At 45.8% G+C, this 144179-nt stretch overlaps 1 protein-coding gene across 1 annotated transcript; it reads right to left on the bottom strand.

Moving 5' to 3' along the window:
* Positions 1-22930: 22930 nt before the first annotated feature.
* Positions 22931-123083, bottom strand: LOC121271134 (cyclin-dependent kinase-like 4). Its single transcript, XM_041176898.1, has 12 exons — positions 123073-123083; positions 121574-121694; positions 118537-118679; positions 112045-112391; positions 55968-56089; positions 39143-39215; positions 38678-38772; positions 37269-37465; positions 37082-37170; positions 33812-33868; positions 33545-33679; positions 22931-23034 (listed from the first exon to the last, which is right to left on the bottom strand). The coding sequence occupies exons 4-12, from the start codon at positions 112210-112212 to the stop codon at positions 22939-22941; spliced, it is 1032 nt and encodes a 343-aa protein (XP_041032832.1). The 5' UTR covers positions 112213-112391; positions 118537-118679; positions 121574-121694; positions 123073-123083; the 3' UTR covers positions 22931-22938.
* Between the last annotated feature and the right edge of the window lie 21096 nt (positions 123084-144179).

Here is a 144179-nt window from a genome sequence, read left to right as displayed (position 1 = left end):
GAGCACCTCCTTCTCCAACTCCTCGACCCTGGATTTGCGTCTCTTTGTCGACCCCTTCGCGTACTCTTGACAGAAAACTCGGACGTGAGTCTTGCCCACGTCCCACCATAGCCTCAAGGAGGGGAAGCCTCCCCGCTTCCTTCTCCAGCCGGCCCAGAAGTGACGGAACGAGTCCAGGAACCGCTGGTCTTCCAACAACAGGTTATTAAAATGCCAGTACGCGGACCCCGTCCGAGCGCAGAACGAAGTGAGCTCCGCCCACACCAGACGGTGGTCCGTGCACGGAACCTGCTGTATAGAAGCAGCCGGAACGCAGGACACGTACGCCTTTGAAACGTAAGGGCGGTCGAGTCTGGACGCTCCGATTCCAGGTGACACAAAGGTGAACACGCTGGAGTCAGGATGGAGATTTCGCCAGACGTCCACTAAGTCGAAGGACCTGACCAGGTCCCGCAACTTACTCACACCTCGCGTGCAGTGCGGGGTACCGTGATGGTCCCGGACCCCGAGGGTGCAATTGAAATCCCCCCCCCCGAGGACGATGCACTCGCCAGCATCGATGGAGCCGAGATGAGTGGACACTTCTTCAAAGAAGCTCGCTTGCTGCTGCGTGCCCAGGGGAGCGTACACATTCACAAAGTGAAGCACCGCCCCCCCCAGACGCACAGTCAGGTGCAGCAACCGGCCTGGCACCGGCTCCTTGACCCCCAAGATCTCTGGCTGAAAATGCGGGGTCAACAAGATAGCCACCCCGCCAGAATTGGAGGCTAGGTGACTCACGTAGACCCCCCCTCGCCACTCCAGGAGCCACGTGGCTTCGTCTCCCGGAACGGTATGGGTTTCTTGCAGGAAGCACAACGCATACTTCCCGTCCCTGAGGACCGAGAAGTTCTGGAACCTGCGCTGTGCGCCCCTGCTGCCGCGGATGTTGAGGCTGGCTATAGTGGTCTTCATTGTCAAAGGTACATCAAACCTTCACCTTAAGTCATTAAAAAGAAGAGGACTTTTTAGTCCTTCCTCTCCTTCAGGAGCCCAGCGAGAAACGTTTGGACCCTCCGCCGCGCGTTCCTATCCAACTCAGGAGACTTGAGAGCCTCGAGAGTGGACCAGAACACAAGCGGAAAAGAATGCCACCGGTCCAAGGCCAACTGAACCCTGTCTCGGCGACCGCGATGACTCGCCAAAAAGTCCCGGAGTTCCCTTGGGGGGATGAGGGGGGAGTCAGTGGCGGGCACCAGGGGATCCACCGCCTCGCTTGAGAGCGACTCAGCGTAATCTCCAGCGCTCACCACGGACACCCCGTCCTCCTCCAGGTCGTCGCCTCCAGCTTCCGACCCCTCCCCCGCATTGAGTACGGGGGCTGATTCGGAGCTGCCAGCTGGCCCCACCTGTACCTCGATCCCACCCCCAGGATCAAGGCCAGAGGGGTCCTCTCTGGTCTCCTCTAAACGTTTTGGGTCAGAGGGCAGCGGCAGTTCTGATGCCCGCTCTCCTCCCGGTACCGGGTCGTCCGGGGAGCTCAGGACAAGCTCCTGACCCAAAACTAGGACGCCCGGTGCTAAGGTTTGGGAGGGAGCGGGAAGGCCTTCCTTTTCGCCGCCACCCAATGACCCGTTAACATTTTTTAAATTTTGAAAGCTACAGTCCCCCGACAAGCCAGAAGGTACCTCGGGGCTATCGAGGGTTCCTGAGTCGGGCACCGCCTCAAGGGAGGTGCCTTCAGTGACCCCCGAGGGGCCCTGTTCAGGGGACTGCAGCAGGTTGACAGGGGTAACAGTGGTGGGAGTCGGTGCAGGGGTTTTGAGCTCCCCCAGAGGACAGGGTGAGATTTTACTTGGTGGAAACGCCACCACCTCTTCATCGGGGGAAGGGACACACCCAACTTCTTCAGTTTGGGCATCACCCACCTCCTCCTCCGAAGCGTGACGTCTCTTCTGGGTCAGGCTAGGGGCTAGGGAGACCTCCATTTCCGAGGCCCCCTCCTCCTTGTCCAGCCCTCCCGGACACTCCACCCTCTGGGTTTTGGGTGTTAGATTCCCCGGCTCAGGGTCCCGCGTCTTTTCCCCGCCGGCCCCAGGACCACGCGCAGGGACGACGCCGGGCCCAGCACTCGGCGCCTTAGCACCCACGGGCCCGGGAGCACACGCGGACACGACGCCGGGGCCGGATGATGTCTTTTCCCCCGAGCCGGTGCTTGCAGGTGTTTGGGGGTTTTGGGGCGTTTCAGGGGCCGCCTCCAGGTTGCGGGTCTTCCTCCGCGCCTTCTTACGGCGCGGGGGCTCTCCCCCCGCCTCACCGGCAGCCAAGATGGCAGTGGCCGCCGGCGTCGCTTCCCCTTGCGGGGAGGGAGATGGAGTGGTGACGGGGGGGAGGAGGGGCGGTGCCAGCCGTGGCTGCTTGGGTGGGGCTCGTGGCCTTGGAGGCGGGGCAGTTCTTCCTCACATGCCCCGCCTCCTTACAAGCATGGCACCGCACGCCCTCCACAGTCCAGAAGACCCGATTGGCGGTCCCCTCAAAATTGATAATGAAGTCCCCTCCAGGCACTCCTCCCGGGCCAAGCGGACAAATACCTGGCGCCGGAAGGAGTACACATGGCGGAGGGCCGAGTCTTTGAGGCCGAGCGGGATTGGTGCAACCCCTGACCTGACCTCCCCCAATTTATTAAGGTGGGGGAGGAGGAGCTCACTGGATAGAATAGGCGGGACGTTCGAAATAATAATTCTCTGGGCGGTGGCCTCAAGGGGGTCCACCGCCAGAAAAGTCCCGCCCACAGTGAGTCCTTTTTGCAGGGCGAGGTGCACCGCCCGCTCGGACCTCAAGAAGAATATGGCCTTCCCATACATTTTAGAGGCCGCGACAATGGCTGAGGGGCCGACGACCCCAGCCATAGCCTTTACGCAGGCCTCTATTGTCATTTCAGGGTGAGCATAGCTCTTTACCCCAAGGGCCCTGGTGAGGAGGCGGAATGGTGACAGGGCAGCGGGAGCAGCTGGAGCCGCAGAAGCAACCACCCCCGCATAGGTTTTCTTTTTTTGAGGCCCTGCCACCGGTGACAAAACCGCCTCCACATCAGCCCTCGAGGGCCCGGCCGCAGGCGATGGTGAACTGGCTTTAAGGCCAGAGCCACGCCCACCCTGGGAAGGATTGGCCATTTTTTTTTTATAAATTATATATATTTTTTAATATATATATTTATTTATTTATTTATTTTTAAATATACAATGTTCCTCCCTAGGGAGGGAGGTAGTAATAACCTCCCCCTTTTGTACAGGAGAGGAGAGGAGGGAGAGGAGTGAAGGACAGGGAGGCACAGGAGGGAAAAGGGAAGAGTCCAGGTGGGTGTCTCCAGTGAAAGGTGGATGTTGGGTGGGGTGTGATGATCTTCCTGCAGGGGGAGGCGATGTCTTCACCAGCCACCGCTGGCCTTACTGGGAAAGGGCTGGGTGGGGCGGGGGGGGTAGCAGAATGGTGGTTTTAACCACACACCCCCCTCTCTTCCTTCCCCAAACCTTCCTGCAGTCTTCTTTCCTCCCCCTACAAAACACAGTCCTTTATTGCCCCCACCTTACACAAACAATAATGTTGGACACCCACCTAGGATGTTGTTTTCAGACACAGTCCTGGCCTCCTGGCCTCCCTCTCTCTCCTTTTGCTCCACACGGGCAGGTCCAGCAGCAGCAGCAAACACCCTCAAGTGCAGGTCCAGCAGCAGCAGCAAACACCCTCAAGTGCAGGGGCAGCAGCAGCAGCAAACACCCTCAAGTGCAGGAGCAGCAGCAGCACACAGCAGAAGCAACAACCCCAAAGGCAGCAGCAGAAACAGTTGAAACACTGAGGAGCAGCAACACCAACAACACACACCTTCTCTCCTCAGTATCAGGGAACAAACTGAATCCACAATTGCCTCCACGAGATCGTTAAGAAAATGAACTCTTGATCTTGGGGTTACAAGCCAATGCCATAACCACTTGGCTATTGGGCACAGGTGTTAATCACTCATGCACATGTTTCCCTGCCTGTGGCTCCTTGTTCTGATGAGCAGTGTTTGTGTCACTCAGATGTGCAACCTTTCTGCACAAGATAAAGGCAGGTGTCTCAGTCCAGGGCCTCTTCCTTCTCCTTTGTGCAGCCTTTAGACCAAAGTAATAGTCCAGCCTCACACTGCCTGAACACATTACTGATGCCTGCACCTCGATGGTGCTTGTCATTTTTGCCAGAATGTTGTGGGCAGGAGTCACAAAATTACGTCACTCTCTCTGTGTGCTCTCAGCACCTTTAAGGTGGGGCTGGTCTCTATCTCTTCAGCATCTGTGACCGATGATGCTGTGCTCTTGAAGGGCCCAGGTGCTGAAGGTGGACAAAGCATCAGATGCCTTTAAAGTTTCATGTCTGCATCTCTATGATATGACCCTGATCACAGAGCACAAATAAGCTGCCTTCGGACAAACAGGAGTCAGACATTCTCAGAGACTACGTGAAGATCTATGGAGAGTCCTCACTGCATGTTGTCATCATCCTCCTGCAATCGAGTGACTATTAGGGCCTCCATTGCATCTCCATGACAGAAGCATTCTCACAGAGGGTATGTGTACTACAATAAGGCTGACTGGAGTCAAACATTTGTAGATAGTGTGAGGATCTTATGGTGTCTCTTTATCCCATGTTGTCATCATCCTCCACAAATCTAGCAGCTGTGAGGGTCTCCCGAGCGCTCCTGCCTCATTTGGCCAGTGCGAGGACCTCATCACTGTCATCGTCGCCTTTGAGGACTTCCTCGCCCTCATCCCTATCGATGTTCTCCTCATCAGAGGAGACCTCCAGCTCCTGCATCTCCTCCTCAGTCAGCTCCTCTCCCCATTGCAGCATCAGGTTGTAAAGGGAGCAGCAGGTGACAAGAATCTTGACACCCTCTGTGGACTACGTTGCAGGGTTCCACCACACCGGTCCAGGCACCAGAACCTCATCTTCAGCATCTCAATAGTTTTCTCCACCAAGTTGCGAGTTGCGGCATGAGCCTCGTTATACCTTCACTCTGCTGCAGTCTGAGGCCGCCGCAGAGGTGTCATCAGCCACGTCCTCTGCAGGTGGCCCCTGTCCCTGAGGATCCATCCTTGTAGCCTCTGTAGGACCCTGGAAGACATCAGGGATTTGTGACTGACTGAGAATATAAGAGGCCTGCACACTCCATGTAAGCCATGTGCAGACCTGCAGGATGCATTTGTGGTGGTCGCTGCACATTCAGCATATGGAATCCCTTGAGGTTGACATAGTTGACCGCTTGTTGTGACAATTATTGAGTGCCACATGAGTGCAGTCGATGGCACCCTGCTCCTGTGGGAAAACTGAGATCTGGACAAATCCAATCGCTCTTGCACCCTGGCTCTCTGGGTCCCGGGCGAAATGCATAAAGTTGTATGCCCTTGCGACGGTGGCATCCATGACTTCATGGATGCATTTGTGGGTGGAGGCTTGTGATATCCCACAGAGATCACCTTTGGACCCCAAAAGGGGTCACTTGCGTAGAAATTGAGCGCCACGGTCACTTCATTGTTTCACCAATCCTTGTGTATCATTGGTACATTTACATCAAAGAGAAGAAGAGCATAACAATGACAGTGCACAGGAGAGTCTGGACAAACAGCAAACTCTGGATGAGCTGACTAAGATCATCATGTCCTTGGAGATCAGTAAAACACCTGGAAGCAACGGTTTCCCAGTTGAGATGATTCAAGTCTGTCATACTGGGATGGTGCAGACCAGTTTGAAGTTTATGAGAGTATGCTTCTGGCTGGCAACATGTCAGAATCTATGAGGAAAGACATCATCACCCTCATCTACAAGTGGAAGGGGGAGATGGAGGAAATAAGAAATTGGCAACCCATTTCACTGTTTAACGTGAACTACAAAATTCTGTCCAAACTCATTGTCAATTGGTCAAGTCTGCGCTGGAGTTGGTGATCCACCCTGACCAGACCTGTGCTGTACCCAACAGGAAGATCTCGGAGAGCATTGTGCTACTCAGGGATATGATCGCCTATGTGCAGTACAGGGGATTGGATACCTGCCTCATTTTCTTGAACCAAGGAGAAGGTCTTTGACAGAATATTGCACACCTACATGATGGATATATTCTCCAAAATGGAGTTTCGAGAGGAAATCCACTGTTGGATCTAACTGCTTTACACAAACATCAGTAGCGCAATTTCAATCAATGGATTGGACTCAGAAAGATTTCCAATCAAATCTGGAGTCAGGCAGGGCTGCCCTCTCTACCCTGTCTTCTACGTGTGTTGCATGGAATGTCTTGTTGATCCATCAGGAAGAACGTGGGCATAAGAGGGGTGACAATCTCAAACAATGGAGCTACATACATTAAAGCCTTTGTGTACATGGACAATGTTGCCATCTTCTGCTCAGATCTGCTATTGGTACACAGATTTGGTGCTGTTGTACATGGCACTGGTCTGGCCCATAAACCACTCCTGCACCATGGTGCTCACCTGCTTTATCTGGAGATTGAAAATGGACTGTGTTCACAGGCACATGATGTACAAATCTCTAGGTAGAGGGGGAAAATCTCTACCCAACATCACTTTATCCCATCTTCCCACTGCAGCTACCTTGAGGGCAACAGGTGGAGGTGGTGAGAATCTGGGTGTGCAGAAAGGATCTGGCAGGAAGGGCCCTTCTCACCACCAGCCAAGCTACATTTTGATGTTTGTTTGAACGTTCTGGCAATCATGCATTCTGCCACATGACTGACAGTCTGCTCAGGGAACCATCAGAGAGAATCCACCATGGACGGAGAAAACCTCAGTATGTAGTGACACTTTGGTCGGGATTTTGTCAAAAGCATGTTGGAATTGTGCACCACTTAAACTCTCTTGCTTGTTCCCGTTTCCCATGCTATTACAATTAAAATTTGAAGTGTCAGGGGTGTGCATGACATAGGAAACACATGCAATTCTGCAGCTTGGTGCTTTTCATTGGTGAAACCCACCATCAGCTGACAATTCAGCAGGTATGGGTGGGCTATAAAAGAGCCTCCTGGTCAAACAGGGAGCTCTGCATCATGGTTCCTGCACAATGTTCCTGCCCAACAAAATTGCCATTAACATAAGACTTGAGAGCACAAAGATGGCAGGGATGTTTTTCAAAATTAAATTTCACTTGTAAATATTTCACATTCCATTACTTTCACTTCATTCATGTGTGCATCATCATCATTTGTTGAGGTTAGCTTAGTCAGAGAGCTAAATGTACTGGCACACCTCATGGTTGGCACGCATTGATGGCTACAGGGGAGTTAGGGCCATTTCCTTTATTGTGGAAGGGACAATGGTGTGTTTTTTGTTCATTCTTTATTGAATATTCGTGTCCAGTGTTGCGCTTGCCACTCTGTGGGACATGGCTGAACTTGCAGGCTTAGCTGACCCTCCCCTCTATGAATTGTAAAGGAAATTGTCCAAGATTACTCAGTGGAGATGATTTAAATTTTGTCTTTATTTTTTCATGGGCATCACTGTCAAGGCCAGCATTTGTTGTGAATCTGTTACATCTGCTGCTGTAAAGAACTTACCTGGCAGGGGAGAGACAATAATCATGGTTGCTTCTGCATGTGTGTAAGTGCTGCTTTTGTGGGTATCATATCTTTTACTGGGGGCTTTCAGCAAAGGCTTTGGCCTTTTTGCCCTTTAGTAATGGAAGCTCTTCTGTGGTTGTTTGTTCGCCTTTGAAAGGGCTTCAGTGCCTAACATTGGGAACTTAAAGAGGTGATGGCTGCAACCGGTCAAGACCCAAACATAAGAACATAAGAACCAGGAGCAGGAGTAGGCAATTCAGCCCCCCAAGCCTGCCCCGCCATTCATTACAATCATGGCTGATCTCATTTCAGCCTCAACTCCAATTTCCTGCCCTCTCCCCATAACCTTTCAACCCGTTACTAATTAAAAACCTGTCTATCTCCTCCTTAAATTTATTCAGTGTCCCGGCATCCACTGCACTCTGAGGTAGTGAATTCCACAGATTCACGACCCTTTGAGAAAAGTAATTCCTCCTCATCTCTGATTTAAATCTATCACCCCTTAGCCTAAAACTATGGCCTCTCGTTCTAGAATGCCCCAGAAGGGGAAACATCCACTCCACGTCTATTTTGTCTATCCCCTTTAGCATCTTATATACCTCAATTAGATCTCCTCTCATCCTTCTAAACTCTAGTGAGCATAGGCCTAAACTGCTCAATCTCTCCTCATAAGACAAGGCCCGCATCTCTGGAGTCAATCTAGTGAACCTCCTCTGAACCGCCTCCAGTGCAACTATATCCTTCCTCAAGTAAGGGGACCAAAACTGTGCAGAGTACTCCAGGTGCGGTCTCACCAATGCCTTGTACAGTTGCAACATCACTTCCCTATTTTTATACTCTATTCCTTTAGCAATAAATGCCAAAATTCCATTTGCCTTCCTCACTACCTGCATACCAGCTTTCAGCGATTCATGCATGAGGACACCCAGATCCCTCTGCACTGAAGCATTCTGAAATTTCTCTCCATTTAAATAAAGAGTCACCTTTTTATTCTTCTGACCAAAATGGATAACCTCACACTTATCCACGTTAAACTCTATCTGCCAAATTTTGGCCCATTCACCGAACTTGTCCATATCCATTTGTAAATTTCTTATTTCGTCATTGCAACTTACTTTCCCACCTACTTTGGTGTCATCTGCAAATTTAGCTATAGTATCTTCTATCCTTGAATCCAAGTCATTAATATAGATTGTAAATAGTTGGGGCCCAAGGACCGAACCCTGTGGCACCCCAGGGGGTACATAACACCTTTAGGGTGGCGGTGAAAGACAGCGAAGAAGGTACACCCATTGACTGTGCCTTCTTCATTAAGAGAATCCTTTTGGAGTCATGTAGATTTGAAGCTGTCTGCAAGACTTCCCCAGTGCTGGCTACTTCAATGTGACCTTCAAGAATGTTACTGCCTACATCAAGTTCCTGAAGGTGTTCAAGGAGAACCCTCATAGCAGAGCCACTCTTTGCTCTGCCGTCGCAACGGGACCGTGTGGTGACTGTGCACCTCTACAACCCCCATGTGCCTGTCGCCGATGTGCTCACCTCCCTCGCCTGGCATGTCGACAAAGTTGGGAACTGCACTGAGGTCAAAGACACCTTCAGGATTTGGACCAGCAAACACCAGATCAAGGTCACACTCAAGATGGATCGTAAGGGGGCAATCCTCCACCCTCCTTCCAACTTTGCTATTGGTGGAAGCCGTGGCTACCTTGTCTACGCTGGGCAGCCCAAACTGTGTCGCTCATGCAGCAAATCTGGTCATGTGGCAGCCAACTGCAGCACCGTCCTCTGCAAGAATTGCAAACAGGAAGGGCACCAGACAAAGGACTACAAACAGACAAAGTGCCGCAACCTGTGTGGCGAAGCAGGCCACCTCTACGAGACCTGTCCCAAATGCTACCTCACTTATGTACAGGCGGCCAAATGAGGAGCAAGCAGAGGAAATGGTCAGTGTCTCTACCACCAAGGACACATGCAAACCTCCACCCACCAAGGCCTCCAGTGAGCACAATGGGACAAAGGAGGATACAGAAAGAGACAAGACATAGGGAAACATTGAGGCAGCACAGGGCCAAACAACTGCACTGCCCCCTGAACCTCGGACTCCTCAGCAGAGCAAATCAATGGAAGAGGAACCAGCAGAAAATCATCCGGGGAAGTGGCAGCTGGTGAAAAAGACCAAAAAGAAGGGACCAAGACACCTCCTAGACGAGTGACAAGAGGCGAATCCCATGCGACAAGGATGACAAGGGCAGCTGCTCTTCGGACAAAAAAGGACAGGGGTGGCACAAACAGAAGAAGCAACAAAGCCCAAGGGAGCTGGAGGAGGAGACACCCGAACATCAGAACATTGGAGACAATGAAGAGACCAGCGCACCCCAAATTTGCCCTCAACTTGAAGAGGCCAGCTCCGGGAAGTCGGGAGAAGCAACACCCCAGAGGGGGAATGGGTCGGAGAGACTTCACCAACAGAGAACAATTCAAGCCTTGCTCCTTGCGCGAACCCCCTGATGTCACATGTGCGGAACATCTCCAACAAGGCGGTTCAGGATGATTTCCTCAACTCATCCAAAGTGAGAGAATTTGCAAACACTATGGACATGAAGTAGCAGACCAAAGGACTGGAACTGTCAAAGATAACAGGTCTGGTAAGTGATAAAATATGCAGGTAGACTGGGAAAATCAGGTTGGTAGTGGATCCCACAAAAGGAATTTGTGGAATGACTACGAGATGGCTTTTTGGAGCAGCTTGTGGTGGAGCCCACTAGGGAACAGGCAATTCTAGATTTAGTGATGTGTAATGAGGCAGATTTGATAAGGGAGCTTCAGGTGAAGGAGGCCTTAGGAGGAAGTGACCATAATATGATGGAATTTACCCTGCAATTTGAGAGGATAAAGCTGGAATCAGATGTAATGGTATTACAGTTGAATAAAAGCAACTACAGAGGCATGAGGGAGGAGCTGACAAGAATTGACTGGGAGATGAGCCTAGCAGGAAAGACAGTGGAACAGCAATGGCAGGAGTTTCTGGGAGTAATTTGGGAGACACAGCAAAAATTCATCCCTAGGAAGAAGAAGCATACTAAAGGGAGGACGAGGCAATCATGGCTGACAAAGGAAGTCAGGGACAGTATAAAAGCTAAAGAGAAAGCATACAATGCGGTGAAGAGCAGTGGGAAACCAGGGGATGGGGAAGACTACAAAGACCAGAAGAGGACAACTAAAAAAAAAATAAGGAGGGAGAAGATTAAATATGAGGGTAAACTAGCCAGTAATATAAAAGAAGATTGCAAGAGCTTTTTTAGATATATAAAGGGTAAGAGAGAGGCAAAAGTGGACATTGGGCCGCTGGAAAATGATGCTGGAAAAGTAGTAGTGGGGAACAAAGAAATGGCGGAGGAACTGAATAGGTACTTTGCATCAGTCTTCACGGTGGAAGACACGAGTGACATCCCCAAAGTTCAAGAGAGTCGGGGGGCAGAGGTAAGTATAATGGCCATTACCAAGGAGAAGGTGCTAAGAAAACTAAAAGGTCTGAAGGTAGATAAATCAACTGGACCAGATGGAATACACCCCAGAGTTCTGAAAGAGATAGGAGGCATTAGTGGTGATCTTTCAGGAATCACTGGAGTCAGGGAGGGTCCCAGAGGACTGGAAAATCACTAATGTAACCCCCCTGTTTAAGAAGGGAGTGAGGCAAAAGACGGGAAATTACAGGCCGATTAGCCTGACCTCGGTCGTTGATAAGATTTTAGAATCCATTATTAAGGATGAGATTTCAGAATACTTGGAAGTGCATGGTAAAATCGGGCAAAGTCAGCACAGTTTCATCAAGGGGAGGTCATGCCTGACAAATCTGTTAGAATTCTTTGAGGAGGTAACGAGTAGGTTAGACAAAGGAGAGCCAATGGATGTTATCTACTTGGACTTACAGAAGGCCTTTGACAAGGTGCCGCACAGGAGGGAGCTCAGTAAGATAAGAGCCCATGGTGTTAGAGGCAAAGTACTAGCATGGATAGAAGATTGGCTGTCTGACAGGAGGCAGAGAGTAGGGATAAGGGGGTCCTTCTCAGGATGGCGGCCGGTGACAAGTGGAGTTCAGCAGGGGTCAGTGTTGGGACCACAACTTTTCACTTTATACATTAATGATCTAGATGAGGTCATCCTGGCTAAGTTTGCAGATGATACAAAGATAGGTGGAGGGACAAGTAGTATTGAGGAGGCAGGGAGGCTGCAGAAGGATTTGGACAGGTTAGGAGAATGGGCAAAGAAGTGGCAGATGGAATACAACGTGGGCAAATGTGAGGTCATGCACTTTGGTAGGAAGAATAGAGGCATAGACTATTTTCTAAATGGGGAGAGAATTCAGAAATCTGGAGTGCAAAGGGACTTGGGAGTCCTAGTCCAGGCTTCTCTTAAGGTTAGCTTGCAGGTTGAGTCGGTAGTTAAGAAAGCAAATGCAATGTTGGCATTTATTTCCGAAGGACTAGAATATAAAAGCAGGGATGCGCGGCTGAGGCTTTATAAGGCTCTGGTCAGACCACATTAGAATATTGTGAGCAATTTTGGGCCTCGTATCTCAGAAACGATGTGCTGGCCCTGGAGAGGGTCCAGAGGAGGTTCACGAGAATGATCCCAGGAATGAAAGGCTTAACACATGAGGAACGTTTGAGGGCCCTGGGTCTATACTCGATGGAGTTTAGAAGGATGAGGGGGGATCTGAATGAAACTTACAGAATACTGAAAGGCCTGGATAGAGTAGACGTGGGGAAGATGTTTCCATTAGTAGGAGAGACTAGGACCCGAGGGCAAAACCTCAGAGTAAAGGGAAGACCTTTTAGAACAGAGATGAGGAGAACTTCTTTAGCCAGAAAGTGATGAATCTATGGAATTCATTGCCACAGAAGGCAGTGGAGGCCAGGTCATTCAGTGTATTTAAGCCAGAGATAGGTTCTTGATTGGTAAGGGGATCAAAGGTTACAGGGAGAAGGTGGGACAATAGGGTCGAGAAACTTATCAGCCATGATTGAATGGCGGAGCAGACTTGATGGGCCGTATGGCCTAATTTCTGTCCTATGCCTTATGTCTTATGTCTACTACACGATGTGTTGCAACGTTGGATTACATTGCCAAGGTCAAAGCTGACCTGCTGTTTCTGCAGGCGTGTGCAGTACCGCAACTCAGCTCCTACAGGCATTGGGCACAATGGTGGTCCCATAGGCCATCATTGTGGTCGGAAGGAAATGACTTATGTTCTTCTGGCCTGGGTATTCTGCTGTGGGGAGGAAACTTCACCATCTCTGAGGTTAAGGAGTCAGTGGGCGGGCGCCTCCTCATGCCAGACTTATTGTACAGAATGCTCTGCTCCGGTTAATTAACGTGTACTCCGCGGCTCAAAACAGCAAACGGCTGGTGGTCCTTCAGCAGCTCCCACTATTGCTGGCAACCTCCAGGCCGGTCAGTCTGGGCAGTGACTTCAACTGCATCATCGATGCAGCTGGACAATCCAGCAGGGCCGACAGCAGATTGGACGCTACGTCCAGATCCCTGATGGAAACAGTAAAGGATGCCAAGCTGCATGACGTCTTCAGCAACCCTGCAGACGGAGCGCAGCGTAGATACACCTGGTCGCGGCCTGACGGGTCCGTCTGTTCCAGGATAGATTTCCTGTTTGTGTCCCGTGCATTCACAGTCAGATCCACCAACGTCAAGCCAGTGTTCTTCTCTGACCACTGCCTCCTACTGGCTGACTGTCACTTAGAGAAGGACCAGCGGGTTGGCAGGGGGGCATGGAAGCTAAACGTGAAACTGCTGACCCCAGAGAACATTGAGGAGCTCAAGTGGGATTACAAAGGTTGGAGAACCATGAAACCCCACTTTGAGTCACTGACACACTGGTGGGAAGCGATCAAGGGAAACATCAAGAGGTTTTTCATCCTTAAAGGCACCCAGAAAGCTAGAAAGGAACAGAGGGAAATGTCCCGACTCCAGAAAAACATGCAGAATCTGCTCCGGCTGCAGTCGATGGGGGTCGATGTCAAGGAGGAACTCCAAGAGGTGAAGAGCCAGTAAGCCTCGCTCTTTGCCTCGGAGGCCTCCAAGATCATCTTCCGTTCCAGAGTCCGCTCCGTGGAGCAGGATGAGACGTGCTCATGTTTCTTCTTCCAAAAGGTACACAGAGAGAGCTCTGTGATCAGCAGCCTGAAGGAAGAAGATGGCTCAATAAAGTCATCACAGTCCGACATTTTGAGGATCAGCAAATCCTTTTATGCCGGATTGTATGACGTGAAGCCCACAGACAGCACAGCCTCCCAGTCCTTCCTGTCCTCTATCACGGAGGTCTTAGACGACAGTACACGGGAGAGTCTGGACAAACCGCTAACTCCTGACGAACTGACTGAGGCTCTTGAGTCCTTCGAAAAAAGCAAAACTCCCGGAAGCGACGGCTTGCCGGCGGAGTTGTATTCGGCTCTGTGGGACTGGATCGGCCCGGACCTGCTAGAAGTGTACGAGAGTATGCTCCTGGCCGGCAGTGTGTCAGAATCCATGAGGAAAGGCATTATTACCCTCATCTACAAGCACAAGGGGGAAAGGGAGGAAATTAGAAATTGGCGACCCATTTCACTGTTGAATGTGGACTATAAGATTCTGTCCAAGGTCATCGCCAATCGGGTCAAATCCGCTCTGGAATTGATGATTCACCCTAACCAGACCTGCACTGTGCCGGGCAGGAAGATCTCTGACAGCCTCGTGCTGCTCAGGGATACGATTGCCTATGTGCAGGACAGGGGTGTGGACACCTGCCTCATCAGCCTGGATCAGGAGAAGGCCTTTGACAGAATATCGCACACCTACATGGTGGATGTGCTCTCCAAAATGGGGTTTGGGGAGGGAATTCGCAATTGGATCCAACTGCTCGACACAAACATCAGTAGTGCAGTCTCGATCAATGGGTGGGAATCAGAAAGCTTTCCTATTAAATCTGCAGTCAGGCAGGGTTGCCATCTCTCGCCTGTTCTTTTCGTGTGTTGCATAGAACCCTTTGCTGAGTCCATCAGGAAGGATCCGGGCATAGGAGGAGTGACGATCCCAGGCAGTGGAGGCACTCAGGTCAAAGTCTCCCTGTACATGGACGATGTCGCCGTTTTCTGCTCGGATCCGCTGTCGGTGCACAGACTTATCCACATCTGCGACCAGTTCGAACTGGCCTCGGGAGCCAAGGTAAGTCGTGGGAAGAGCTAGGCCATGTTCTTTGGGAACTGGGCTGACCGATCCTTTGTCCCCTTCACTGTCAGGGCTGATGGCCTGAAGGTGCTGGGGATATGGTTCGGAGGAACAAGGGCATGCATTAGAAACTGGAAGGAGCGAGTGTCTATGGTGAAAAGGAAACTCGGCATGTGGGAGCGACGCTCCCTCTCCATTGTGGGTAAGAACCTGGTCATCAAGTGTGAGGCACTCTCGCTGTTGCTGTACGTGGCGCAGGTCTGGCCCATTCCACACTCCTGTGCGATGGCGATCACCCGAGCCATCTTCCGCTTTGTCTGGAGGTCGAAAATGGATCGTGTCCGCAGGGACACAATGTACAAGCCTCTAGATAAAGTGGGAAAAAACGTGCCCAACATCGCCCTCATACTGATAGCCACCTTTGTGTGCGGCTGCATCAAGCAGTGCGTAGACCCTCAGTATGCAAACACCAAATGTCACTACATGCTGAGGTTCTACCTGTCCCCAGTGTTACGAAGGATGGGTCTGGCAACGCTGCCGCGGAACGCTCCAAGTAGTTGGTCCATGCCGTACCACCTGTCCCTCGTGGGAAAATTTATGCAGAGGAACACTTTTGACCACAAGTCCATCAGGCAGTGGTCGGCACGTAACGTCTTAAAGGCCCTGAGGGAAAAGGAGAGGGTGGATCCTGTGGGATGGTTCCTTGAGCAGACTGACAAAGTCATTTGGCAGAATGCCTCATCGCCAGAACTTTCCAACAAGCACCAAGATGTAGCTTGGCTGGTGGTGAGAAAGGCCCTCCCTGTAAGATCCTTCCTACATGCTAGGAGTCTCAGCCCCTCTGCACGTTGCCCTCGAGGTGGCTGTGGTGGGGAAGAGACCATTGTTCACCTCCTTCTAGATTGTGTCTTTGCGAAGAAGGTCTGGAGAGAGATGCAGTGGTTTCTGTCGAGGTTCATCCCGAGCAGTTCTGTGACAGAGGACTCTGTGCTCTACGGGCTGTTCCCAGGGACACACACCGAGACAAACATCAACTGCAGCTGGAGGATCATCAACTTGGACCAAAGACACTCTTTGGTCTGCCCGAAACTTGTTGGTTTTCCAGCGCAAAGAGTTGTCCCCGACCGTGTGTTGCAGACTGGCACATTCCAAGGTCCAGGACTACGTGCTGAGGGACACAGTTAAGCTTGGGGCAGCCGCCACAAAGGCGCAATGGGGAAGGGTCGCTGCCTAAGACCTTTCTGCCACAGTGCACTGAGGGACTGGGAACTGTTAGAGCTCCTCAGGCTATAGAGCTTAAAATGAATGTCTGCCAATGATTGTAATATTCATTGTTTGTACTGATACACCTTGTGATTCATGTTGTAAAAGTTGAACCTGATTGTATTTTTGTAATGGTGATTTTGAAATGGTTCGAAATGTTTTTGAAGATTTATGAATAAAGTATATTTTTGCAAAAAAAAAAATTTTATGAATAAAGTACATTTTTGCAAAAACTTGTCCTCTATCAAGTGTGCCACCAAACTTCTCGAAGTTTCCAAGAAAACACTAGTTCCTTATAACAGCCCTTTAAGTTTGGGAAACAGCCTTATAGTACTTACAGATCTCTCTGGACTCGGAATGACAATTCTGCATTTTTCTCATAACATAAGAGACCAGAAGTGAACGCGATATGCGTTGCTGGAAGTCAGTAAATATGTGTACTGCCATCTGTAGGATACCTTTGTAATTACAGATTTTCTACACAGCTGCAGTTCTTCATTTCCCAACAGATGGTGCCCTCAGCAAAATTGCATGTTGCTCCAGTATTCAAAGCTCTTGTTCATTACTTGTAGATTATATTTTGGCATTTACATGAGTTTTTGGAAGGGAATGCTCGCCTTGGACATTAACTACCTGATACTTCATTGCCTTCTTCTTCGCCTCCTTGGGCTGTCGCTCGGGATCAGGGATGACTTGCTTCCACCCCGATTTGATGGGTTCTGAGACAGCTGCTAAGTTCACTGAGCGATTTGCAGACTGCACCACATGTGGGGCGGCTGGTGCTAGAAAGATGAGTTGTTTGGGGATTTGAGCGCTCTCTCTGATGCCATGACGTTGCCTCTGTGTGTTCCCAATGAAGTTTCTCGATGCATTTGGTATCTTCCTGACTGAACCTTTTCTATTTTGGTCAGTCAGAAACCAGGGACTCCCATAAGTTGAAAAGGATGTTTGACCTCTTCAGTGATGCTTTAACGACGTTCCTAAAGCATTTCTGCTGTCCTGTGCTGTCATACTCAGAGTCTCTTACAGCAACCGAGTTCATGGTAGAGCAGTTGCTTTGGGAGTCTCGTGTCAGGCAAATGACATGCCCTGCCCACCAGAGCTGGTTTTGAGTAATTAGAGCCTCATGCTAAGTATGTTGGCTTGCTAGAGGACACTGCTGTTGAACCGCCGTTCTTCTCGCCAGACTTGGAAGATCTTGCAAGGACACCTCTGATGGTACTTCTCCAGTGATTTGAGGTGCTCGCCACAGGCTGTCCAAGCCTCTGGAGCATATGGAAGTGTGGTGATCACTGTGATCCTGGTCCTCAAATACTCTTTTCATTAGTCAGCTGAAAACTGAGCTGGCACGTTGGAAGCAATGATCAATTTCGTCATCCATGTCTGCCTTGAGAGCAGCCTCCCAAAATATGATAAATGATCCACGTTTTCCAGAATCTCACCACTAGTCTTAATCAATGGGGGGAGGTGTTGTGCTGTGGGGGCTGGTTGGTAGAGGATCTTAGTTTACCCCAGGTGTTTTGTGAAAGGTCCATTTTATAGACCATAAGACATAGGAGCAGAAATTAGGCCATTCGGCCCATTGAGTCTGCTCTGCCATTCAATCATGGCTGATAAGTTTCTCAACCCCATTCTCCCGCCTTCTCCCCGTAACCTTTGATCCCCTTACCAAACAAGAACCGATCTATCTCGGTCTTAAATACACTCAATGACCTGGCCTCCACTGCCTTCTGTGGCAATGAATTCCATAGATTCACCACTCTCTGGCTAAAGAAGTTTCTCCTCATCTCTGTTCTAAAAGGTCTTCCCTTTACTCTGAGGCTGTGCCCTCGGGTCCTAGTCTCTCCTACTAATGGAAACATCTTCCCCACGTCTACTCTATCCAGGCCTTTCAGTATTCTGTAAGTTTCAATCAGATCCCCCCTCATCCTTCTAAACTCCATCGAGCGTAGACCCAGGGTCCTCAAACGTTCCTCATGTGTTAAGCCTTTCATTCCTGGGATCATTCTCGTGAACCTCCTCTGGACCCTCTCCAGGGCCAGCACATCGTTTCTGAGATACGGGGCCCAAGATTGCTCATAATATTCTAAATGTGGTCTGAACAGAGTCTTATAAAGACTCAGCAGCACATCCCTGCTTTTATATTCTAGTTCTCTCGAAATAAATGCCAACATTGCATTTGCCTTCTTAACTACCGACTCAACCTGCAAGTTAACTTTAAGAGAATCCTGGACAAGGATTCCCAAGTCCCTTTGCACTCCAGATTTCTGAATTCTCTCCCCATTTAGAAAATAGACTGTGCCTCTATTCTTCCTACGAAAGTGCATGACCTCACACTTCCCCACGGTGTATTCCATCTGCCACTTCTTTGCCCATTCTCCTAACCTGTCCAAATCCTTCTGCAGCCTCCTCGCCTCCTCAATATTACCTGTCCCTCCACCTATTTTTGTATCATCTGCAAACTTAGCCAGGATGCCCTCAGTTCCTTTATCTAGATCATTAATGTATAAAGTGAAAAGTTGTGGTCCCAACACTGACCCCTGCAGAACTCCACTAGTCACCGGCTGCCATCCTGAGAAGGACCCCCTCATCCCAACTCTCTGCCTCCTGCCAGACAGCCAATCTTCTATCCATGCTAGTACCTTGCCTCTAACACCATGGGCTCTTATCTTACTGAGCAGCCTCCTGTACAGCACCTTGTCAAACGCCTTCTGTAAGTCCAAGTAGATAACATCCATTGGCTCTCCTTTGTCTAACTTACTCGTTACCTCCTCAAAGAATTCTAATAGATTTGTCAGGCATGACCTCCCATTGTGGATGAAACCATGCTGATTTTGCCCGATTTTACCATGCACTTCCAAATATTCTGAAATCTCATCCTTAATAATGGACTCTAAAATCTTACCAACGACTGAGGTCAGGCTAATCGGCCTGTAATTTCCCGTCTTTTGCCTCACTCCCTTCTTAAACCGGGGGGTTACATTAATGATTTTCCAGTCCTCTGGGACCCTCCCTGACTCCAGTGATTCCTGAAATATCACCACTAATGCCTCCACTATCTCTTCAGCTATCTCCTTCAGAACTCTGGGGTGTAATCCATCTGGTCCAGATGATTTATCCACCTTCAGATCTTTCAGTTTTCCTGGCACCTTCTCCTTGGTAGTGGCCACTATACTCACCTCTGCCCCCCGACTCTCTTGAACTTTGGGGATGTCACTTGTGTCTTTCACTGTGAAGACTGACACAAAGTACCTATTCAGTTCCTCCGCCATTTCTTTGTTCCCCACTATTACTTCTCCAGCGTCATTTTCCAGCGGCCCAATGTCCACTTTTGCCTCTCTCTTACCCTTTATATATCTAAAAAAACTCTTGCAATCTTCTTTTATATTACTGGCTAGTTTACCCTCATATTTAATCTTCTCCCTCCTTATTTCTTTTTTAGTTGTCCTCCGTTTGTCTTTGTAGTCTTCCCAATCCCTTGGTTTCCCACTGCTGCTCACCATATTGTATGCTTTCTCTTTAGCTTTTATGCTGTCCCTGTCTTCCTTTGTCAGCCCGGTTGCCTCATCTTCCCTTCCTAGGGATGAATTTTTGCTGTGTCTCCCAAATTACTCCCAGAAACTCGTGCCATTGCTGTTCCACTGTCTTTCCTGCTAGGCTCATCTCCCAGTCAATTCTGGCCAGCTCCTCTCTTGTGCCTCTGTAGTTGCCTTTATTCAACTGTAATACCGTTACATCTGATTTCAGCTTTTTCCTCTCAAATTGCAGGGTAAATTCTATCATATTGTTGTCACATCTTTTCATATGCTTCAGATAAGGAGTCAAGAATGGCCTGGAGTGCGAAGCTGGAATACTCTTGCAGAGAACCAGCATGGACTCAATGACCTGAATAGTCTCTTTCTCTGCTGCAAACATTCTATCATTCTGTAAGATGGCACATAATGCAGGCAGCAGGGCCCAGCCAGTGGGGAGCATGCATGGATGCATGTACTCATCCAATGATGGAGCAGGCTGTGAATTGCAGGGTCTCACAGCAGCCTAGCAATTAACAGATTATGAGGGTTACTGACGCACTGCCCCAGGGAAGTTGCAGCGACTGCATTGTGTACAAACCTGCTGTCCACCCTCATGCTGAGAGCATTCATCCTCCCATCACTGCCATTCCACTAATGCCTTTGATGTTGCCTGTCAGTCTGCCAACACAGGCTGCTGTTGCCCATGCCAAGCTGATGCCGGATCTTCTTAGTCTAGAGCTGCTCAAAGGCATCTTAACACTATCCTGTAATCTCCACAACATGCCACTGCAGTATTACTGCATAGGAACACCAAGCCAGGCAAGGCATGCTGTAGAGAGGCACTAAGGCAGACTACACAAGGTGATTAGCTGATGAGTATGGAATATTTAATGGTTTGATAAAGTTGTTTTGGAATGTTTGTTCTTTGGTGGTTCTGAATTCAGCATTGTGGCTAAAAGGACACTGTGATATGTCATTGTAGAGGGCAGTTAAGAGACAACCACATTGTTGCACATGTAGGCCAGGACGGCAGATTTCCTTTCCTAAAGGCATTAGTGAACCAGATGGGTTTTACAACAATCAATGATAGATTGATGGTGATCAAAATTAGCTTTATATTTCAGATTTAATAACTGAATTCAAATTCCACCAGCTGCCATGGTGGGATTTGAACCCATGTCCCCAGAGCATTAGCCTGGGTCTCTGGATTACTAGTCCAGTCATATTATCACTATGCCACCATCTCCCCCTGTTCACCAGTACTGCAGTCAGATGAGCCAGTCAGACAGGCAGGCTGGAAAGAAGACATGTTGGTTGGCTCCTTCCTTTCTCCTGTTCCTCCTTTTCTTCTTCTTCCTCTTCAGCTTTTTGCCATGTAAGTAGTAGCAAGGCCTGTGCCCTTATGAATTCAAAGTTGTGCAGACCATGAACACTGCAGGGCTCCTCCAGAGCGGTCAGGCAGCAGAAGTGTTGCCTGAGCATCCCAATGGTCTGCTCTATGATATTTCTTGTGTCAGCTTTTAACATCATTTTTCTTTTCCTTTTCTCCTTTCCTTCTGAAGTGTCAAATACCCTTGAATATTCAGGTCCCAGCCTTGGTTGCCATCTCTGTAATGGCTATCATAGCATACTCATTCATTTATATTTCTGTTATCAATTCACCTATGTTGTTATGAATTCTGAGAGCATTCAGATAAAGAACCGCTTCATAAATGTAACCCTTCATAGAGTCATATACAGCTCAGAAGGAGGCCACTCAGCCCATTGAGTCCATGCTCCCCTCTAATCAAACAATATAACCCTAATGTCAGAAGGACAAATCAAGTGTCCAACTATGACATTTATCTCATTTCCCACAAAAGCAATTTTTATGCTTCTCCAAGCAAGGTTCCCATTTGTAGTAGTTTTAAGCTGCTGATTCATGGCAACTAGCTGATTTGAGAATTAACCTGAGTCCAATTCCAGAGTTGAAAGGACCGTGTACTACTAAATCATTGCATCACTTAGATTCTTTGCCTTTAAATTAATAGTTTCAAATACAACCCATCTGTGTTACACTATCAGCTCGCAAAGAATGAGCATTAAGACACAAGGTCAAATGTAAAAAAAGAGGAACAATCTTTATTACTTTTGGCCTATAATTCAGCATAATTCAACAACAGTGCATTTCTCATCACTTCCTTTACTCTGACTAGCTTGAAACAGTACAGGCCAACTAAAGCCATTGATAATGGGAAGTTGCACAGAATTACCAATACATTTCCCTTAAATTCAACAGCATTCCCAGGCAACATTTGGTCAATCTTTGCTGCAGCTTTTTCTATTGCTTTTTTGGTCTTCCTATAATATATGTCCCAAACTATTCGCAACCAGTGTTATTGTGGCAATTTTAAAAAGCAAATAAGTAAATGAGAAATCATTTCTACGGGTGTCTGGGGTTTGTCACTCAAGACAATTTTTGCTTTTTGATATGTTATTTGGTATAGTTACATCAACGCTTTGTTCCATATCATAAAGTAGCATATGTAGGATTAATCAATCAAAACACATAAAACATGATGATTCAGTGAGCAAATCAGAAAGCCTGTAGCAAGCTGCATGTTAGCAAGCTATAAACAGCAGTCAGCTTTTGCAAGCGACTGTCCTATCCACCACCACCAGTCAACAACCAGCAATTTTTAGCAAGACCCCATCTTCCAGTCCTGTGTAACATCCAGTCCATGAAATAAAAGGCGAAAGTTCTGAAAATGAAGTTGGTAGGTTGGAATTTAGAATTCTCTCAAAAACTAAAATTATTAGTCTATGGTTCAGGTGGTCAAACACATTCTCTGTAAATGGTTTAAGCCATTGTACGAAACTCTTTGCACATGAGACTTCAAAGACTTTTTCAAACAGTGAGGTGAAACACCTATTCCAAACCTTACCACAAAAAGCCTTCAGATGAAAAGCTGATTTCTATGCTATTTGAAAAATTAGCTTATGGTATTAAGGAAAAGACCACTGGAAGATATCTCTCTGGGACTGAGTTAGGCTCCACAGTTGAAAAACCTGACAACACTTACTTGTATGTAGACAATCATAGACATTAATCGATGTCTATGGTGGACCTCTGTCATGGAATTTAACCTGTAATCCTAATGTCCCATTTAACTTGGAGTCTAAGAAGAGCAAACAAAAAATTCATAATATAAAACAATGTTTGTTGTTTTTAATCAATGTATACATGAATCATATTTACAGAAAGTAAAACAAAGCAAAATAATATCTATGACACTACTTCAATCATATACAGAACCTTTCTTGAATACGTTGGGTCTAGATGTCTGTTTCATTTTGGAACCATATCATAGGGATTTGTCAGATGGTAGGAAGGTGATCAAACCGCTGCTGATGAACCTGCTTTCTGGAATCTGGTGCAGGTGACCCATTATTACCAGGGAGCTGAGGCAAAAGCTGATTTTAAAAATGACAAAACAAACTAATAAATATGCTACAAAACATTTTGATGTGAGCCACAGACCTTCTTTCTAAACCACTCCCTCATCCCTCAGCAAATCTTGAAAATGGAAATCTCTCCACACTCCAATCTGGCACAATATTAACAGTAGCAATTCAGTCCGTCAGCAAGTCTCCACTGAAAGTAGGCAGGGACATACTTAACATACAATAGTCACAGCCTGATGACATAATTGGCACCATAACATAATATAAATATCAAACCGGCGGAGTTTCACACCACCACAGGAGGAGCCAAATGGCCAGAAAATCCTTAGAAATTTCCTTCAGTTTGAAGGGCCAGGAGGAAAAAGAGTGCACCTATCAGGCCCTGCAAGGAATCCTTAGGTAACCCCAGCCCTGGCCTTTCCACAACACCAACTGAAAGGTAATCCTCAAATCCAGCATGCCCCAATCACAATGGAAATCCCTCATCCCACTGACTGCCTTGCAATGGGTCTACAGTGAAGTTTCCTGCAACCAAATGCCGCATTGCCCACTTGGTGGCAAGAGGATTCCAGAAAGTTTAATTTATATGGGCCTTACTGTTAGGATCAACCAGAATCCCCATCCCTGGCCTGTCTGGGTGTGCAACCCATTTGGGGGCTCCCCACACCCTTCCCAACACCGCTCCCCACCCCCCCATAACAGCAATGCCATAGAGTATGGACTCCTCACCATTGGGTCAGAATTTACTGCAACTTAAGTAGAATGTGCATTTTACTCTTTATAGTTACAATAATAATAGTAGAGTGTCATTAAAGATTTGTTTCCCATTTTTTAGCTGATCAAAAGGATTATAGTTAAATATTCTTAAGGTTTATATTTAATCAGATTAATTGCTTATTTCCATGAGCCTAATTTGCTGAGACATCAATGTGAGGCAAAAAGTCCCATTCCTAAATTGGCCATTATTTACAAATGATTACGTTACTGCTGTGTTAGATTGGAAAGCAGAACTTGTTTAAAGGATTTGGTTGCACTTTGGCCTCATCTCTTCAACGTTGTTTATTATTATCATGCTGAAATTAGCTTACAAATCCTCCAACTAAAAGAAAGCTTTACGACAATGGCAATTGGGATCATTTTTTTAAAAATCTGATTTTTAAGTAGCCCAGGATTTGGATCTAGTGCTTCTATAAAGATTTCCTAACTGTTGAAATAAACAATTTTTAAAAAATAAGGCTGTAATGCACAGTTTATGAGCACACACTTACACTTGGTTTTGCATACAAGTGAAGAGTTGTAAAGCATACTAGGGAATAGGCTTTCTATTCTTCAATTAGACCATCTTTGGTTGGCTTCATATATTCTCCAATTTTACCACCTTCTCTTTAGATGAAGATTCCTGTTCAGGACTTTCTGGGCTCAGGAAAGTAGTTAATTATATTAGAACTTAACAATGGGCAGGTGGAGGTTATCTGAATTGGGAAGATACCTAGACAAAAAGAGAAAAGGCCTCAAGAAGATGGTGAGTCAACTATTTGCTTTGTTATTTCCATCAAATCTTGTTCAAAACAATTTTCTAAATGCTTTTCAAAAACAATGACCATTCACTATTGAACTTTTTGAACAAACTATATTTATTTGGTTTTGCTGTCTGTTCCTGCCCCTGCGACCTTTGGAGCCCCCAAGGACCTATCCTTCATCTCCTCCTTTTCTTCGTCTACATGTTGGCCCATGGCACGTCAACAACAACAACTTGCATTTATGAAGCACCTTTAATATAGCAAAATGTTCCTAGGCCCTTAACAGGAGTATATCAATAAATACTTTTGAAAATGAATCACAGGAGACAAAAGGTCAGGTGGCTAAAAGCTCGGTCAAAGAGGCAGGTTTTAAAGAGCATCTTAAATGTCAGAGAGGTGGTGTGGTTTAGAGAGTGAATGCCAGAGCTTAGGGTCAAGGCAGCTGTAAACTCTAGGCCAAAGGTGGAGTGATCAAAATCAGAATGCATATGATGGCAGAATCGGAAGTGTACACAGATCTCAAAGGCTTATAGGGGTTGAGAGTGTTACACTGATAGGGAGGGGGAAGGACGTGGAGTGATTTGAAGAGTGAAATGTTAAAATTGAGGCATTGCTGGATCAAGAGCCAGTGTAGTTCAGTGAACACAGGGTTACGGGTGAATAGGACTTAATGCAAAATAAGGTAAGGGTAGCAGAGATTTGGATCAGCACAAATTTATCTAGGGTGGGGGATGGTGAGCTGACCAGGAGAGCATTTAAATAGTCTAGAGGTAACAAAGGAATCAATAAGGGTTTCAGCATCAGATGAGCTGAGATAGGATCGGAGTCAGCAAGCAACATGGACAAAGGGGAGCCTGTGGATGTTATGTACTTAGATTTCCAGAAGGCATTTGACAAGGCGCTACATCAAAGGTAACTACAAAAAATAAGAGCTCATGGTTTAGGGGGTAACATATTAACATGGATAGAGGATTGGTTAGCTTACCAAAAGGCCTCCTTCTGTGATGTAACCATTCTTCTCTGATCCATGGCCACACACCACCCTATCTCTGAACTTTCTCCAAGTCTACAATCCTTCGAGAGCTCTGTATTCTTCTGACACTGGTCTCTTGCACAGCTTCTACTCCCTTCACCCCACCATTGGCTGCCATGCTTTCAGTCAGGTAGATCCTACTGTCCGGCATTCCAACAAATATAACAACTTACATTTACACTGCATCTTTAACATAGTAAAACATACCAAGGAGCTTAGAAAGAGCATATTTTTGACACCAGACCACAGAAACAGTTATTAGGGCAGATGACCAAAAGCTTGGTCAAAGAGGTAGGTTTTCAGGAATATCTCAACAGAGGAGAGAGAGAGAGGCAGAGAAGTTTAATGAGGGATTTCTAGAGTTTAGGACCCAGGTAGTTGAAAATACAGTTACCAATGGTAGAGCAATTAAATTCAGGTATGTGCAAGGGGCCAGAATTGAAGTGATTGAAGTGCAGAGATCTCAAGGAGATTACAGAGATAGGGAGGGGTGGGGCCATAGAAGGATTTGAAAATAAGAATGAGGATTTTAAAACTGAGGTGTTGTCAGACCGAGAAGCCAGTGTAGGTCAGGAAGTACTGAAGCTTCTCCTCCTCCCTCACCCCCACCTTACTCCCCCCTCCCCCAATAAAACTCTCCTTAAAACACAACTCTGACTAAGTTTTTGGTCACCTCTCCTTTGGCTCAGTGTCCATTTTTGACTGATTATGCTTCAATGAAGTGAGTGGGATGATCTTCTATATTAAAAATGCTAAATAAATGCATTTGTTACTGTTATAGAGGAATAAATAAGACAACCACAAAATTGTGTAAATGTATATTAAAAATGCACCTTCACTAAATGTAATTTTTAGTGCTAAGATTGGTGTTAAATGACAATGTGTGACTATTAAGCTATATAAAGACCGGATCAAAGTAAACACTCATCTGTACTGAGTCAACTAACCTCAGCAAGGGTGGCAGTTAGGATGTTACAGTTTACCTCAGCAATCCTGGGTGAAGGAATGGTAAATATTGGCCAGAGGTATTGCTTCTGATTACCATTCAGTGACCTTAGGATGGAACTTAAAGGACTTCACTTGCTTATAATGCCCCATCTGGTAGAATAATCTGATAGGTCTCACTGACTAGGCTCCTACATTTATAATAGCTACTTGGGTGAAGGGATGGAGGGCTGCTGGCATCTGTAGAATCGTGTGCAGCATTAGTCAGTGCATTCAGAACGGAGAAGAGAAAATTGAAAATAATATTACAGAGGTATAGAGAATTTCATTGTACTGGTATAAGGTTCCCATGTGTTTGTGGAAGTAAAGTAGCTGAGTGGGGATAGGGGGGAGCAGTGGCTGAAGAGGGAGGGTTAAATCTCCGAATAGTCCATTGATGATCTGGCCAACTACATTAGAAGACAATGAAATAATTCTCGCAAACATGCAAGTTACAAAAGACAATCATCCCAGATTTGCATTAAGTGCTGTAGCAGGTGGGAAAAAGGATGTTTTACCCACAACGGCGGCTTGCGGCTTTTTGTGCCGTATCACCCAATTCCCAGCGTGCCTCGCCTCATCAATAATGCATTCACAGGGAAACATGCCATCTCGCTGGCGGGCAAGCTTGGATTTGCCCACCATGCCATGACCTCAGCACTTCCTCACTCTAGGCGCCATGTTGAAAGCGCACCAGACCACATGCCAACTTCACGTCTTCAGACCAGGGCTACTCCAGGTGACAGACGGCCCTGAAAGCAAATAAGACATCAGCCCCCAAATTTAGTGATGCCTCTTTGGGGCGCCTGCTGGATGCAGTGAAAGGCTGTCGAGATGTCCTCTACCCGTCTCTGGTCGCAGGACGTCCACCAGAGTCACCAACCTGCCTGGGAAGTGGCGGCAGCGGCGGTCAGCGCCACCTGAGCACTGAAAAGGTCAGCCATCCAATGCAGGAAGAGGATGAAAGCTCCCATCCATTCCGGCAGGCTCATCACCCTCAACTCAAACCCATCGCACATCCACAGGGATCTCATGCATCAAGGGGCAATACCAATAACTCTCTCACAAAAACACTCACACCTTCATCAGACTCATATCCTCGGGAACTCACGTCCTCATCTGTCTATGGCTCCGCTCGCCACACAAACATTCCATGCAGTGCCATGCATCCTGCTCACAAGCTTTCCATTTGTTTTCATTCAGGACAAGCTGCCTCACAACAGCAGGAAGAGGTCCCAGGCCACAGGTGGAGTGGCCCACATTAGACCCCTCACTCACTTTGAGGAGTGTGCCATCGCACTGAATGGTGAGGACATGGACGTGACGATGAGGTCAGAGGTGAACACCCACATGGGGATCCTACACCACACCATCCCTCTCTCAACGCAACTGTGAGTGCTCTCTCTCCTGCTTTTGACTCTGCTGCCATGCACTAATTATCTCTATTTTGGCTCACAGGGAGCTCTGCCAAGTGACCGACACCCTCAGCTCCATCCAGGTCCTCACCTCCTGTCAAGAAGACACCTCCTCCATTGAAGGGCTGGAAATAAGCAGCTTGGAAGACCGTCACAGCGCTTACCCACACTCTCCACCAACACAGAGGCACACACCTCAGTGGGACCTAGATCTAGAGCAGGTTTGGGTTTGCAATCAGTTGGTCATTGCAAGGACACCTGTCTGCAGCAGGAGGAGGCAGGTTCAGCCGAGCTCACCAGCAATCGGAGGGCTGCTGGGGAAGAGGCATCTGTGAGGTCCAAACCAGATGACAAGCCTCTGGATTCGGTCTTCCAACTCATCTTGGAGAGTCAGCAGAAAGCAGGGGAACATCATGCAGAGCTGTTGCAAACCTTCAACAGAGTGGCATGTGAGTCAGAGGAGTGTGTCCGCCTGCTCTCTGATGAAGTGGTGCACACATATGCGCGCATGGAGGTCTCCATGAGAAGGATGGCGGACTCCATGGAGACCCTGGTCGAGAAAAACGTGGAGAAGTGCGCTGACCTGCACTCCATCACAGTAGCCATGGGTGAGTTCCTCCGTGGCAATACGAAAAGGAAACGAGGCACATTGATGTCCCTTTAGGTGCCTCCTCCCCTCAAGGAGCCAGGCCGAGGCCCTCGGGTACCCGAAGGGAAGAGGAGTGACAGCTGGACATCACTGAGTCTTCCACTCAGGAATCTCAGAGGCTGTCCTCTCCCTCCGAGTCCCATTTGCCTGTGAACCCCCTCAGCCTCGTCCTCTATCACCGCAATGGGAGTAGTGGCCCACAAGAGGGCAGCCAAATCAAGCTGGGGCCCTCAAGGTCTCGGCTCTCCAGAGGACATGCACCAAAGAAATCAGATGCAACAGAGCCACCCATTGCACAGGCTGTCTCCACCCATCCTGCGTATGTCGGGGCAGCACCTAGAAGTGGTAGGTCTAGAAAAGTTAAGAACGTCTGATCACAAACGGTGAAAACAATTTGTCACTTTATAATCTGAAAACCATAAGACCATAAAACATATGAGCAGAACTTAGGCCTTTCGGCCCATCGAGTCTGCTCCGCCATTCAATCATGGCTGATAAGTTTCTCAACCCCATTCTCCCGCCTTCTCCCCGTAACCTTTGATCCCCTTCCCAATCAAGAACCTATCTATCTCGGTCTTAAATACACTCAATGACCTGGCCTCCACTGCCTTCTGTGGCAATGAATTCCATAGATTCACCACTCTCTGGCTAAAGAAGTTTCTCCTCATCTCTGTTCTAAAAGGTCTTCCCTTTACTCTGAGGCTGTGCCCTCGGGTCCTAGTCTCTCCTACTAATGGAAACATCTTCCCCACGTCCACTCTATCCAGGCCTTTCAGTATTCTGTACGTTTCAATCAGATCCCCTCATCCTTCTAAACTCCATCAAGTATAGACCCAGAGTCCTCAAACGTTCCTTATATGTTAAGCCTTTCATTCTCGTGAACCTCCTCTGGACCCTCTCCAGGGCCAGCACATCCTTCCTGAGATACAGGACCCAAAATTGCTCACAATATTCTAAATGTGGTCTGACCAGAGTCTTATAAAGCCTCAGCAGCACATCCCTGCTTTTATATTCTAGTCCTCTCGAAATAAATGCCAACATTGCATTTGCCTTCTTAACTACCGACTCAACCTGCAAGTTAACCTTAAGAGAAGCCTGGAATAGGACTCCCAAGTCCCTTTGCACTCCAGATTTCTGAATTCTCTCTCCATTTAGAAAATAGTCTATGCCTCTATTCTTCCTACCAAATTGCATGACCTTACATTTGCCCACATTATATTCCATCTGCCACTTCTTTGCCCATTCTCCTAACCTGTCCAAATTCTTCTGCAGCCTCCCTGCCTTCTCAATATTACCTGTCCCTCCACCTATTTTTGTATCATCTGCAAACTTAGCCAGGATGCCCTCATCTAGATCATTAATGTATAAAGTGAAAAGTTGTGGTCCCAACACTGACCCCTGCTGAACTCCACTTGTCACCGGCTGCCATCCTGAGAAGGACCCCCTTAGCCCCATTCTCTGCCTCCTGCCAGACAGCCAATCTTCTATCCATGCTAGTACCTTGCCTCTAACACCATGGGCTCTTATCTTACTGAGCTCCCTCCTGTGCGGCACCTTGTCAAAGGCCTTCTGGAAGTCCAAGTAGATAACATCCATTGGCTCTCCTTTGTCTAACTTACTCGTTACCTCCTCAAAGAATTCTAACAGATTTGTCAGGCATGACTTCCCCTTGATGAAACCATGCTGACTTTGCCCGATTTTACCACGCATTCCAAGTATTCTGAAATCTCATCCTTAATAATGGACTCTAAAATCTTACCAACGACCGAGGTCAGGCTAATCGGCCTGTAATTTCCCGTCTTTTGCCTCACTCCCTTCTTAAACAGGGGGGTTACCTTAGTGATTTTCCAGTCCTCTGGGACCCTCCCTGACTCCGGTGATTCCTGAAAGATCACCACTAACGCCTCCACTATCTCTTCAGCTATCTCCTTCAGAACTCTGGGGTATAATCCGTCTGTTCCAGGTGATTTATCCATCTTCAGACCTTTTAGTTTTCCTAGCACCATCTCCTTGGTAATGGCCACCATACTCACCTCTGCCCCCCGACTCTCTTGAACTTTGGGGATGTCACTCATGTCTTCCACTGTGAAATCTGACGCAAAGTACCTATTCAGTTCCTCCGTCATTTCTTTGTTCCCCACTATTACTTCTCCAGCGTCATTTTCCAGCGGCTCAATGTCCACTTTTGCCTCTCTCTTACCCTTTATATATCTTAAAAAACTCTTGCAATCTTCTTTTATATTACTGTTTAGTTTACCCTCATATTTAATGTTCTCCCTCCACTTTCACTGAATAATGTGTAATGTTGTCTTTCAGCTTCATTTACAGGCTTCGCAAGTCCCCCCCTGCATCCCCTGCCCCCAACATCCCCCCCCCCCCCCCCCCCACCCCCCCCTACCCCCCCAATCCCCATCCCCCCGACCGTTAGCAGTTCAGCTGCATGCAGCCAGACCACAAATAATTCTGGAGGGAGAAGTTTGAAGTTTGTCTGTGGCAGGGCCTTTCAGAGTCTTTTGCAATCATTCTCCCACGCATGCGGAGCCTTCCTCCATCACACTCATCTCAATGTCCTGAGCATTTTCAATGCTGCCTGCTAAGTTTCTCTTTCAGTTGTCCATCTGAGCTGACCTGCATCTCTGCCCACCCACTGATTGCGTTGCCAAGCAGCACCTATGCTTGTCCAACAAAAAGCTCTGCTCTCTTTCGATTTTGACAGCCATGGTAGTCATTAAGTTTCTTCTCAGCTCCCTCATCCTTTCCCTTCCCTCAGTCACCCGTGTCCTTTCTCCCATCATTGTTGACCCCCTGGCATCATCTTCCGCCTCCCCAATGTCATCTACCAACAAGAACCTTTTTCTTTCCAGGATGTCTAGGTGAACATGCACATTCCCTACCTTCCTTAGGATCCCACCCCCATCCATATTGACCTCCCCAACCTCCTCCTTCCCACCCCCAGGGTCCATGTCTGCCTCTAAGTCCCCACCAACAACTCTCACCATCCTTCTACCGCTACCGTTGCACCCTCAGCCTTCCACCTTCTGGCTTACTCTGCTCCTCTCATACTCACCACTCCCTCCTACCATGCCCACCCTCCTTTGCTCCCCAGGAGGCAGTGATTGACTCCACAGACCCCTTCCCTGTACATTCATCTGGACATTCCCCCTCTTAATCCCTCCTCCCCCGGACTCCTTCCTCCCCCGGTCCTTTCCTCCTCTGAATTCATTCCCCCCCTACACCTACCTCCCCAGTTGCCTTTTTCTCCCCCGTTACACCATTCTCCCCCGCACTCCCTCCCCACCTAACACCTTTGATCCCCCCTCCCAACATCACCCCCCCCTCCCGGTACACCTTCCTCTCCCAGTCAAACCTAGACTTTCCTCTCCCAACCCCTCCTGGTACACCTTCCTCTCCCACTGACAGCTGGACATTCTTCTCCCCACACTGCCCCCCACCATTACCGATCAACCACAGCAGCCCATGGCCAAGGCCGTGATGTCCTGAAGCAGACCTCAGACATGAACAGACACCTCCCGCCTTCCATGAGCTGCTTTGTGGCAGAGCCATGTCCATGAAAATCCACCCAGCATGCGATGCACAAGTTCTTCCAGGTTCCGGTAGCTGTAGGGCTCCAGCATCTTCTGCTCCTCCGATGTCCGCAATGCGAACAAGGACTTAACTGTAAGTCCTGACTTATGCACATCACACTTGTCCAGACATGTTCTGAGCTGGCGTGTTTACCCCCCAACATGGGCGGCTAGTTTAACGTGGGGGAATGATTCCGGCGAGCAGGCAAGATGATGAGATGCAAATACATTGAAATTAGGTTCTCGATATTGCTTGGTGGGAAAGGTCATCGACAGGTAGAGCGGACGATTGCAGAATGGTTTCACAAAGGCATAAAGCCAATTGTGGCCTTCTTGCCATATTGTCCGCTCATGCCTGCCATGACACCCGTCGGCAACAAGGCAGGAAAATTCCAGCCAATGAATACTTAAAAGGGTTGATCTGTACTGTGTGTTAACTGCATTGATATGTTATAGTTGTCTTGAGTGTTCTTTTTTCACTTTAACTCCTGACGTCTACCAACCAGCCTTTATAGGAACAGCTACACACGTGCATTCGGACCTGCTTTGCAACTGTTGGCACGTGCATAGTTTATTCAATCAAGATGATGGCTGCAAGCCACTTTGGTCCCAGGCCAGTTTAACACTGCAACTTTATCCACAGAAATGGAATGTCAACTGTCAGTGTTAAATAATTTATTTCTTCGGATTTGTTAGGTATTCAGGTTGAAAATCGGGTCTCCCCACCTTAACAACTACACAACCACGTAATTTTTGAAATTCTGGATTTTATAATGTGAGTGGAAGAACACCAACTCATTAAAAGATTAAAAATTGAAAGTCTGAGGCAGAGTTGAGACCCCTCTTTGCTCCGCGATGGATTTAGACTTATTCCAAGACATGTTTGTTATCGATTTTTAAATAGCTTTCTTACTTCATTATTTACTTTTAAATGTAATTCCACTGTGCTCTTACTTCTCTCACTGGTGCCACATTTACTTTTTATTTTATCTTTAAAGAATTAGAAAGCCAATTCCCTAATCCAGCCAGGCAGGATGTTGCTGGCCATGCTTCACTGACTGCACCTGCACGTGTAGTGGATGTGCTCCCGTTGTGTTGTGTCATCAACAAATGCAACCTTCTTTTTCATTGCAGTTCACCACTGTTGCAACTAATTTATCTTGAACATTCTTTTTTATGAATCTGATTCCAAGTTAGCAAATCAAGAAGACAAGTTTACATGACCTTCCCCTTTTCATTGTTATGTAAATTTAACTCAATTTCTCTCCTTTCCATTTATTTCATTCTATACCTGGTTCATATATTAAACTGAGCCAAAGCAGTTCAATCTGTACCTGTCGTCTTTTTTGATTCTGGCCATCAAGCCACTTCCTAGATTTTTCATTTTCATCTCGATATAAATCAAAGAATGGGTTTTCGAACAAGTCTTCACAGCTGCATCTGTCCTCTGGATCCATTTTCAAACAACTCTGAATTAAAATGGACTCAAAGAGTCATCTGATGCCAGAATAAACAGCTTTGAAAAAAGACGAATGCCTTTAAAAGAAGCAAAATATAGACAAGTACTGCACAATCTACTGAAGGTAGCAGATATTTCTCACCTTCATGAAAGCCAGAGCATGAGGGTTTATGTTTGGAAACTTATCTTCTAGGGGTTCCTAAAAAACAGAAAACTTTTATAATATGTAAGAGTTACTGAATAGTAAGAAAAACAGTATTCTCTTAATATTTATATAAATAGTACTATGAAAAATATCTATTAGTTACAGAAAAAAATAGTTGTCAAAAGCCTGTTGCAATTTCCATAAACTCAGTGTCAAATTCTGGATTAAAGCACTTAGGTATGATACCTCAAAGAAAAATTACAATTTTCTTCCCTTTCTTTCTTGAGAGTGCTGACTCAGGCTACAATGTTGTTCCACATTTAAAGCCAATTGTAACAGCTTAGTGATGCCAGCTTCCCAGGTCTATTCAGCTCACTCCTAATAAAGACAGTGCAATTAACAAATAAGCCATCAGGCTGCCCAAAACCAATTTTTAAATGTATTTTAAAAACTCAGATGGATGTAACTCTTTCAAGTAGAAACACGTTTCCATCTGTTCCTATTCAGATGAAGTTACATTGTGTCATAGTCTGCCACTGTGAGATTTGAACTCTTGATCTTGGGGTTAACAAACCCAGTACCATAACCACTTGGCTATTTAGGCCAAGCCTCAGATGGATGTAGCTCGCTCTCTGATGACCTATGGGTAATTGATTACACATCAGCAAATCAAGAAGATGAAATTGCATGCCCTTCTCCTTTTCATTACATTATTTAAGTTTGATTATATTTCTCCACTTTCCACTTCTTTTTGTAACCACATAGGGGTAAAGTATCAGCTGGTTTAGGTATATGGTCTAGAAGGCCCCATGTTTAATTATCTGTCAGTTTTGAGTTGAATGATTGCAGCTGGAGCTCTACAAATGGCTTCACCAGACCTGGGCTACCATGGGGAAAATTAATTCCTTTTGTTGACCACAATCTGACACACTCCAATGGAAAATGGGAACTGGGGTAGTTTTCAGATTTGGCTTTGTTCTTAAGTCCCCATGATCAAACAGCATGCCGACACTCATGTTTAGACTTACAGATAGGCGTCAGCATGGAAAGATACGTGCAAAGTACCAGAGGGCTGGCTTCCGTGTGCCCATTAAACTGTATCACACCAAGCAATATTAGTGTCTTCAGGACAAAAAGGGAGAAAGAAATGAAAGAAAAGAAGTCACTGGATAATTTCAAAAATTATTAATCTTTTACCAAGTAATTGGCCAATGTACTGCATGTGCAGTATTAAACCACACTGAACAGGAGGGTCCCAGGCTTACTCCCATATCTGTGCTGAGTTAGCTAATCTCAGCCTAGATTGTGATGGCAAGGCTCAAGGTTTGAAGCTGCTCAGGATCAAGTTAGCTGCTTACATTGAAGACCAGATTTTCATGGAAGAGGTGGGAAGGTCAAGTTGGGCAACTAATTAGACTGCTATCTGAAAAGGAAGAATGCTCACAGTTACAGGGAGAAGGCATGAGAATGACACTCAGTGAATTGCTCATTCAAGAGCCAGTGCAAACACGATGGGCTGAAGGGCTTTATTCTGCACTGTAACAATTTTGTGATTCTGTAAAGCTGTCTATCAAACTGGGAACACAGCCACCTACTGTGATAGGTAGTTCTGGACCAGCCAAGCATTCATAATAGCCTCATCTATCAAAATAAAATTTGGAAAATTACAGAATCACACAGTACAGAAGAAGCCCTTCAGCCCATCGAGTCTGCACCGACACATGAGAAACACCTGCCCTACCTACCTAATCCCATTTACCAGCACTTGGCCCATAGCCTTGAATGTTATGACATGCCAAGTGCTCATCCAGGTACTTTTTAAAGGATGTGAGGCAACCCGCCTCTGCCACCCTCCCTGGCAGCGCATTCCAGACCATCACCACCCTCTGGGTAAAAGAATTTTTCCTCACATCCCCCCTAAATGTCAACAATGGAGTCCATTGAAACTGAAATACCTAAAGGCCTTTTTTTAAAGCTGTAGTCACTATTTCATTTCCATTTCAAAGCTAACTGCCTTTCAATCAATGGAGTGCAGCAGGTGCTTAGTTTTTTCAGCGTTCAACAGCAGGGCCATTTTTTTCAAAGCTAAAGATCAATTGACATTTAAATCTCAGTACAAAATATGACAGGAGGCTTTTGTGGCATATTACAGTTTTGAATGCATAATGGCACTTTTCTCCATTGGGAAGAGTACTCTAATGTATGTCAACAATAGTGGTCAATGCAATGGCCAACTTACCTTTGCAGAACAGAACCGTATAATTACTTACTGCAGGAAAACAGATCTAACATACAGTACAGCATCCAGCTATTGAAACTGAAAGAACATTTTTTTTTTGTATTTCAAAGCCTGTCAATGAAAAAATTCCAGGAATAGGTGACTGTTTTCTTTTTTGGTTCCCCACTTGCAACTTTCCCTGTGGTTCACAACTCCTCTGAGGTACCATGAACCACATCTCCTCCCAGGCTGGGCCTGGCTCCATGAAAGTAACATAGGGCTCTGAAATTTCCACCCGCAGTGAAGGGGGCAAATGCAGGATTGCTAAATGCGGGCTCACTACGCACAGCCTTATCCCAGGACCACAATAATCCAACACGATGGGAATGTGGGTGGGAATCCCAGAATTCGGGTCCCATCCTCCATTTTTAAATCTGCATGCCTCCATTCTGACACAGATTGAAGCATGAAAATCCGGGCCTGTCTGTCCAAGCTCAAATGGGAAGGATAGTCACTTGAATCTAAGGACGCCGTGCCCATAGAACTTAATCTCTTGAATGAATTATTACCATCTGGATAGGAGAATAAAACTGAGAGCATTAAAGTAACTGCAGGAGATATTCCTATCTTAACTGACTTTTCCAACTCCTGCCTCTCCCTTCCACTCAAATTCTCCCCCTCCTGGAGATATCATTCAACATTGAGGCATTCCATTTTAGTGAGAGGCAAGACTCAGAGAGAAAGAGAGATGCTGCCTGATCTGTTGAGTGTTTCCTACATTTCCTGTATTTGTTTTAGAGAGAGAAAAACAGATCTCATGGTGGAGGGAAAACTAGGGAGAGAGGCTAGTACCATGCCAGTCCTTTACTAGGTAGTTGCAACATTTTCATCTCACCGAGGTGAGAAATGCTTTATAGTTAAAAAAATATTTCCTTTTCCTTTAAAGTGATAATATTTGTATTGGTATACTGTGATTCACAAACAAGTTCATGTGTATTGTTAAAAAAATGTAATAGTTGTTACGTTATCTTCTGTACTGCACAATTTACCATGTCCTCAGGGTCTGGCTCAGGTATACTAACATCCAGAAAAGATTGGTTATTCCTGAATACATGCTCATGTCTTGGGATAAGTTTACCTAAAAGAAAAAAGTCAAAATTATGCAATAAATATTGTATGTGCATCACAGTCATGTTAAAGAAACTGGATAGTATACAAGATGATAAACTAGTTTACCCAAAGTCCTTATTATCAAGTAGATTTGGTCCACATCTGATTTCCCAGGCCCTAAGGCCTGTCCAGACACCAGCTCTGCAAAGACAGTACCTACAGCCCAGATATCTACTGCAGCCCCGTACTGTTTATCTCCCACAAGCAGCTCAGGTGCTCGGTACCACCGAGTTGCTACGTAGTCTGTGTAATCGTCTCCTGGACTTGCTGTTGGGGGAAAATAAAATTGATATACTTTCACACTATATAAAGTTTCTTCAGGTCATATATGACTCTGTGTGTGATTTGAAAATTCACTTTCTACAGCTGATATGTTCAATAAGGCTAGGAGTTAACATATTTTTCCAAAAATCACAAACCAAAAATGAAATAATTTATATATGAACATATTTTAAATCATTTGACTACAAGGTGATAACATTACAATTCAAATGCTATTCCTATGCAAGTAAATAGTTTATAAGCTCACAAAAATAACAGTAGGTTACTGTAGGTATCTTGCCATTACATTTTTGCTTTAGGATCAAATGCTTACGGAGGTTTTTAAAGGTTATGTTTGCTCCAGTTTTCCCTGCTTCTCATTTTCCCTCTTCAGTTTTCTGGGTAATTGAAAATGCACATAAATAACCTGGATCTGAGACCAGTGATTTCAAAAGCTGGATGCTAGGAGTCTCCAACAGTGAGCTAGATTTTATTTGATTGCTTTCTTTTCCAAAAATATACTTTATTCATAAAAATTGTAAAAGTACATGATAAAACATTTTGACTTGAAAATTACAGAAAGTGCAATAAAATTCAACTTGTCTCCATATAGCATGTTATACTCTGAGGTCTCTCAATACAATTTTAATACACTTAATATTTATAATATACATTCCATGTCAGACATAAAGCCTGAGGTATTTTACAATGATTCTAGACCCTCGGGGTACCATGACTGAAAAGCTTTAGACAACAACTTTTCCCCATTGCACTTTGGTGGCGGCTGGCTCGAGTTTTAGTGCATTCCTCAGCACTAAGTCCTAGACCTTGGAATTTGCCAGTCTGCAACATTCAGCCAAGGAAGACCAGCAAGTTTTGGAAAGACCAAAGAGTGTCTTTCACCAAGTTAATAGCCCTCCAACCGCAGATGATGTGCATCCCTGGGAACAGCCAGTAGAGCAGAGTCCTGCATCATGAAACTGCTCAGGGTGAGCCTTGACGGAAACCATTGCATCTCTTTCCAGGCCTTCTTTGGAAATTTGCTTTCCAAGGGCATTTGCTAGAGTGTGTATGTGTAGATGTTGAGGGAGGACATGATTGAGCTGGGCTGCAATGCTGACACTCAGCTTTCAATCTCACATGAAAATGGACACACAATACTTTGTCAATGTAAAATGTCCTATTAATCTATGGCATTCAAAGTAAGAAATGGCATAATTAGTATCCTAGCAAATCCAAAGTCACAAAGCTTGATGACTCCTTGTTTAGTAATTAGAATGTTTTCTGGCTTGACATCTCTGTGAATACACTGGAAGAGGAGTATCAAATTAAAAAGTAAAATCTGCTTAGTTTGTCCACATGAAACTTTAATTCAAGGGTGTAAATACATAGTTTATCACATTTATTGCCTTGAATAAATCCTTCTTGAATATTAATGTTATTTAAAAACTAGGCACAAGTACAATATATAAAACAAGTTGATTATTATGCCACACACAGGTTTTGTTGTGGTAAGCTTACACAGTTCTCTCAGTTCTCAGGAGATAAAACTAGTAAGTTGAATAGTTTAACATTTTTGATATTTCCTTCCTAAAATTACACTGTCAAATCCAGCCTACTACAGAAATCCAACAATTTGATTATGTCAGAATGATGGAATCAGTATAACAATGACTTACGTTATGTTTGTGACAAAAATTAATAGCTTGAAGCATCTGCCACATGATGTTTTTAACCATTGCTTCTGGTAACCTAAATCAGAGACATGCAGCCATCATCAATGGAACTAGTGAATATTTTCAAAATTTAAAAAAAAACTATATAAAATACAAGATATTTGAATTTTTGGATTTTATTCTTTGCTTTGTTAGAAACTCAATTCATAAAAAACAGTCCTCACAGGAGAACTATAAAGCAAAATTTGACACCGAGCCATATAAGGCGATATTAGGTCAGATGACCAAAAGCTTGTTCGGAGGAGGTTGGTTCTAAGGGGCATGTTAAAAGAGGAAAGAGAAGTGGAGGGGCAGAGAGGTTTATGGAGGCAATTCCAGAAATAGAGGCAAGCAGCTGAAGGTGCGGCCACCAATAATGAAGCAAAAAGGGATGCACAAGAGGCCAGGCAAGGAGAAGTCCAGATATCTTGGAAGGTTATGGGGACAGAGGAGGTTAAAGATCAGGGGAGGCAAGGACATGAAAGGATTTGAAAGCAAGGATGTGAATTTTAAAATAAAGACATTGCTTCCTGGAAGCCAATGTAGGTCAGCGAGCACAGGGATGATGAATGAATGGAATTGGTGTAAATAATGACATGGGCAGCAGAGTTTTAGATGACCACAAGTTTACAGAAGGAAGAACGTGGGACACCAACCAGGAGTGTGTTAGAATATGTCAAGTCTAGAGATAATAAAGGTATGGATGAGGGTAACAGCAGCAGATGAGATAAGGCAGGGGTGAAGTCAGACAATGTTACTGAGATGGAAATTAGCAGTCTTAGTGATAGTACAGACATGAGGTCAGAAGGGGTCAATTAGGACACCAAGGTTGTGGATAATTTGAGTCAGCGTCAGGCAGTTGCCAGGAGAAAGCTGGAGTCAATGGCTAGCATACAACGTTTGTGGGCAGGACCAAGCACAATAATTTTGGTCTTCCCAATATTTAATTGGAGGAAATTTCTGCTCACCTAATACGACATGTTGGACAAACAGTCTGACAGTTTAGAGGCAGTGGAGGAATTGAGAGGTGGTGGTGAGGTAGAGCTGGGTGTCATCAGCACTCATGTGAAAACTGATGCTATGTTTTAAGATGATGTCACTAAGGGGCAGCATGTAGATAAGAATCGGGAGGGAGACAAGGATAGGTCTTTTGGGGATGCCAGAGGTAATGCAGAGAGAAGCCATTGCAGGTAATTCTCTGGCTATTATTAGGAACAATATTCAGTGCACAATCATTGCGAATGTAGGTCAATAAGGCTAATGAGAAGGGGATTACACTTTTAAAATGTGGCTCTGGTGAAGGGTCCTTAGAATCAGCTGGATAGATTTTCCGTGCCCACCAGCGTTGGGCATGTTCACGCACTCAGCGGACGATATGGTGTGATTAGTTTCATGACAGCATGAAACCAGTTCACAATCATCCACTCAGCCCGCCAACTGTGGGCTGTGTTTCCCACCAACGGGTGTCAAAAACCTCGTTGTAATCATTATTGCATATTATTATTAGGTCAGCCTGTTTCACAACAGCATATAAAAGGCGTGCACTTGGCAGGCTGCACTTTGAGGGGAACTCGGAGGTGAGTACACAGCAACAATGTGCAGCGTTCGCCAGGGTCACCTGTTGGACTTCAAGCTTGAGAAGCGTTGGTGGGGGGGGAGGTGGAGTTGGCAAGGGCAGCCCTGCTGTTAAGGCGACTTGTTGGGGGCTAGGGCAAAGGTAGCCCTGCCATTGAGGCGACTTGTGGGGGGAGGGCAGGGGCAGCCATGCCATTGAATATAGTGCACAAGCATTCGGGATGGCGGATAGGGTGGGCGAGGGAAGCCGCCATGCATTAGGGAAACCTGTATAAAGTGACCATTCCTCTGCAACTGAGACAGTTCAGGTGCAGCCACATTGACATGGCTGGAGTCAGGTTTCTAGCCTTTCTGCCCACTCAAGCAATGCAGAGGCATCAAAGTGCCACCAAGTGTTCCAGAGCTTTTCACCCCCCAACACAAACTGCCAAGTCATAAGCATTTTAGTGGACTGCAGAACAGTTGGATGACTGCACACATTGTATAATCTCTTTGCTAAAGCTGGCCATAGAGCAATCACTGCTGGAGGCGTTCATAGCCACTTGCAATGTCAGCATCCCAGTTTGGACCAGTCTCCCCCATGGTCCAAGCTAACAGCGCAAGTTAGGAGAATACCTGCACCTGAGCCGAGAGCACAGCATGCAGTCCAATAGGTAAAGCTGCCGCCAATCGGTTGGGTGGAGGGGGACGGAGGTGGGTGTGGTTTCAGGCAGTCATGCAGCACACTAAACTCTGGCCATCCAAGTGGTGGCCAGCACTCTCCAGGAAGCTTCAAGGAGCCTTCACACTTAACCAGCACAGGTTCTTAGTACACCCATGCTAACGACTTGTCTCTCTCTTTCATCCTGAAGGAAGAGGACATCAGGATGAAGGAGCCTGGTGAACTAGCTGTATGCCTGATGGCCTACAGAGCACATGCCGCCCAGGAGCCACAGCGAGCCATCGCTGGTAGGGGCCTAGCGACATCCAAGGTCTATAGACCCCACCTTTCATTCCTGCAGATGACCAAAAACCAGTATCGCTGAAAACTGCACATGTCTAGGGAACTGGTCAGTCACATCTGGCAGCCACTGCAGGATTTGACACCACGGGGACATAAATGGATGTGCCAGTGGCTGTGATAGTGACTGCAGCAGTCAATTTCTACGGTAGTGGCTCCTTTCGGGCTCCACAGGTGACCGTTGTGGGATCTCACAAACATCCACTCACAAATGCATCCATGAGGCCAGAGATGCCACCTTTGCGAGGGCACATAGCTTTGTTTTGCCTGGGACCAGGACAGCCAGGATGCAAGAGCAATTGGATTTGCCCAGATCTCGGGTGTCCCAATGACGCAGTGTGCGATCGACTGTACCCATGCGACACTCAGATCTCCATGAACTACATCTGTTCACTATTGTCAATAAACTTTCAAGAATGTCTCCCTGCCTATGGCTTCTTGTTCTGATGAACAGTATTCTTGTCACCCAGATGTGAAACCCCCATTACTCCTGTTCCCTCGCTGCGGTCTCCTGAGCAGGGCCCCTCGGGGGTCAGTGAGAGTGCCGCCCAAGCAGCGGTGCCCCACCCCGACCCAACCTATACCCCTGAGATGTCATCTGGCCCGCCAGGGGACTGCAGCAGACCCTTCATGATCCCAATAACTGGGTCATTGGGTGGCGGTGATGAGGAAGGTCACCCTGCTCCAACCCAACATTTAGCGGCGGGTGCCACCATCTTAGGTCCAGAGCTTTGTCCGGACTTGCTGGATGACCCGGTGCCTGGGGGGGTGAGTGGAGCTCCGAGCCGCCTTCGCCTTCTGACCCCAATCCCCAAGAGGAGACCAGAGAGGACCCCTCTGCCCTTGATCCTGGGGATGGGATCGAGGTGGAGGTGGAGCCAACTGGCAGCTCCGAACCAGCCCCCGTACTCAAAATGGGGGAGGGGTTGGAAGCTGGAGGCGACGACCTGGAGGAGGACAGAGTTTCGGGGGTGAGCACTGGGGACAACCTAGAGTCATTATTGGGTGAGGTGGTGGATTCCCTGATGCCCCCCACCGACTCTCCCCTCATCCCCATTATGGATCTCCAGGATTTTTTAGCGAGTAATCGCGGTCACCGAGACAGGGTCCAGTCAGCCCTGGACCCCTGGCTTTCTTTTCTCTTGTGTTCTGGTACGCCCGAGAGGCCCTCAAGGCTAAGAAGAGGGTCCACACATTTCTCGCTAGTCTCCTGAAGAAGAGGAAGGCTTAAAAACAAAGTCCTCTCCTTCTTTTATTTCAGGTGATGGTAGCACATAACTTCTGACAATGAAGACTACCATAGCCAGCCTCAACATCCACGGCAGCATGGATGCACAGCGCAGATTCCATAACATCTCAGTCCTCCGGGATGGGAAGTATGTGGCGGAGGAGTGGGCTTCTGCAGGTGTTGGCAGGTCGTGCATCCATGGATGTCTGGCTCGCGGCCAATGCTGTTCAAGACCTCAGGACGGTCGTGCTCGGCCCCGAGGTCATACTGGGCCTCAAGGTGGTGCAGGTGTGCGGTGGTCTTCCATCTGAGCGTACCCCTGTTCGAATGGAATTCCACATTGGCCCCAAGCCCCGAACCCTCCCTTGGGTGCCAGTGCCCCACAACCTGAGTCTCCTCGCAGAAATGCCCTCCAAGTCCTTTAGCACAGCGCGGAGGGGTTTTCAGTAAGGGCTGCTGCTGCACACCCTTCACCTCCTTGCTCTCGCCCGCCGCCCAGACACGCCTTGGTATGCCTTGTTGCCGTTCGGTGGCGGAGGTCCCCGTTGGCAGGCCCTCTACGGTGGTGTCCTCCCGCTTTCCATCGGGGACTTGGGGCGGAGGGTGTTGCACACAGCAGTCCCGTACAACCACAGGATGTGTCGGTTGACAGACTCCCAATATATCTGCGCTTTTTGGGGTCTTGTGGAGTCCGTGGGTCACATTTATATAGGGTGCTCTAGTCTAGTCTAACTCCCTTTTCAATTATTTAATAAACCTTTTATTACTGTTTTGTTTGCACTTCAGCCCCACACTCCTCATGTACAGGCACCCGGTGCAGAGAGGGCCGGGAGGGAGGAGGACCTCCTCGTGAACCTGCTCCTGGGTCTGGCCAAGTTAGTCATTAATAGGTCCAGGCAGCGGGCAATCGAGGGGGCCGTCCGCCCAACGGTCTGCCCCTCTTCCGCGGCTACGTCTACAGCCGGGTATCCCTGAAGAGGGAGCACGCGGTGTCTGTCGGCACCATTGAGGCCTCCCGTGGTCAGTGGGCACCACGGGGACTGGGGTGCTTTATCCCGTTAATCACATTTTGATTTGATGTTTGCAAGTTTCCTTTAAAATTTGTCTTTGGTTTTGCAGTTCCCTAATTTAGGGGTTGTGTTTATTTTGTCCCTCATTTTTGTTTTTTGATTTAATTGGTTGACTCTGAAAGAGTTAATTCTTCTTAACTTTCCTAACCCTGCCACTACACCTTGGTGCTCCCCAGACACCTACAACAGAGGTGGAGGCAACCTGTTGAATGCTACACGCTGTCTGTGATGATCTTGGCAGGTGTCCTCTGGAGGGCCGAGACTTGGAGGACCCCGGCCTGCTTTCGGGGTCCTGCTGTGTGACAGTGGCACCTTCCTCGGTCTGTGGAGCTGGAGCTGCTGAGGTCACAGGTAGAGGGGATTCGGATAGGCAGGACACTCCCAGAATCACCTAGATGGATGACCCTGGGATATGCACCTGCTGATCCTCCAGCCTATGGGTGCTTGAGGGCCCCTGGCTGACTCCTTGAGGAGAAGGTGCAGCTGGAGTGAGATCGAGCTGCCCGGCACCTCTCTCGCATTCACATTGTTGGAGGCCAACTATGCTTCAGCGATGGAGTTCTTTTTTTTTGAAAAATATACTTTATTCATAAAATATCTGCGATTCCAAACCATTTCAAAATCACAGTCACATAAGTACAATCAGATTCAGTTTTTACACATAGATCACAAGGTGCATCAATACAATCAATGAATATTACAATCATTTCAATATGGTCAATGCAGACAATCAGACAGAGATATTGGAGTTATCAACATACATCATGTTGCAATCTGAGGTGCTTCAATATAATTATAATACAATTAGTATTCACTGCATACATTCATTTTGAGCTGTACAGCCCGAGGGGCTCTCAACAGTTCCCAGCCCCTCGGTGCACTGTGGCAGAAAGGTCTTAGACTGTGACCTTTCCCCATTGCGCCTTTGCGGCGGCTGCCCCAAGCTTTAGTGCGTCCCTCAGCACATAGTCCTGGACTTTGCAATGTGCCAGTCTGCAACATTCTGTCGGGGACAACTCTTTGCGCTGGAAGACCAACAAGTTTCGGGCAGACCAAAGAGCGTCTTTCACCAAGTTGATGATCCTCCAGCTGTAGTTGATGTTTGTCTCGGTGTGTGTCCCTGGGAACAGCCCGTAGACCACAGAGTCCTGTGTCACAGAACTGCTCAGGATGAACCTCAAGAGAAACCACCGCATCTCTCTCCAGACCTTCTTTGCAAAGGCACAATCCACAAGGGGGTGAACAACGTCTCGTCCCCACCACAGCCAGCTTGAGGGCAACGTGCCGAGGGGTTGAGACTCCTGGCATGTTGGAAGGATCTTACAGGGAGGGCCTTTCTCACCACCAGCCAAGCTACGTCTTGGTGCTTGTTGGAAAGTTCTGGCGATGAGGCATTCTGCCAAATAACTTTGACAATCTGCAAGGGGAACTATCCCACAGGATCCACCCTCTCCTTTTCCCGCAGGGCCTCTAAGACGTTACATGCCAACCACTGCCTGATGGACTTGTGGTCAAAGGTGTTTCTCTGCATAAATTTTTCCATGAGGGACAGGTGGTACGGCACGGTCCAACTACTTGGAGCGTTCCACAGCAGCATGGCCAGACCCATCCTTCGCAACACTGGGGACAGGTAGAACCTTAGCACGTAGTGACACTTGGTGTTTGCATACTGAGAATCTACGCACAGCTCGATGCAGCCACACACAAAGGTGGCCATCAGTATGAGGGCGATGTTGGGCACGTTTTTCCCCCTTTATCTAGAAGCTTGTACATCGCGTCCCTGCTGACACGATCCATTTTCAACCTCCAGGTAAAGCGAAAGATGGCTCGGGTGATCGCCATCGTGCAGGAGTCTGGAATGGGCCAAACCTGCGCCATGTACAGCAACAGCAAGAGTGCCTCACACCTAATGACCAGGTTCTAACCTGCAATGGAGAGGGAGCTTCACTCCTACATGCCTAGTTTTCTTTTCACCATAGACACTCGCTCCTTCCAGTTTCTAACACATGCCCGCTCCCTCCGAACCATATCCCCAGCACCTTCAGCCCTGACGGCCAAGGGGACAAAAGATCGGGTCAGTCCAGTTCCCAAAGGACATGGCCTCGCTTTTCCCATGATTTACCTTGGCTCCCGAGGTCAGTTTGAACTGGTCACAGATGTTGATCAGTCTGCGCACCGACAGTGAATCCGAACAGAAGATGGCGACATCGTCCATGTACAGGGAGGCTTTGACCTGAGTGCCTCCACTGCCTGGGATTGTCACTCCTCTTATGCCCGGATCCTTCCTGATGGACTCAGCAAAGGGTTCTATGCAACATACGAAAAGGACAGGCGAGAGAGGGCAGCCCTGCCTGACTGCAGATTTAAGAGGAAAGCTATCTGATTCCCACCCATTGATCGAGACTGCACTACTGATGTTAGTGTAGAGCAGTTGGATCCAATTGCGAATTCCCACCCCAAACCCCATTTTGGAGAGCACATCCACCATGTAGGTGTGCGATATTCTGTCAAAGGCCTTCTCCTGATCCAGGCTGATGAGGCAGGTATCCACACCCCTGTCCTGCACATAGGCAATCGTATCCCTGAGCAGCACAAGGCTGTCAGAGATCTTCCTGCCCGGCACAGTGCAGGTCTGGTCAGGGTGGATCACCAATTCCAGAGCGGATTTGACCCGATTGGCGATGACCTTGGACAGAATCTTATAGTCCACACTCATCAGTGAAATGGGTCGCCAATTTCTAATTTCCTCCCTTTCCCCCTTGTGCTTGCAGATGAGGGTGATGATGCCTTTCCTCATGGATTCTGACATGCTGCCGGCCAGAAGCATACTCTCGTACACTTCGAGCAGGTCTAAGCCCATCCAGTCCCACAGAGCCGAATACAACTCCGCCGGCAAGCCGTCGCTTCCGGGAGTTTTACTCTTATCAAAGGACTCAAGGGCCTTAGTCAGTTCGTCAGGAGTTAGCGGTTTGTCCAGGCTCTCCCGTGTATTGTCGTCTAAGACCTCTGTGATAGAGGACAGGAAGGACTGGAAGGCCATGCTGTCTGTGGGCTTCACGTCTTACAATCCGGTATAAAAGGATTTGCTGATCCTCAAAATGACGGACTGAGATTACTTTTCTGAGCCATCTTCTTCCTTCAGGCTGCTGATCACAGAGCTCTCTCTGTGTACCTTTTGGAAGAAGAAACGTGAGCACGATTCATCCTGCTCCACGGAGTGGACTCTGGAACAGAAGATGATCTTGGAGGCCTCCGAGGCAAAGAGAGAGGCTTGCTGGCTCTTCACCTCTTGAGTTCCTCCTTGACATCGACCCCCATCGACTGCAGCCGTAGCAGATTCTGCATGTTTTTCTGGAGTCGGGACATTTCCCTCTGTTTCTTTCTAGTTTTCTGGGCGCCTTTGAGGATGAAAAACCTCTTGATGTTTCCCTTGGTGACTTCCCACCAGTGTGTCGGGGAGTCAAAGAGGGGTTGCATGGTTCCCCAACCTTTGTAATCCCTCTTGAGCTCCTCAATGTTCTCTGGGGTCAGCAGTTGCACGTTTAGCTTCCATGCCCCCCTGCCCACCCTCTGGTCTTCCTCTAAGTGACAGTCAGCCAGTAGGAGGTAGTGGTCAGAGAAGAACACCGGCTTGACGTCGGTGGATCTGACTGCGAACGCATGGGATACCAACAGGGAGTCTATCCTAGAACGGATGGACCCGTCTGGCCGTGACCAGGTGTATCTACGCTGCATTCCATCTGCAGGGTTGCTGAAGACATTGTGCAGCTTGGCATCATTAACTGTTTCCATCAGGGATCTAGACGTAGCATCCAATCTGCTGTCGGCCCTGCCAGATCATCCAGCAGGGTCCCAAGCAGCAGTGGGAGCTGCTAAAAAACCTCCAGCTGCTCGGCCTTTTGTGCCTGGGCGTACACGTTAATTAACCGGAGTGGAGCGTTCTTGTACATTACGTCTGCTACGAGGAGGCACCTGCCCACCACCTCCTTAACCTCGGAGACAGTGAAGATGCCTCCCCACAGCAGAATACCCAGGCCGGAGGAAGAAGAGTTGTTTCCTCCCGACCTGATTGATGGCCCATGGGACCACCATCGTGACCATTGCCTGTAGGAGTTGAGGTGCGGTATCGCACACTCCTGCAGAAACAACAGGTCAGCTTTGACCTTGGCAAGGTAGTCCAAGGTCACAACACATCGCGTAGTAGATTTAATGCTACGCACATTTATGGATACAATCTTTAAACCCATTTTAAAGCATTTAGTCTCTTCCCAAACCTGTTGCCTCTGAGAGTTCCAGACATTTGGTCTGTTCCTGCATACCCATAGTGTTCACAAATTGCCTCACTTTGGATGGGCTGAGGAAACTGCCCTGAATCTCCCCATTGTTCTGCTCAAGTGGCATCTGGGGGTTCGTGCAGAGAGCGGGATCTGAAATGTCCTCTGTTGGAGAAGTCCCTCTCCAATCCTCTCCCCTCTGGGGCGTTGTTGCTCCCGGCTTCCCGGAGCTGGGGTGCGCTGAGCGCCTCACTGCTCCCAGATTCTGGGGCTGGGGCGCACTGGCCTCTTCGGGTTGTGGGCAAAGTTGGGGTGCCATGGTCTCCTCATTGTCTCCAACGTTCTGGAGCTTGGGTGTCTCGTCCTCCAACTCCCTAGCGCTTTGCCACTTCTTCTGTACGGCAGCGTTTGGGGCAGGTCCTGTAGAGGTGACTTGCCTCACCACAAAGGTTGCAGCACTTAAGTCTGTTTGCAGTCCTTTGTCTAGTGCCCTTCCTATTTACAGTTCTTGCAGAAGGCGGCGCTGCAGTTGGCTGCCACATGACCAGACTTGCCGCATGAGCGACAAAGCTTGGGTTGCCCAGCGTAGACAAGGTAGCCACATCTTCCCCCAATAGCGAGGCTGGAAGGAGGGTGGAAGATGGCTCCCTTACCATCGGTCTTGAACTTGACCTTGACCTGGCGTTTGCATGTCCAAATCCCAAAGGCGTCTCTAACCTCAGTGTAGCTCCCAACCTTGTCGATGTACCTGGCGAGGAAGGTGAACACATCGGCGACAGGGACGTAGGGGTTGTAGAGATGCACCGTCACCACACGGTCCCGTTGCAACGGCAGAGCAAAGAGCGGCTCCACCGTCAGGATCTTCATCTCCAGCTGGGCTCTCTTCTCCTTGAACACCTTCAGGAATTTGACGCAAGCTGCCACACACTTGAAAGTCACGTTGAAATATCCAGCGCTGGGGAAGCCTTGCACAGAGTAGATCTCCTCCGCTTCAAATCCACACGCCTTCAACAGGATCCACTTGATGAAGAAGGCTCGATCCATTGGTGCTCCTCCTTCACTGACCTTCACCCTCACCTGGACAGTGTTACGTACCCCATGGTATGGGGCTCGAATGTTTATAGCCATCGCTTCACGACTACACTTGATCTTAGCCAAAAGGCCAAGATGCGATGGAATTCAGCCCATGCAGCAGTGCAGGAGCGATGTCCTGGACCAAGATCTATCAGTGTTGACCTCGGAGCATATGCGGGCGCTATCACCTCAGAGTGAAGGCAGGCGGACTCCTCCATCATGCCTTGCAATCTGAGGAGTGCAGCGGACACCTGTTCCCTAGATTGGCTTAGCAGCTCCAGCAACTGTGACATGACTGAGTCCACAGGCTTGTCATCTGACTCAGACTCAGCAAATTTCTGGCCTGCAGCAGTCTTCCAAGTGCCGGACACCAGTGACGTCTCTGCTGCCACCTGCCGTGGATCAGGCAGTGCAATGTGCTTGCCAGATTGTGATCCCAAGGTGACCTTAAAGCTAGGTCCCACCAAGGAGTATGTCTCGGCTCTGGTGGAGGATGTGGGTGAGCGCTCTGATGGGGCTTCAAGGAGGGTGCCTCCAGATTCCTCTTCAGAAGTTTCTTCGGGGTTTGATTGGAGGCCCTGGGTCATGGACTCCGTCGGCTGGTTCCCAGGTATGCCTGTGGAAGCAAGGGGAGATAATTAGTGCATGGCAGTTGCCTGTGAAACAGGACACATCACTCACAGCATGGTTGTCTGATGGATGTTGCACTGCTGGACCCTCACTTGGTAGTGCACCGCTGACCTCACCATCAGCAGAGGACCAGTCCAGATTTGTTGCCAACCAGCTGGATGGCTCTGTTTTCAAAGTCCATGAGGACCTTGATTTCAGGCATTCCTCCATCAGTCTGCGACCCCTCCCTGTTGTGTGCCAGCTTGTCCTGCATAAATAGAGATGGAGAAAGTGTAAGCAGGATGCTTGCCAGCTCAGACGACAAGTATGCCTGACGTGTGGGTGGTGAGTGGTTCCCAGGGACAGGATAAGGACAATGACAGTGACTGTGAGTGAGTGAACAGTGATGTCCCTTGAACTGGCAGTGAATGAGAGCCCTTTGGATGTGTGATGGGTTTTTGAGTGTGTGAGTTGAGAGTGATGAGAAGAGTGACTTACCCTAGTGGAATAGAGGAGATCATTCATCCTCTTGCAGCACTGGTTGGCTGTACTCTTTTGAAGGGCGTTGGCGCTGACCGCCACTGCCACCACCTCCCAAGCCTTGTTGGTCACGCCGCTGCCCATCCTGCAGCCAGGGCAGCTGTAGAGGACATTCCAGTGGGACTCCACAGCATCCAAAAGGCATTCCAGTGACGTATTACTAAACCTGGGGGCTGAAGTCTTTTTGTCTTTCATGCACACCTTTTCTGTAGCAGTCATGGGCTAGAAGCACTGAGATGTGTGCACACAGCTGAACTTTAAATATGGCACCCGGCATGATGAAACAGCAAGCAGATGGAGGGCGGGCAAATGAGAGCCCAGCTGCCCGCCATGGAAATGGCGTGTTTCCTGGGAATGCATAAATGATGTTGAGGGGGGTTTGGGACGATACGGCAAGAAAACCTGCCTTCGCAGTTGGTGAGTAAAATGTTGTTTTACCTGTCTGCTTCCACACCTAGTGCAAATCTGGGACGATTCTGCCCAATGAATTTGTCCGGAGTAAAATCAGAGCCCCAGCATCTTGTGGGCTTTTAGCCAAAGTGAAGAAGCAGAAATTGAGAAAGTATGACCACTGGAAAAGGCGGGATGAGAGTCTAGTGTTGGCAATAGTAGAAAGATCTGACAGGTTGGAGAAGGACTGGATGGATGGACAACATCAGAAACTGGATGGAGGGCAGAATGACAGCAGTGCACAGAATTGCAAAGAACAGAGAAATGCCTACGCCTTCTAGTGGAGTATGGCTAATTAGGGTGGATAGAACCAGATGCCATACCACTTTACAGTTATGACTGGTTCAGGAAAACTTTTCCAATGATTAAAAAGAACTGGGTTTGTATTTACGATTTCAGAGAGAGGTAGTTTCTGAACTCAGCCACTCCATTAGCATAATGGGGAGGGGAAGAGGAGATACAGTGGCAGAGGGGGATAACTAAATGCTGTAACTTCCAAGGAGGGAAAGGAGGGAAACTGGCAGGTGGGTCAAGTGCTTAGATTACTCATAACAACAACATCTTGCATTTATATTGTGACGTTAACATAGTAAGACATCCCAAGGCACTCCACAAGAGCATTATTGAACAAAATTTGACACCAAGACACAAAGAAATGTTAGAAAAGATGACTAAAACCTTGGTCTAGGGGATAGGTTTTAAGGAGTCAAAGCAAATTACTATGGAAAATTGGAATTATTGTTTTGCAGATGGTGCAGTAAAGGCTGCAAGTTACAGAATAAAAGGATTGACAGCATGATTTCTTGGTTTAGCAATATATAAGCTCCTAATTGCTCATTACATTTGCGTCCCAAACAGAAATACCTTAAGTCCATGGGGTGAGATAGCGTGTCCTGTAGTTTCTACTGGCAAACTGGATGTAGCCAAATGGCCTTTGACTCAAGGAGTAGTGGGAAGAAATTGGGTTCTCAATGGAAACAAAGAGGAAAATATTTTTTAATAGGCTAGTGGATTTCTCACGGATTTGTGCATAGGGTTTCAAGACCAAGGGCACTTTTCAGCTCGGGCTGGGTTATAGGATGGGGAGAGAGGAGAGGTAGCAAATGGAATGGTGAAGATGGAGAAGTTGAGGAGGGAGAGGAAAACTAGGGGTGGTATGAGCAGAGGGCAGAGAAGGAAACAGGAAAGGTTAAAAAAAGGAACTGGGAATGAGGTGAATAGGAAAGATTGTGGGAGAAACAGGCAAGAGAAAAGAGTGGAGAAGGGATAAGAGTAGGAGGAAATATGGATAAGGTGATTCAACAGGGAAGGAGAGATTAGAGTGTGATAATTGCTAGCAACTCAGTTACTACACCTGTTGCAATCTCCATTAACCTCTAGGGTACTTAAACTTGAACAATCATAGAACGTTACAGCACAACAGTAGACTCTTCAGACCAGCAAATCTTTGCTAGTATTTTCTTCATGAACTACAGGTTCTAATCCCATTTATCTGCTTCAACAACAACAATTTGTTAGCACCTTTAAGATAATAAAACATTCCTGATGCTTCACGGGGGTGTGATGAAACAAAATTTGATACTGAATCATATAAAGAGATATAAAGGCAGATGTTCAAATATTTCATCAAAGAGCTATGTTTTAAGGAATGCCTTAAAGGAGGAAAGAGAGATAGAGAAATTAGAGAAGGAATTCCAGAGCTTAGGGCTTTGGCAGCTGAAGGCACAGCTATAAATGGTGGAGCAATTAAAAGCAGGAGTGCTTAAAGGGGCAGAATTGAAGAAGCATAGATATCTTGGAGAGTTGTAGGACTGGAGGAGGTTACGGAGATAGGAAGGCAGCAGGTGGATTGAGGTGCAGACAGCATCAGCAATGTTACGGAGGTGAAAATCAGCGGTCTTCGTGATGGGGCAGATACGAGGTCAGAAGCTCATCTGACACCAAGGTCTAGTTCAGCCTCAGGTTGTTGCCAGGGAGAGAGATGGAGTAGGTGACTAGGGAATAGAATTTGTAGCTAGAATTTAATCTGGGCAACGCGGGTCTCAGTGACCAGTTGGAGAACCGGTGTCAGCCAGATCGCTTTTCCCCAAAAGGCCTTACACAATTACCAGGTAATCAAGCATTTACCTGAACAGCTCCGGGCTTCCCACTGAATTAAGACCACAGTAAGGTGGAAATCCTGTGCCAGAGAGATGCTGGCTAATCAGAGGCCAGTAGCTTTGTGTTACCAGCAGTGCCATTGGAAGCAATACCTGCTGCCAGTACTAAAGTGTGGTCTATCTTGAAGATTGCCGATGAATGCCCAGATAGAGATGAGTGTGGGCAGGATGGGGTTCGCAGGGAGGGGGTTGCCGGCGATGGGGGGAAGGAGTCCACAGCAAGGCCAGGTGCGTGGCTTCCTGCAGGGCCTCCCTTCCCGATGCCAGGTCCCTTGATCAGGCACACAGTGTCTGTGAATGAGGGACTTTCCCTTGGAAGCTACAGCCAAACCTGACATGGTTGATTAGAGAGGCAAGAGGGCAGCGTGATCCCCAGTCTGCACTCACCCAATCACATGACCCCTCCCACCTCCAAACTCACCTCAGGGAGAGGCGTTAAATTCCACCCAATGGCTTTGGTTTTCCAAATATTTAATTGCAGAAATTTCTGGTCATCCATCACTGCATATCAGGCAAGCAATCTGATAATTTAGAGACAATTGAGGGGTCAAGATAGATAATGGTGAGGTACAGCTAGGTGTCATCAGTGTACATGTGGAAACCAACTCCATTTTTGAACAGTGTTGCCAAGGGGCAACATGTAAATGAGAATAGGAGGGCATCAAGGATAGAAGCTCGGGGACACCAGAGAGAACAGTGGGGGGCAGGAAGAAAAAACATAGAAGATGATTTTCCTATGATTAGGTAGATAAGAATGGAACAAGTGCAGTGCCACCCAACTGGACTTCAGTGGAGAAGCTTTTTGTTATGGTCAAACATTTCAAAGGTTGCAGAAAGGTCAAGAAGGACAAGAAGGGGCAGTTTACATACGTCACAGTCACACACGATGTCATTCACACAGGATGTCATGTGTGAATTTGATATGCATGGATGTAGTACGGTGGCAGGGGCAGAAACCTGATTAGCAGAATTCAAACATGGAGTCTGGGAAGATGGGCATGGATTTGGGAGATGGCAGCACATTCAAGGGCTTTGGAGAGGAAAGGGAGGTTGGAGATAGGGTGGTAGTTTAAAATAGCAGAGGATTTTATTTAAGGAGAGGGTTGATGACAGCAGACTTGCAGGAGAGGGGGTATTATCTGAAGCGAGAGAACTTCCTCTTTTTGATAAAACAAATTAATTCCCTTTTAAAAGAATTTACTGTCTCTGTTCTAACAGCAGTCTGTGTTAGTTCTTTCCACATTCTGTGTGAAGATATTTTTCTAACCTCCCCTTTAATAGTTTTGATGATGATCTTTCATTAATGTCTTGCTGACCAATTGAAACAATCTGTCCTTATTTATGCTTTCCTAATTGTTCATAATCTTGAAGACATATCAAATCATGCTTTACATCTCTCTAATGAAAAACCCTAACTTCTCAGGTTTCTCTGTATAACTGTAGCCACCCCCACCACCATTTCCTCATGGCAAAAATACATTGCCTATTTTCCATTGTTTTTATATTCTTCCCACGAATGGTGTCAAAACCATTAAACTGTACTCCCAAATGTGGACTAACATCTTTTTTAAGTGTACCACTACTTCTTGCATTTTGTTTCAATGTTTTTTCAATTTTGTATGCTAAATCTGTTTGCAAGACAGTGATTTGGGTTTCTGATCTGTTGTATAAAGATGCAGAGGGACTGTTATGATCCTTAGAAACTGGGGGCAGAAATCTCCCCCAGCCAGGGAGGTTTTGCGGGGGCAGGCGGGAGCGAGCGCGAACCCAATCGGCCAATTAAGGCCCGCACACCCGGAAGCGCTGTGCACTCCCTGTGCAGGTGGGGGGGATTCCCTGGGTTGGGACCTGGGCTCTTTCGCGCATGTGCGTGAAAGAGCGCAGAAATCTCCCTGAGGCACGGAAGTACCTCAGGGAGATTAGTTTAAGTTTTGAAAAATGTAATAAAGGTAAAAAAAAACATTTTAAGGATATGTCCCCTCATGTGAAACTGTCACATGAGCTGGGACATGTCCATTAATTTTTTCAAAAAAATTTATATAATTAATAAACCTTTCATGAAACCTCATCCCACCCTGTGGATGAGGTTTCATGGAAAATGCAAAGGCGGCCTGGGCTCTTCATCTGCCTGCCAACCTTGAGGTTGGACAGGCAGCATTCTTAACAGTTTTAATTACTTTGTTCATCACCTTAATAGGCCTTTGACAGTTCGGTGGGCGTGCAGCCACCATTTTATGCATCAGTGTGCGGGCCCCACTCCTGCTTGCCGGTGGAAAAATTCTTCCCTGGGTGTGCAAAGGCAAAACTATAGCTCCTTGTAGCCCTTGGGAAGGGAAGGGAGGAAATGGCAGAAGTTGAATATATAAGGGAAAACCCAGAAGTTTCTGTGGTGGGACACAGAAGGCAAAGCACATTAAAGATTTGTTACTGGTTTTGGTAAATCCTGCATGCAAGCTTTGTCTGGCAGAAGCTAAAGACCTTTTCATCTGATGCTTAATTTGGATAGGTCAATGAAAATAGTCTCCTAGTTCTCACTCTCAGCACACAGCAAACATAAAGATGACATAAGGATAACTGGAGTTTGCATTAACAGTAGAAGAATGGATTTTCATTTATATTCCTGCCATTAGTGGAACTTTTGCTACTGGATATTACCTATAGAAGAACAACAGTAGAAACTAACAAATCATTGAATAAATTTATTTTGAAAGAGGACAAATTGAACAAATCTAAACTCTCATAATTTTACAACCTGCTCATCTGTATGAAATATTTTCAGTAATCAGACATTTAAGTTAAAACACTCTTACCCTCTGGAATACCTCTCCAGCTCATTTAATACAGTGTGATCACAGTACTCAAGCACAAGATGCAATTTCCATTTTCTTCTGAATACTTCAAGTATGTTCACTTGGTTATTGTGCTTTAACTGCTGTAACAAAGATATAGAAAATGTTTAAGTTTCTTATGCTCAACATTCTTCTCCAGTTTACAAAAACTGCATACATTGTGACACTCTGCACTCATTTCTGCACAGAATCAATTAATTTTTTGCAAAGTGTAGACTATGAAACACTGAGAATTGGATAGGTCTGGGAGCGTAAAGCTTAAGTGTTAATTAAAAAATCAAAAGGGAAAGAAATTATATTACTGCATAACCAAACAAACTCAGATATAAAATGCAGTTGCATTGTATGAATACGCAAAGTTACATCCTCTGCTTTAGCCATGCAAGAACAGCAGAACACATGAAAAATAATTCCATTGCCATCATTTAGTCTGCAACACAGAACAGGCTATTCACCCCAAGTGGTCTCTTCCAGTCTTACGTTCTGCACACTTCTCCTTCCCTTCCTTTCATCTAAACCTATCCGCATATCCTTTTTTTTCTCTCTCTAATGTATTTATCTAATTTCCCAGTAATATCATCTATGTTATTTGCCTTGTCGTGGCCAGAAGGCAGGAAGGAAACTATATATATCTACGTCAACCTGGCTACTTTATAAAATTATCACTTTTATTAGAAAAATGGACAAGGCTTTACCCTGAGTAGCCGTGACTCATGCCAGAGGGATTTCTAACCTTCAGAAACCATCAGGGACCTCGTTATCTTTACAGTGGTGCTAATGCCCTCTGTGATTGCCGATAATCAAATTCCAAAGAAATGCACCAACCGCCTTTACATTTCTAAGTCAGAGCTCTGGCCAATGGAGATGGTATGTTTGCAAAGGATGAAAGGGAACAAAAGCAGAAAATGCGGGAAAAACTCAGCATATCTAATAGCATCTGTGGAGAGAAAAACAGAGTTAACATTTCGAGTCCATATGACTCTTCATCAAAGCCATACTTCAGAGCCACTCTTCTTCAGAGCCATACGGACTCAAAACGTTAACTCTGTTTTTCTCTCCACGGATGTTGCTAGACCTGCTGAGTTTTTCCAGCGCTTTCTATTTTTGTTTTAGATTTCCAGCATCCACAGTATTTTGCTTTTATCATGGACCACACCTGAACACTATGTGTAGTTTTGGTCACCATATTTAAGGAAGGATATACTTGCATTGGAGGCAGTACAGTGAAGATTCACAAGATTGGTCCCTGGGATAAAAGCGTTGTCCTATGATGAGAAGCTGAGTAAACTTGGCCTATACTCCCTGGGGTTTAGAAGAACGAGAGGTGTTCTCATTGAAACATACAAAATTCTGAAGGGTCTTTAATGGGTAGGGTTGTTTCCACTAGCTGGGGAATCAAAAACATGCTGTTTAGAACCCTGGTTTCCACGTTGATTAGCTGGGGCGGAGCATTTTTGTACAATACGAGGAGGCAACTGCCTACCACCTCCTTAACTTTGGCGATGGATAAGTTTCCTCTCCGCAGTGAAATACCCAAGCCGGAAAAATGACAATCCTTGCCTCCTGAACAGATAGATGACCCTTGGGACCACTGTCAAGACCATTGCCTGTAGGTGTGGTGGTCCACAGTCCTGCAGAAACAGCAAGTGGGCTTTGATCTTAGCAAGGTACCCCAAAGTCAAAACACATCGGGAGGAATTTTCCCAGATTTGCACTAAGTGCGTTAGCTGGCAGGTAAAATGGAGTCCTTCCTGCCGACGAAAGTGGCGGGTATTCACGCCTGAATCATTATTTATTCACTCCTGTGAAACATGCCGTTTCCATGTCAAGCGGGCTCTCATTTGCCCGCTCACCATCACCCCACTGTTGCATCACACCGGCTGCTATCTTTAAAAGGCAGTGGTCAGCAAAGCGCTCATCACCATCAGCTCAACACCACTGCCCGGGAGACGTGGTCAGCAAAGGAAAAAAGACTGCAGGCCCCCGCTTCAACGACTGGTCCCTGGAGCAACTGCTGGATGCCTTGGAGGCCCGCTGCAGGATGGGCAGCAAAGTCATCAACCTGGCTTGGGAGGCGGTGGCAGCAGTGGTCAGCACAAATGCCCTGCAGAGGAGGACAGCCACCCAGTGTCACAAAAGGATGAATGATCTCCTCCGTTCTGCCAGGGTAAGTCACTCTTTTCATCACTCTCAACTCTCTCACTCACAAACCGATCACACATCCAACAGGGCCTTCACTCACTGCCAGTGCAAGGGCCTTCACCATTCACTCTTTTACACTCACCATCATTGTCCTCATCCCATCCATGGGACCACTCATCAACCACACTGGCCAGGCATACTTATCCTCTGGCCCAGCAGGCATCCTGATACACTCTGCCTATCTCTATCCATGCAGGACAAACTGGCTCACAACAGGAGGGAAATGTCGCAGACAGGTGGAGGGATGCTAGAGATCAAAGTTTTGACAGAATTCGAAAACAGAGCTATCCAACTGGCTAGCAATGATCGGGACCAGTCCTGTGTTGACGATGAGGTTGGTGCTGCTCTACCAAGTGAGGATCCAGCAGTACAACATCCATCAGACAACCATGCCATGAGTGATCTGTTCTCTTTCACAGGTCACTGCCATGCACTAATTGCTTTCGCAGGCATATCTGGGAAGCAGCAGACAGAGTCCATGATCCAGGGCCTCCAATCAAGCTCCAAAGAAACCTCTGAAGAGGAATCTGAAGGCACCCTCCTTGAAGTCCTGTCACAGTGCTCACCCACACCCTCCACCAGTGCAGAGACACACTTCAGTGCCACCTAGCTTTAGAATAGCCTTGGGATCACAATCTAGTGAGCACATCACACTTTCTGATCCACAAACAGGCGGAAGCAGGGACTTGCCAGGTCCCCGGCACTCAGATGATTGCTGGAGGCCAGAACGTTGCTGAGTCTGAGTCAGATGATGAGCCTCTGGACTCGGTCATGTCACAGTTGCTGGAGCTGTGAAGGCAAACTCGGGAACATCAGGAAGGGATGTCTACTGCAGTCCTCAGGTTGCAAGGCACGATGGAGGAGTCCGTCCGTCTTCAGGCTGAGGTGATAGTGCCAGCATTGCAATGCACTGAGGTCAACACTGGCAGGATGGCGATCGCCATGGAGACCTTGATCTCAGACGTCACTCCTGCACTGCTGCACAGGCTTAACTCCATCGATGATGCCATAGCTGGCCTCCAACAGTGTTGTTGGAGGGCCAACTATGAGAGGGGCGCTGGGCAGCTCAATCTTACTCCAGCTACCCATTCTGTTCACGGAGTCAGTCAGGGGCCCTGGGACACCCATTGGGAGGACGATCAGCAGGATGCACACTCTGGGGCCATCCACGCAGGTGACTCTGGGAGTGACCGGCCCATCCGAATACAATCTTTCTGTGACCTCAGCAGCTCCAGCATCACAGGCCAAGGAGGGTGCCACTGCCATACAGCACGACCTTGAAAACAGGCTGGAGCCCTCCATGTCTTGGCCCTCCAGAGGACGCCCACCAAAGTCATCACAGGCAGGGCGTTACAGTCAGCAGACTGCCTCTACTTCTGCAGTGGATCGCCATGGAGCACCAAGATGCAGTGGCAGGGTTTTTTTTTGCAAAAAGATACTTTATTCATAAAAAATCTTCAACAACATTTCAAACCATTTCAAACTCACCAAAAATACAAAATCATCAAAAATACAATCAGGTTCAACTTTTACAAGATGTATCACAAGGTGCATCAGTACAAACAATGAATATACCAATCATTAGCAGACATTCATTTTGAGCTGTATATCCCAAGGGGCTCTACACAGTTCCCAGTCCCTCGGTGCACTGTGGCAGAAAGGTCATAGGCAGCGACCCTTCCCCATTGCGTCTTTGCAGCAGCTGCCCCAAGCTTTAGAGCGTCCCTCAGCATGCAGTCCTGGACCTTGGAATATGCCAGTCTGCAACACTTGGTCGGGGACAACTCTTTGCGCTGGAAGACCAACAAGTTTCGGGCAGACCAAAGAGCGTTTTTCACCGAGTTGATGATCCTCCAGCTGCAGTTGATGTTTGTCTCGGTGTGTGTCGCTGGGAACAGCCCGTAGAGCACAGAGTCCTGTGTCACAGAACTGCTCGGGATGAACCTTGATAGAAACCACTGCATCTCTCTCCAGATCTTCTTTGCAAAGGCACAATCTAGAAGGAGGTGAACAACGGTCTCTTCCCCACCACAGTCACCTCGAGGGCAACGAGCAGAGGGGGTGAGACTCCTGGCATGTAGGAAGGATCTGATGGGGAGGGTCTTTCTCACCACCAGCCAAGCTACATCTTGGTGCTTGTTGGAAAGTTCTGGCGATGAGGCATTCTGCCAAATGACTTTGACAGTCTGCTCGGGGAACCATCTCACAGGATCCACCCTCTCCTTTTCCCTCAGGGCCTCTAACACGTTACGTGCCAACCACTGCCTGATGGACTTGTGGTCAAAGGTGTTTCTCCGCATAAATTTTTCCACGAGGGACAGGTGGTACGGCATGGTCCAACTACTTGGAGCGTTCCGCGGCATCGTGGCCAGACCCATCCTTCGCAACACCGGGGACAGGTAGTACCTCAGCATGTAGTGACACTTGGTGTTTGCGTACTGAGAGTCTACGCACTGCTTGATGCAGCCACACACAAAGGTGGCCATCAGTATGATGGCGATGTGGGGCACGTTTTTTCTCCCTTTATCTAGAGGCTTGTACATTGCGTCCCTGCCGACACAATTCATTTTCGACCTCCAGCTAAAGCGGAAGATGGCTCGGATGATCGCCACCACACAGGAGTGTGGAATGGGTCAGGCCTGCGCCACGTACAGCAACAGCGAGAGTGCCTCACACCTGATGACCAGGTTCTTACCTGCAATGGAGAGGGAGCGCCACTCCCACATGCCGAGTTTCCTTTTCACCATAGACACTCGCTCCTTCCAGTTTCTAACGCGTGCCCTGGTCCTTCCAAACCATATCCCCAGCACCTTCAGGCCATCAGCACTGACAGTGAAGGGGACAAAGGATCGGTCAGCCCAGTTCCCGAAGAACATGGCCTCGTTCTTCCCATGATTTACCTTGGCTCCCGAGGCCAGTTCGAACTGGTCGCAGATGTGGATCAGTCTGCACACCGACAGCGGATCCGAGCAAAAGACGGCGACATCGTCCATGTACAGGGAGACTTTGATCTGAGTGCCTCCGCTGCCTGGGATCATCACTCCTCTTATGCCCGGATCCTTCCTCATAGACTCAGCAAAGGGTTCTATGCAACACACGAAAAGAACAGGTGAGAGAGGACAGCCCTGCCTGACTCCAGATTTAATCGGAAAGCTGATTCCCACCCACTGATTGAGACTACACTATTGTGTAGAGCAGTCAATTGCACCTTGCACCTGTGGGAATCCTGAGATCAGGGTAAATCCAATGGCCCTTGCATCCTGGCTATCCCTGTCCCGGGCGAAATGCACAAAGTTGTGTACCATGGAGAAGATGGCATCCATGACCTCTTGAATGCATTTGTGGGTGGCAGATTGTGAAATCCCATGGAGGTCGCCTGTGGCGTCCTGAAAAGAGCCACTGGTATAAAAATTGAATGCTGTGGTCACTTTCACAGCCACTGGCAGCGGATGCCCTCCATGTCGCCTTTGCGCCAAGCCCTGCAGTAAGTGGTAGACATGAGCCACCAGGTCCCTAGACATGTGCAGTCATTGGCGACACTGGTTCTCAGTCATCTGGAGGAATGGCAGGTGGCATCTATTGACCTTGGGTGTCGCTACGCGCCGACCAGCCATGGCTCGCTGTTGCTCCTGGGCAGAATGCGCGGGAGCCCCTGCTCACCCTTCTTCATGAGGTTGCTGCTCCTACCTTTACACAGCCAGGGACCTCAGTCACTCTCTCCTCCTTCTACGGACTCTGTAGGTCATCAGACATACATGATTCTGACGTGGTCCTCCTGCAGCATGAAAAAGAGAGAGATGTGGTTATCATGGCTGTGCTGGCCCTGTGTGACCACCCCTTAACGTTTCCCGGAGAGTGCTGGTCACCCCTCGGATGGCCAAAGATGGCACTCATCATCGCACTGCTGCATGGTTGCCCTGTCAACCTGCAACATGAGGTACACTGGTCCAAACCGGGATGCTGAGATTGCAAGGGGCTGTGTGCGCCTCCAGCAGTGACTGCTACATGGCCAGCGTTGGCGAGGAGATTGTACAACGTGTGCAGTCCAACTGCTCCACGGTCCAATAAAGTGGTGGCAGACTCGAAACCTGTGCCTGGAGGTTGGGTTAGCAGGGGGTGTAAGGCATGGATCGCTTGGTGGCCCGCTGACAGCGGGCTTGGAAAATTCTGCCCATTGTGTTGTGGCCTTAACACTACGCACGTTAACTGAGGCAATCTTTAAACTCATTTAAAACGTGTAGAGTTTACGAGTCCAATTGCCTCTGTTGGTTGCAACCCTTTGGTGTGTTCCTGCATGCCCTTCGTGTTTGCAAACTGTTGCATCATCACTGGGCTGACATACCAGTCCTGGTCTCACACTGCTGGATCGTTCTGCAGAGGTAACATTAGGGGCAGGGATTGTATAACTGAGGTGATTTGAGCCACCTTTCCCCTCTATTACTTGTCTGAGCTTCTTGGATCTGGGGTGCACTCATCCCACGCATTGCTTGCATGAGTGGGCAGGCTAGGAGCCCAACCCAATCATATCACTGTGGCTGCACCTGATCTGTCTCAGTTGCACAGGCATGGTCAGTTTATACAGGTGTCCCTTATGCATGGCCACATCCCTCGCTTACCCTGCCCCCCACCTCAATTGCCTGCACGTGGGAGGCAGAGCCAAGGCAGCACTTGACCTCCCTACCACCGACAACGGTTGCCTTGGAGGCTGGCAAGCAATTGCCCCCCAGACACCCCTCAGCAGTCATCTCTGAGGCTTGCCAACACTTGGCCCTGAACACCACCCCTGCAGCAGTCATCTCCAGGGCCAGGCATCAGTTGCCCCCGGCACCCCTGAGGCCTATAAACAATATTGAGATGTGGAGAACACTGCTGCCCACTAATCTCAGTTCCCCCAAAGTGAAGGCCGCCAAGCACACGTTGCCTGCGTGCTTTTGTGAAATACGTTGGCGTGCTTTCCCGCTGATGTGGATGGATGATACGGCGGGGTTTCAAGATCCTGGCGAGATAGCTTTTTAATTATATGCTGATGTATTACAATTAGCTCTCCCGCCATCGACGGGCTGAGCGGATGATCGCAACCTGCCTTCATGCCGTTGTGAAGCAAGTCGCGCCATATTTTCCACACATGCCACCTATCATGCCCGCTGACAGCGGGCTTGGAAAATTCTGCCCATTGTGTTGTGGCCTTAACACTACGCACGTTAACTGAGGCAATCTTTAAACTCATTTAAAACGTGTAGAGTTTACGAGTCCAATTGCCTCTGTTGGTTGCAACCCTTTGGTGTGTTCCTGCATGCCCTTCGTGTTTGCAAACTGTTGCATCATCACTGGGCTGACATACCAGTCCTGGTCTCACACTGCTGGATCGTTCTGCAGAGGTAACATTAGGGGCAGGGATTGTATAACTGAGGTGATTTGAGCCACCTTTCCCCTCTATTACTTGTCTGAGCTTCTTGGATCTGGGGTGCACTGGTGCTTCACTGCACTCGGTGCTTTGGAGCTGGGGTGCACTGGGATCTTGCTGCTTCTAGCACTTCAAAACAGAGTTAACATTTCGAGTTCTTATGACTCTTCTTCAGAGCTAAAGACAAGTAAAAATGTAATTAAATTTATACTGTTTAAGGGGGGTGGAGCAGGTGAAGCTGGATAGAAGGCCAGTGATAGGTGGAGGCAAAGGAGAGATTGCCAGAGATGTCATGGACAAAAGGGTTTTAGTGATGGTGATGCTGGCTAAAGGAGGTGCTGATGGTGGCATTAAGATCAGAAAGCAGAATGTGATAATGGCAGGACATCAGTAAGCACTCTGGAAAGAAGAACATGAACAAGTGACAGATGGTCCTTGTAGCAGTGGGATGGAGACAGCGGTCAGTGGTGGGACCTTGAGGCCCAGCAGGAAAGAGATGGGGGATCCTGTTGGTTGGTGCCCTAAGCAGACTTTCAAAATTATCTGGCAGGATGCCTCATATCCAGAACATTCAAACAAAGAGCAAGATGTACCTTGGCTGGGGGCAAAAAGGGCCCTCCTTGTCTTCTAGGCAGCAGTGGGGAAGTGACCATTTGCAAAGAATGTCCAGAAAGAGGTGCAGTAGTTTTGTTGGGGTTCATCCCGAGCAGCTCGTAACACAGGAGTCTCTTCTCTACAGACTGTTCCCAAGGACACACACCAAAAAAAGATCAATTGCTTCTGGGGTACTATAAGCTCAGTGAAAGATGCTCTTCGATCTGCCCAAAACTTGCTGTGGTCTTCCAGTACAAGGAGCTGTCCATGAGTAAGTGTTGTAGACTGGCATATTCCAAGGTCCAGGACTACATGCTGAGGGATGCACTAAAACTTGGGGTAACCACCACAAAGGTTCAATGGGGAAAGGGCACAGTCTTAGGCCCTCCTGCCTGCGTACACCAAAGGGCTGGAGCCCATTTAAAACCCCTTGAGCACCAGAGAATGTTTGACATGAAATGTAAATGTACATTGTAAATAAAACTTACAATCTCAAGGCACTTCTGAATGCCACATTGACAGAAATTGATTAAAGCAAATAACTGCAGATGCTGGAAATCTAGAACAAAAACAAAAATACCTGGAAAACTCAGCAGGTCTGACAGCATCTGCGGAGAGGGATACAGTTAACGTTTCGAGTACGAATGACTCTTCATCAGAACTAAGGAAAAATAGAAAAGAGGTGAAATATAAGCTGGTTTAAGTGGGGGGGGGGGGGGGGGGGGGTGTGTGTGTGTGTGGTGGTGGTGGTGGTAGTAGGACAGGTAGAGCTGGATAGAGGGCCAGTGATAGGTGGAGATTGCCAAAAGATGTCATAGACAAAAGGACAGAGGTGTTGATGGTGGTGATATTAGCTAAGAAATGTGCTAATGGAAACACTAAGGGTAGAAAGCAGGACGAACAAGGGACAGATAGCTCTAGTAGGGGTGGGGTCGGGGGGATCGAAATAGGCTAAAAGGTAGAGATAAAATAATGGATGGAAATACATTTAAAAATAATGGAAATAGGTGGGAAAAGAAAAATATATATAAATTATTGGAAAAAGGGGGGTCAGAAAGGGAGGAGAGAGTTCATGATCTAAAATTGTTGAACTCAATGTTCAGTCCGGAAGGCTGTAAAGTACCTAGTCAGAAGATGAGGTGCTGTTCCTCCAGTTTGTGTTGAGCTTCAATGGAACATTGTCAGAAATTGATATGTATTGTACTTTATGTACTGTCAAATATGAATTACTATAAATTTTATGAGTGAAGTATATATTCTGGGAAAAAATTTGATCTTGTCTGCTGTAGAATAATTCAAGTTATCGGCATTGTGTAATTTGGTCCAGCCATTGTCAGGCAAGCAGGCTATAGATTTCAGACAAGACACAGTGCTAACACTAGCAGGTTCAGCGAATGCTCAACACTAACACTATTGAGCTCAGAGAAAAAGGCAGCAAGTAGGAAGAAAACATGTTTCAGGCCACAGGCTCTGCACCTTTTAGCTTCTAAGTGCATGCACAGGCACAACATGCACGAGGGCAGGTGGTCTTTAGGCTCCCCAGACTTTCCTGCTTATATGCACATGTGTGGCCAGGATGGAGTGCTATTCAGTATTATGAGCATCTACAAACATTAAAGCTACATGTGAGTGCATTTAGTATTGAAAACTCCAAAGGAAAAGTTTACATCGGGGAAGACTGCGCAGGCTAGCTTATTTTAATAACATAAAGACAGTTCTAAGTTTTATATTTATTTGCATATCTAGACAATCCATTCACAATGACTGTGATATTACGGAGAAAATGGATTGAAATGGTTTACACCTTTGGTGGTACAGTAACCTAAAAACTAACATTTTATTAAAATCATTGCAGAAATTACATCATATACGAGCAGGCATATAAAAAATACATTAAATAATTACTAATAAATTCAACTATATCAACAGCTTGCATTTATATAGCACCTCTAAGACAGCAAAATATCCCATGGCATTCCACAGGAGCATAATCAGACACCGAGACAAAGAAGGTAACAATCATAAAAACTTATTAAATTGATAGACCACCTTCCATGACCACCGAACATCCCAAACCATTTTACAGCCAATGAAACACTTTTGACGTGGAACCATTGTTGCAATATAGGAAACACGGCAACCAATCTGCACAGTGACTACATTTCAAAAGTACTTCATTGCCTTTAAAGTGCTTTAGAATGTCCAGTGGCCGTGAAAGGCACTACATGAATGTAAACCTTTCCTTCTTTATGTGGCTTAGTGTCAAATTTTGCATTATAATATTCTTATGAAGCACCTTGGGATGTTTTATTACATTAATGCTAAATACAAGTTGTCATTTTGTTGTTGAGATCTATGAGCAGGGTTAGAAGCTGGCATTGATTATAATACAGGCCAGAGGACAGCTAAATGATGCTGAATGTCAGAGTGGAGCAGTAGCATAGTGGAAGTGGCTGCACTGCTGCAACTCATGATGTCATTAAGGTAAGGCTGCCTTTCATGAACCCAGGACAAAAGGGATGGAATGCGGGGCAAGAGTGCTGAAAGGGAGAAGAGAAAAGAGGCTCACCACCTATTTCTCAAGGGCAATTAGGGATGGGCAATAAATGCTGGACTAGCCAACGATATCCACATCCTGTGAACAAATAACAAAAAGAGGAAGATTGAGATGGAAAGAAGGGAGAGAAAAGGTGTGGAGAGGGAGAAGAAATTGAGAGGGTGGAAGGAGGGAGGATGCAATGAGAGAGGGAAGGTGCAAGGAGAAAGGGCAGAGGATGACATGGAAATGCTAGGAAGATGACAGATGAGAGGGAGCTCAGAGAACAAGGAGTGAGGATTAGTGTGTGAGTGTGTGTGTGATATATATGTGTATATATATATATATACATAAAATTTCAAAATAGTTACTTATTTTACTTGAGCACTTATTATAGTGATTATCTTGTTTTCTGCCCTTTACTGGGAAGACGAGGTGGAGAGGTAGACCAATTGGCAAGATTAGCTCTGAAAGTCAGGGACTGCTGGGGGAAGCTCTGGTATATATTTGAGACCAAGAGAGCGAGGTAAATAACAGCAGAAGAACTGTGGGGGCCACAGGTAATGGTTGAGAGGTGGCCTTCAACTCAGGATGGACACCTGATGGGAATCCATGCTCATAGGGAAGGCAATGGCGTAGTGGTATTGTCGCTGAGCTAATAATCCAGGGACCCAGGGTAATGCTCTGAGGACCTGGGTTCAAATCCCACCATGGCAGATGGTGGATTCAATTTTGATAAAAATCTGGAATTAATATTAAAGTTCAATGATGTTGATTGTTGTTTAAAATCCATCTGGTTCACTAATGCATCTTTACATGTGACTCCAGACCCACAGCAATGTGGATGACTGCCAACTGCCCTCTGAAATTACTTAGCAAGCCACTCAGTTCTGACAAAGTCACAAAAAAGGACTGGAAGGAAACAACAACGGCATTCTATGTCCTGTCGACCCTGCAAAGTCCTCCTTACTAACATCTGTGGGTGGGCTAGTGCCAAAATTGGGACAGCTGTCTCACAGACTAGTCAAGCGACAGTCATCCTTATGGAATCATACCTTACTGATAGTGTTCCAGACACCATCCCTGCACATATCCCAGCAGAGGTGGTATGCCGTTGAGAGGGAGTTGTGCTGGGAGTCCTCAACATTGACTCTGGACCCCATGAAGTCTCATAGCATCAGGTCAAACATGGGCACACACACTCACACAATAATCCTCAATCTTTGTTCTCTGAGCTCCTCCTCACCTGGTCATCCTTCCCTAACATTTCCCTGATTACCATGTACCGCCCTCCCTCGGCTGATGAACAGCATTTGGAGGAAGCACTGAGGGTGGCAAGGACACAGAATGAGGGACTTCAATGTCCATCACCAAGAGTGGCTTGGTAGCACCACTATTGACTGAGCTGGCTGAGTCCTATATGACATAGGTGCTAGACTGAGTCTGCGGCAGGTGGTGATGGAACCAACAAGAGGGAAAAACATACTTGACCTCATCCTCACCAAACACAGATGCATCTGTCCATGACATTGTCAGTAGGAATCGTAGTTATACAGCACAGACACACGCCCTTCGGCCTATCGTGTCCATGCCGGCCATCAAGCACTTATCTATTCTTAATCCCATTTTCCAGCACTTGGCCTGTAGCCCTGTCTGCTGTAGCATTTCAAGTGCTCATCTAAATACTTCTTAAATGTTGTGAGGGTTCCTGCCTCTACCACCCCCTCAGGCAGTGTGTTCCAGATTCCAACCACCCTCTGGGTGAAAAAATGTTTCCTTAAATCCTCTCTAACCCTCCTCCCCATTACCTTAAATCTATGCCTCCTGGTTATTGACACCTCTGCCCTACCTACGGCCCTCATAATTTTGTATACCTCTACCAGGTCCCCTCTCAGCCTTCTCTGCTCTAAGGAAAACAAGCCTAGCCTATCTAGTCTCTCTTCACAGCTGAAACGCTCCAGCCCAGGCAACATCCTGGTGAGTCTCCTCTGCACCCTCTCTAGTACAATCACATCCTTCCTATAATGTGGCAACCTGAACTGTACACAGTATTCCAGCTATGGCCTAATTACCATTTTATACAGCTCCAACATAACCTCCCTGCTCTTATATTCTATGCCTCGGCTAATAAAGGCATATATCCCATATGCCTTCTTAACCACCTTATCTACCTGTGCTGGTGCCTTCAGGGGTCCATGAACATGCACACCAAGGTCCCTCTGATCTTCTCTACTTCCTAGGGTCCTACAGATTCATTGTATATTCCCTTGTCGTATTAGTCCTCCAAAAATGCATTAACTCATACTTCTGAGGAATAAATTCCATTTACCACTGCTCTGCCCATCTTACCAGCCCACCTATATTGTCCTGTATTCTAAAGCTTTCCTCCTCACTATTTACGACACCACCAATTTTCGTGTCATCTGCAAACTTACTGATCAAACCTCCGATATTCACATCTAAATCATTAATGTACACTACAAATGGCAAGGGTTCCAGCACCGATCCCTGCGGTACACCTCTTGTCATAGGCTTCCAATCGCAAAAGCAACCTTCAAACTCTGCCTCCTGCCACTAAACCAATTTTGGATCCAATTTGTCAAATTGCCCTGGATCCCATGGGCTCTTATCTTCTTGACCATACTCCCATGCAGGACCTTGTCAAAAACCTTACTGAAGTCCATGCAGACTACATCAGCTACACTACCCTCGTCTACACAACTAGTCACCTCCTCGAAAAATTCAATCAAATTTGTTAGACCTCCTCCTGACAAAGCTATGCTGACTATCCCTGATTAATCCCTACCTCTCCAAGTGGAGGTTAATCCTGTCCCTTAGAATTTTTTCTAACAGTTTCCCTATCACTGGTGTTGAACTCACTGGCCTGTAATTACCTGGTTTATCCCTACTACTCTTCTTGAATAATGGTACCACATTCGCTGTCCTCCAGTCCTCTAGCACGTCTCCTATGGCCAGAGAGGATTTGAAAATTAATATTAGAGCCCCTACAATCTCCTCCCTTGCCTCACATTGCAGCCTGGGATACATCTCATCAGGGCCTGGGGGTTTATCCATTTTTAAGCCTACTAAACCCCTGATACCTCCTCCCTTTCAATGCTCATCTGTTCAAGTATATCACAACCCCCTCCCTGATTTCTACACCAAAATCGTCCTTCTCCATAGTGAACACAGATGAAAAGTAATCATTAAAAACCTCACCCATGTCCTCCAGCACCACGCACAGATTGCCATTTTGGTCCCTAATTGGCCCTACTCTTTCCCTGGTTATCCTCTTACCCTTAATATATTTATAAAATGCCTTGAAATTTTCCTTTGTCTTGCCCACCAGTGTTTTGTCATGCCCCCTCTTCGCTCTCCTAATTACTTTTTTAAGTACCCTCCCCCTGCACTTTCTATGCTCCTCAAGGGCTTCTGCTGATTTTAGCCCTCTATATCTGCCATAAGCCTCCTTTTTTTCCCTCATCCAATCCTCTATATCCTTTGACATTCAGGGTTTCCTGGACTTGTTGGTCCTACCCTTCACCTTTACAGGAACATCCCATCGCACAGTGGTTGTGGAAATGAAGGCCCGCCTTCACATTGAGGATACCCTCCATCATGTTCTGTGGCACTACCACCATGCTAAATGGGATAGATTTCAAACAGATCTAGCAACTCAAGACTGGGCATCTATGAGGTGCTGTGGGCCATCAGCAGCAGCAGAATTGTACTGAACCACAATCTGTAACCGCATGGCCTGGCATATTCCCCACTCTACCATTACCATCAAGCCAGGGGATCAATCATGGTTCAATGAAGAGTGCAAGGGGGCATGCCAGGAGCAGCACCTGGCATATCTAAAAGTGAGGTGTCAACCTGGTGAAACTATAACACAGGACTACTTGCGTGGCAAACAGCATAAGTAGTAAGTGATAGGCAGGGCTAAGTGATCCCCCAACCAACAGATCAGATCTAAGCTCTGCAGTCCTGCCACATTCCGTAGTGAATATTGGTGGACATTTAAACAACTCACTGGAGGAGGAAACTCCACAAATATCCCCATCCTCAATGATGGGGGAGCCCAGCACATCGGTGCAAAAGATAAGACTGAAGCATTTGCAACAATCTTCAGCCAGAAGTGCCGAGTGGATGATCCATCAGCCAATTTGATTCACTCCATATGATATTAAGAAACAGCTGAAGGCACTGGATACTGCAAAGGCTATGGGCCCTGACAATATTCCGGCAATAGTACTGAAGACCTGTGCTGCAGAACTTGCCGCGCCTCTGGCCAAGCTGTTCCAGTACAGCTACAACACTGGCATCTACCTATGTGGAAAATTGCCCAGGTATGTCCTGTACACAAAAAGCAGGACAAATCCAATTACCGCCCTGTCAGTCTACTCTTGATCATCAGTAAAGTAATGGAAGGGGTCATCAACAGTGCTATCAAGTGGCACTTGCTTAGCAATAACCAGCTCACTGACACCCAATTTGGGTTCCACCTGGGTCACTCAGCTCCTGACCTCATTACAGCCTTGGTTCAAACATGGACAAAAGAGCTGAACTCCTGAAGTGAGATGAGAGTGACTGCCCTTGACATCAAGGCAGCATTTGACTGAGTGTGGCATCAAGGAGCCTTAACAAAACTGGAGTCAATGGGAATCAGGGGGAAAACTCTCCGCTGGTTGGAGTCATATCTAACACAAAGGAAGATGGTTGTGGTTGTTGGAGGTCAGTCATCTCAGCTCCAGGACATCACTGCAGGGGTTCCTCAGGGTAGTGTCCTCGGTCCAACCATCTTCAGCTGCTTCATCAGTGACCTTCCTTCCATCATGAGCTCAGAAGTGGGAATGTTTGCTGATGACTGCACAACGTTCAGCACCATTCACAACTTCTCAGATACTGAAGCAGCCCAGGAATTCATCAAGGCTTCTTAGACAGCACCTTCCAAACCCACGACCACTACCACCTAGAAGGACAAGGGCAGCAGATAGATGGGAACACCACCACCTCGAAGTTCCCCTCCAAGTCACTTACCATCCTGACTTGGAAATATATCGCCATTCCCTTCTCTGTCGCTAGGTCAAAATCCTGGAAGTCCCTTCCTAACAGCACTGTGGGTGAACCTACACCACATGGGCTGCAGCGGTTCAAGAAGGCAGCTGACTACCACCTTTTCAACGGTAACTAGGAATGGGCCATAAATGCTGGCCCAGCCAGCGAAGCCCACATCCCGTGAATGAAAAAAAATTCTCTAAAGACAAGTTGGAAATAAATACATTGTCCAAATTGTAAAATAATTCTAATATTCCTGTTAGGCTGAAATGTGCCATTGAGAAATAAGTGTCTGACAATAAGGGGAAATACCATTTTGCAACTAACATATAATGAAAGGGCAAGTGTCACTCTGCAGCACCACACAATGTCAGGTCTGCAGCTACATGCAGATTTTTTCAGACCATGTTAATATCTCAGAGCTTTGAGAGCACCATACTCAATATAAAAGCAAAATACTGTGGATGCTGGAAATCTAATGTATATGTATATATAGAGGGAGAGAGAAAGAGGGATTTCTGGAAATGCTGAGCAGGTCAGACTGAGCATTTCAGCATTTCCTGTTTTGAAAACCATACCCTAGTCCACCAAGCTGGCAAAATCTCACTAAATTGTCACCCACAGGCATTATGGGCAACTACAAACATAAAAGGTAAATGTGGACATGTTTAACATCGAAAATTTGCAAAGGGGCCATTTGGCCCATCATACCTGTGCCATCTTTTTGGAAAAGCTATCCAATTTGGTCCACTCCTCTGTTCCTTCCTCAAAGCCCTGCAAGCTTTCCCTTTTCAAGTATATATCCAATTCCCGGTCAAAAGGTACTACTGAGCTACAAGCTCTGTTCCACAGCCACTGACTACATCCCTCTCCCTGACAGCTGTCTGAAACTGAGCCAGGCTGTTTGCAACCTTGGTGCTCTGCCTAGCTCATCTGCTGATGAAATGCTTTTTTTGTCTCTAGACTTGACTATTCCAATCCTATCCTGGCCAGCTTTCTGTCTTCCACTCTTTATAAACTGGAATTAATCCAAAGCTCTGCTGCCTGTAATGCACATCAAGACCCAATCAACCATTACCACTGTGCTCGCTGAACTACTTTGGCTCCAGGCTCTGCACCACCTCAATTTTAAAATTATCATCCCTGTTTTCAAATCACTATAGGCTCACTCTCCTTATCTCTGTAACCTACAGCCCTCCAAGATCTCTGTGCTTCTCTAATTCTGTCCTCTTGCACATTGCCAATTACCCACCATAGGTGGTAATGCTTCCAACTGCTTAGACCCTAAACTCAGGAATTCCTTCCCCAAGCTGCTCTGGGTCTCTGTCTTTCACCTTTAAAACACTCCTTAAAACCTACTGCTTTGACCAAGCTTTTGGTTGTTTGTCCTAATGTCTCCTTATTTGGCTCAGTGTCAAATTTTGTTTGATAATGCTCCTGTGAAGACCCTTGAGACGTTTTACTAAATTAAAGGTGCTACATCAATGCAAGTTGTTGTTGAATCTGCTTGTACTACCTTTCAGGCAGTGCATTTCAGATCAGTGCAACTCTAATCATGTACATAAACTTAAAAATATAAAAAAAAAGTTATGCCCCTGGTTCTGTTGCCTATTATCTTAAAACTGGCTTCTTTACTTCCCAATGGGGAGCTGGTGGCATAGTAGCATAGTGGTATTGTCACTGGAATAATATCCTCGTGGGACCTGGGTTTGAATCCCACCATGGCAAATGGTGAAATTTGAATTCAATAAACATGAAAGATTAAACAGATGAATAAAAACTGAATGCAGTACTCAAGCCCCACAAAATGCACACAGGACAAACCAATATATAAGAAATATTTAAAAACTAACATGAATTGTAACATTTAAGAAGTATTTGGATGTGCACTTGTGACGCCACGGCATACAAGGCTATGGGCCTAGTGCTGGAAAACAGGATTAAAATAGTTGGGTACTTGTTTGACCGGCGCAGACTCAATGGGCCGAAGGGCCTTTTTCTGTGCTGTAGACCTCTATGACTCTAACTTCCCTGGGCCTTAAGGGCCAGGATACACAATTTCATAGCTTGCAGTTTAGACATTTTAGCCAAGTTTGCACTGGGAGTGTGACTCCAGACCCACAGGAATGTGGTTGACTCTTAAATGCCCTCTGAATAAGGGCAATTAGAGCTGGGCAATAAATGCTGGCCTAGCCAGAGACGCCCACATCCCATGAGCGAATAAATAAAAAAAAGCTCTCCTATTGATCAATGGAAACAATTTCTCCTTACCTACTCTACCAAAACCTTCATAATTTTGCCCACCTCTGCTAATCCTCTCTATTCTATGGAAAACAATCCCAGCTTATACCTTAACGTAACTGAAGTCCCTGATCCTTGGTACTGGTCTAATAAATTTCCTATGCACCCTCTCTAAGGCCTGGACATCCTTTCTAAAGCATGGTACCCAGAATTGAACACAAAACTCCGGTAAATTTAGCATAACTAAGCTTTAGCATACCTATCCTGTTTTTGTACTCTATGCCTCTATTTATAAAACCAAGGAACACATCTTTATTTTTAAAACGGCTTTATCAACTTATCACGGTCAAGATATGAGTATGCAAACTCCCAGTTTCTGAAAGTGCAAGCTAATAATGGCACAATGAGAAAATGGCATGGGAGTCCTACATGAACATGGCAACCAACATATTCCCTTAACCAATCAGATTAGAGGACTGCAAAATGAATAGCACGAGCACTGAGAAGGAAGTGTAAATTAGAATGCGTGCATTCAATATCAAATCAGATACAGAAAAAGAAATAAAGAGAGGAAAAGGAAAATTTCTTTAAGAGATAAAGAGAAAAGAGACAGAAAAAAATTAAACCAAAATTACATTTAACATTTTTAAAATCCCCAAAAATTAAAACCTGAAGGAATGAGTCTCCTCACTTATAATAATTAGGTGACAGTAATTAACAATGATCGCTTTGTTAAAATAATCTCTGACCACTAAAACACTCATTTTGTCTGAATAAGCTTAATTACATTTACAAGGGCATTAAATATCTCCAGGTTAAGCTTCTTGTGGCATGTAGTCCAGTTCTAGCTTTCTGTGACAAGTTTAGTTTGAATTTAACCATATAAGTATAGCAATTTAATGCTATTCAATGGATTTCATTGGTGAGGCAGACAGTGAGGTGCTGATTTTACAAAGTTAATGGTAGAGTTGCACAACTTGGACATCAAGTTTTGGATATCCGCATTTAACATCTGCATTCACTCCATGTGATATCGAGAAACAGCTGAAGGCACTGGATACTGCAAAGGCTATAGGCCCTGACAACATTCTAGCAATAGTACTGAAGACTTGTGCTCCAGAACTTGCCATGCCCCTAGCCAAGCTGTTCCAGTACAGCTACAACACTGGCATCTACCCGACTATGTGGAAAGTTGCCCAGGTATGTTCTGTGCACAAAAAGCAGGACAAAGCCAACCTGGCCAATTACCGCCCCATCAGTCTACTCTCGATCATCAGTAAAGTAATGGAAGGGGTCATCAACAGCGCTATCAAGCAATAACCTGCTCATTGACGCCCATTTTGGGTTCTGCCAGAGCCACTCAGCTCCTGTCCTCATTACAGCCTTGGTTCAAAAATGGACAAAAGAGCTGAACTCCTGAGGTGAGGTGAGGGTGACTGCCCTTGACATCAAGGCAGCATTTGACCGAGTGTGGCATCAAGGAGCCTTAACAAAACTGGAGTCAATGGGAATCAGGGGGAAAACTCTCTGCTGGTTGGAGTCATATCTAACACAAAGGAAGATGGTTGTGGTTGTTGGAGGTCAGTCATCTCAGCTCCAGGACATCACTGCAGGAGTTCCTCAGGGTAGTGTCCTCAGCCCAACCATCTTCAGCTGCTTCATCAATGACCTTCTTCCATCATAAGGTCAGAAGTGGGGATGTTCGCTGATTATTGCCCAATGTTCAGCACCATTCGCGACTCCTCAGATACTGAAGCAGCCCATGTCCAAATACAGCAAGACCTGGAAAATATCCAGGCTTGGGCTGTCAAGTGGCAAGTAACATTCATACCACACAAGTGTCAGGCAATGACCATCTCCAACAAGAGATAATCCAAACATCGCCCCTTGATGTTCAATGGCATTACCATCACTGAATTCCCCACAATCAACATCCTGGGGGTTACCATTGGCCAGAACTGAACTGGACTAGCCATATAAATACTGTGGCTACAAGAGCAGGTCAGAGGGTAAGAATCATGCGACGGGTGACTCGCCTCCTGACTCCCCAAAGCCTGTCCACCATTTACAAGGCACAAGTCAGGAATGTGATGGAATACTCCCCACTTGCCTGGATGAGTGCAGCTCCAACAACACTCAAGAAGCTGGACACTCTCCGGGACAAATTAGATCTGGCACCACATCAACAAACATTCACTCCCTTCATCACTGATACACAGTAGCAGCAGTATGTACCATCTACAAGATGCACTTCAGGAATTCACCAAGGCTCCTTAGACTGCACCTTTCAAACCCACAACCTCTATCACCTAGAAGGACAAGAACAGCAGATAGATGGGAACACCACCACCTCTAAGTTCCCCTCCAAGTCACTTACCACCCTGACTTGGAAATATATCGCCGTTCCTTCACTGTCGCTGGGTCAAAATCCTGGAACTCCCTTCCTAACAGCACTGTGGGTGTACCTACACCACATCAACTGCAGCGATTCAAGAAGGTAGCTCATCACCACCTTCTCAAGGACAACTAGGGATGGGCAATAAATGCTGGCCCAGCCAATGAAGCCCACATCCCGTGAATGAATTTTTAAGAAACTGCACATTTACCCCTTGCCTGAAGTTGTTTTACCATTTGTGCATAAGTAACTCTTGAAGTGCAGTCACCATTGTAATGTAGGAAACATGGCAGCCAATTTGTGCACAGCAAGTTCTCTCAAACACTCATGTCATAATGGCCAAACAGCAATGGATATAGAAGACATATGAAAAAGATTAGCATTAATGAAAGTTGGTAAGTCACCTGGTCTAGCTGAAATGCATCCTAGTTTGCTGAAGGAAACCAAGGTAGAAAGAGCAGGGACATTGGTCATAATCTTTCGATCTTCACTAGATATAGGAGTAGAGCCAGAGACTGGAGGGTTGCTAATCTTATATCACTATTCAAGAAAGGGGTGAAGGATAAACCAAAAACTTACAGGCCAAGCTAACATGGGTGTTGGGAAAGCTATTGGAAGCCACAGAAAGTACTGTACACTTTCGTTTGGAAAGGCGTAGGTTATTAAGGAAAACCAACATGAATTTGCAAATCATGAGATGACAAAGAAGGTAGATCAAGGTATAGCAAATAGGCGTTGCATATATGGATTTTCAGACGGCAATTGGCAAAGTGCCACATATGAGGCCTGTTAAGAAGATACAAGCCCATGGAATTAATTGGGATTGGTTCATCAGGGAGCAAAGGGTGGTGGTTAACTGATGTTTCTCAGCCTGGGAGATGGATTGCAGTTGTTATCCCCGGTTCATTTTGGGTCCATAACTCTTTTCAACTTATATAAACAAACTAGAATCAAGAGCAGAGATAATAGGAAACTTGGCAACATAGTAACTGGTGATGAGAGTAGTTGATGATGTCAGGATGACATAGACAGAATGCTGAATGGACATAAGCATGACAGATGAAGTTCAATGTGGAGAAGTGCAAAGTGATACACTTTGGGAGGACTAATATGTCAAGAAAATGTTATATAATTAAGATGATAAGATCACAGGAAATAGGAGCAGGAGTAGGTCATTTGGCTCCTCAAGCCTGCTCCGCCAATCAATAGATCATGGCTGATCTGATTGTGGCCTTAACTCCACTTTCCTGTCTGCCCCCATAGTTCTTGACTCCCTTGTTGATTAAAAATCTGCCTAATTTACCCTTGAACATGTTCAATGACACAGCCTCCACTACTCTCTGGGGAAGAGAATTCCAAATACTAACGACTCTCTGAGAGAAGACATTTCTCCTCATCTCAGTCTTACATGGGAGACCCCTTCTTTTTCCAGTTGTGCCCCCTAGTTCTAGATTTCCCAGGAGGGGAAACATCCTCTCAGCATCTACCCTGCCAAGCCACTTCAGAGTCTTATATGTTTCAATAAGATCACGTCTCATTCTTCTAAACTTCAATAACTATAGGCCCAACATGCGCAACCTTTCTTCATAAGGCAAACCCCTTCATCCCAGCAATCAGCCCAGTGAATATTCTCTGAGCTGCTTCCAATGCAAGTATTTCCCACCTGAAGTAAGGAGGCCAAAACACAATATTCTAGATAAGGTCTCACCAATGCCCTGTACAATTGTAGCCAGACTCCCCTACTTTTATACTCCGTCTCCTTTGCAATTAAGGCCAACATTCCATTTGTCTTCCTAATTTCTTGCTGTACTTGCATGCTGAATTTTTGTGATTCATGTACAAGGACACCCAGATCCCTCGGCAGCACTCTGTAGTCTTTCGCCATTTAAATAATATTCTGCTTTTCTATTCATCTGCTGAAGTGGACAGCCTCACATTTTCCCACATTATACTCCACCTGTCAAATTTTTTTCCACGTACTTAACCTATCTATATCCCTTTCCAGACTCTTTGTATCCTCCTCACAATTTGCTTTCCTAATATTTTTGTATCGTCAGCAAATTTGGCTACAATATATTTGGTCCCTTTATCCAAGTCATTAATATAGGTCATAAATTGTTGAGGCCCAAGCACTGATCCCTGTGGCACTCCACTAGTTACAGTTTGTCATCCTGAAAATTAGTCAGTTATCTCAAATCTGTTTCCTGTCAGTTAGTCAGTCCCCTAACCACTCTAACACATCAGTCCAAACAGCATGAGATCATACTTTGTGTAGTAACCTTTTATGTGGCACCTTATCGAACGCTTTTTGGAAATCCATATACACTATATCTATTGGTAGCCCCTTATCAACCCTGCTTGTTACATCCTCAAAGAACTCTATTAAATTTGTCAAACACAATTTCACAAAACTTGGTTCTGTCTGATTATATTATCATTTTTTTTAAATGTCCTATTACTATTTCCTTAATGATGGGTTTTTCCAATAACGGATGTTAGGATAACCGACCTATAGTTTCCTGCTTTCTGTCTCCCTTGGTACTGACAAGAGGGGAGGTGAATTGAATTGTTATTACTGTTCCCCACTTCTGCCTGTGACAGCTGTAGTTTAATTTCTAATTTAATCCATTTCCTTTAGTTTCCTTTTCCCTTGTTGAAATAGGCCATGGTGTGTTTCCCAAACCGAAGTTTATGAGGTCCAATGTTAAAAATAACCCCACAGCAAATTCTTTAAGGTGAGACAAAACTAGGATTTATTAACATATTCAAAACCCAAGGAAGGTATTCCGACACACATTCACACTCATGAGCATACAGGGTAGAAAGACACGATTTACCTTGGCTCCCAAGGCCAGTTTGAACTGGTTGCAGATGTTGATCATTCTACGCACTGACAGCGGATCTGAGCAGAAGACAGTGACATCGTCCATGTACAAGGAGGCTTTGACCCAAGTGCCTCCACTGCCTGGGATTGTCACATCTCTTGTGCCCAGATCCTTCCTGATGGACTCAGCAAAGGGTTCTATGCAGCACATGAACAGGACAGAGGGCAGAAGGCGGTCCTGCCTGACTCCAGGTCTAATTGGAAAACTTTCTGGTTCCCACCCAATGATTGAAACTGCACTACTGATCTTTGTGTAGAGCACTTGAATCCAGTTGCGGATTCCCTCCCCAAAACCCATTTTGGAGAGCACATCCACTATGTAGGTGCGCGATGCTTCATCAAAGGCCTTCTCCTGGTCCAGACTGATGAGGCAGGTGTCCACACCCCTGTCCCGTACATAGGCAATCGTATCCCCGAGTAGCGCGAGGCTGTCAGAGATCTTCCTGCCAGATACAGCGTAGGGTTGGTTAGGGTGAATCACCAACCCCAGAGCAGACTTGACGCGATTGGCGATAACCTTGGACAGAATTTTCTAGTCCGCATTCAACAATGAAATAGGTCACCAATTTCTAATTTCCTCCCTTTCCCCCTTCCACTTGTAGATGAGGGTGATGATGATGCCTTTCCTCATGGATTCTGACATGCTGCTGGCCAGAAGCATACTCTCATATACTTCAAGCAGGTCTGGACCGATCCAGTCCCACAGAGCCGAATACAACTCAGCCGGTAAGCCATCACTTCTCAAAGGACTCGAGGGCCGTAGTCAGTTCAACCAGAGTTAACTGTTTGGCCAGACTCTCCTCTGTACTGTTGTCTAAGAACTCCATGATAGAGGACAGGAAAGACTGGGAGGCCATGCTGTCTGTGGGCTTCATGTCATACAATCCACTGAGGGCTGGTAATGGTGTAGGACCCCTTGGGATGTAAGCTTTTTCTTGAATGTATACAGTTCATACAATTGATTTAAGGCACCTCAAAGTGTAATGTGCTCTGTGGAAAAAGTTGATTGTTTATTGCACTGTTGTGATAATTTGAAATGTATTTTGTAATGTTCTTTCAGATATTTCTTTTTGAACAAAGTATATTTTTGCAAAAAAAAATCCCTTTGCAGTAAAGACCAACATGCAATTTGCCTTCCTAATTGCTTGCTGTACCTGTATGTTAACTTTCTGCAGTCCTTGTACAAGTACACCTAAGTCTCTCTTACAAGTTTCACACCTTTTTAAAAATATTCTGTTCTTCTATTGTTTTGACCAAAGTGAATAACTTCACACTTCCCTACATTATAATCCATCTGTCATCTTGATGCCCACTCACTTAATCTGTCTATATTTCTTTGCAGCCTCTCTGTGTGCTCCCCAGAGCTTACATTTCCACTGAGCCTTGCATCATTAGCAAACTTAGATACATTACTGTCTGTTTCTTCATTGAAGTCTGAAACATTAACTGTTTCTCACTTCACAGGTGCTGCCTGACCTACTAAATATTTTCAGCATTTTCAGTCTTTACCTCCAAAACCTAACTGTGCCAACATATTCAGTAACACGCCACAGTTCCTACAAATACAATGCAACATAAAGCAAATAAAACACAAAACTTCGAATTGCTATATTATACCAAACCCATACGTATAAAAACATCATAATAAAAAAGCACAGCAGAGCTCCTACAGTAACTATTCAGACATTAGAAATAAAACCAAATACAATTAATCTTTATTTTGATTATAAGGCAGCCCCACAAACGTAGGGTCAATCTATGGAGTTTTGGAAAATTAAAACCAATGCATCAACTATCTCACTAGACAATTCTTTTAAGACCCTAGGGTGAAGTCCATCAGGACCCGCTTTTGTCAGCCCGCAGCTCTAACAATTTACTCCACAGTACTTCTCTGGTGACTGTAATTTTCCTGACTTCATTCCCCACTTCCGTTTCCTGGTTTATAGCTGCTTCTGAGATGTTACTTGTGTCCTCTATAGTGAAAACTGATGCAAAATACATGTTCAACTCATCTGCCATCTCCTTGTTTTCCATTATCAATTCTCCAGACTCACTTTTTATAGGACCAACGCTCACTTTGTTAATTCTTTTCTTTTTTTAATGTGTATAAAAATTCTTACTATCTGGTTTTATATATCTGGCCAGCTTTTTCTCATACTCTAATTTTTCCCTCATTAGTCTTTTAATCATTCTTTGCTATTCCTTATACTCTGTCCAATCTTCTGGCCTTCCACCTATCTGCACAATTATATGCTTTATCTTTATCTGAAGAGGAACGTCAGCACATCAATGGCAGGGAACTGGTGTTTGTATGGTACGGTTTCTTTGTGTCAGGAAGGTAAATGCTGGCTACGTAGTTAGGATTGACAGCAACCCTTCATTCCAGTTTTCAATGAATGCCTGCAGAAATTTCAGGCATCTAACAAAGTTTCTATTAGTTTTTTTTTGAAAAATATATATTATTCATAAAATATCTGAAAGAGTATTACAAAACATTTCTAAACGTCCATCACAAGGTGCTTCAAGACAATCAATCAATCATTTCAATATGATCATTACAAACAGTCAGATAGTGCAATGGCATCGGAGTTATCGACATACATCATGTTGCACTCCGAGGTGCCTCAATACAATTATGATACATTTAATATTCACTACATACAATCTTTGTGAGTCGTACAGCCCGAGGGGGTCTATACAATTCCCAGCTCCTTGGTGCACTATGGCTGAAAGGTCTTAGACAGTGACCTTTCCCTATTGCGCCTTTGCGGTGCCTGCCCCAACCTTAGTGCGTCCCTCAGCACATGGTCCTGGACCTTGGAATGTGCCAGTCTGCAACACTCGGTCGGGGACAACTCTTTGCAATGGAAGACCAACAAATTTTGGGCAGACCAAAGAGCGTCTTTCATTGAGTTGATAATCCTCCAGCTGCAGCTGATGTTTGTCTCAGTATGTGTACCTGGGAACATCCTGTAGAGCACAGAGTCCTGTGTCACAGCACTGCTCGGGATGAACCTCAACAAAACCACTGCATCACTCTCCAGGCCTTCTTTGCAAAGGCACATTCCACAAGGAGGTGAACAACGCTCTCTTCCCCACCACAGCTACCTCGAGGACAACATGCAGAGGGGGTGAGACTTCAGGTGAATATGAAGGAACTGACGGGGAGAGCCTATCTCACCACCAGCCAAGCTACATCTTGGTGCTTGTTGGAAAGTTCTGGCGATGATGCATTCTGCCAAATGACTTTGACAGTCTGTTCAGGGAACGATCCGACAGGATCCACCATCACCTTTTCCTGCTGGGCCTCTAGGGCATTACGTGCCGACCACTGCCTAATGGACTTGTGGTCAAAGGTATTTCTCTGCATCAGTTCCCAAAGAACATGGTCTCACTCTTCCCACAATTTACCTTGGCTCCCGTGGCCAGTTCAAATTGGTTGCAGATGTTGATCAGTCTGCGCACCGACAGCGGATCCGAGCAAAAGGCGGCGACATCGAACATGTATGGGGAGGTTTTGACCTGAGTGCCTGGGATCATCACTCCTCTTATGCAGGGATCCTTCCTGATGGGCTCAGCAAAGGGTTCTATGCAACACACAAAAAGGACAGAGGAGAGAGGGCAGCCTTGCCTGACTCCAGATTTAATTGGAAAGATTTCTGATTCCCACCCACTGATTGAAACTGTGCTACTGATGTTAGTGTAGAGCAGTTTGGATCCAGTTGCTGATTCCCTCCCCAAACCCCATTTTGGAGAGCACATCCACCATGTAGATGTGAGATACCCTGTCAAAGGCCATCTCCTGGTCCAGGCTGATGAGGCAGGTGTCCACACCTCTGTCCTGCACGTAGGCAATTGTCAGAGATCTTCCAGCCCGGCACAGTGTAGGTCTGGTCAGGGTGGATCAGCAACTCCAGAGCAGACTTGACCTGATTGGCGATGACCTTGGGCAGAATCGTTTGGTCCACATTCAACAATGAAATGGTTCGCCAATTTCTAATTTCCTCCCTTTCCCCCTTCTGCTTGTAGATGAGGATGATAATGCCTTTCCTCATGGATTCTGACATGCTGCCTACGAGAAGCATACTCTCATACACTTCATGCAGGTCTGGGGTGATCCAGTCCCACAGAGCCGAATACAACTCCGCCGGTAAGCCAACCCTACCGGGAGTTTTACTCTTCTTGAAGGACTCAAGGGTCTTAGTCAGTTCGTCATAAGTTAGCGGTTTGTCCAGATTCTCCCGTGAACTGTCGTCTAAGACCTCCATGATAGAGGACAGGAAGGACTGGGAGGACGTGCTGTCTGTGGGCTTCACGTCATACAATCTGGCATAAAAGGATTCACTGATCCTCAAAATGTCGGACTGCGATGACTTTACTGAGCAGACTCTGGAACGGAAGATGATCTTGGAGGCCTTCGAGGCAAAGAGCAAGGCTGACTGGCTCTTCACCTCTTGGAGTTCCTCCCTGACATCGACTCCCATCGACTGCAGCTGGAGCAGATTCTGCATGTTTTTCTGGAGTCGGGACATTTCCCTCTGTTCCTTTCTAGCTTTCTGAGTACCTTTGAGGATGAAAAACCTCTTGATGTTTCCCTTGAGCGCTTCCCACCAGTGTGTCAGTGACTCAAAGTGGGGTTTCATGGTTCTCCAACCTTTGTAATCCCTCTTGAGCTCCTCAATGTTCTCTGGGGTCAGCAGTTGTACGTTTACCTTCCATGTCCCCCTGCCCACCCTCTGGTCCTTCTCAAAGTGACAGTCAGCCAATAGGAGGCAGTGGTCAGAGAAGAACACCGGCTTGACGTTGGTGGATCTGACTGCGAATGCACTGGACACAAACAAGAAATCTATCCTGGAACAGACGGACCCGTCAGGCCACGACCAGGTGTATCTACGCTGAGCTCCATCTGCAGGGTTGCTGAAGACGTCGTGCAGCTTGGCATCCTTTACTGTTTCCATCAGGGATCTGGACATAGTGTCCAATCTGCTGTTGGCACTGCCGCAACGTCCAGCCACATCGATGATGCAGTTGAAGACACCGCCCAGAATGACCGGCCTGGAGGTCACCAGCAGCAGTGGGAGCTGCTGAAAAACCTCCAAACGCTCAGCCCCTTGTGACGGGGCGCAGACGTTAATTAACCGGAGTGGAGCATTCTTGTACATTATGTCTGTTAAGAGGAGGCGCTCGCCCACCACCTCCTTAACCTGGGAGACGGTGAAGCTGCCTCCCCGCAGCAGAATACCCAGGCCGGAGAAATGAGAGTCGTTTCCTCCCGACCAGATCAATGGCCCATGGGACCACCATCGTGACCATTGCCTGTAGGAGTTGAGGTGCGGTATCACATACTCTTGCAGAAACAACAGGTCAGCTTTGACCTTGGCAAGGTAGTCCAAGGTTGCAACACATCGCGAAGTAGATTTAATGCTACGCACATTTATGGATACAATCTTTAAACCCATATTAAAGCAGTTAGTCGCTTACCAAACCTGTTGTTTCTGAGAGTTCCAGACCTTTGGTCTGCTCCTTCATGCCCGTAGTGTGCTCAAATTGCTTCACTTTGGATGGGCTGAGGAAACTGTGCTGAACCTCCCCATTGGCAGTGTTCTGCTCGGTGGCATCTGGGGGTCTGCGCAGAGAGCAGGGTTTGAAATGACCTCTGTTGGAGAAGCTTCTCCAAACCTCTCCCCCTCTGGGGCGTTGCTGCTCCCGGCTTCCCGGAGCTGGGGTGCGCTGAGCGCCTCACTGCTCCCAGATTCCTGGGGCTGTGGTACACTGGCCTCTTCGGGTTGTGGGCAAAGTTGGGGTGCCCTGGTCTCCTCATTGTCTCCAATGTTCTGGAGCTCGGGTGTCTCGTCCTCCAACTCCCTAGCGTTTTGCCGCTTCTTCTGTCGCTGCCGACCTGGCTGCTGCTCTTGTTATCCATGTCGGATGGGAGACGCCTCTTGCCTCTTGTCTGGGAAATGGCTTGGTTCCTTCTTAGCCCCTTCTTACTTTTGGCTCTCTTCACCAGCTGCCACTCCCCCTGCTGCTTTTCCACTGCTGCCTCCTCCTCTCCGTTGATTCGCTCTCCTGAGGAGTGGGAGGTTCAGGGGGCAGTGTCGTTGATTGGCTGTCTGTTGCCCCAATATTTTCCTCCACCTTATCTCTCTCCGTGTCCTCCTTTGTCCCGTTGTTCTCCCTGGGGGCCTTGGTGGTTGGAGTGACACGAGGCATTTCTTCTGCTTCCCCCTCGTTGGCTTTGGCTGCCTGTGCATGAATACGGCAACGTTTGGGGCAGGTCCTGTAGAGGTGACTTGCCTCACCACACAGGTTGCAGCACTTAGCCTGTTTACAGTCTTTTGTCTGGTGCCCTTCCTGTTTGCAGTTCTTGCAGAGGATGGCGCTGCAGTTGGATGCCTCGTGACCAGCCTTGCCGCATGAGCGACAAAGTTTGGGCTGCCCAGCGTAGACAAGGTAGCCACTGCTTCCCCTGATAGCGAATCTGGAAGGAGGGTGGAAGATGGCTCCCTTACCATCAGTCTTAAGAGTGACCTTAACCTGACGTTTACATGTCCAGATCCACAAATCGTCTCTAACTGCGGTGCAGATCCCAACCTTATCGAAGTACCTAGTGAGGAAGGTGAGCACATCAGCGACAGGGACGAAGGGGTTGTAAAGATGCACTGTCACTACCCGGTCTCGTTGCAACGGCAGAGCAAAGAGCGGCTCCGCCGTCAGGATCTTCATCTCCGGCAGGTCTTTCTTCTCCTCAAACACCTTCAGGAGCTAAAAGCCCACTAAAATAGTAGTCTAATAGTAAGCTTGCCTTCACAAAGAAAACATTGTTCAATCTTTTCTTCAAACATAAGACAGCCCCACCACAGCAGGGCCACAAAAAATTAAACTAAACTCTGAATGCTCCTCTCCACGGAAATCTTTAGTAAGAGGCTTTTCTTTTTTCTGCAAAAATATACTTTATTCATAAATCTTCAACAACATTTCAAACCATTTCAAAATCACCATCACAAAAATACAATCAGGTTCAACTTTTACAACATGAATCACAAGGTGTATCAGTACAAACAATGAATATTACAATCATTGGCAGACATTCATTTTGAGCTGTATATCCCGAGGGGCTCTTTACAGTTCCCAGCCCCTCGGTGCACTATGGCAGAAAGGTCTTAGGCAGCGACCCTTCCCCATTGCGCCTTTGCGGCGGCTGTCCCAAGTTTTAGTACGTCCCTCAGCACATAATCCTGGATCTTGGAATGTACCAGTCTGCAACACTTGGTCGGGGACAACTCTTTGCACTGGAAGACCAACAAATTACGGGCAGACTAAAGAGCGTCTTTCACCGAGTTGATGATCCTCCAGCTGCAGTTGATGTTTGTCTCGGTGTGTGTCCCTGGGAACAGCCCACAGAGCAGAGTCCTGGGTCACAGAACTGCTCGGGATGAACCTCGATAGAAACCACTGCATCTCTCTCCAGATCTTCTTTGCAAAGGCACAATCTACAAAGAGGTGAACAATGGTCTCTTCCCCACCACAGCCATCTCGAGGGCAACGAGCAGAGGGGGTGAGACTCCTGGCGTATAGGAAGGATCTGACAGGGAGGGCTTTTCTCACCACCAGCCAAGCTACGTCTTGGTGCTTGTTGGACAGTTCTGGCGATGAGGCATTCTGCCAAATTACTTTGTCAGTCTGCTCGGGGAACCATCCCATTGTGTCCACCCTCTCGTTTTCCCTCAGGGCCTCTAACACATTGTGTGCCGACCACTGCCTGATGGACTTGTGGTCAAAGGTGTTTCTCTGCATAAATTTTTCCACGAGGGACAGGTGGTATGGCACGGTCCAACTACTTGGAGCGTTCCGCGGTAGCGTGACCAGACCCATCCTTCGCAACACCGGGGACAGGTAGAACCTCAGCATGTAGTGACACTTGGTGTTTGCATACTGAGGGTCTATGCACCCCTTGATGCAGCCACACACAAAGGTGGCCAGCAGTATGAGGGCGATGTTGGGCACGTTTTTTCCCACTTTATCTAGAGGCTTGTACATCACATCCCTGCGGACATGCTCCATTTTCAGCCTCCAGATAAAGCGGAAGATGGCTCGGGTGATCGCCACCACGCAGGAGTGTGGAATGGGCCAGACCTGCGCCACGTACAGCAACAGCGAGAGTGCCTCACACCTGATGACCAGGTTCTTACCCACAATGGAGAGGGAGCGTCGCTCCCACATGCCCAGTTTCCTTTTCACCGTAGACACTCGCTCCTCCCAGTTTCTAATGCATGCCCTGATCCCTCCCAACCATATCCCCAGCACCTTCAGGCCATCAGCCCTGACAGTGAAGGGGACAAAGGATCAGTCAGCCCAGTTCACAAAGAACATAGCCTCGCTCTTCCTACGATTTACCTTGGCTCCCGTGGCTAGTTCGAACTGGTCGCAGTTGTGGATCAGTCTGCGCACCAACAGGGGATCCGAGCAGAAGACGGCAACATCGTCCATGTACAGGGAGGCTTTGAGTGCCTCCACTGCCTGGGATCGTCACTCCTCTTATGCCCAGATCCTTCCTGATGGACTCAGCAAAGGGTTCTATGCAACATACGAAAAGAACAGGCGAGAGAGGGCAGCCCTGCCTGACTCCAGATTTAATTGGAAAGCTATCTGATTCCCACCCATTGATCGAGACTGCACTACTGATGTTAGTGTAGAGCAGTTGGATCTAATTGCGAATTCCCTCCCCAAACCCCATTTTGGAGAGCACATCCACCATGTAGGTGTGCGATATTCTGTCAAAGGCCTTCTCCTGATCCAGGCTGATGAGGCAGGTATCCACACCCCTGTCCTGCACATAGGCAATCGTATCCCTGAGCAGCACGAGGCTGTCAGAGATCTTCCTGCCCGGCACAGTGCAGACCTGGTCAGGGTGGATCACCAATTCCAGAGCGGATTTGACCCGATTGGCGATGACCTTGGACAGAATCTTATAGGCCACATTCAACAGTGAAATGGGTCGCCAATTTCTAATTTCCTCCCTTTCCCCCTTGTGCTTGTAGATGAGGGTGATAATGCCTTTCCTCATGGATTCTGACGTACTGCTGGCCAGGAGCATACTCTCTTATGCTTCTAGCAGGTCCGGGCCGATCCAGTCCCACAGAGCCGAATACAACTCCGCCGGCAAGCCATCGCTTTCGGGAGTTTTACTCTTCTTGAAGGACTCAAGGGCCTCAGTCAGTTCGTCAGGAGTTAGCAGTTCGTCCAGGCTCTCCCGTATACTGTTTTCTAAGACCTCTGTGATAGAGGACAGGAAGGACTGGGAGGCCGTGCTGTCTGTGGGCTTCACGTCATACAATCTGGCATAAAAGCATTTGCTGATCCTCAAAATGTTGGACTGTGATGGCTTTACTGAGCTGTCTTCTTCCTTCAGGCTGCTGATCACAGAGCTCTCTCTGTGTACCTTTTGGAAGAAGAAATGTGAGCACGTCTGGTCCTGCTCCACGGAGCGGACTCTGGAAAGGAAGATGATCTTGAAGGCCTCCGAGGCAAAGAGCGAGGCTTGCTGGCTCTTCACCTCTTGGAGTTCCTCCCTGACATCGACTCCCATCGACTGCAGCTGGAGCAGATTCTGCATGTTTTTCTGGAGTCGGGACATTTCCCTCTGTTCCTTTCTAGCTTTCTGGGTACCCTTGAGGATGAAAAACCTCTTGATGTTTCCCTTGAGCGCTTCCCACCAGTGTGTCAGTAACTCAAAGTGGGGTTTCATGGTTCTCCAACCTTTGTAATCCCTCTTGAGCTCCTCAATGTTCTCTGGGGTCAGCAGTTGCACGTTTAGCTTCCATGTCCCCTTGCCAACCCTCTGGTCCTTCTCTAAGTGGCAGTCGGCCAGTAGGAGGTCAGAGAAAAACACCGGCTTGACGTTGGTGGATCTGACTGTGAATGCACTGGACACAAACAGGAAATCTATCCTGGAACGGACGGACCCGTCAGGCCACGACCAGGTGTATCTACGCTGCGCACCATCTGCAGGGTTGCTGAAGACGTCGTGCAGCTTGGCATCCTTTACTGTTTCCATCAGGGATCTGGACATAGTGTCCAATCTGCTGTCGGCCCTGCCGCATTGTCCAGCCGCATCGATGATGCAGTTGAAGTCACCGCCCAGAATGACCGGCCTGGAGGTTGCCAGCAGCAGTGGGAGCTGCTGAAAAACCTCCAGCCGCTCAGCCCCTTGTGACGGGGCATAGACGTTAATTAACCGGAGTGGAGCATTCTTGTACATTATGTCTGCTAAGAGGAGGCGCCCGCCCACCACCTCCTTAACCTGGGAGACGGTGAAGCTGCCTCCCCGCAGCAGAATACCCAGGCCGGAGGAACGAGAGTCGTTTCCTCCCGACCAGATCAATAGCCCATGGGACCACCATCGTGACCATTGCCTGTAGGAGTTGAGGTGCGGTATCACATACTCCTGCAGAAACAACAGGTCAGCTTTGACCTTGGCAAGGTGGTCCAAGGTTGCAACACATCACGAAGTAGATTTAATGCTACGCACATTTATGAATACAATCTTTAAACCCATATTAAAGCATTTAGTCTCTTACCAAACCTGTTGTTTCTGAGAGTTCCAGACCTTTGGTCTGCTCCTTCATGCCCGTGGTATGCTCAAATTGCCTCACTTTGGATGGGCTGAGGAAACTGTGCTGAACCTCCCCATTGGCAGTGTTCTGCTCGGGTGGCATCTGGGGGTCTGTGCAGAGAGCGGGGTTTGAAATGACCTCTGTTGGAGAAGCTTCTCCAAACCTCTCCCCCTCTGGGGCGTTGCTGCTCCCGGCTTCCCGGAGCTGGGGTGCGCTGTGCGCCTCACTGCTCCCAGATTCCTGGGGCTGTGGTACACTGGCCTCTTCGGGTTGTGGGCAAAGTTGGGGTGCCCTGGTCTCCTCATTGTCTCCAATGTTCTGGAGCTCGGGTGTCTCGTCCTCCAACTCCCTAGCGTTTTGCCGCTTCTTCTGTCGCTGCCGACCTGGCTGCTGCTCTTGTTATCCATGTCGGATGGGAGACGCCTCTTGCCTCTTGTCTGGGAAATGGCTTGGTTCCTTCTTAGCCCCTTCTTACTTTTGGCTCTCTTCACCAGCTGCCACTCCCCCTGCTGCTTTTCCACTGCTGCCTCCTCCTCTCCGTTGATTCGCTCTCCTGAGGAGTGGGAGGTTCAGGGGGCAGTGTCGTTGATTGGCTGTCTGTTGCCCCAATATTTTCCTCCACCTTATCTCTCTCTGTGTCCTCCTTTGTGCCGTTGTTCTCCCTGGGGGCCTTGGTGGTTGGAGTGACACGAGGCATTTCTTCTGCTTCCCCCTCGTTGGCTTTGGCTGCCTGTGCATAAGTACGGCAACGTTTGGGGCAGGTCCTGTAGAGGTGATTTGCCTCGCCACACAGGTTGCAGCACTTAGCCTGTTTACAATCTTTTGTCTGGTGCCCTTCCTGTTTGCAGTTCTTGCAGAGGATGGCGCTGCAGTTGGACGCCTCGTGACCAGCCATGCAGCATTAGCGACAAAGTTTGGGCTGCCCAGCGTAGACAAGGTAGCCACTGCTTCCCCTGATAGCGAATCTGGAAGGAGGGTGGAAGATGGCTCCCTTGCCATCAGTCTTAAGAATGACCTTAACCTGACGTTTACATGTCCAGATCCACAAATCGTCTCTAACCACGGTGCAGCTCCCAACCTTATCGAAGTACCTAGTGAGGAAGATGACCACATCGGCGACAGGGACGAAGGGGTTGTAAAGATGCACCGTCACTACCCGGTCTCGTTGCAACCAGAGCAAAGAGCGGCTCCGCCGTCAGGATCTTCATCTCTGGCAGGTCTTTCTTCTCCTCAAACACCTTCAGGAGCTAAAAGCCCACTAAAATAGTAGTCTAATAGTAAGCTTGCCTTCACAAAGAAAACATTGTTCAATCTTTTCTTCAAACATAAGACAGCCCCACCACAGCAGGGCCACAAAAAATTAAACTAAACTCTGAATGCTCCTCTCCACGGAAATCTTTAGTAAAAGGCTTTTTTTTTCTGCAAAAATATACTTTATTCATAAATCTTCAACATTTCAAACCATTTCAAAATCACCATCACAAAAATACAATCAGGTTCAACTTTTACAACATGAATCACAAGGTGTATCAGTACAAACAATGAATTATACAACCATTGGCAGACATTCATTTTGAGCTGTATATCCCGAGGGGCTCTTTACAGTTCCCAGCCCCTCGGTGCACTATGGCAGAAAGGTCTTAGGCAGCGACCCTTCCCCATTGCGCCTTTGCGGCGGCTGCCCCAAGCTTAACTGTGTCCCTCAGCACATAGTCCTGGACCTTGGAATATGCCAGTCTGCAACACTCGGTCGGGGACAACTCTTTGCGCTGGAAGACCAACAAGTTTCGGGCAGACTAAAGAGCGTCTTTTACCGAATTGATGATCCTCCAGCTGCAGTTGATGTTTGTCTCGGTGCGTGTCCCTGGGAACAGCCCACAGAGCACAGAGTCCTGTGTCACAGAACTGCTCGGGATGAACCTCGACTGAAACCACTGCATCTCTCTCCAGATCTTCTTTGCAAAGGCACAATCTACAAAGAGGTGAACAACGGTCTCTTCCCCACCACAGCCACCTCGAGGGCAACATGCAGAGGGGGTGAGACTCCTGGCGTGTAGGAAGGATCTGACAGGGAGGGCTTTTCTCACCACCAGCCAAGCTACGTCTTGGTGCTTGTTGGAAAGTTCTGGCGATCAGGCATTTTGCCAAATGACTTTGTCAGTCTGCTCAGGGAATCATCCCACCGTGTCCACCCTCTCCTTTTCCCTCAGGGCCTTTAAGACATTACATGCCGACCACTGCCTGATGGACTTGTGGTCAAAGGTGTTTCTCCGCATAAATTTTTCCACGAGGGACTGGTGGTACGGCACGGTCCAACTAATTGGAGCGTTCCGCGGCAGCGTGGCCAGACCCATCCTTCGTAACACTGGGGACAGGTAGAACCTCAGCATCTCCAGCAGGTCTTTCTTCTCCTCAAACACCTTCAGGAGCTAAAAGCCCACTAAAATAGTAGTCTAATAGTAAGCTTGCCTTCACAAAGAAAACATTGTTCAATCTTTTCTTCAAACATAAGACAGCCCCACCACAGCAGGGCCACAAAAAATTAAACTAAACTCTGAATGCTCCTCTCCACGGAAATCTTTAGCAAAAGGCTTTTTGTTTTTTGCAGAAATATACTTTATTCATAAATCTTCAACAACATTTCGAATTATTTCAAAATCACCAATACAAAAATACAATCAGGTTCAACTTTTACAACATGAATCACAAGGTGTATCAGTACAGACCATGAATATTACAATCATTGGCAGACATTCATTTTGAGCTGTACATCCGAGAGGCTCTACACAGTTCCCAGCCCCTCGGTGCATTATGGCAGAAAGGTCTTAGGCAGCGACCCTTCCCCATTGCGCCTTTGTGGCGGCTGCCCCAAGCTTTAGTGCGTCTCTCAGCACATAGTCCTGGACCTTGGAATGTGCCAGTCTGCAACACTCGGTCGGGGACAACTCTTTGCGCTGGAAGACCAACAAGTTTCGGGCAGACCAAAGAGCGTCTTTCACCGAGTTGATGATCCTCCAGCTGCAGTTGATGTTTGTCTCGGTGTGTGTCCATGGGAACAGCCCCTAGAGCACAGAGTCCTGTGTCACAGAACTGCTCGGGACGAACCTCGACAGAAACCACTGCATCTTTCTCCAGACTTTCTTTGCTAAGGCACAATCTACAAGGAGGTGAACAATGGTCTCTTCCCTACCACAGCCACCTCGAGGGCAACGTACCGAGGGGCTGAGACTCCTGGCATGTAGGAAGGAAATCTTTAGTGAAAGGCTTTTATTTTTTACAAAAATATACTTTATTCATAAATCTTCAAAAACATTTCGAACCATTTCAAAATCACCATTACAAAAATACAATCAGGTTCAACTTTTACAACATGAATCACAAGCTGTATCAGTATAGGCCATGAATATTACAATCATTGGCAGACATTCATTTTAAGCTGTACAGCCTGAGGGGCTCTAAACAGTTCGCAGCCCCATGGTGAACTGTGGCAGAAAGGTCTTAGGCAGCGACCCTATCATGAAGGTTTTTTGTAATGTTTCCTCTTAACAGAGGAGACCAAAACAAGTCAGCAATAAATTCTGCAGAGGGATCTCATTCAAACATACAAATTCTTACAAAGATCGACAGGGCAGAGGCAGGAAGGATGTTTCCGTTGGCTAGGGGATCTAGAACCAGAGGACACAGTCTCAGAATAAGGGGCAGGTCCTTTAGGATTGAGATGAGAAGGAATTTCTTCACTCAGAGGATGGTTAATCTTTGCAATTCTCAACCCCAGAGGGCTGTGGAGGCTCAGTCATTGAATATATTCAAGACTGAGATCAATAGAGTTCTGCTGTTATGACGTGGCAGGTGATGTGTGCCAGGCAGATCAAATCCATGAGGGAAACTTGGCCACGCTATCACAATGGTTTTGCAATTTGTATTTAGTAAGAGATGTGTGCATTGAATTCAGAAGTAATGTGTCCACTAAGACCTTTAGAGACTTTAAAAATTAAATTAAAATATTTATTGACAAAAAAGATTTCAAGCACATGCATAAGATTACAGTTATTTAATACTACAACAAATCCTAAAATTCTTGATTAACCTAACACTTAACTACACACCCCCTTTTAAGGCAACAGTCCAAAATAGATTTTAAATTTAAAAAGCAAGCCAACAAGTTACCACAACCCCCACTCGACAGATGAATTCCAAAGGCTTTTCTCCAACTTTAGTTACTGGACATAGCAGACTTTTGAAAACATGGCTGGAGGCTTTCCCAAGGCTGTTTCACACACTCCCCTAACATAGCCTTTCATTCTCCTTTATATATGTTTCTCTCTCTTTAAGCTGTAAATTCCATTGTTCCACATATCTTTGCAAATTTACTTTTCCCATAATATAAAAATCTTTCATGTTGCCAATATGACCTGTTTCCTTTTGGGAAAAATAAACATACTGCTTGGCCTTGCTTATCTTACCAGTTGTAAATATCCTACCATCCCTTTGAAATCCAAATAACACCTTCACTTATCAAAAATGCAAATTTCTTTCACACCTTATGTGCTAAGATCTCATCCATGTTTACTCATTGGCATTTCAAGTACCCTTCTACACCTAACTCCTTTTGATAATTTCAAGCTTGCAGTCTAGCTGACTCCAATTCAATTAAATCACACAAAGACAGAATCATCCTTACTCACTCCTATCAATCTACTTTACAATAAATCACAATAATAATGAAAAATTATTACAGTTTTGTGACACTGCATATTAAAAACATCACGGGATATGGGGCTAGTACAGAAAAATGGTGTTGAAGTAGAAAATCAGCCACGATCTCATTGAATGGCGGAGCGGGCTTGAAGGTCTGAATGGTCTACTCCTGCTCTTATTTTTTATGTTCTTAATCAATAGGGATTTCAGAAGAAACCTCTTTACCCAAGAAATGGTGAGAATATGGAACTAGGAATAGTTGATCAGCAATCAAGAGGAAGCTAAATAAGTACATGAGAAAGAAAGAGATATGCTGACAGAGGTAAATAAAAAATGGAGGGAGGAGGTTTGCATGACCAGTTGAGCCAAATGGCAGGTTTTCACACCATATTTTCCCGAGCCCGCCTCATTATATAATTACTCCCATGAAACACTCCGTTTCCATGGCGGGCAGGGTCTCACACCGGCTGCCATCTTTGAAAGGCAGCCATCAGTAAAGCGCACATTGCCACCACTGCTGCCTGGCAGACATGGCCTGCAACAGTAAAAAGACTGCAGCCCCCCACTTCAACGACAGGTCCCTCGGGTTACTGCTGGATGCCATGGAGGCCCGCCAGGATGTGCTCTACCCCTGCTCTGGCTGCAGGATGGGTAGCAATGTCACCAGCCTAGCTTGGGAGTGGTGGCAGGAGTGGTCAGCACCAACACCCTTCAGAGGAGGACAGCCACCCAGTGCCACAAAAGAATGAATAATCTCCTCTGTTCCGCCAGGTTAAGTCACTCTTTTCATCACTCCCAACTCACAAACCCATCACACACCCACAGGGCCCTCATCACTGTCAGTACAAGGGACATCACCATTCACTCTTTCACACACCATCAATGTCCTCATCCCATCCATGGGACCACTCACCACCCACACAGGCCAGGCATACTTATCCTCTGGCCCGGCAAGCGTCCTGATACACTCTCCCCATCTCTATCCATGCAGGACAAACTGGCTCACAGCAGCAGGAAAAGGTCGCAGACAGCTGGAGGGATGCTGGAATTTAAAGTTCTGTCAGAATTTGAAAACAGCCATCCAGCGGGCCGGCTCTGAACAGGACTGGTCCTGTACGGACGATGAGGTCAATGCTGCTCTACCAAATGAGGATCTAGCATTGCAACATCCATCAGATAACCATGCCGTGAGTGATGTGTCCTCTTTCACAGGCCACTGCCATGCACTTGTTATCTCCCCTTCCTTCGTAGTCACATCTGGGAAGCTGCAGAGTTCACAATCCAAAGCCTCCAAGCAAGCTCCGGAGAAACCTCTGAAGAGGAATCTGAAGGCACCCTCCCTGAAGTCCCATGAGAGTGCTCACCCACACCCTCCACCAGCGCAGACACACACACCTCGGTAGGACCTAGCTTTAGAATAGCCCCGAGACCACAATCTGGTGAGCACATTGCACTTTCCGATCCACAGCAGGCAGAGGCAGGGACTTCCCAGGTCCCCAGCACTCGGAGGATTACTGGAGGCCAGAACGTTGCTGAGTCCGAGTCAGATGACGAGCCTCTGGACTCGGTCATAGCACAGTGGCTGGAGCTGCAAAGGGAAGCTAGGGAACATCAGGAAGGGATGACCGCTGCACTCCTCAGATTGCAAGGCAATATGGAGGAGTCCATCTGTCTACAGGCTGAGGTGATAGCGCTGGCATTGCAACGCACTGAGGTCAACACTGGCAGGATGGCGGCCACCACGGAGACCTTGGTCCAGGACATCACTCCTGCACTGCTGCACGGGCTTAACACCATCGCTGATGCCACAGTTGGCCTCCATCAATGTGTACACAAGAGGGGTGCTGGGCAGCTCGATCTCACTCCAGCTACCCCTTCCACTCACAGAGTCAGCCACAGCCTCTCAGGCACCCATAGGGAGGGGGATCTGCAGGTGCACGCTCTGGGGCCATCTGGTGACTCTGGGAGTGACTGTCCCATCTGACTCCCCTCTTCCTGTGGCCTCCGCAGATCCAGCTTCACAGGCCGAGGAGGGTGCCACTGCCACACAGCAGGATCCCAAAAGTAGGCCGTGGCCCTCCAAGTCTCAGCCCTCCAGAGAACGCCCACCACAGTCATCACAGACAGGGCGTAACAATCAGCAGGCTGCCTCCAGCTCCGCTGTGGATATCCAGGGAGCACCAAGAACATAGTGGCAGGGTTACAACAGTTAAGGAGAATTAGTTGCACAGCCTAGGCACGGGTGTTAATCATTTGTACGTAATATTCACTATTGTCAATAAATTCCCAAGAATGACTCCTTGTTCTGATGAGCAGTGTTCTTGTCACTCAGATGTGAAACCTTTCTGCACAAGATAAAGGCAGGTGTCTCAGTCCAGGGCCTCATCCCTGTGTGACCTTCAGACCACAGTGATGGTCCAGCCTCACATTCCCTGGAAACATTACTGATGCCTGCACCTCAGCAGTGCTGGTCATTGCTGCCAGAATGTAGTGGGCAGGCGCCACAGAGTTCTCTCATGTGCTCTGCGTGCTCTCAGCACCTTTAAGGTTAGGTTGGCCCCCATCAAACCATCATCTGCGACTAGTGATGCTCTGCACCAGCTCCTGCAGGGCTGAGGTGCTGAAGGCAGACACAGCATTAGATGCTTCTAAAGTTTCATGGCTGTGTCTCTGAGATGGCCCTGATCATGGAGCGCAAACGAGCTGCCCTCAGCCAGACAGGAGTCAGATATTCTCAGAGGCTATGTGAAGATCTATGGAGTGTCCTCATTGCATGTTGTCATCATCCTCCTGCGATCGAACGACTATTAAGGCCTCCACTGCATCTCTATGATAGGAGCATTCTCTCAGAGAGTATTGGTGCTGAGATAAGCCAGATTGGGGTCAAATGTTCATAACTGTGATGTGAGGATCTATGGGTCACCTCACTGCATGTCATCATCATCCTCCACAAATCTGGCAGCTATGAGGACCTCCCGAGTGAGCCTGCCTTGTCTAGCCAGTGCAAAAGCCTCATCCCTGTCATCACCAAGGACCCCCTCATTTTCATCCCCATCAGCGTCCTCAATGGAGGAGACATGCAGCTTCTCCATCTCCTCCTCAGCCAGCTCCTCTTCCTGTTGCAGCGCCAAGTTGTAAAGGATGCAGCAGACAATGACGGTGCATGACATCCTCTGCAGACTGTATTGCAGGTCCAGCTTCACCAGACCAGTCCAGGTACCAGAACCGCATCTTTAGCATCCCAGCATCCCAATGGTCTGTTCCACCAAGTTGTGAGCTGCTGCATGACCCTCATTATAGAGTTGCTCTGCTGCAGTCTGAGGCCGCCACACAGATGTCATCAGCCACAGCCTCTGGGGGGGGGGGGGGGGGGGGGGGGGGGGTAAGGTATGGAGCACTTGGTGGCCCTTTGGTGCCTCCACGATGCATGGGCGAGTAGGCTAGGAGCCTGAACCGAATTATATCAATGTGACTGCGCCTGGTCTGTCTCAGTTGCAGAGGCATGGTCAGTTTATGCAGGTGTCCCTGATGCGTAGCCATTTCCCTCACTTACCCTGCTCCCCCACCTCGATTGCCTGTGCACAGGATGCAGCGCCAGGGCAGCAGTTGAACGCGGCCCCCACCCCCCCCACCTCCTCAGCAGTCGCCTCCGAGGCTGGCCAGCATTTGTCCCCAGACACCTCCACCACTCAGCAGTCACCTTCAGGGGATGGCATCAGTTTCACCTGCCCCCCCCCACCCCCCGCCCCCCCCACCCCCGGCGCCCCTGAGGCCTGTAAACAACGGGCGAGCTGTGGTGAACACTGCTGCTGACTCACCTCAGTTCCCACCAAGTGAAGGCCACCAAGTGCACGTTGCCTGCGTGCTGTTGTGAAACACGTCGGCGGTTTCCAACAGCCTGGGCGGGATAGCCACTTAATTATATGCTAATGTATTACAATTAGCCCCCCGTCGACTGATGGCAGGAAACGCGACCCGCCATTGGCAGGCTGAGCGGAAGATCGCAACCTACCTTGACACCTTCGTGAAGTGGGTCCCACCATATATTTTCGGCTCACACCACCCATTACGCCCACTGCCAGCGGGCTCAGAAAATTCCGCCCTCAGTGTTTGAATACCGAGGGTCTACACACAGCTTGATGCAACCACACACAAAGGTCGCCATCAGGATGAGGACGATGTTGGGCACATTTTTTTCCTCCTTTATCTAGAGGCTTGTACAACATGTCCCTGTGTAAACGATCCATTTTCGACCTCCAGATAAAGCAAAAGATGGCTCAGGTGATTGCCACTGCGCAGGAGTGAGGAATGGGCCAGGCCTGCGTACAGGTGCAATACCAAGAGTGCCTCACACCTGATGACCAGGTTCCTACCCACAATGGAGAGGGCACGTCACTCCCACATGCCCAGTTTTATTTTCACCAGAGCCACTTGCTCCTTCCAGTTTCTAACACATGCCCCGGTCCCTCTGAACCATATCCCCAGCATCTTCAGGCCATCTGACCTGACGGTGAAGGGGACAAAGAACATGGCCTCGCTGTTCCCACGATTTACCTTGGCTCCAGTTCAAACTGGTCGCAGATGTTTATCAGTCTGCGCACCGACAGGGGTTCCGAAGCAGAAGACGGTGATATCGTCCATGTACAGGGAGACTTTGACCTGAGTGCCTCCACTACCCGGGAATGTCATTCCTCTTATGCCCGGATCCTTCCTGATGGACTCAGCAAAGGGTTCTATGCAAGACACAAACAGGACAGGGGACAGAGGGCAGCCCTGCCTGACTCCAGATTTAATAGGAAAGCTTTCTGATTCCCACCCATTGATTGAAACTGCGCTACTGATGTTAGTGTAGAGCAGTTGGATCCAGTTGTGGATTCCCTCCCCAAACCCCATTTTGGACAGCACATCCACCATGTAGGTGCGCAATACTCCAAAGGCCTTCTCCTAGTCCAGGCTGATGAGGCAGGTGTCCAAACCCCTGTCCCATACATAGGCAATTGTATCTCTGAGTAGCGCGAAGCTCTCAGAGATCTTCCTGCCGGGTACAGCGCAGGTCTGGTAAGGGTATATCACCAACTCCAGAGCAGACCTGACCTGACTGGCGATGACCTTGGACAGAATCTTATACTCCACATTCAACAGTGAAATGGGTCGCCAATTTCTAATTTCCTCCCTTTCCCTGATCCACTTGTAGATGAGGGTGATGATGCCTCTCCTCGTAGATTCTGACATGCTGCCAGCCAGGAGCATACTCTCATTCACTTCTAGCAGGTCTGGGCCGATCCAGTCCTGCAGAGCCGAATACAACTCAGCCGGTAACCATCTCCGTCTCATTTCCCGTGCCTCTGCCCCCACACCTTCCTCTCACACCCAGAACCATGATTGGGTCCCCCTTGACCTCACTTTTCACCCCACTAGTCTCCGCATTCAAAGGATCATCCTCCACCGTTTCCGCCAACTCCAGCATGATGCCACCACCAAACACATCTTCCCTTCACCCTCCCCTGTCGGCATTGCGTAGGGGCCATTCCCTCCAAGACACCCTAGTCCACTCCTCCATCACCCCCAACACCTCAACCCCCTCCCACAGCACCTTCCCATGCAATCTTAGTAGCTACAACACCTGCCCCTTTACCTCCCTCCCCCTTCCCCACCTTACGAGGGCCCAAACACTCCTTTCAAGTACTTTCCTCAATTTGATCTACTGCATTTGCTGCTCCCAATGTGGTCTCCTCTACATTGGACAGACCAAACACAGACTGGGTGACCACTTTGTGGAACATCTTCGGTCTGTCTACAAGCAAGACCTAGGCCTTCCTGTCGCTTGCAATTTCAACACACCATCCTGCTCTCATACCCACATGTCTGTCCTTGGCCTGCTGAAATGTTCCAGTGAAGCTCAACGCAAACTGTAGCAACAGCACCTCATCCTCTGATTAGGCACTTTACAGCCTTCCGGACTTAACATTGAGTTAAACAACTTCAGACCATGAACTCTCTCCTCCATCCTCACCCCTTATGATCCCCCCTCCCCGTTTTTTCTTATTCATTTTAATTTTTATTCATTTATTTTCCCACTTATTTTCATTATTATTATTTTTTAAATTTATTTCATTTTTATTCATTGTTTTATCCCCAGCTTTTAGCCTTTTCGATCCTTTTTCTCACCACCATCCCCTCCCTTCACACCAACCCCACGAGGGCCATCGGTCACTTTCCAGAGTGCTTACCCTGGTCCTGCCATTATCACATTGGCACCTCCTTTAGCCAGAACCCCCACTATTAACAACCCTTTGACCTTTTGTTTATGACATCTTCCGCAATCTCTCTTTTGCCTTTAGCTATCACTGGCCTTCTATTCAGCTTCACCTGTTCCACAGCATCCCCCCCTTAAACAGTATATATTTCACCACATTTCTACTTCCCTTTAGCTCTGAAGAAGAGTCATACAGTCTCAAAACGTTAACTTTGTCTTTCTCTCCACAAATGCTGTCAGGCCTGCTGAGTTTTTCCAGCATTTTTTGTTTTTGTTTCAGATTTCCAGCATCCACAGTATTTTGCCTTTATATCAGATGGTAAGCAGTCACTTCCGGGAGTTTTACTCTTCTCGAAGGACTCAAGGGCCTTAGTCAGTTTGTCAGGAGTTAGTGGTTTGTCCAGACTCTCCCGTGTACTGTCGTCTAAGACCTCTGTGATAGAGGACAGGAAGGACTGGGAGGCCGAGCTGTCTGTGGGCTTCACGTCATACAATCCGGCATAAAAAGATTTGCTGATCCTCAAAATATCGGACTGTGATGACTTCACTGAGCCATCTTCTTCCTTCAGTCTATTAATCAGAGCTCTCTCTGTGTACATTTTGGAAGAAGAAACGTCTCCTCCTACTCCACTGAGCGGATTCTGGACTGGAAGATGATCTTGGAGGCTTCTGAGGCAAAGAGCGAGGTTTGCTGGCTCTTCACTTCATGGAGTTCCTCCTTGACATCGACCCCTATCGACTGCAGCCGGAGCAGGTTCTGCATGTTTTTCTGGAGTCGGGACATTTCCCTCTGTTCCTTTCTAGCCTTCTGAACACCTTTGAGGATGAAAAAATTCTTGATGTTCTCCTTGATCACTTCCCACCAGTGTGTCAGAGACTCAAAGAGGGGTTTCACAGTCCGACATTTTGATGATCAGCAAACCTTTTTATGCCGGATTGTATGACGTGAAGCCCACAGACAGCACGGCCTCCCAGTCCTTCCTGTCCTCTATCACGGAGGTCTTAGACGACTGTACACAGGAGAGGGGTTTCACAGCTCTCCAACCTTTGTAATCCCTCGAGCTCCTCAATGTTCTCTGGGGTCAGCATTTGCACATTCAGCTTCCATGCCCCCCTGCCAACCCTCTGGTCTTCCTCTATGTGACAGTCAGCCAGTAGGAGGCAGTAGTCAGAGAAGAACACCAGTTTGACATTGGTGGATCTGACTGTGAACGCAAGGGACACAAACAGGAAGTCTATCCTGGAACACAAACAGGAAGTCTATCCTGGAACAGCTGGACCCGTCTGGCCATGACCAGGTGTATCTATGCTGCACTCCATCTGCAGGTTGCTAAGGATGTCATGGTGACAGAGAACATGGTGACAGTGAAAAAGGTAATTGAGGAACACTGTGATGGGAACACAGTGGCGGGGAACATGGTGACGGTGAAAACAGTGATGGGGGACACAGTGACGATTAACATGTTAATTGGGGAACACTGTGGCGGGGAACATGGTGACAGGGAATACAGTAATTGTGGAACACGGTGACAGTGAACATGGTAATTGTGGAACACGGTGATGGGGATCACAATGAGGGGGAATACGATGAGTGTTATCCCTTACTGTTTCTATCAGGAGTCTGGACGTGGCGTCCAGTCCGGTGTCAGCCTGCCGGATCGTCCAGCTGCGATGATGCAGTTGAAGTCACCGCCCAGAACGACTGGCCTGGAAGTCGCCAGTAGCAGCAGGAACCTCTGAAGGATCACGAGCCGCTCGCTGTTTTGAGCCAGGGCATACACTATAATTAACCGGAGCGGAGCATTCTTGTATAATATATGTCTGCTGTGGGGAGGCGCCCGCCCACCAACCCTTAACATCGGAGATGAAGCTGCCTCCTTGCAGCAGAATACCCAGGCCGGAGGAACATGAGTAGTTTCCTCCCGACCAGATCAATAGGCCATGGGACCACCATCATGACCATTGCCTGTAGGAGCTGAGGTGCAGTTTTGCACACTCCTGCAGAAACAGGTCAGCTTCAACCTTGGCAAGGTAATCCAAGGTCGCCACACATCACGTAGTAGATTTAATGCTACTCACATCAATGGATACAATCTTTATCCCTGTTTTTTAAAGCATTTTGTCACTTACCAGACTGTATGCTCCTGCATACCCATAGTGTTTGCAAATTGTCTCACTTTGGATGGATGAAGAAACCATCGTGAACTGCCCCATTGGAGATGTTCCACTCAGGTGGCACTGGGGGGTTCATGCAAGGAGTGAGGTTTGAATTGTTCTCTGTTGGAGAAGTCTCTCCAATCCATTCCCCCTCTGGAGCGCTGCTGCTCCCGGCTTCCCGGAGCTGGGGTGTGCTGGGCCCTTTACTGCTTCCACTTCCTGGGGGCTGGGGTGTACTGGTCTCTTCAAGTTGTGGGCGAAGTTGGAATGCACTGGTCTCCTCATTGTCTCCAATATTCTGGAGCTCGGGTGCCTCCTCCTCCAACTCCCTAAAGCCTTGCTGCTTCTTCTGTTGGTGCCGCCCTTGCCCTTCTTTGTCCAAAGAGCAGCAGCCCTCATCATCCGTGTCAGATGGGAGACACTTCCTGCCACTCATCTGGGAAGTGGCTTGGTCCCTTCTTAGCCCCTTCTTCTTTTTGGTCTTTTTCACCAGCTGCCATTCCCCCAGTTGATTGTCTGCTGGTTTCTCCTCCACTGATTTGTTCTGCTGAGGAGTGGGAGTTCAGGGGTCAGTGCAGTTGTTTGGCCCTCTGCTGCCTCAATGATTCCCTTTGTCTTGTCTCTCTCTGTGTTCTCCTTTGTCTCATTGTGCTCACTGGAGGCCTTGGTGGGTGGAGGTTTGCACGTGTCCTTGGTGGTAGAGACACTGACCATTTCATCTGCTTTCCCCTTGTTGGCTTTGGCCACCTTTACATAAGTAAGGCAGCATTTGGGGCAGGTCTTGTAGAGGTGGCCTGCCTCGCCACACAGGTTGCAGCACCTTGTCTGTTTGCATCCTTTGTCTGGTGCCTTTCCTGTTTGCAATTCTTGTAGAGGACGGTGCTGCAGTTGGTTGCCACATGACCAGATTTGCTGCATGAGCAACAAAGTTTGGGCTGCCCAGGGTAGAGAAGGTAGCCACGGCTTCCTTCAATAGTGAAGCTGGACAGAGGATGGAGGATTGCTTCATCCATCTTGAGTGTGACCTTGACCTGGCATTTGCGCGAAATCCTGATGGCGTCTTTGACCTCTGTGCAATTCCCAACCTTGTCAACATAGTTGGTGAGGAAGGTGAGCACATCGGCGACAGGAACATGGGGGTTGTAGAGATGCACAGTCACCACACGGTCCCGTTGCAACAGCAGAGTAAAGAGTGGCTCCACCATAAGGATTCTGATCTGTAGCTGGTCTCTCTTCTCCTTGAACACCTTCAGGAACTTGACGCAGGCAACAACATTCTTGAAGGTCACATCGAAGTATCCAGCACTGGGGAAGTCTTGCAGGCAGTAGATCTCCACGGCTTCAGATCCACAGGACTCCAAAAGGATTCTCTTAATGAAGAAGGCAGGTCAATGGGTGTACCTCCTTTGCTGTCTTTCACCGCCACTCTAAAGGTGTTACATAACCCCTGGTTTGGGGCTCGACTGCAGCCATTATCTGTTCAAGTTCCCAATGTTAGGCACTGAAGCCCCTTCAAAAGAGAACAAACAACCACAGGAGAGCCTCCAATACCAAAGGGCAAAAAGGCCAAAGCCTTTGCTGAAACCTCCCAGTAAAAGAAATGATACTCATAAAAACAACACTTATGCACATGCAGAAGCAACCATAATCATGGTCTCTCCCCTGCCGATTAAGTTTGACATGATCTATGCAGATAACTTAAATACTATTGCACTGTCTGACTGTCTGTAATTACCATGTTGAAATGTCTGTAATGTTTGTTGATCATGATTTAGGTGGAAAACCTGAATATGATTGCACTTTTTGCAATGGCCATTTTGAAATGTTCTTTCAGGTATTTTATGAATAAAGTATATTTTTCCAAAAAAAAAAGTGGTGAGTAACAATGAATGGTTGTTTTTTGGACTGGAAGATGGTTGAAAGTTGGGTTCCCCAGGAGCTGGTATTAGGTTTCATGATTAGGTAGAAGGCATTTCCTCAAAGTGGTCCATGAGCTAAGAATGTGTATGGTGTTTATATGTAGCCTCCTTTTTATTTACAAGTGGTTCAATTTTAAAAATAACCAGCAACAAAGCTCTAGTCTTCAACAAAATAAAGGTTACTTTATTACAAAACATTGCCATTAGTTACATAAATAAAAGCAATAATGTTACTAACTAAATTTTGAAGTGTTTTGTCACTTCTTAACAATTAAGAATACACACACAGCTATATGCTTCTGAACCCCAACTCCCTGTTTGAAAGACAGATGGTTCCTTTATTCCTTATTCTCCACCAGACGGCAATACATCCAGGACTTAGCACACCCTACTGGCAGGTTTTATATAACAACTCTTTTTAACTAAAATGCCCTTTCACAAAAAAACATAAACATTAAAAACAAATATCTCATATATATTTCCTAAAAAGCTACACTGTGTTTCCTGCCAATGCAAGATGGTTGCAAAAATGGCTCAGAATGCACAGAAAACGGATGTTGTTTAAAACTGAGCTGGTAAGCACTTCAACACGGATTGGTTTCAAAAGGCGACAATTCCTGCTGGGGAAAGGTGTTGAATGGTGTTGGCTATGTCAAAACGGCAGGCGCAGTTGTCATCTTCTCTGGAAATCTTCCCGCCACAGCTTCCAACCTTATAGTCTCCCAACCCCAGACAGCTGGCTTCTGTCGAAGGGTCATGAGGACTCGAAACGTCAACTCTTTTCTTCTCCGCCGATGCTGCCAGACCTGCTGAGTTTTTCCAGTTAATTCTGTTTTTGTTTTTGTTTTGGATTTCCAGCATCCGCAGTTTTTTTGTTTTTATATAAGCTGGCTTCTATCTCCTTCCCAAAATCCACAAACAGGACTGACCTGGTAGACCAATCATGTCAGCCTGTTCCTGCCCACAGAACTCATTTTTTCCCACCTTGACTCCGTTCTCTCTCCCCTTGTCCAGTCTCTTCCCACCTACATCCACGATTCCTCTGTTGCCCTTCGTCATATCAATGAATTCCAGTTCCCTTGCTCTAACCGCCTCTTGTTTACCATGGACCTCCATCCCCCACCAGGATGGTCTGAGGGCTCTCTGCTCCTTCCTTGAACAGAGACCTGAACAATCACCATCGATCACCACTCTCCTCCGCCTGGGTGAACTTGTCCTCTCACTGAACAACCTTGTTCCAGTCCTACTCAGGCCCCTTCCCAAACTCTTTTCTTGGTACTTCGATGACTCTTTCGATGCAGCTTAATGCTCTCGTTTGGACCTGGAAACATTTTATCAATTGTGCTTCCAATTTCCACCCCTCTATCACCTCTACATGGCCCATCTCCAACAATTCCCTTCCCTTCCTCGACCTCTCTGTCTCCATTTATGGTGATAGAACGTCCACCAATATTCATTACAAGCCCACTGATTCCCACAGCTACCTCGACTACAGCTCCTCACACCCTGCTTCCTGCAAGGACTCCATCCCATTCTCTCAGTTCCTTCGCCTCCGTCACACCTGTTCCGATGTTGCCACTTTCTAAAGCGGCGCTTCTGACATGTCTCCCTCCTTCCTTAACTGAGATTTTCCCCCCAACTGTGGTTGACCAGGCTTTCAGTCATGTCTAACCCATCTCCCACATATCCACCCTCACAGCTTCCTCTCCCTCCCAGAACCATGATAGGGTCCCCCTTGTCCTCACTTATCACCCCACCAGCCTCTGCATTCAAAGGATCATCCACTGCCATTTTCGCCAATTCCAGCATCTTCCCCTCACCCTCCCCTGTCAGCATTCCGTAGGGACACCCTGGTCCACCCCTCCATCACCCTCAACACCTTGTTGCCGGAGGTCATTGGTAACAGTTGTTGGCTTAGTACAAAGAGGAGAAGAGTCAATTCTCTCTTAACTCTAAATTCGCTTTATTCACGTCGTTAGATCATCTACATATAGCTTATACATCTGGTTAAATATAGACATGCAGTTTACAGCAGGTTATACAGTTTTATACCCAAAACTTGGATCTAAACGCACACCCACTAGGTTTTTCTGACACTCCCTGAGTGGTCACAGAATATAAAAGCAGAATATAATACCCAAAAAGGAGAGCTGACGCTGGCCAGGCATTCCGTTCTCTCTCTCTTGTGTCTCTATGTTGCTGACGTAGGTTCTTCTGCTTCTGTGGTGGTTGGTCTCTGGAGTTTTCGATGCTCTCCAGAATGTATTCACTACTTTTGGATTGCTGGAGCAGATTGTGTCTGACAAAGGCACACAGTTCACATCATGTGAATTTCAAACAGTCCTGAAAACCAGTGGGATCAAGTAGATTCTCATCTCGCTTTACCACCCACCCTCAAATGGTGAATTGGAGGGTTTTGTCCAGATATTCAAAATGGCCATATTGAAGGAGAGGATGCAATCAGATTGGAAGTTGAAGCTGAAGGACTTTTTGATGATGTATCGTAACACTCCACATTCAAAAACAGGCTTATCTCCTGCTGAACTTATGTTTGGAAGACAACCACGTACCAGAATGAATTCACTGTGTCCGATTTGAAAGGAAAGATTGGTTCAAGGCAACTTGATCAGAAAAGGTCACATGACACAAATAAACCAGCTCATGAGTTTAATCTGGATCAGTCTGTTTGGGTCCGAAATTACTGTGAGACACCAAAGTGGCCCCTGGGAAGAATCATCAAGCATCAAGGACCACTGATCTACGATGTTGAATCTCCCTGTGGAATCTGGAAGAGACACACTGACCAGGTTAGAGAAGCCAAATCCAAGGAACCAAATTTCAGGGGATCTTCAGTCACAATGGAAGATTTCTGGGAAACATCTGCTCCAGTTGGTGAAACCCGACTTGATTCAGCTGACAAACCTGTAGCCCCTGTAGCTGCAATTGTTGAACCTGAACAGCAGAATCTTCCATTTCTAAGCAAACAAACTGAGGTACCCAAGCGAACACTCCCCTCAAGACCAAAGTGAATCTGCAAACCACCTGACCAATTTGTTCCTGGCTAAAGGGGGAGGAGATGTGAGATGTTCATGTTTAATGTTAATACTGTTTTGTAAAAGGACATTTTAGCTAAAAAGAATTGTTATATAAAACCTGCCAGTAGGGGGTTTAATTCCTGGATGTATTGCCCTCTGGTGGAGAATAAGGAATAAAGGAATCTTCTGTCTTTCAAACAGGAAATTGGGGTTCAGAAGCAGATAGCTGTGTGTGTATTCTTAATTGTTAAGAATTGACAAAACACTTCACTATAATATCACAACTACACATCCATGACATAGGACCACTGCTTTTCTTGATCTATATTAATGATCTAGACTCGGGTGTACAGGATACAATTTCAAAATTTGCAGATGGCACAAAACTTGAAAGCATTGCAAACTGTGAGAAAGTTAATGATAGACTTCAAGAGGACCAAGACAGACTGGTGGAATGAATAGACATATGGCAGATGAAACTTAATGGAGATGTGTGAAAGTGATATATTTTGGTAGAAAGAACAAGGAAAGGCAATATAAAATAAAGGATACAATTCTAAAGGGGGTACAAGAGCAGAGATGCCTGGAATATACATGCATAAATCACTGAAGGTGGCAGCAAAGGTTGAGAAAGTGGTAATGAGGCATACAGGATCCTTGGCTTTAAAAATAGAGGCATAAAGTACAAAAGCAAGGAAGTTATGATGAACCTTTATAAAACACTGGCTCAACGGAAATGTTGTGTCCAATTCTGGGAATCACACTTTAGGAAGGATGCAAAGACATTTGAGAGGAAACAGAAAAGATTTATGAGAATGGTTTCAAGGATGAGGGACTTCAATTATGTGGATAGACTGGAGAAACTGAGGCTGTATTCCTGGACAGACTAGACAGGGAAAAACTGGACCCCTTGGCAGAAGGGTCAAGAACCAGAGAACACAATGGCAAAAGAACCAGAAGTGACATGAGGAAAAACATTTTTAAAGTAGTGAGCAATAAGGAACTAGAACACACTGCCTGAGAGTATGGTGGAGGCAAATTCAATCGAGGCTTTCAAATAGGAATTAAATGATTATCTGAAGAGAAAAGATTTGGCGGGCTACAGAAAAATGGCTGGGAAGTGGGGCTAGCTGAGCTGCTCTTGCAGAGAGCTGGCAATGGACACTACAGGCCAACTGACCTCCTTTTGTGTTGTAACTATTCTATGAATTTATGAAATGGTTAAAGCCAAGCAACTGATTGGGAGAGGTAGCAAAACTGGATTAATGCCTGTATGTAGCACCTTTCATGACTACCTTAAGTCTCAATGCACTTTACGGCCAACTAAGTACTTATGAAGTGTGGTCAATGTTATAATGTAGGAAACTATGGGCTAGGATTAGAATATAGGACATATGGCATCTGTTTACTCACTATATGAATTGCTTGGGGCAAGAAGAAAGCAAAAAAGAATGGTGAAAAGAAGATTATGATGGGAGGCTATCTGTAATCTAGGGATTGGCACAGAAAAACAAATCAGGCTGTTTGGAGAGACAGGGACAGGGAGACTGCCCAACTGAAACAGGGATTGACATACTTAGGGTAGTTTTTAAGACAGATTGGAGTTTGGGATAGATCAGGGTTAGAATAGTGTTTCTATTTGATTCAAACATTTTACATTATGCTTGGGAAGCAAAGGAAAATGAATTATGCAGAGAAAAGATATTAAGTGAAAACATTGAGTTAGCGTTTAAATTATATGAATTAGTTATTATACAGTTAGTCTATAAAACATTTTACCAAACCTGTTTAACTGTTCTGGTGTTATAAGTGCAGCAACCAGTTAAAAAAAAAACTTTAATTATTTCCTTTAGTTGTAATATATTGACTAATTAGGGTCTGTACATGAATATGAAATTTGGATATGAATATGAAATTTGGATTAATCTTATGTTTGCTTCTATTTCAGTTATTTAATAATATAAATAAATCCATAATCTGTGATTCACATTACTATGTAATTTAGCTACAGATTATTGTCTGATATTTGGGATGAATATCAGTCAGTAGGAAATGTGATTTTTGGCTGTCATATGCCTAGATTTCAGATTGTTTTATGAGAAAGGAATAGAAGGATCTGCTGATAGCGTGAGATGAAGAAGGGTGGTAAGGAGGCTTGTGTGGAGGATACAAACCAGCAAAACCCAAGTACTAAAGCTGAAAAGGGGAACCAGATTATGAAATGGTTAGCTGAGGCCTTCCCAAAGGGCTTGAAGACTCATCAATAACAATGGCTAGAATAGAATAGCTTTCATTTGTGCACTTCAATCAGCATGTTAAATCTTGCCTTTTGTTGTTAAACATATAAATGAACATAATAGGGATCTCCAGGGAAGGCCAAAAATCCCACCCAAAATGAAGCTGCACATGTTTGAAACTGAAATTACATCCGCTCCCAAGGGACTGAAGAGATGATGACAGTGGGGAACCCCAGTTTGGAATATTTTGCCAACTTTCTCAACAGTTTCCATGCTCAGTCATTCAGGTTCACTTTCACATTCGTCAACTTACATTGCTTTCCCTTAACTCATTTTTACTGCACACCAATGGAAAATGAAATTACCAAGCAAACGCTTGGTAAGCAAACCCCTGTAATAGGAATCTTCAAGTGAAAGTCATTCACTGAAAGCGGTTATGTTTTCCAATGGAAGAATTCTAAGCAAGCTATGGCCAAATGCCAAAGAACTTTCAAATGTGAAAAACATCATCTTTAGCTCCAGCTAGATATTTAGTACCATGAATCTGATAAAGAACAAACCATCATGGATGCCCAACTTCAGTCATTGCTTTCTATATCCACACTGCAATATTATCCATTTTACTTCCAGTTCCATACATAACATTTCTCCCACTTGGGACATCAGACGCCAAACTCATTAACATTTTTATAATTGGACCTTGAATCAAAATAATTGAGTATTCCTTTCTATTATAGAATGCCAGCATGGAATTTCCTCCAAAAGGAGAAAATAGTGAATACTGACAGAAAATTCTAAACACTATTTTAAAAATAGACCTATCAGCAGGGAACAAATGCTAATCATTGTCTTGGAGACTCAAGAAAGATTGGTAACCTATGGAAGTTGACCAAGTTGGTAGTGCAGTGTGGAAGTCTATGCACTTGAATGATGAGCAGGATTTGCTGTGATTAAGCTCAGTGAAAGAATCAATTAAGTCTTCCACAATGCATTTTTTTGTGACAGCCAATCTTGCTCACTTAGTTGCACAGTGAACCAATTAAAGAATTTTCCCATCTCCATAAGTTGCCACAAGGTCAGTGCTACTGAGCAGCAAATTGCCTCTATTTTTCTGAGGAGTTAATTTGCCTTTTACAGAACTTGATTGGTTTGTAACAAAAGAGTTACAGATAAAAGCAAAAAACTGCGGATGCTGGAAATCCAAAACAAAAATAAAAATACCTGGAAAAACTCAGCAGGTCTGACATCTGTGGAGAGGAACACAGCTAATGTTTCAAGTCCAAATGACTCTTCAACAGAATTAAGGAAAAATAGAAAGAGGTGATATATAAGCTGGTTTAAGAGGGGTGGGACAAGTACAGCTGGATAGAGGGCCAGTGATAGGTAGAGATAGCCAAAAGATGTCATAGACAAAAGGACAAAGAAGTGTTGAAGGTAGTGATATTATCTAAGGAATGTGCTAATAGGTGACATTAAGGGTAAGGATATATGGCTGTGAAAGCGAGTTTTACAGAACTTGATTAACAGGGCAGTAAAAATGAGCACAAACACTTTTGAAACTGCATTGTGGAATTATACTGTGTAAAACATTAAAAAAAACAAAGAACAGAGCATGATTACAAGAGGTGTAACTGTAGAAACGTGTTCTGAAGTGCTCCTGTTAAATGTGGAGATAATTATTTTCCGTCATTAATGTTTTTCTAATGATACCAATAACAACAAATTGAACACAACATGAAAAGAATGCACCAATGCCTACTCGTTACTGACAATATGGAAGAACATAAACAGCCTTTGAAGTCATACCTTTAACATACGAATCTCTCTCACGGCCATCTTCTTTATGAATGGATCGTCCTCCGATTCCACAAATTTCTTAATGGCAACAATTTGTCCTGTACCTTTGTTTCTGCTCTTGAACACCACACTATAAGACCCTTCACCAATTTTTGCAACTTTTTCATATTTTTCCATTTGTTCTCTATATATATTCAGGATAATTGACTTCAGTGTAGCAGCTATGGTAATTTTGAACGTACTCCAAATTATGTTGATCTATATCTTACAAATTAAAACCACAAGCATAAAAGAAAATCTGATACCAGAGAAGCATGATGGATGATTTTTTTCCCCTCCAAACAGGAGTTAGTTACCTGAAAAGAGAAAAAAGCATACGAAATCACTGTATGTTCAATTATTGACTGTGGAACACACCACAGGAATGTTGCAAGTATGAAGAGCAATAGATTGCTTCAACAATTAACCACAAACTGAACTCTGACTCTCTGTTGCATTACCAGGGGACGGGGTGGGGTGGATGCAGAGTTAATCTTACTGCTTTGTATAGGGAGATTGGGAAAGTCAATTTCTTAAGCTTCTTCAAAGCACTTTGGGATCTTTTCCACAATAAAGGTTCTATACAAGTTTTACTGCCCTGTGTGATATAGAGCTGCAGCAGAAAGTTCACTCAATTAAGTCAAAGCAGAATTCAAGATTGATTGGGAGGACTTTTTGGGCTCTGCTGAACCAAAATATTGGGACAAACACATGCAAGTATAAAATATCCAAATATTTTATGCTAAATAGTAAAGAGAACCTCTCATCAGTCACCAAATAATTGATGATCTTGTTTGAAATGAATAGAAGAAATTATCTAATACATTTTGACTGTTAGTCAGCTTTTTTTAAATTGACAGGTTAATAAAAAGAGGGAAAGATGTCATTGCCAAGATTAAAGCAAATTTTGTATGTCATGGCATTTGAAATGAAATTATGTTAAGCAATAGGCCACAATATTGCTAAACATAAAATAAATTTGCAAATATTGAATTATAAGATGGTCCCCAACTGAGTATTCTTCCCAGTCCCGGAAATCATTTCATGATTGACACCAGAAATGTCGAATGAAGATAACAAATGTAAACCTGTTGTACAATTTCACTTAAAACATCACATATGTTGTTATTCCTATCTAGAATATATTACAAAATGAAATAAATTGGCTGTGCTATAAAGATTTCAAAATTTCCTTTTATTTCCTATTTCATGGAGTCATAGGATGGTGTGAGGAACTAAGACCTCACACTGTATACTTTTATAAAATATATGTAGATGCTCATCACTATTTTTAAAAACTGAACAAAGACTATTAAAATGGCTGAAACTGAGTCTGTCTGTGACCCCTGAACAAAAGAAGCCACGTTGCAGTTTCCAGAAAACACACATCTTGCTATCTCTGAGGAGCTACTAGCAACCATCTGCAGACTGAGACTGCACATCCCAACTTCAAAGGGAGCTACACAAAGACCATATGTATTCAATAAACCAGGCTGGTCAATGGAGAAGGAACATCTACTAAAACAATGGCTTCTCAAACATTCCTTTTAACCCATAATGGCTGAGACATTATCAGCCTAGAACACAAAGCTAATTTCCAAACACTGGATAAACATTCTTTGTTGAAGAAATCATGGAGGTAAAGTCACATGACCTAGGCCTCTGGCTTGTTGAACAAGTAATATTGCCTTCCTGGGCTGAATAGCTCAGTCAGATGTTAAACAGAAAACTATCAGGTCTCAACAAAGGAGCTCTGGCCCTGGTTGGGCACTTGGCCCCATCTACCCAGCTTCTGCTGGAAGTCTGTGCCATTTCCTACAAGACCGATTCATCTCTGCATGCCTATCTCATCATGTGAAGTCAACAACACCGAAAAAGTGAATTATTCATCATAAGTCTTCAGCCCACAGAGCTCTGTGAAGGAATACCTCATTGGACTTTGATTCTGAAAGAGAGAGACAGACAGAAAGAGAGAGAGAAAAAAAGAGAGAGACAAAGAGAGATTGAAAGAGAGCGCGAGAAAGAGAGAGAAACACAGGGAGAGAGAGAGAGAAACAGAGAAAAAGAGAGAGAGAGAGAAAGGGAGGAAGAGAAAGAGAGAGAAAGAGAGCAAGAGAAAAAGAAAGACAGAGACAGAGAGAGAGAGACCGAGAGAGAGAGAGAAACACAGAGAGAGAGAGAGAGAGAGAGAGAGAGAGACAGAGAGAGCCCAAGGGGTCTGCTCCATGCTGACTCCTGATGTGTCCTTGAATAATGCGCAAACCAAGGCTGTCATCCTAAGTGCCTACGAGTTATACCCTGAGGAATATCATCAGCAATTCTGGAATGCTCACAACAAGTCCACAAACCTACCCTAACGACTCTATGCACCTATGAGGGATTGCAGCAGTTAATATTGTTAGAGGAATTTAAAAACTGCTAACTCTCCAGCCTGAGGATGCACACGGAGGAGCAGAGAATCCTCACAGCCTGGGATGTAGCTGTCAGAGCAGACAGGAATTATCTCCCCCATAGGCCTGAAAACTCAGGCAGACCCTTTCCAAGCCATTCTCATGAACATTGGAAAGATGACCAGGGGAACCTAGATAGGAAAGGTCCTCCACCCAGAGAGGAAAATACAAAGGAGGGTGCGAGAAGTCCCCCTGCAGCCTGAAACGAGAACACTTGGAGGCTGGTGTGTTCCCATTGTAATAGAATAGGCCATTCCAGGCCTCAGTGCTAGAGATTGTGAAGAAAGCCTGTAGGTCTAATAGGGTTCCATATGTGTTGTCTCCAAAAGGACGCCCCAATGGTTAGAACAGCAGAGCAGGCAAAGACTCTTGCTACAGAAACTTACCCCTTGGAGGACATGGCACTGTATGTGGCTGAGCTGGACAGACTGCCAGATAGCTTCCAGAGTTTAGTTTTTTCAGGAGCAGTGTCCTCCTACCCATCCCAAAATGTGAGCAAGTCCATTGTACTGCTCCAGGACAAGGGGCCACTTAGTCCTTAATGCTGGAGGGAAACCTAAAGGCCCTGTCACAGTAGGAATTATCCCTGAACTAGCAGTAGCAGAAATTGATTTCCTCCTTGGAAATTATTTGGCTGACAGCAAAGTTTTAGCCGACAATAGGAAAGAAGCCAGCAGAAATCTACAGGACTGCAGAAGGCTGAGGAATGTTTAGAGGCCCAAAAGGGTGAAATAAAACCCATAACCATTGAACAAGAGCTGCTTGAATATAATACAGCCAAAGCCAGGCCAATAAAGTTAAAAGAGGTCCAGGAAGGGCCAATGGAATTTAAAATAGACTCTCAGAATATCCCAGAATTAAACAGGGACCAGACAAGTCCCAGAGCAGGGAAACAAATAGTGAGGGTGATACCCCAAGTAGTCTAAGAGCCTGAAGGAAGGCAAGTTATTAAACTAGGAAAGGCCAAGGTTAAAGAATTGCCTGAAGTATGGCTGGCAGAAACCTTCTTTCTAAATTTAAATAGGGACAAAGGGAGTCTCCAAACCAACGAGCAGATAGGGCTTGAGATGCCTACCCCAGTTGAAACGCCACAAGGGATTGTAGCTGGTGCTGCATCTCCACTTGAGGGCAGTGGTGATCCGGGGACAGGGAACAAGTCAGGAGAGTGCCCATTCCCAATCCAAAGGCACCAGCTAAGAAGCCATTGATTGGTCTAGTCAACAGCTTCTTGCCGAATTTAATTGAGGACCAGGAATATTCCCAAATTGGCCAAAGAGTGAGGGTGATGCTTTGCCTATTTGAAAACCCACAGGGAGGTACAGCAAGAGCTGACCATTCACCAGAGAGCAGTAGTGTTCCTAAAGACATAGTGCCTACCACCCAACTGACCAGCAGACAGATTCCAACCAGATTGGATCCTATACCTACCCACCTTGGTGCTAGAAATATAATGACAGATAGTAAGAGTTTCTGTAGAAATCTTAAAAAGAAAAGAGTTAACAAACTGAGCGTTGACTCATAGAAAGAGAGTCTGAGGAATTAATGATGGAAAATAAGGAGATGGCGGATGAATTGAACCAGTATTTTGCACCAGTCTTCACTATGGAAGATACAAGTAACATCCCAGAAATAGCTGTAAATCAGGAAATGAAAGGAAAGGAAGAACAAGAAAATTACAATCACCAGATAAGTGGTATGTAGAAAATTGTTGGAACTGCAGGTTGACAAGTCCTCAGGTCCCAAAAGTGGCTAGTGAGATAGTTGATGCATTAGTTTTAATTTTCCAAAATTCGCTAGATCCGGGCAAGGTTCCATTAGACTGGAAAATAACAAATGTAACTCTTTTATTCAAAAAGGAAGGGAGACAGAAAGCAGGAAATAATAGGCCAGTTAGTCTAACATCTGTCACAGGTAAAATGTTAGAAACTATTATTAAAGACGTTACAGCACTTGGATAAATTCAAGGTAATCAGGCAGAGTCAACATGGTTGTGAAAGGGAAATCATGTTTAACCAATTTTTTGGAGATTTTCAAGAAGGCATTTGATAAGGAGCCACATCAAAGGTTATTGCAGAAAACAAAAGCTCATGGTGTAGGGCGTAACAAATTGGCATGGATAGAAGATTGGCTAGCTAACAGGAAACAGAAGGGAAGGGAAAATGGGTCATTTTCTGGTTGGCAAGTTGTGACAAGTGGTGTGCCACAGGGATCAGTGTTGGGGCCTCAACTCTTTACAATTTATATAAATGACTTGGATGGAGGAACCGAAGGAATGGTTGCTAAATTTGCCGATGACACAAAGATAGGTAGGAAAGTAAGTTGTGAAGAGTACATAAGGAGGCTTTAAAGGGATACAGATAGGTTAGGTGAGTGGGCAAATATCTGACAAATGGAGTATAATATGGGAAAATGTGAGGTTGTCCATTTTGGCAGGAAGAATTTAAAAAAGAGGCATATTATAAATGGTGAGAGATTGCAGAGCTCTGAGATGCAGAGGGATCTGGGTATCCTAGTACATGAATCACAAAAGGTTAGTGTGCAGGTGCAGCAAGTAATTAACAAAGCTAATCGAATGTTATTGTTTATTGCAAGTGAAATTGAATACAATTGTAGGGAGATTATGCTTCAGTTATACAGGGCATTGGTGAGACCATACCTGGAGTACTGTTTACAATATTGGTTTCCTTATTTAAGGGAACATGTAAATGTGTTGGAAGCAGTTCAGAGAAGGTTTGTTAGATCAATACTTGGAATGGGCAGCCTGTCTTATGAGGAAAGGCTGGATAGGCAAGGCTTATATCTACTGGAGTTTGGAAGAGTAAGAGATGACTTCGTTGAAACTTACAAGATCCTGAGGGGATAAAAGCAAAAAACTACAGATGCTGAAAATCCAAAACAAAAACAAAAATAAAAATACCTGGAAAAACTCAGCAGGTCTGACACTATCTGCAGAGAGGAATACAGTTAACGTCTTGAATCCGTATGACTTTTCAACAGAACTAAGGAAAAATAGAAGAGAGGTGTAATATAAGCTGCTTTGGGGAGGTTGGGGGGGGGGGGGGGGGGGGGGCCACACGACTGGTAGAGCTGGATAGAGGGCCAGTTTAGGTGGAGATTGCCAAAAGATGTCATAGACAAAAGGACAAAGAGGTGTTGACGGTGGTGATATTAGCTAAGAAATGTGCTAATAGGTGACATTAAGGGTAGAAAGCAGGACAAGCAAGGTACACGTAGCCCTAGTGGAGGTGGGGTAGGGGGAATGGATCAAAATAGGCTAAAAGGTAGAGATAAAACAATGGATGGAAATACATTTAAAAATAATGGAAATAGGTGGGAAAAGAAAAATCAATATAAATTATTGGAAAAAAGGGGATCGGAAAGGGGAAGGGATGGAGGAGAGAGTTTATGATCTAAAGTTGTTGAACTCAATGTTCAATCCGAAAGGCTGTAAAGTGCCTAGTCGGAAGATGAGGTGCTGTTCCTCCAGTTTGCGTTGAGCTTCACTGGAACATTGCAGCAGGCCAAGGACGGACATGTGGGCATGAGAGCAGGTTGGTGTGTTGAAATGGCGGAGGTCTGGGTTATGCTTGCGTACAGACCAAAGGTGTTCCTGAGGGGAATTGACAGGGTGGATATGGAAAGCACATTTCCTCTTGTGGGAGAATCTGGAACCAGGGATCACTGTTTAAAAATAAGGGGTCACCCATTTAATACAGTGATGAGGGGAAAAAAATTCCCTGAAGGTTGGGAGACTTCAGAATTCTCTTTCTCAAAAAAGTGATTGAGGCAGAGTCTTTGAATATCTTTCAGGCAGAGGTAGATAGATTCTTGATAAACAAGAGGGTGAAAGGTTATTGGGGGAACTCCAGGAATGTGGAGTTGAGGTTAATGTCCATACCAGCTCCCTGCAAGAGCAACTCATCTAGTCTCATTTCCACGTCCTTAGCCCTGCAAAACTTTTATCTTAAGGTGCCTATCCAATTTTGGAAGCTACAATTGAAACTGTCCTTACCACACTTTCAGGCATTGCATTCCAGATCCCAACCACTCACTGCTTGGGAGGTTGCTTCAGATGTCACCTCTGGTTCTTTTGACAATTACCAAAAATTGGAGTCTTCCAGTTCTTGATCCTTCTGCCAATGATGGATTGGCTAACTGACAGGAAAAAGAAAGTTGGGATAAATGGGGGATTTTCAGGTTGACAAACTCTAACTAATGGAGTGCCACAGAGATCAGTGCTGGGGCCTCAACCAATTATCATCTATATTAAACAGCTTGGATGAAGAGATTGACTGTATTGTAGCCAAATTTGCTGACAATACAAAGGCAAATAGGAAAGCAAGCTGTGAGAAGGTACAAAGAGTCTGTAAATAGATATCTTATGAACAAAAGGTTGAACAGGTTGGGTTAACACTCATTGGAGTCTAGAAGAATGAGAGGTGATCTTATTGAAACATAAGATCCTGAGGGACTTGACAGGGTGGAAACTGAGAGGATGTTCTCCGTTTTAATGGAGTCTAGACTAAGCGACACAAAAAATAGGCATCTCCCATTTAGGATGGAGCTGAGGAGAATTTTTTTCTGAAACTAGGCAAAAATTTGACATATGGAGTATAATGTGGGAAAATGTGAGGCTGTCCACTGGCAGATGAGTAGAAAAGCAGAATATTATGTAAATGGAGAAATACTGCAGAATGCTGTAGAGGGATCTGGGTGCCCTTGTACATGAATCACAAAATGTCAGCATGCAGGTGCAGCAAGTAACATAGAAAATAGCAGCAGGAGTAGGCCATTCGGCCCTTTGAGCCTGCTCCGCCATTCATTATGATCATGGCTGGTCATCCAACTCAATAGCCTGCTCCCACTTTCTCCCCATATCGTTTGATCCCTTTTGCCCCAAGAGCTATCCTCAACTTATCCTCAGAATGTGACCCCTGGTTCTGGACTCCCCCACCATCGGGAACATCCTTCCTGCATCTACCCTGTCTAGTCCTGTTAGAATTTTATAGGTTTCTATGAGATCCCCCCTCATTCTTCTGAAATCCAGCGAATATAATCCTAACCGATTCAATGTCTCCTCAAATGTCAGTCCCACCATCCCAGGAATCAGTCTGGTAAGCCTTCGCTGCACTTCCTCTATAGCAAGAACATCCTTCCTCAGATAAGGAGACCAAAGCTGTACACAATATTCCAGGTGTGGTCTCACCAAGGGCCTGTATAATTGCAGCAAGACATCCCTGCTCCTGTACTCGAATCCTCTTGCTACAAAAGCCAACATACCATTTGCCTTCTTTACTGCCTGCTGCGCCTGCATGCTTATTTTCAGCAACTGGTGTACGAGGACACCCAGCTCTCGTTGCACATTCCCCTCTCTCAATTTATCGCCATTCAGATAATAATCTGCCTTCCTGTTTTTGCTATCAAAGTGGATAACCTCACATTTATCCACATTATACTGCATCTGCTATGCATTTGCCCACTCAGCACGTCCAAATCACACTGTAGCATCTCTGCATCCTCCTCACAGCTCATCCTCCCACCCAGCTTTGTGTCATCTGCAAATTTGGACATGTTACATTTAGTTCCCTCATCTAAATCATTAATATATATTGTGAATAGCTGGGGTCGCAGCACTGATCCCTGCGATACCCCACTGGTCACTGCCTGCCATTCGAAAAAAGACCCATTTATTCCTACTCTTTTTGTTTCCAGTCTGCCAACCAGTTTTCTATCCATCTCGATACACTACCCCCAATCCCATGCGCTTTCATTTTGCATGCTAATCTCTTACGTGGGACTTTGTCGAAAGCCTTCTGAAAGTCCAAATAAACCACATCCACTGGCTCCCCCTCATCAATTCTACGAGTTACATCCTCGAAAAATTCCAGTAGATTTGTCAAGTATGATTTCCCTTTCGTAAATTCATGCTGACTCTGTCCAATTCTGCCACTGTTTTCCAAGTGCTCAGCTATTAAATCTTTTATAATGGACTCTAGAATTTTCCCCACTACAATGTCAAACTGACTGGTCTATAATTCCCTGTTTTCTCTCTACCTCCCTTTTTAAATAGTGGGATTACATTAGCTACCCTCCAATCTGTAGGAACTGTTCCTAAGCCTACAGAATCTCGGAAGATGACCACCAATGCATCCACTATTTCTAGGGCCACTTCCTTTCGTACTCTGGAATGTAGATTATTAGGCCCTGGGGATTAATCGGCCTTCAATCCCATTAATTTCCTCAATACCATTTCCCTGATTTCTTTCAGTTCCTCCCACTCACTAAACCCTGTGTTCCCCAACATTTCTGGTATGTTATTTGTGTCCTCCTTTGTGAAGGCAGAACCAAAGTATGCATTTAGTTGGTCAGCCATTTCTTTGTTCCCCATTATAAATTCCCCTGTTTCTGACTGTAAGGGATCTACATTTGTCTTCACCAATCTTTTTCTCTTCACATACCAAAGACGCTTATACAGTCAGTTTTTATGTTCCCCGCAAGCTTATTCTCGTACTTTATTTTCCCCTTCTTAATCAATCCCTTGGTCCTCCTTTGCTGAATTCTAAACTGCTCCCAATCCTCAGGTCTGTTGTTTTTTCTGGCCAACTTGTATGCCTCTTCCTTGGTTCTAATACTACCTCTAATTTCCCTTGTAAGCCATGGTTTGGCCACCTTTCCTGTTTTACTTTTGTGCCAAGGAAAATGGAATGTTGGCCTTTATTGCAAGGAAGATGGCGTATAAAAGTAGGGAAGTCTTGCTATAACTGTACAGGACATTGGTGAGACCTCACTGAGAATATTGTGTTTTGGTCTCCTAACTTAAGAAGGGAAATATTCACATTGGAAGCAGTTGAGAGAAGGTTCACTGGGATGAAGGAGTTTGCCTTATGAAGAAAGATTGGGCATGTTGGGCCTATACTTGTTGGAGTCTAGAAGAAAGAGAGGTGACCTTATTGAAACATATAAGATTCTGAGGGGGCTTGACAGAGTAGACACTGGGAGGATGTTTCACCTCATGGCAAATCTAAAACCAGGAGGCATATGTTACTCACAATAAGAGGCTGTGGCAGGCTGGTCTTTTGATTCAAGCTGGTTTATTTTCAAGACAACTCCTCAGTGCTACTGACTTCCAAGTAGCTTCCATACAAAGTGTTCCAGCTGCATCTTTTTATTCTGTTTGGATAGGATAATCAATGCCCATCATCTGTTTAACAAGCAATTGTCTTTAACAAGGTACATATAATAAACAATTATAAAAGTTTTTTTTTCATTTCATCTTTATAACATAAGACACCCTTCTTCCAATAAATTTAATAATTTCTTAGAATAGGCAATTTTTTTCGTAAAACAGTCTGATAGTTGGTGACTTATGTCAACCCATTGTATCTTAGAGGTCTCTCTTCTCTTTAACATTTCTTTTATGCTGGCTAGGTCTATTCTTAGCCTTTTCTCTGTGACACTTTTCATGGAATGAACATTGTCCCAAAGAGACCGGTTATCAACATAACATTCTATGGGCAAACTTTTCTCACATTGCCCCTTATATATTTCTGTCAGTTTATTGGATAAGTAAACCCCCATATCTAATGCTTCTACCAAGGCTAGTGTTTCAGCAGCTAAGGTGCTTTTCACTACCCTTTTCATTTTCTTGGCCTCCCAAGCCAGTGAGCAACATTTATCATTCTTTCTCACCAAGAATATGATAAACCCTGCTGTGCTAGAGTGCCCATCTGGATGACTGGCATGTGAAGCATCGCTAAAAATGATGAACCTCGTATTTTCTGGATCACTCAAGGCTGAAAACTTGAGCATACATTTCTCAGAATTTAATTTTTTAAGTGTTTTATTTGCTCTCAGAACTTCCTCAACTGTTGCATGTTTCATCATGGTACTGAGCTCCAACACATCATAACTAGCATCAGGCCTAGTCTGAGTGATCAATCAGTTCAACTGCCCAATCAAACTTCTCAACTGTTCCATTTCTTCCTTGGTAGCAGGATCCTCTGATTCTCTTTTTGTGAGGATCTAACCCAAGTTATTGGGATATGATTAACATTTTCTAGGTAAAGATTATTTATTCAATGTCACTCCTAACTTGCTCTGCTTAATGTCTAAACCTATGTATTTAAAGGCCCCCGAAGCCTGCCTTCCGATCTTGAATTCCTTTTTTATCTTCTCAATTACCCATTGTTCAAATTCTACAGAGCTTCCCCACAGGAAACATCAACATGCATGATAAAGATTTGAGCTAGTTTCTCCTTATGGTACCAGTAGAATATCGCGGGGTCTGCCTTTAGCTGAATGCAACCTGTTTTCAACAGGGCAGATCTCACAGAAAAATACCATGCTTTTGACACATCATTCAATCCATAAACACACTTGTTCAATTTCAATAGCTTTCCTTCAACAGCCCCGACTTCTTTGGGCGGTTTCAAAAAAAAAACTTCCCTCTGAAACTTCTCTCCTTGAAAAAACGTAGCCTTTATATCAATTGATTTGCACTCCCAGGAATAGGGTGCCAAAATAGCTAAAAATAAATCTTCAAACTCACTTTCTCCACAGTAGGCGAGTCCACTCTGACATCCTGGTCTCCTAGTCTCTCTTCAAAGCCTATCATGATACATAGAAGACAAAATTCTTTATTCTCAGACTGTTAATCTTGCTTTGGCCTTATATGTGGCCTCTGGGAGTGCCTTTGCTGTACAGATCCATCTGTGAGATAAAGCTGGCTGTCCTCTGTCAAGTATTTCAGAATATACCCCAAATTCCTTCCAACTTTCTAACTCTTTCCATTTGGCTTCCTTGATCAGTTTATTTTCCAAATTATTAGCAGCTACTAGAATCTCTGCCATAAAGTCTTCTACACCTATTGAGATTCCTAGCTTTCTCTCATTCTTGTTAAGCTACAGCCTCTACTCACATTGCTCTCTTTCTGGACTACTACTGTATGATTTTTCTCCCATGTGAGCAGAACTCCGTTTGCAGCTCCATGACTTTTTTCCAGCGTCACGGCCACTTTCTGGTCCACTATCAGAACTCATACTGCGTTTTCACATCTTTACATTGGTTTGCCAATCGATAGGTCTTGTCTCCTGTCCTTCATCCTGCACATTTAGCCAATGTTTGTATTTACCAATGGCCTTTCCTGCTCTCCCTATGATGGTGACATCCTTCCACACACTGGTCCCTTCTGGCATATATGTTACCTTTGTTCCTACTTTGGGTAGTTACCTTTTTGGAGGAATAGCGTTATCCTGTATCTCAGTGTTATTTTGTTCAACCCTGTATCTGCCAGCATCTGCTCCTCATAACTACCGTGTGTGTGTGTGTGTATGTTAAGTACATGGTGCCTCCTCACGTTCTATGTCCTGTTCAGAACCTGTAAAGGTATAGTCAGTACCAATTAACTATGAAGGATGTAACCTAACAGTTTGATTGCCATGTTGCACAATTACCACTTTCCCATCACTTCCTATTACTTTGTGAGGTCCTTTTCACTCTTTCCAGCTTTCCCTTTCATAATATACCATGTCTCCTTGTCTAAACTGTATTCCCAATGGTGTTATGCGGTGCCGTAGGGCTCGCCGAATTTTCTCCGAAACCTCAGCTTTAATGAAAGCTTTTCTGCCCGCATGCAAAGCATTCCGATAAGCAGAAAAGGTGGAGCTAATGCTAGTTCCTTCTAGAGCAGGAGCAGCACCTGACAACACTGGAGATAACTTCAGATTTCTTCCATACACCACTGAAGGTAACTTTGGATTTCTTCCATACACCAACTGGTATGGACTGTGTCCTCCAACCACTTGCAGAGTTCGTTGCGTGCAACATCTATGCTAGCGTCGTTTGCAATTTACAATCTGGTTGATCAGTTAATATTTTATGTAACATCATCTATTACCACATGGTTTCTTTTGCAAAGACCATTACTAAACGGGCTCTCAGCTACAGTGTGCATAAATATGTTTAAATTTTCGCACACGTCTCAAAATTCCTCATTGGCGAATTCCCCACCATTTTCTGTGAGAAACTTCATTGATATTCCTAATCCTGTTCCTATTCATTTCTCGATGATCTTATCGACAATGGTCCTTTTGTCTTCTATGTATCACCATAGTCTAAATCTGGTTGCCATATCTATGAAATGTACTAAATAAAATACCTCTATCTTTGTCCCAAAGTTTCAAGTCCGTTGCCACTGCATCATTAAACTCCCTGGCTTGTGGCAGGCTCACAACAGTACACGGTGTTGTCTTGCAATATTTAAGGCAAATTTCACACTGAGTAGTGATTTGTTCAATAAGGTCATCATTTCCTTTATTGACAACCCCCGCATCTTGAAGTAGAGTGTTCAGTTTCTGTGGCGCTGGATGTGCAAACTGTCCAATTTGTCTAATTTCCAAATGATCATCTTTTTGTCCACCGAATTCTTTATTATCAGCAGTTAACAAAACTGCATTTACTTTTTGGTGAGAAATCTCTGGCTTCCTTAGTGGCAAGCAGTAATAGCCTGACTGAGTAAAACGTAGATCCACTTTTCAAATACAACTGCTCTATCATTCTTCATGTATACTGTCATCTGAGCCTTCTTCATTGCAAATCAACTTAACAATAGCGGTTTCTCACTAGAAACCACATCAGCACTGATTAGATTGACCCCTATCTTACATTTGGAGGATGTTAATGTATTGTCATTTCCCAACCTGAAGCAGGTAGACCTTTCACACTCCTTGATCTTCCGCTGGTCTGCCTCATCAAGAGACGCCAGATAGCAGTCTAGCCAGTCCATATCCGACCGTAGAAGTGCAACCACTGTCCAGAACTGCACAGTTGAAGGAATCTACCATCAAGATCACCAGATTCAAACAATGTGATCAATACAATTCCATCATGGCAGTCACCATCATCATTTTCAGTTTCAGATGAATCCATCTCGTGGGTCACTTCAAAAACACGAATCCTTTGCTGTGGACAGTTCATCGCGTAATGATATTGGGAAATCACACTGAAAACACCAATTAACCATTCCCCATGCATTTTTTGAGTTTAAACGCCTACAATCACCATCCCAGACACGCTTTTCGTCCTGACTCTCGAATTGGCTAGGGTTACAACAATTTTCAGACCTCTTGTCATTAACCCCATCTTTGTATTGGAATCTTCGTCTAATGTTTGGTCGACCTTGAAATTCAGCCACCATTGATTCCTCTATCCTTTGTTTCACAGCATAGTTGTTTGCATTTGCTAAGAGACAGGGAATGCCTGTTTCCCCAGAATTTTTTTTTAGGGCAGCAGCCATTTGATCTGGGAGAGATTCTTTCCCCTGGAATTGAACCCGTTAGCACTAAAAGACTATCAACATGGGGAATGCGAGTACAGACCTGTAATTTAAATGCCAATACCGATTCATGAATTTCAAGTTCAAATCTCTGTCATCTCCTGTAATATTTATCAAAATCCATGATATATTCTTCCATGGACTGATCATCTGATTTCCTAAACCTATCAAAGATCATCCAAACTTCATATGCTTCCAATAACATCCTTTTTGTAAAACATTTCCAAAAATTGTAACAGAAGGTTCAATCCCTCTTCATGATCCAAATCATCCACTTTCCACTCTGAAAATACCTTACTCATCTTAATTTTGGCTGGTAATAATAACACCAAAGCCATATTTTGCTTCTTCCCAGGTATGGAAGTAACCCAGGTCCACATTTCAATTTCAGCCTTCCACTGCTGATAAGGTTCAGAGTCAGAAAGAATTGACAGATAGTCAAAGTTCACAATTCTGCATCGTCCTTCTGCCATTCCAGAACTTAAATTGTTAGCAACAGTACACTTCTTTTCCATCAGTGGATTGAGACAAAAAGCTCCATACACAGCAATCAATCAGCAAAGCTTAAAGTTCATCCTCTGCTACCATGTTATTCACAATAAGAGGCTGTGATGGAAGAATCAATCCAGGCTGGTCTTTTGGTTCAAGCTGGTTTATTTTCAAGGCAACTACTGACTTCCTAGCAACTTCCACACAAAGTATTCCAGCTGTATCTTTTCATTCTGTTTAGATGGGATAATCAATGCCCATCACCTGTTTTAACTAGCAATTGTCTTTAATGAGGTGATTGCTATGCAGTGTGATTATTTATACAATGACAACACAGTTGAAAAATAAGAGATCTCCCATTTAAGACTGAGATGAGGAGATATTTCTTTTCCCAGAGGGTTGTTAGTATTTGGAAGTCTCTTCCCCAGACAGCAATGAAGGCTGAGTCATTAAGTATATCCAAGATTGAGTTAGACAGTTTTTTGATTGACAAGAGAGTCTAGGGTTATGGGGGCAGACAGGAAATTGAAGTTGAGGCCACAATCAGATTAGCCATGATCTTATCGAATGGCAGAGCAGGATCAATTCTGCTCTTAATTCTTGTGGATATAGATAAAGTGAGTGGACAAAAATTTGGCAGATGAAATATAATGTGGGAAAATCTGAAGTTATCCACTTTGTCAGGAAGAATAAAAAAGTGCAATATTATTTAAATAGAAAGAGACTGCAGAATCTTGGGGTATAGGGGGGATCTGGGTGCCTTTGTACATGAATCACAAAGTTAGCACACAAGTGCAGCAAGTAATTAGGAATGCAAACGGATGTTGGTCTTTATTGCAAGGGGAATGGAGTATAAAAGTAGGGAAATCTTGCTACAATTGTGCAGGGCATTGGTGAGATCTCACCAGTAGTATGTACAGTTTTGGTCTTGTTGTGAAACTATTGATTTATATCAAAAAATGATTTTTCAATTTACTACCTGGTAACCACTAATTGATTTTCTTAATACAAAAGTCACTTTCCAATGACTTGAGATCACAGTCAAAGACGGCTGCACAAATGCATCACTGTACCTTCTACATTCCAAAGCCATTAAGTGAAGCCAACTTGTCTGCAGAGTCTCACCAGGAACAACTGAAAGAGTATGAATGAGGGCTATCTCCTACTCATTAGCAAAGCATCCAGACAATCAACTGGGTGGAAATAAACCGTCAGACATATTTACTTGGAGAAAGGGACCCTGGCTGAGAGAGGAATTCCCAGCCATTACCCAATCAAGTTACAACTGAAATACACTAGCCATGGCCATATTGGGCAGTTAGAGAGGAGGGTCATATGACCTTTTGTGTTTAAGCAACTGCATTTCCCGCAGAACAGGACAAGCATTGGAGATGCTGAAGGAGCTGGACCCCGAGTGCGTTGCCTCTCATTCTCTCGCGCTCTCCATCCAACTTGCAAGTTTTGAATACTGTCTGCTGTTGTTTGACTCTCCATGTATTGCAGAGATTTTAACAAAGAACTCAACCCTGTAGCCCCTTTCTTCAGAAGAACAGATAAATCATCCGTCTACAGCTTTAAACTGCTTCAATGCCGACCCAGAAGGACCACCAGTTCAGCCTGAAGCCAGTCAAGCCACCAACCTTCAAGAACTGTTTACCCCTTTAACTTTACTGGGCTTTAAATTGCTTAATCTATCCTCCCCCTCTAATCTATTTGTATGAGTGTGAACTTCGAGTGCGTGTGTTTGTCTTTTACAGAAGGAGCTTTTTTATTCTTTTTCTTAGACCAGGTTAAACATAATACATATAACAAATATTACTCCCTCTTTAAAAACTGAAGGAAACCTGTCTGATTTTGTCTTTTATAGTCATGGCATTAAGTTACTAGGTAAATATTCACTGAATTGGCAAACATATTGATGACCTAAATGCTAAACTTAATGGCAACCGGCGGGGTACATATACACAAACCTTTGAAGGTGGCAGGATAAGTTGAGAAGGTGCTTAAAAAAAGCATATAGGATCCTTGACTGTAGAGTCATAGAGAACAAAAGCAAGGAAGTTATGCTAAGCCTTTCTAAGTCACTGATTAGGTCTCAGGAGCATTGTGCCTAAGTCTGGGCCCCACACTTTAGGCAGGATGCCCAGGCCTTGGAGAGTGTTCAGAGATTTGCTAGAGTGGAAACAGTGATATGGGACTGCAATTAAGTGGACAGAGTAGAGAAGCTTGTATTGTTCTCCCGAGGGAAAAGTAGTTAAAGGGAAATTTAATAGAGATGTCAAACTCGTTAATGACTTTAAATAAGGAGAAACTGTTCCACAGGTGGGTCAATAACCAGACAACACAGATTTTAATTAATTGGTAAAAAGAACCAGAGTTTTTTTTTACACAGCAAGTTGTTTTAATCTGGAATGTACTGAAAGGATGCTGGATGCAGATTCAACAGAAACTTTCAAAAAGGAATTGGAAGAATACTTGCAAAGATGGGATAATTTGCACTGCTTTGCGGAAAGTGCAGGGGAGTTGGACTAATTTAACAAATTCAAATAGCCAGCACAGGCCCTAAAATTTTATATGATTTAAAGATGCATCAATCACCTGTATCCCTAAGTGCCCAAACTCTCAGTAGTTCACTGAAGAGTGCTGCACCTAAACTATCTCTCCCATCCCAAATACACCAACAGCCTCATGTCTTAACCTCACTTCATTAGATTAAGAAAAGCAACGCTAGAGCAATACACAAATTTATCATTTTGGGGGCATGAGGAATCATGTAGTTTAGCTAGGGTCAGAGTTCTGAAAGTTCACAGCATTACGGTAGGAGTCTGAGATTTATATTACTGGGAGGCAGTTCTGGCAGACAGCAAAACAGGTGGTGGAGAGAGCAAATGTTTAAAGTGGCGGATAAGCTACCAATCAAGTGAACTGCTTTGTCATGATGCTGTCAAGCTTCTTGAATGTTGTTGCAATGGCATCCATCCAGGCAAGTGGAGAATATTACATCATGTTCCTGACTTGTGCCTTATAGGTGGTAGATGGCTTTGAGCAGTCAGGTGCTGAATCACTCACCACAGACATGGAAATAGCTTAAGTATAATGCCCAAGTCCTACCAGTAAAAAACCATAAGGATGAGGGGATTTCAGGTAACTTTCAGGAATACAGAGACCTGGGACATTACACTCAACCTGGACTCCAATTGTAAATAAATCCTTTACATAACTCTTGTTAGAGCACAACTAGAGTTTTGCATCCAGTTCTGGTCACCATGCTTCAGGAAAGATGTGAGAATTCTTGAGAGGGTGCAGAGATTGACCTGAACGGTTCCAAGGATGAGGGATTTTATTTTGGAGAAGCTGGCATTGTTCTACTTGAAGCAGAGGATGTTGAGGGGAGAAGTGTATAAGATTATGACAGGTTTAGATTAGTCAATGATACAAGGAATAGGGTGAACAGATTCAAAGTTTTAGGCAAGAGATACAGGGGATATCAGCAAGAACTTTTTTTTAAAATGCAGTGAGCAGTAACGAACTAGAACTCACTGCTTATGAGGGTGATGAAGTGGAAATGATCAATGAGTTCAAAAGGAAATTGGATGGGCACTTGAAGGAAATAAACTTGCAGGGCTATTGGAATAGAGTAGGGCAATGGGACGGACTGGATTCCTCCAGAGAGCTGGCATGGACTCGATGGGCCGAATGGCCTCCTTCAATGCAGTAATGGCTCTATGACCCCTTGGCAAAACCAATTTGATATGTGAAGCACTTGACACCTTTCCTTCATCCACAGAAATATGCAATCAAAGTAATAGTTGAATAGCGCACTGTATCTCTATATTATCACTAAAGAGACATAATAATTAGGGAAGAAGTAATATTACCTAAAAGTCTGGATAAATCCACGCAACATAGTAATGCGATGGTAAATGGTATAAATACAGTAGGGTTGTCGAGTGTTTTTTTTTCCTTTCCACATAAAAACGTATTCTTATAATACATGCATTATCGAATTCTGAGCACTGAAAGCGACAGCCGAACAACACTTCAATACCCGAAATCTCACCACTGGCGCCACATTTACCCCCCCAACATCGACCCGGAAACAAATCAGCAAAACCAAGTTTTACACGGTTAGACGGTGGGAAATAACTCCATAAACGCGGGAAACCTCCGCGAGGAATCCTCCTGCTAACACCGCCTCCAACAGGAACACGGAAATGAACTAAGGATTGGCGCAGAGGAGCTTGATTTTTGTTTCCTCCTCACGTTGCTCACACCAGCGCTTTTCCGATATCACAAACCGAAGCACGGGACAGCTTTCTTCCGGCGAAGCGGCCAACCGCCGTTCCCATGGAAACCACGGCCCTTAGAGCGCGTGCGGCCGCAGCCGATCCTGGGGTGGGGGAAGAGAGGAGCGGAGAGGAGGGAGGGGGAGCAGGAGAGGGAGGGGAGGGAAAGGTGGGGAGAGGGATGAAAGAGTAGGGAGGGGGGAAGAGATGGTTGGGGGAAGGGGTGAAGCAAAAGGGGAGTGGGGGAATGAGAGGGGGAGGTGGGGAAAAAGGGGAGTGGGTGGAATGAGGGGGCGATGAAGGAAAGAGGGATAGGTAGGGGAAGCAAGAAAGGCAAGGTAGGAGAAGGAAAATGGGGAAGGAATAGGTGGTGGGATGTGAGATGTGCAGACCAGCTGAGGAAATAGATGGGGGAGGCGAGAAGGGAGGGGGAGAAAGAGAAAAGGGGGAGGGAGAGGGCAATAGAAGCTAGTGTCATCCATATTTTACACACCTAAGTAAAGAAACAAATCATCAATGGGCGTTATAGTTTGGTGTCAATCACTTCTGAAGTGGTCTGGTTGCATGCCAGTTAGTCGATGCAAGGGAACCAAACACGGAGGACAGAGATCATAGAATATTACTTGCTCCTTTTGTGTGTGACTGGTAAAGAGGTCACAGGAATACGAACAAAAACAAATACGTTGGTTCTTTATTGTAACTTGAACTGGAACATATATACACACCATATGTATAGGAGAATGTTCACACACACCTTATTCCGTCAGTCTACACTCAACTCCTTGGTCACAGGGGATGTGACAACACTTCCTTCAGTGACTTCACTTAGACTCTTAAAGCAATTCCACAACATCCTCCTAGTTTTCCAAAGATAGGAACATATCCCATTAGTCAGAAAACATAAGCACAATATACAATGAGCTTGTGGTTCAGAATAATTATACAGGAATAAAACAGTTTATAATTACACAAAACTAAATGTCTCAAAAATGTAGGAGGTCTGATTATTCGACCAGATTTTATAATAAAACTCTGCTCAGAACTGTGATCATCTTCATGACTCTTCTGATTCACTGACTATTCAGAACTCTCTCAACCTGTTCTTCATCTGTATAAGTGACATCCATGCCTTTGCCATCAAACGTTGCCTCTGACCGTGTCCATAGCACGACAGGAGTGTCAGATATGGTATCATCATATAACTCTCGAGTTGACATCAGTTCCGTCTGAGAATTACACCATTGGGTGTCTTAACTTTGTAAGATCTGGGCTGGTTGCATATCGTAGCAACCTGCGTATAATATCAAGTTCCCAACGAATGATTGAGACTCCTGTTCTTCTGTCCTATTCTCAATCGAGCCAATTCTGTTCCTGCCTGCATGTCATACAACACATTTATCTTCCCTTGTTTGGAAAGAAGTACATCTCTCACTGTTGAAAACAGAAAGATGACGACTGGGCAGGGTAGTTTTTACCCGCTTGTTAGACTCATCTTTTAAGGACAGAATTTTCCGTTCTAATGTTTTTTTCTGTTTTGATATCAGCTAAATGCACAAGTGCCACCCCCATCTTTTTTCTTCAGTTTGGCCATTATAGTGAGTATTGGTCATTTATGCTGCTGTACTATTTAAATTAGTTTGCATATCAACACACTGGTTTGCTAAGCTTTTGTTCTCACAAACCATACAGTACTGAAGTTCCTGTATTTGGCTACAATCAGCGTTCAGCTTTCCAATTTGTAAATGAAGATTCGTGTTGGTAGCCTCTAGTTCTGCCAGCCATGACACCAAAGTTTTTGCAATTTAATCTTAACCATCCCCCAGTATCTTCAATTGTGTCAGGTCTCTATCCAACTTGATGCACTTTGTATTGTAACTTTCTGCACCTTTTGGTGTGGTGCTGACCTCATGTGTTGTAAATCTCAGCATACTATAAGTCCTGCCACAGCTGGGCTGGCTGTGTCTAGAATATAAAACATTTGTGGTACCCATTCTGATTTACAGCACTGTAAGGTTATCTTTCCAATGCACTTGATTGGCAAGTCATTGTCAGCAGTCAGCCAGGCCATGGTGGGTTGTGCCAGAGATTTCCACTTTCCCAAATACATAACCTTCAATTTTTAAACAATGCATCGATGCTGTAACCCTTCTCTCATAGGTTTTATTTTGAAAGGCCTGTATTGAGGTAGACACTAACTAGGTACAAAATGCATTCCAACAATTCAATGCCTAAGAAGTTTCACTCCTGAGCTTTGCTTCTGTATCTTGCCACAAAACTGACTTATGTTGTTGTTGCTGGTGTGTCATCAGCTCTCACCTACAGATTTGGAAGTTAACTTTTACTTTAAGTTGAACTTCCAGGAGTATCCATATCTGGCTAGGATCCTTCTAATCCTCAGCTATGAATTCTGGCATGTTGGTCTGGTGCAGTCCCTCATTGCCTAGTGCAAACTTGATTTTTACAGCCATTTCTCTTATTCACTCAGTCCTTGATCCAGGAAACAGTTCCATCCATTGGCGAAATAATCTGAACTCATGCACTGTATACAAACATACGAATTAGGAGGAGTAGGCCACTCTGCCCCTCCAACTTGCTCCACCTTTGAATAAGATCATGGCTGATCTGAATGTAATCTCAACCCCACATTCCTGCCTATCCCTGATGAGCTTCCACCCTCTTGTTAATCAAGAATCTATCTAGCTCTGCCTTAAAAATCTTCAAAAACACTGCTTCCACCACACTTCGAGGAAGAGAGTTCCAAAGACTCAATTCTCAGAGAAAAAAATTCTCCTTATCTCTGTCTTAAATGAACGACCTCTTATTTTTAAACAGTGACCCCTAGTTCTAGATTCTCCCGCAAGAGGAAACATCCTCTCCACATCCATCCCGTCAAAACCCCTCAGGATCTTAAAGGTTTCAATTAAGTCACCTCTTACTCTTCTAAATTCCAGTGGTTACAAGCCTAACCTGTCTAGCCTTTCCTCATAAGACAACCCACCCATTCCTGGTATTAGTCTAGTAAACCGTCTCAGAACTGCTTCTAACGCATTTACACCTTTCTTTAAATAAGACATCCAGTATTGTACACAATATTCCAGATGTGGTCTCACCACCGCCCTGTACAACTGAAGCATAACCTACCTACTTATGTAATCAATTCCCCTCACAATAAATTATAACATTCTATTAGCTTTCCTAATTACCTGCTGCACCTGCATTCTAACCTTTTATGATTCATGCATGAGAACACCCAGATCCCTCTGCACCTCAGAGCTCTGCAATCTCTCACCATTTAGATAATAAACCTTTTTTATACTTCCTGTCAAAATGAACGATTTCACATTTGCCCAGATCTTTGCACACTCAAAACCTATCTACGTCACTTTGTAGCCTCATGTCCTCTTCATAATTTACTTTCCTACCTACCTTTGTGTCGTCAGCAAATTTAGCAACCATTCCTTCGGATCCTCCATCCATGTTATTTACTTGTCAAACGCTGCCAACCAGAAAAAGACCCATTTATGCCAACTTTTTGCTTCCTGTTAGCTAGCCAATCTTCTATCCATGTCAATATGTTACCCCTACACATGAACTTTTATTTCCTGCAATAACCCATGTGGCACTTTATCAAATGCCTTCTGGAAACCTAAGTACAGTATATCCACTGGTTATTAGACCATAAGACATAGGAGCAGAAATTAGGCCAGTCGGCCCATCGAGTCTGCTCCGCCATTCAATCATGGCTGATTAGTTTCTCAATCCCATTCTCCCGCCTTCTCCCCATAACCTTTGATCCCCTTCCCAATCAAGAACCTATCTATCTCAGTCTTAAATACACTCAATGACCTGGCCTCCACAGCCTTCTGTGGCAATGAATTCCATAGATTCACCACTCTCTGGCTAAAGAAGTTTCTCCTCATCTCTGTTCTAAAAGGTCTTCCCTTTACTCTGAGGCTGTGCCCTCGGGTCCTAGTCTCTCCTACTAATGGAAACATCTTCCCCACATCCACTCTATCCAGGCCTTTCAGTATTCTGTAAGTTTCAATCAGATACCCCCTCATCCTTCTAAACTCCAATGAATATAGACCCAGAGTCCTCAAACGTTCCTCATATGTTAAGCCTTTCATTCCTGGGATCATTCTCGCGAACCTCCTCTGGACCCTCTCCAGGGCCAGCACATCCTTCCTGAGATACGGGGCCCAAAATTGCTCACAATATTCTAAATGTGGTCTGACCAGAGTCTTATAAAGCCTCAGCAGCACATCCCAGATTTTATATTCTAGTCCTCTCCAAATAAATGCCAACATTGCATTTGCCTTCCTAACTTCCGACTCAACCTGCAAGTTAAGCTTAAGAGAATCCTGGACTAGGATTCCCAAGTCCCTTTGCACTCCAGACTTCTGAATTCTCTCCCCATTTAGAAAATAGTCTATGTCTTTATTCTTCCTACCAAAGTGCATGACCTCACACTTCCCCACGTTGTATTCCATCTGCCACTTCTTTGCCCATTCTCCTAACCTGTCCAAATCCTTCTGCAGCCTCCCTGCCTCCTCAATACTACCTGTCCCTCCACCTATTTTTGTATCATCTGCAAACTTAGCCAGGATGCCCTCAGTTCCTTCAACTAGATCATTAATGTATAAAGTGAAAAGTTGTGGTCCCAACACTGACCCCTGCAGAACTCCACTAGTCACCGGCCGCCATCCTGAGAAGGACCCCCTTAGCCCCACTCTCTGCCTCCTGCCAGACAGCCAATCTTCTATCCATGCTAGTACCTTGCCTCTAACACCATGGGCTCTTGTCTTACTGAGCAGCCTCCTGTGCTGCACCTTGTCAAAGGCTTTCTGGAAGTCCACGTAGATAACATCCATTGGCTCTCCTTTGTCTAACCTACTCGTTACCTCCTCAAAGAATTCTAACAGATTTGTCAGGCATGACCTCCCCTTGATGAAACCATGCTGACTTTGCCCGATTTTACCATGCACTTCCAAGTATTCTGAAATCTCATTCTTAATAATGCACTCTAAAATCTTACCAACGACCGAGGTCAGGCTAATCGGCCTGTAATTTCCCGTCTTTTGCCTCACTCCCTTCTTAAACAGGGGGGTTACATTAGTGATTTTCCAGTCCTCTGGGACCCTCCCTGACTCCTGAAATATCACCACTAATGCCTCCACTATCTCTTCAGCTATCTCCTTCAGAACTCTGGGGTGTAATTCATCTGGTCCAGGTGATTTATCCACCTTCAGACCTTTCAGTTTTCCTAGCACCTTCTCCTTGGTTAAGGCCACCATACTCACCTCTGCCACCCCGACTCTTGAATTTTGGGGATGTCACTCGTGTCTTCCACTGTGAAGACTGACGCAAAGTACCTATTCAGTTCCTCCGCCATTTCTTTGCTCCCCACTACTACTTCTCCACCATCATTTTCCAGTGGCCCAATGTCCACTTTTGCCTCTCTCTTACCCTTTATATATCTAAAAAAAACTCTTGCAATCTCCTTTTATATTACTGGCTAGTTTACCCTCATATTTAATCTTCTCCCTCCTTATTTCTTTTTTAGTTGTCCTCTGTTGGTCTTTGTAGGCTTCCCAATCCCCTGGTTTCCCACTGCTCTTCGCCGCATTGTATGATTTCTCTTTAGCTTTTATGCTGTCCCTGACTTCCCTTGTCAGCCATGGTTGCCTCGTCCTCCCTTTAGTATGCTTCTTCTTCCTAGGGGTGAATTTTTGCTGTGTCTCCCAAATTACTCCCAGAAACTCCTGCCATTGCTGTTCCACTGTCTTTCCTGCTATGATCATCTCCCAGTCAATTCTTATCAGCTCCTCCCTCATGTCTCTGTAGTTGCCTTTATTCAACTGTAATACCATTACATCTGATTCCAGCTTTTTCCTCTCAAATTGCAGGGTAAATTTTATCATATTATGGTCACTTCCTCCTAAGGGTTCCTTCACCTTAAGCTCCCTTCTCAAATCTGCCTCATTACACATCACTAAATCTAGAATTGCCTGTTCCCTAGTGGGCTCCACCACAAGCTGCTCCAAAAAGCCATCTCATAGTCATTCCACAAATTCCTTTTCTTGGGATCCACTATCAACCTGATTTTCCCAGTCAACCTGCATATTGATATACCCCATGATCACTGTAAACTTGCCTTTCTTACACACCTTTTCTATCTCCTGGTTTATCTTGTGCCCCACATCCTGACTACTATTCGGAGGCCTGTACATAACTCCCATTATGGTTTTTATACCTTTGCAGTTCCTCAACTCTACCCACACAGGTTCTACATCATCTAACTGGACATCATTTCTTGCTATTGATTTAATTTCATTTCTTACTAACAAAGCAACCCCACCCCCTCTGCCAACCTGCCTATCTTTTCGATAGGATGTATATCCTTGTATATTTAGCCCCCAGTCCTGATCCCCTTGCAGCCATGTCTCTGTAATGCCCACCATATCATACCTGCCAATTTCAATCTGCGCCACAAGCTCCTTTACCTTATTTCGTATACTGCGTGCATTCAGATACAACACGTTCAGTCCTGTATTTCCCGTCCCCTTTCTCATTGTCGTCCCTTTATCTGATGTGCTTGAAGTTAGATTCCTAGCCCTTTCCAAACACTCTGTCCTATTTTGTGTTCTGGAGACTTTAATAGCCTCTCCTGGGCTCTCCTTTCTTTTCAGTTTTTTCATAATTTTCCATGAAGTTGAATCCACCACCACCCCCCCCACCACATGCTAACCTGCTGCTTTGTTTCACATTAGTCATATTTCTTGGAGTTTTACCCTTCCCTCCCCCCCCACCCCCACTTTCTAGTTTAAAGTCCTGTTCACCACCCTATTTATCCTCTTCGCTAGAACATTGGTCCCAGATCGGTTCAGGTGGAGACAGTCCCAATGGTACAGATCCCTTTTGTTCCAATACTGATGCCAGTAAATGGAACCCCTCTTTCCCGTACCACTCCTTTAGCCACGTGTTTACTTCCCTTATTCTCGCATCCCTATGCCAATTTGCACGTGGCTCGGGTAGTAATCCGGAGATTATAACCCTTGAGGACCTGTTCTTTAATTTAGTTCCTAGTTCCTGATAATCCCCAAACAGGTCCTCTTTCCTAGTCATACCTATGTTATTTGTCCCGACGTGGACCACAACAACTGGATCCTCCCCCTCCCTCTCCAATATCCTTTCAAGCCGGTCAGAGATGTCCCTCACCCTGGCATTGGGCAGGCAACATACCATGTGGGACTCCCGTTCCTGCTTACAAAGGAAGCTATCAATTCCCCTAATTATAGAATCCCCTACAACTACCACTTGTCTTTATGCTTCCCCCCTCTTGAATGGCCTCCTGTGCCACGGTGCCGTTGTCAGCTGGCTCATCCTCCTTACAGCCCTGTTCCTCATCCACACAGGGAGCAAGTACCTCGTACCTGTTGGACAAGGTCAAGAGCTGAGGCTCCTCTGTTCCTGAACACAGGATCCCTCGACCTGCCTCACTTGCAGTCACACCCTGCTGACTGGACTTGAGGTACTTAATCTAGCGGGTGTGACCGTCTCCTGATACAAAGCATCCAGGTAACTCTCCCCCTCCCGGATGTGCCACAGTGTCTGGAGCTTGGACTCCAACTCATCAATTCTGAGCTGGAATTTCTCCAGCAACTATCACTTGCTGCAGATGTGGTCACTGCAGCTCGCAATGGGATCCGCCGGCTCCCACATCATACAGCTACAGCACATCACCTGCCCAGCCATTTCTACTTAGATAATTAATTTATTAATCAGCTTTGCAGTGTTTTTTTTTCCAAATTTGGTGCAGACTTCCTATCAACCAATCAGGTCACAGCTTTCCTGTGACGTCACTTTTTCAGTTTTGGCTTTAGTCACTCTGTGCCCCGAGGTGTTCCTCCCTCCGAGTCTGCTCTCTAGAGACAAGGCCGCGAATCCCCGAGGTAAGATAGGTTTATATTCACCGGTCCGGTGCTCCTCCCTCTGAGTCTGCTCCCAGGATTTAACCAATCAGCTTTTTCTTTAAAATCCACTTTCAGAAGAGTGTCCCTCACAGGTCTGGTGCACTCCTGAAGGAACTGCCTCTTCCTCTCTTTTTGTTTAAGGTTTGAGGGAGGGAGGGTGGGAGGGATGGAAATACTACAGCAATGTAATGTTTGGGGCTATTCTGTTCTTTGACGATGGGTCCTCCTCGATTCCCTCCTGAGTCGTGGTGACTGCAATGACTTCTCCCAGAATGCTTCAGTCACTTCTCACCAGTGCCCTCTGTTGGTTCCCCTTTATCCACTCCTTCAAAGAACTCCAATAAATTGTTTAAACATGATTTCCCTTTACAAAATCATGTTGACTCTGCCTGATTGCCTTGAATTTTTCCTGAGTGACCTGCTAGAACATCTTTAATAGTAGCTTCTAACATTTTCCCTTTGATAGATGTTAGGCTAACTGGCCTGTAATTTCTTGCTTTCTGTCTCCCTTTTTGAATAAAGGAGTTACATTTGCTATTTTCCAATCTAAATGAACCTTCCCCAAATCTAGGGAATTTTGGAAAATTATCAATGCATCATCTACCTCACGAGCCACTTCTTTCAAGACCTTGGGGTGAAGTCCATCCGGACCTGGGGACTTGTCAGCCTACAGCACCAACAATTTGCTTAATACCACTTCTCAAGTGCTTGTAATTTTCCCCAAGTTCCTCCCTCCCTTCCATTTCCTGATTTACAGCTATTTCCAGGATGTTACTTGTGTCCTCTATGGTGAGGACTGAAGCAAAATAGCTGTTTAATTTATCCACAATTTCCCTACTTTCCATTATCAATTCCCCAGATACACTTTCTATAGAAGCAACGCTCACTTTGTTAACTCTTTTATTTAAATATCTATAGTAACTCTTACTATGTCTTCTTATGACCAGCTAGTTTTCTCTCAAACTCAATTTTTCCCTCCTTATTAACCTTCGTCATCCTTTGCTGTTATTTTTATTCTTTCCAATCTTCTAACCTACCATATGTCTTTGTGTAATTATATGCCTCTTCTTTAAGTTTGATACTGTCTTTAATGTTTTGTAAGCCATGGATGGTAGGCCATCCCCTTGGAATTTTTCTTTCTCATTGGAATGCATCTATTCTGTGTATTCTGAAATATCCCTTTAAATGTCTGCCACTGAACCTCTATCGACCTATCCCTTAACCTCATTTGCCAGTTCACTTTAACTAGCTCTGTTTTCATGCCCTCATAATTGCCCTTATTTAAGTTTAAAACGCTAGTTTTGGACACACTCGTTTCTCCCTCAAAATGAATGCAAAATTCAATTACATTATGATTGCTGGTACCTAGAGGTGCCTTCACTATAAGTTATCAATTAATCCTATCTTGTTGCTCAATAGTATGTTTAGTATAGCCTGCTCTCTGGTTGGCTTCAGAACATGCTGTTCTAAGAAACTATCCTGAAAAAATTCTATGTACTCATCTACACTACCTTTGCCCATCTGATTTTTCCAGTCTATATGAGGATTAAAATTCCCCATGATTATTGCTATACCTTTCTGGCAAGCTCCCACTATCTCATCTTTTATACTCTGCCCTAGAACGTAGTTACAATTAGGAGGCCTTATACCACTCCCACAAATGACTTCTTGCCATTATCATTCTTCATCTCAACCCAAACCGCTTCTACATCCTGGTTTCCTGAACTTAGATCATCCCTCTCTAATGTGCTAATACCATCATTAATTAACAGAGCTACGCCTCCACCTTTTCCTAACTTCCTGTCCGCCTAAATGTCACTTACCCTTTAATATTCAGGTCACAATCTATGTCATCCTGTAGCCATGTAATGGCTATTAGATTGCACTTATTTCAATTTGCACCATCAGTTCATCTGTTTTGTTTCGAATGCTACATGCGTTTAGCTACAGAGCCTTTAGTTTTGTCCTTTTATTATTTTTGTAGCATCTAGCCTTATCTGATTTACTCTTAGAATTGTATTCTCTGTCCCTTCCTGTCTCTCGGTTTATCATTTCCCATGTTAATAACTTTCTCTCTTGCCTCATCTCTACTCTTTGTTTTACATCATCTTCCCCATTGTCCGCACTATTCAGTTTAAAACCCTCTCTACTTCCCTAGTTATGCAGCTCACAAAGAGGACACCCCCAGCATGGTTCAGGTGTAGACTGTCCCAACGGTACAGATCCCACTTTCTGCAATACTAGTGCCAGTGCCCCACCCACTTCTCCCATACCCGTCTTTGAGCTATGCATTCATTTCTCTAATCTTACTTGTCCTATACCAATTTGCACATGGCTCGGGTAATAGTCTAGAAATTATCTTTGAGGCTCTGCTTCTTAACTTGGTGTCTAGCTCATCATACTGACTATGCAGAGCCTCCTTCCTCATCATGCCAATGTCATTGGTAACTACATGGACCACGACCAATGGATCCTTGATCTTCCACTGCCACAAGTGACTTCTTGCCTCATCCCAACCCAAACCACTTCTACATCCTGGTCCCCTGAACATAGGTCATCACTTTCTAATGTGCTAATATCATCATTAATTAACATAGCCACCCCTCCTCCTTTTCCTAACATCCTATCTTTCTGATGCCTTCCAATTCGTAAGTGGAATTTAAGTGACCACAGCAGCATGGTGCAGAGTGTCCTTCAAGTGGGAGAGGTGGAGCAAAAAGGAATGTATTTGTAGTAGGGGACAGTAATGGGAGGGGCATAGACACTGTTCTCTACAGTCAAGAATGAGAGTCCCAAAGGCAGTGCTGCCTGCCTAGTGCCAGGGTTAAGGACATCTCCTCGAGGCTGGAGAGGAACTTGGCTTGGGAGGGGGAAGGATTCAGTTGCCAAGGACCATATGGGTACCAATGACATAGGTAAGACTAAGAAAGGGGTCCTGCTGAGGGAGTATGAGCAGGTAGGAACTAAGTTTAAAAGCAAAACCACAAAGGTAGGATTGCAACCTGAGCCACAAGCAAATTGAGTTGGGTAAATAAGATCAGGGAGGTGAATGTGTGGCTCAACTATTGGTGTAGGAAAAATGAGTTTTGATTTATGGCACCAGTACTGAAGAAATAGGGAGCTGTACCATTGGAACAGCCTTCACTGGGATCAGCACACTGGCAAATCTGGGGGTGGTGGTGGGATGGGGGTGTAGAGGGAGATCATGTGAGCAGAGATTTGAGCAGTTAAAGAGAAAGGACAAGGCAGAGTAGCAACGTGAGTAATGAAAACTAGAGTGCCAGAAGGGGAGAGAGCATATAAACAAGAATGCACCAGCAAATAAGGTCAGAGTAAGGGAAAAAATGGTCAAAAGACAAAATTAAGCCGTCCATCTGAATGCAGCATTTGTAACAAGCTGGATGAATTGATCACACAAATAGAAGTAAGTGAGTATGATAGGATAGCCATTATAGAGACATTGTTGCAAAGTGATCATCACTGGATCCTGAATATTCGAAGGTTTGTGACGTTTTGGAAGGAAATGGAAAAAGGAGGTGGGGTTGCTCTATTAATAAAAGATGAGATCAGTACATTATTGAGAAATAGTCTTGGTTCACAAGATCAAAATGTAGGATTATTTTGGGTGGAGATAAGAAATAGCAAAGGAAAGGAGTCACTCATGGCAGTAGATTATAGGCAGCCCGACAGTAGCTACATTGGAAGACAGAGTATAAATCAAGAAATAATGGGGTCTTCTAAGTAAGGTACTGTAACAATTATGGGGTATTTTGATCTTCATATAGATTGCACAAATCAAATTGGCAAAGGTAACCTGAGGATGAGTTCATAGAGTATATTTGGGAGTTTCTTAGAACAATTCATTCTGGGACCAACCAGGCTATCTTAGACCTGGTAATGTGTAATGAGACAGGATTGCTGACCTCATAGTAAAAGGAACCTCTAGGTAAGAGTGATCGTAACATGTCAGAATTTCACATTCGGTTTGAGAATGAGAAATTTGGGTCCATAACTAGTGTCTTAAACTTAAATAAAGGCAATTGCAAGGGTATGAAGACAGAGTTGCCTAAAGTGGAATGGGAATATAGGTTAAAAGGCAAGACAGTAGAAAAGCAATGGCAGACATTTAAGGAGATGGGTATCCTTGTACTTAAATCACCAACTTAACAAGCAGGTACTGCATGTATTTAGGAATGTTGGCCTTTATTGCAAGGGGAATGGAACATAAAATTAGGGAAATCTAGCTACAATTATACAGTGCATTGGCATGACTGCATCTGGAATAGTGTGTGCAGTTTTGATCTCCTTACTTAAGGAGGGATTTACTTGCACTGGAAGCAGTTCATACAAGGTTCACTAACTGATTTTGGTGTTGAAGGGGTTGCATTGAGGAAAGGTTGAGCAGATAGGGCATATACTCATTGGAGATTAGATGAATGAGGGGTGATTTTTTGAAATATATAACATTCTGAAGGGGCTTGATTGACAGAGAGAGCTCAGTGGGCCAAATGGACTACTCCTGCTCCAATCTTTTGTGATCTTACATCAGAATCAATTTGAATTGGCATTAGTCTTAACAAAGTTTGAAATAAAACTCAAATTTCCATGAGAGTGTAAATTTAGATGCTCTAATTAGAGGAAGAATTAATAACGTTCATTGTCAGACCTGTGGCAGTTGCTGGCAGAAGTCTGGGAGTGTTCCACCAACATATAAATGCATCAAGTCCAACAGAGTCTCATCGGCCAGAGTGTACTTGAGCAATAAAAAGATCTCAATATCTTCTAGATCAATATTCTACTTTTTTTTGAATGAGAAATGATTCTCTGGCCACAATCTGACATCTCATTGAAACTGGAGGAATAAAGCTCTATCATCCTTGTAATGCAGCAACTCTCTTGATCACACTGGAGCCCTTTTTGCCGTGTTTCAAGCAGACATCACACTTTGATACGAGTCAGTAATTATGAGGAATCCAAGACATTTACAGATATTGAAGCTTAAAGCCAATAAAACTAAAGGCATGGGCAGAATAAGTGATTTAAATGAGATTGACCAATATTAATGTGCAGTCTTCATCAATTAGCACAAAATAACAGGCACATTGGGACACCTTTGTTAATTTAAAATGTTCTTGTCTCTTTTTTCCTTAAAGCACTAACTATTGGTTAAATATGATTCCATTCATGTTGGCATGCTACAGAGAAATATGGAATAAATAAATAATTTTTTTTCCTCCTGTCCCTGCTGAAGGCATTGACCCCTAGCTGACATGTGGTTCCACTTGTTCTAACGGCCTTCTTTGTTATTCTGCTGTGGGAGCTCAGACAGCTAGTGTTGGCTAGGCTATTTTACTACAGACATTACAGCCGAGCCCAATGGTGTCTTCACCTGATATCCGCGTGTAGACTTCCAGTGGGGGTTAAACCATATCAGAGAGTCTCCCCCTTGTCAGTGTTAGACATTGCTCAGTTGGTAGCACTCTCATCTGAGTCAGAAGGTTGTGGGTTCAAGTCCAACACTAGGAAATTTCTAGGCTGACACTCCAGTACAGTACTGTCAGAGATGCTGACTTTC

The sequence above is a fragment of the Carcharodon carcharias genome, chromosome 2 (assembly GCF_017639515.1).
Source record: "Carcharodon carcharias isolate sCarCar2 chromosome 2, sCarCar2.pri, whole genome shotgun sequence".
Classification (NCBI taxonomy): domain Eukaryota; kingdom Metazoa; phylum Chordata; class Chondrichthyes; order Lamniformes; family Lamnidae; genus Carcharodon; species Carcharodon carcharias.
The sequence above is the reverse complement of the archived record's forward strand: the minus strand, read 5'-3'. Positions and strand labels throughout refer to the sequence as shown.

Excerpts from the sequence above, each read along its gene's own strand:
- LOC121271134 (XM_041176898.1), bottom strand. The coding sequence starts at position 112,212 with ATGGAAAAATATGAAAAAGTTGCAAAAATTGGTGAAGGGTCTTATAGT. Across the intron at positions 56,090-112,044 it reads GAGAGATTCGTATGTTAAAG|CAGTTAAAGCACAATAACCA; the intron begins GTATGACTTCAA and ends TCTTTGTTACAG. Across the intron at positions 38,773-39,142 it reads ATTTTTGTCACAAACATAAC|TGTATTCACAGAGATGTCAA; the intron begins GTAAGTCATTGT and ends CTCCTCTTCCAG.